The 139,657-nt window shown below is 38.4% G+C and overlaps 1 protein-coding gene across 2 annotated transcripts; it reads left to right on the top strand.

Annotated features, from left to right (window-relative positions):
• Positions 1 to 32,351: 32,351 nt before the first annotated feature.
• LOC147375952 (mitochondrial adenyl nucleotide antiporter SLC25A24-like) lies at positions 32,352 to 124,994 on the top strand. 2 transcript variants are annotated; one of them, XM_086391516.1, is made up of 10 exons: positions 32,352 to 32,669; positions 48,849 to 48,975; positions 58,840 to 58,927; positions 72,447 to 72,558; positions 85,039 to 85,197; positions 100,060 to 100,212; positions 111,552 to 111,659; positions 114,435 to 114,602; positions 123,348 to 123,498; positions 124,641 to 124,994. In XM_086391516.1, the coding sequence occupies exons 1-10, from the start codon at positions 32,490 to 32,492 to the stop codon at positions 124,820 to 124,822; spliced, it is 1,428 nt and encodes a 475-aa protein (XP_086247642.1). In that variant the 5' UTR covers positions 32,352 to 32,489; the 3' UTR covers positions 124,823 to 124,994. The 2 variants fall into 2 exon arrangements, 1 of the variants encoding a protein (XP_086247642.1); XR_015160594.1 differs by lacking the exons at positions 58,840 to 58,927; positions 72,447 to 72,558; positions 85,039 to 85,197; ... (3 more) ...; positions 123,348 to 123,498; positions 124,641 to 124,994 and adding an exon at positions 33,933 to 34,016 and having other exon boundaries at positions 32,531 to 32,669; positions 48,849 to 48,976.
• The last annotated feature ends 14,663 nt before the right edge of the window (positions 124,995 to 139,657 follow it).

Raw genomic sequence — 139,657 nt, 5'->3', positions numbered from 1 at the left:
ACTTCAGGCTCTACTACAAAGCCACAGTTATCAAGACAGTATGGTACTGGCACAAAGACAGAAATATAGATCAATGGAACAAAATAGAAAGCCCAGAGATAAATCCACGCACATATGGACACCTTATCTTTGATAAAGGAGGCAAGAATATACAGTGGATTAAAGACAATCTCTTTAACAAGTGGTGCTGGGAAATCTGGTCAACCACTTGTAAAAGAATGAAACTAGAACACTTTCTAACACCATATACAAAAATAAACTCAAAATGGATTAAAGATCTTAACATAAGACCAGAAACTATAAAACTCCTAGAGGAGAACATAGGCAAAACACTCTCTGACATACGTCACAGCAGGATCCTCTATGACCCACCTCCCAGAATATTGGAAATAAAAGTAAAAATAAACAAATGGGACCTAATTAAACTTAAAAGCTTCTGCACATCAAAGGAAACTATTAGCAAGGTGAAAAGACAGCCTTCAGAATGGGAGAAAATAATAGCAAATGAAGCAACCGACAAACAACTAATCTCAAAAATATACAAGCAACTCCTACAGCTCAACTCCAGAAAAATAAATGACCCAATCAAAAAATGGGCCAAAGATCTAAATAGACATTTCTCCAAAGAAGACATACAGATGGCTAACAAACACTTGAAAAGATGTTCAACATCACTCTTTATCAGAGAAATGCAAATCAAAACCACTATGAGGTACCATTTCACACCAGTCAGAATGGCTGCGATCCAAAAGTCTACAAATAATAAATGCTGGAGAGGGTGTGGAGAAAAGGGAACCCTCTTACACTGTTGGTGGGAATGCAAATTAGTGCAGCCACTATGGAGAACAGTGTGGAGATTCCTTAAAAAACTGGAAATAGAACTGCCTTATGATCCAGCAATCCCACTGCTGGGCATACACACTGAGGAAACCAGAAGGGAAAGAGACACGTGTACCCCAATGTTCATCGCAGCACTGTTTATAATAGCCAGGACATGGAAGCAACCTAGATGTCCATCAGCAGATGAATGGATAAGAAAGCTGTGGTACATATACACAATGGAGTATTACTCAGCCATTAAAAAGAATACATTTGAATCAGTTCTAATGAGGTGGATGAAACTGGAGACTATTATACAGAGTGAAGTAAGCCAGAAGGAAAAACATAAATACAGTATACTAACGCATGTATATGGAATTTAGAAAGATGGTAACGATAACCCTGTGTACGAGACAGCAAAAGAGACACTGATGTATAGAACAGTCTTATGGACTCTGTGGGAGAGGGTGGGAAGATTTGGGAGAATGTCATTGAAACATGTGAAATGTCATGTATGAAACGAGATGCCAGTCCAGGTTCAGTGCACGATGCTGGATGCTTGGGGCTGGTGCGCTGGGAAGGCCCAGGGGGATGGTATGGGGAGGTTGGGAGGGAGGAGGGTTCAGGATGGGGAGCATGTGATTTTTTTTTAAAATATTTAATAAACTTAATAAAAAAAAAAAACCCAAGATTTTGATTGAGATTATTTTGATTAATAATGGTAATCGAAATTAATTTTTAGATTAATTTAGGAATAATTTATATCTTAGAAGTCCATGAACATGGTATACCTCTTCACTTATTTATTTAGGTCTTACTTAATTTCGCATAGTAATATTTTATATTTTTCAATATACAGGTGATGTGTATCTTAGGTATATTACTAGACATTTAATTTTTTGTGTGTGATGACAAATGGAATTTTATACAATATTTATTTCTAAATATTAGCTTTTGCCAGATTTTAGAAATTCAATTGGTTCTAGAACAATAATCTTGTATCCAGCAACCTTGCTAAATATATGTATTAATTGTAATAGTTTATCTGTCAATTTTTCTTTTCATTTTGGGTTTTATATGTACACAGATATGCCTTATGTGAATACAATAGTTTGGTGTCTTCCTTTCCAGTTTTTATACTTTTCACCTTTTTTCCTTGCCTCATGGCACTGGTTGAGACCTCCAGTGTAATGTACAATGGTAATGGTAGGAGGAAGCATTTATATCTCATTCCTACTCAGAGGAAGATTGTTCAGCATTTTACCATTGAGTTTGTTGTTTGCTGTGGATTTTTTGAATATACCCTTAGGGAGATTAAGAAAGTTCCCTTCTGTTCTTAGTTTGCTGAAATTTAAATTATGAACTGGCATTGAATTTTATCAATTGCTTTTTCTGTATTTATCAAAATAACACTGATTTCTCTCCTTTCTCCTGTAAATTACACAGTGATTTTTAAATGTTAACCTTGAAGTCATGGGAAAAAATTCACATGTTCATGCTGCATTGCCATTTTATATAGAGTTTAATTTGATTGATAGTATTTTGATTAATATTTTTATATCTATTCATGAGAAGTTTGGTTGTAATTTTCTTTTTGTATTCAGCAAATGAAATTTTAATAATTTTTATAATCATTTAAAATAGGAAGAGCTTATAAATACATGTTATAAATTTTGTGCAGAATCATTACAGAGAAAATTATAAAAGTTTAGTGAGAGACATTTTATATCACTCCCAAATCAGATATGTATACCATGTTAATGGATTGGAAGACTCAATATGATAAACGTGCCAATTCTTTTCAAATATATTTATTTATTTATTTTAACCCTCTTTTTATTTTTAATTTTAAAAAAATTTATTTATTTTAATTGGAGGCTAATTACTTCAATATTGTCATGGTTTGTGCCATACATTGACATGAATCAGCCATGGGTGTACATGTGTTCCCCATCCTGAGCCCCCCTCCCACCTCCCTCCCCATCCCGTCCCTATGGATCATCGCAGTGCACCAGCCCTGAGCACCCTGTCTCATGCATCAAACCTGGACTGGTGATCTGTTTCACATATAATGATAATATACATGTTTCAGTGTTATTCTCTCAAATCATCCCACCCTCGCCTTCTCCAACAGAGTCCAAAAGACTGTTCTATTCATCTGTGTCTCTTTTGCTGTCTCACATATAGGGATATTGTTACCATCTTTCTAAATTCCATATATATACATTAGTATGTTGTATTGGTTTTTCTTTCTGACTTACTTCACTCTGTATAATAGGCTTAGTTTCATCCACCACATTAGAACTAATTCGAATGTATTCTTTTTCATGGCTGAGTAATATTCCATTGTGTATATGTATCACAGCTTTCGTATCCATTCTTCTGTCAATGGACATCTCCAGCATTTATTGTTTGTAGACTTTCGGATAGCAGCCATTCTGACTGGTGTTAGATGGTACCTCATTGTGGTTTTGATTTGTACTTCTCTGATAATGAGTGATGTTGAGCATCTTTTCATGTGTTTGTTAGCCATCTGCATGTCTTCTTTGGAGAAATATCTCTTTAGTTCTTTGGCCCATTTTTTGATTGGGTCATTTCTTTTTCTGGAATTGAGCTACAGGAGTTGCTTGTATATTTTTGAGATTAATTCTTTGTCAGTTGCTTCATTTGCTATTATTTTCTCCCATTCTGAAGGCTGTCTTTTCACCTTGCTTATAGTTTTCTTCGTTATACAAAAGCTTTTAAGTTTAATTAGGTCTCATTTGTTTATTTCTGCTTTTATTTCCATTACTCTGGGAGGTGGATCATAGAGGATCCTGCTGTGATTTATGTCAGAGAGTGTTTTGCCTATGTTTTCCTCTAAGAGTTTTATAGTTTCTGGTCTTATGTTTAGATCTTTAATCCATTCTGAGTTTATTTTTGTGTATGGTGTTAGAAAGTGTTCTAGTTTCATTCTTTTACAAGTGGTTGGCCAGTTTTCCCAGCACCATGTGTGAAAGAGATTGTCTTTTCTCCACTGTATATTCTTGCCTCCTTTGTCAAAGATAAGGTGTCCATAGGTGCGTGGATTTACCTCTGGGCTTTCTATTTTGCTCCATTGATCTATATTTCTGTCTTTGTGTCAGTACCATACTGTCTTGATGACTGTGGCTTCATAGTAGAGCCTGAAGTCAGGCAGGTTGATTCCTCCAGTTCCATTCTTCTTTCTCAAGATTGCTTTGGCTATTCGAGGTTTTTTGTATTTCCATGCAAATTGTGAAATTATTTGTTCTAGTTCTGTGAAAAATACCATTGGTAGCTTGATAGGGATTGCATCGAATCTATAGATTGCTTTGGGTAGTGTACTCATTTTCACTATATTGATTATTCCAATCCATGAATATGGTATATTTCTCCATCTATTTGTGTCATCTTTGATTTCTTTCATCAGTGTTTTATAGTTTTCTATATATAGGTCTTTTGTTTCTTTAGGTAGATATATTCCTAAGTATTTTATTCTTTTCGTTGCAATGGTGAATGGAATTATTTCCTTAATTTCTCTTTCTGTTTCCTCATTGTTAGTGTATAGGAATGCAAGGGATTTCTGTGTGTTAATTTTATATCCTGCCACTTTACTATATTCCTTGATTAGCTCTAGTAATTTTCTGGTGGAGTCTTTAGGGTTTTCCATGCAGAGGATCATGTCATCTGCAAACAGTGAGAGTTTTACTTCTTCTTTTCCAATCTGGATTCCTTTTATTTCTTTTTCTGCTCTGATTTCTGTGGCCAAAACTTCCAAAACTATGTGGAATAGTAGTGATGAGAGTGGGCACCCTTGTCTTGTCCTGACTTTAGGGGAAATGCTTTCAATTTTTCACCATTGAGGATAATGTTTGTTGTGGGTTTGTCATATATCGCTTTTATTATGTTGAGGTATGTTCCTTCTATTCCTGCTTTCTGGAGGGTTTTTTAAATCATGAATGGATGTTGAATTTTGTCAAAGGCTGTCTCTGCATCTACTGAGATACTCCCATGGTTTTTATGTTTCAATTTGTTAATGTGGTGTATTACGTTGATTGATTTGCAGATACTGAAGAATCCTTGCATCCCTGGGATAAAACCCACTTGGTCATGATGTATGATCTTTTTAATATGTTGTTGGATTCTGTTTGCTAGAATTTTGTTAAGGATTTTTGCGTCTGTGTTCCATCAGTGATATTGGCCTGTAGTTTTCTTTTTTTGTGGCATCTTTGTCAAGTTTTGGTATTAGGGTTATGGTGGCCTCATAGAATGAATTTGGAAGTTTACCTTCCTCTGCAGTTTTCTGGAAGAGTTTGAGCAGGATAGGTGTTAGCTCTTCTCTAAATTTTTGGTAGAATTCAGCTGTGAAGCCGTCTGGTCCTGGGCTTTTGTTTCCTGGAAGATTTCTGAATACAGTTTCAATTTCTGAGCTTGTGATGGGTCTGTAAAGATTTTCTGTTTCTTCATGGTTCAGTTTTGGAAAATTGTACTTTTCTAAGAATTTGTCCATTTCTTCCAAATTGTCAATTTTATTGGCATATAGTTGCTGATAAGTCTCTTATGATCCTTTATTGTCTGTGTTGTCTGTTGTGATTTCTCCATTTTCATTTCTAATTTTGTTGATTTGATTCTTCTCCCTTTGTTTCTTGATGAGTCTGGCTAATGGTTTGTCAATTTTATTTATCTTCTCAAAGAAGCAGCTTTTGGGTTTGTTGATTTTTGCTATGGTCTCTTTTGTTTCTTTTGCATTTATTTCTGCCCTAATTTTTAAGATTTCTTTCCTTCTACTAACCCTGGGGTTCTTCATTTCTTCCTTTTCTAGTTGCTTTAGGTGTAGAGTTAGGTAATTTATTTGATTTTTTTCTTGTTTCTTGAGGTAAGCCTGTATTGCTATGAACCTTCCCCTTAGCACTGCTTTTACAGTGTCCCACAGGTTTTGGGTTGTTGTGTTTTCATTTTCATTCGTTTCTATGCATATTTTGATTTCTTTTTTGATTTCTTCTGTGGTTTGTTGGTTATTCAGAAGCGTGTTGTTCAGCCTCCATATGTTGGAATTTTTAATAGTTTTCTCCTGTATTTGACATCTAGTCTTACTGCATTGTGGTCAGAAAAGATGCTTGGAATGATTTCAATTTGTTTGAATTTACCAAGGCTGGATTTATGGCCCAGGATGTGATCTATCCTGGAGAAGGTTCCATGTGCACTTGAGAAAAAGGTGAAATCATTGTTTTGGGGTGAAATATCCTATAGATATCAGTTAGGTCTAACTGGTCTATTGTATCATTTAAAGTTTGTGTTTCCTTGTTAATTTTTTGTTTAGTTGATCTATCCATAGGTGTGAGTGGGGCATTAAAGTCTCCCACTATTATTGTGTTATTGTTAATTTCCCCTTTCATTCTTGTTAGCATTTGCCTTACATATTGTGGTGCTCCTATGTTGGGTGCATATATATTTATAATTGTTATATCTTCTTCTTGGATTGATCCTTTGATCATTATGTAGTGTCCTTCTTTGTCTCTTTTCACAGCCTTTATTTTAAGATCTATTTTATCTGATATGAGTATTGCTACCCCTGCTTTCTTTTGGTCTCTATTTGCATGAAATATCTGTTTCCAACTCTTCACTTTCAGCCTGTATGTTTCCCTTGTTTTGAGGTGGGTCTCTTGTAGACAGCATATATAGGGGTCTTGTTTTTGTGTCCGTTCAGCCAGTCTTTGTCTTTTGGTTGGGGCAGTCAACCCATTTACATTTAAGATAATTATTGATAAGTATGATCCCATTGCCATTTACTTTATTGTTTTGGGTTCGTGTTTATACACCCTTTCTGTGTTTCCTGTCTAGAGAAGATCCTTTAGCATTTGTTGGAGAGCTGGTTTGGTGGTGCTGAATTCTCTCAGCTTTTGCTTGTCTGTAAAGCTTTTGATTTCTCCTTCATATCTGAATGAGATTCTTGCTGGGTACAGTAATCTGGGTTGTAGGTTTTTCTCTTTCATCACCGTAAGTATGTCCTGCCATTTCCTTCTGGCCTGAAGACTTTCTATTAAAAGATCATCTGTTATCCTTATGGGAATCCCCTTGTATGTTATTTGTTGTTTTTCCCTTGCTGCTTTTAATATTTGTTATTTGTGTTTGATCTTTGTTAATTTGATTAATATGTGTCTTGGGGTGTAACTACAGGGTTTTAATCTGTTGCACCTGTCACTTCCAAAGTGGTTCCCTCTGTTTATTTTGGCTTTGTCTGTATGCAGTTCTCTTTAGTGTCTAATTTCCACTCTGACACAAGGAGGCGAAGGTGGTCACTTCTTTAGGTTCACTTGTTCACTGGTGCTGTGGGGAGTGAGGGACACTGTAAACAAATATCATTGGCGTGTGTGGGGAGTGCTCGCAGTGCCCCGGCCGCACTGGGTTTGCCCCTGCTCACGGTGTGTGTGCTTTCCCAGTCTACATTGTTCAGGCTCCAGGTTGCTCTACAGGGGAATTGTCTAAAGTGGGCCCTGGGTTGCGTGCACTTCCCAGGTCTAAGCCGCTCAGGTTCAGGTTCTCGGGTACTCCACAAAGACGCAGACTGGGATAGGCCTGTGTTTTGTGCCCGTCCCAGGTCCAAGCAGCTCAGGCGACCAGTTGCTTGGTGAGTGCACTCTCCCTAGGTGGGGGGTGCATCTTATCACCTCTCTGATCCCGGCCACTTGGTTTCCTGGGTGCGCAGTGGGAGGGCCCTCTCAGGTGTGCGGTGTGTCTTTTCTGGGGAGCTGATCTCTGGCTGCGATCCTCCCGGCGGATGTCGACCCTCCCGGCGGATGTCAACCATCCCGGATCCCAGGAAGTCTTGGTTAGCAACTGGGAGCCTGCTCACAGTTTGGTAGAGGATGCCGGCTCTGGGGTCGAATTTGCCCCTTGCCTTTCCAGCTCTCGCTGCTGCCTGCCTGCCTGCCTTCCTGCCTCCAGCGGGGGATGGGCCGGTCCGAAGCAGGCTAGCTCTCCTTTGGTATTCGCTCATCCTTTGTTCTGTGAGTGGGCCCAACGGTGCTTTAGGTAGGGCTTTTAGAGGGACAGTTCTCTCTTTCTCTCTTTTTTTTCCCTTTCTCTCTCTGGCTATCCCACAGTGTGGGTTGCTATCTCATTTTAGCTCCCTCAGATTGCCCTCAATGCAGACCAGGCCTCTCTGTTCAACCCCCGCTTGCTGGTGGCAGATGCCAATGTCTGGGTTACTTTTCTGCTGGGAGTTGCTGTTAGGCATGTAAGCTGTGGGTTTTATTTATTAGTTATTTATTTTTCCTCCTGGTTATGTTGCCCTCTGAGATTACAAAACTCCCCACAGACCCGCCGGTGAGAGGGTTTCCTGGTGTTTGGAAACTTCTCCTCTTTTAAGACTCCCTTCCCAGGATGGGTCTCCATCCCTACCTCTTTTGTCTCTCTTTATCTTTTATATTTTGTCCTACTTCCTTTCGAAAACAATGGGCTGCCTTTCTGGGTGCCTGATGTCCTCTGCCAACATTCAGAAGTTGTTTTGTGGAATTTGCTCAGCGTTCAAATGTTCTTTCAATGAATTTGTGGGGGAGAAAGTGGTCTCCCTGTCCTATTCCTCCGCCATCTTAGGACTGCCCCCTGGCTGTGATTTTCTATCCTCGTAATGTTATCAGGTTTTGGTATTATGGTTACATTGGCCCCATAAAGCAGGAAATGTTCCTTCTTTTTCTATTCTTTGGAAGAATTTGTATGGGATTAGAATTGTTTTTTCCTTAAATAGTTGGAAAAATTCACCAGTGAAGCCAATTTTGTCTGAATATTTTTGATGGAAGGTTCCCCCCCCCCATGTATTTTAATTACAGATTTGAGTTCTTTAAAAGTTATTGATTATTCAGGCTTCCTATTTCTTCTTTTGCCAGTGTGAAGACATTATATTTTTCAAAGAATTTATCTATTTCATGTAAACATCTGAATTAATTAGCTAAGGTCATTAATAATGTCCTTTTATTAAACCCTTGATAATGCTGTTGGTCTTAAGTGATGTCTCTTTTTTCATTTCTGACATAAGCAATTTGTTATTTTTCCTTTCTTTTTCTTAATCACATTTGTTGGGGTTTACTGATTTCATCTATTGACATTATTGATTTTTCTCTGTTGTTTGGTTTCTGTTCTTCTCTGTATTATTTTCTCGTCCTTTTTCTCTTTTAATTTCTTGAGTTAGAAGTTTAGACCAGAAGTTGACAAACTAGGCCTGGAGGCCAAATCTGACTCTCTACGTGTTTATAGAAATAAAATTTAATTGGAACACAGTCACCTTCATTTATTTACATATTGTCTATGGTACTTTCATGCTGCAATGGCAGGGTTGAGTAGCTGCAAGAGGCCCCCAAAGCCTAAAATATTTACTATCTGGGCCATTATAGAAAAAGCTTGCTGACCCCTGGTTAAGATAATTGATTTAAAATCTTTCTTCTCTAATATATAAATTCTATTGAATAATTTCATATCTCTGTAAGTACTGCTTTGCTGCTGCTACTGCTAAGTCACTTCAGTCGTGTCCGACTCTGTACGACCCCATAGACAGCAACCCACCAGACTCCCCTGTCCCTGGGATTCTCCAGGCAAGAACACTAGAGTGGGTTGCCATTTCCTTCTCCAAAGCATGAAAGTGAAAAGTGAAAGTGAAGTCGCTCAGTCGTGTCTGACTCTTAGCAGACCCCATGGACTGCAGCCTTCCAGGCTCCTCCGTCCATGGGATTTGCCAGGCAAGAGTAGTGCAGTGGGGTGCCATTGCCTTCTCCGAGTACTGCTTTACTTCTACACTATAAATTGATATCATTTTCATTATTATTCATTTCAAATATCATCCAAATTTCCACTGTGATTTCTTTCTTGACCCATTGACTATTTAGAATATACCCATTGGTTATATACAATGTACTCATTATATGTTGCTTAATTTACAAACATTTGGGGATTTTCCAATGATCTTTTTAACACTGAACTTTTAGTTTAATTACACTATATAGAGAGAATATACTGTGCACGATTTCTATACTTCGAAATTTATTGAGACTTGCTTTATGGTCCAGATATAGTCTATCTTGGTAAATGTTCACTGTACACTTGGAAAAGAAAGTGGGTTTTGAAGTCGTATTTAGTGTTCTATATATGTGTTAAAGAATCTGCCTACCAATGCAGGAGATGCAGGAGATGTGGGTTCTATTCTTGGGTCGGGAGGATCCCTTGGAGTAGGAAATGGCAACCTACTCCAGTGCTCTTGCCTGGGAAATTTCAATGGCTAGCAGAGCCTGGTGGTCTACAGTCCATGGGGTTGAAAAGAGTCAGATATGACTGAATAACTGAGCACAGCACAGCACATATGTGTTATGAAAGGTCAATTAGTTAAGTGCTTTGTAAATGTTTTATATTCTTACTGATTTTTTTGGTCTGCTTTTTCTATTGGTTACTGACAGAATTGTGTTTAAATCTCTAATCATGATTGTAGATTTTTCCATCCCTCCTTTAACTTGGTCAACTTTGGCTTTATATATTCTGAAGCTTTATTATTATTATGTGAATTGCAATTTCGATTGATCCTTTTCTTATTACAAAATGTTCCTCTTATTTCTAGTAATGTTTTTGCCTTAAAAAGTCTACTTTGTCTGATACTGTATAGTTACAATAGCTTTCTTTTGGTTAATGTTTACTTGGTATAATTTTTAAACACCTTTTTACTTTGAGCCTTTCTGTATCCTTATATATAATATATCCATTATGAAAAGCATATAGTTAGATCTTCAAAAAAATTCAGTGTGATTATTTTGTCTTTTAATTAGCATTTAGTACATTTGTATTTTAAGGTATTATTGCATGTTAAGTGGAGACCACATATTATATCAGATATGTTCATTATTTCTTCTATATTATCTTGTTAGTTATATATTCTTTATTTTTCTTTTAATGGTTACCTTGAAGATTACGAATCTTTTGTTAATTACAGCCTACCTTAAATTAGTATTTTTACCAATTTCTAATATAACAGTTTCACTTTTCATTTATACTGCCTCCTTTTATGCTACTGTTGTCATATATTTTACTAGAGCATATGTTTTAAACCCCGTAAGACATTACTGTTTTAAAAATCAGCATTAATATATATTTTATTCTCTTTTTGTTTCTGTTTCCTTTCCTGAATTTCCTTTCTTTCGCTGAGGATTATATTCTTCTTAAAGAACTCTGTTCAGAAGTTCTTTTAGTGGAGATCTGCTAGCAACAGATTCTCTTAGCTTTGTTTGTCTCTATTTATGGCACAATAAGAGAATATTGTTCCAATGTCTGTGAGTTCTGTAATTGTTGTTTAATAGTTAGCTATCAGTTTTATTGTTGCTTTTTTAATATGCTGTATTTTCTGTTTTCTCTAGATTTTTTTTTTTCTCTGTCTCTGGTTTTCAACAGTTTATTATGTGCCTAAAGTATCACTGGGATTCCCAGGTGGCTCAGGGGTAATGAATCTGCCTGCTAATACAGGAGACATGGGAGATATGAGTTCTATCCCTGGGTTGGGAAGATTCCCTGGAGAAGGAAATGGCAACCCACTCCAGTAGTTTTCTTGCTGGGAAAATCCCATGGACAGAGGAGCCTGGGAGAGTACAGTCCATGGGGTTCGCAAAGAATCAGACATGATTGAGTGACTGAACATGCATGCTAAATGTCATTTGCTTTATATTTATCCTCTTCCCGGTTTAAAAATATGCAATTTGATGGCTTTTGTCAGCTTTGGGGAAATTCTGAGACAAAACTGCTTCAAATATTGCTCGATCCCATTGTTTCTCTTTTTCTGACATTCCAATTACATGTGTGTTAAATTTTGTTCTTCATGTCTCATATATGAATTTTGTTCTTTTCTGTATTTTCTGTTCTCCTCCACCCTCATATCTTCAATGAGGTGCTTCAATCTGGGTGGGTTTTTTTTTTTTCCTCTTGCTGAACCTATCTTCTGGAGTTCACTAATTCTATGTTTTGCAATGTCTAATCTGCTATTAAACTCATACATTGAAGTCTTAAGTATTTTTTTTTTCAATTTTAGGCTTTCCATTTTTTATTCTTAAAAAATAGATTCCAGATTTCTTGTGAAAGTCTCCACTTTTTTTCTAATTTCTTAAAAATATTAATCACAATTATTTTAAATTTAATATATGAATTTTTTATTGATTTTTTTCTTGGTAGGTTTTCAGTTATTTGATTCTTTGTTAAAATAGCATGCCTCATTATTTTGAACTGAATGATGGGCATTTTGTATGAAAAATTGTAGGCTCTGGATAGTGTTATTTTTCTCCAAACAGGGTTAAGCTTTTTGGTAGGTAGCTACAGAATACATGGATCATCTAAATGTTTGCTGCTGCTGCTGCTGCTGCTGCTGCTGCTAAGTCACTTCAGTCGTGCCCGACTCTATGTGACGCCATAGATGGCAGCCCACCAGGCTCCCCTGTCCCTGGGATTCTCCAGGCAAGAACACTGGAGTGGGTTGCCATTTCCTTCTCCAATGCATGAAAGTGAAAAGTGAAAGTGAAGTCGCTCAGTTGCATCTGACTCTTTGCAACCCCATGGACTGCAACCTACCAGGCTCCTCTGCCCATGGGATTTTCCAGGCAAGAGTACTGGAGTGGGTTGCTATTGCCTTCTCCTCTAAAAGTTTAGACTTTGTTAAAGATAACCTATTTCGGCTTTGCCTTTTCTCCAAGGAACTCTTGGAGTATGGTCCTTTACCCCTAGATAGTGACTCTTCATGGGCATTATTTGAAAGCCTAGAGTGATTATCACAGCCCCGCACCTTGTTGGACTTAAACTCCAACTTCTGTTATCCAGCACTGTGTTACTGCTAAAATCTTTTCTTACATCTTTAGCCTTCCAGCTGCTCTTTTCTGCTGGCTTTATTGAAACTTCATTTTGTGCAGCTTTAGAGTTGGCAATGCTCCAAGGGAAAATTATACAGAAATTTTTTGGACTCACTTCACTAATGCTAACTCTGTTTCATGATTTTGCTCCTCAAATATCTGGCACTTCTGTCCTCAGTTCAGTAACATTGTTGTTTTCTTGCTTGAACTCTATTCTCTGATGCTGAAAATGGTCAAGTGGCCTAAGAAAAAACACCAGAGTGAATATAATGATTACTTCTATACTTTCCTTCTATCAGTGATCTTGTCTTGCTTGCACTGATTGCCCTCAAACAGTGTTTTTATGTATTTGTGCGTGCGTGTGAGTGCTAAGTCGCTCCAGTCATGTCTGACTCTGTGACCCTATGGACTGTAGCCTGCCAGGCTCCTCTGTCCATGGCATTCTCCAGGCAAGAATACTGGAGTGGGTTGCCTTGCTCTCCTCCAGGGGATCTTCTCGACCCAGGAATTGAACCTGGATCTCTTATATCTCCTGCATTGGCAGGTGGGTTCTTTCTCACTAGTACCACCTGGGAAGCCTATTTGGTTCATCTTTTAAGAGTATTCTTATTTGAAGGGTTAGTTGACAGAATCTACTCAGTTATAACTGGAACTGAGAATCTCCCTTTGTTTTTTGAACATGTCCATATTCATTTTTTCTGGGCTCTTCTGTAATTTTTGGAAAATGATGTTTTCTGGTTGCTTGTATTGATACATTCCCTGCTCTCAAAAACCCATACTAAACTATTTTTCTTTTTAGTTTTATACAGAGTAATGATATTTCAAAATCAATATCTGAATCCTAGGCTCATCAGGGAATATTAAAACTACTAAGTTAAATGGTATTGGGGAATAGTAAATTCACATAATGCCTAAGTATCATCTATTAGATTTCTTGCTAACTGCAAAAAGGAAAACAAACCTTGACAATGCAGAGAATGGATAGTCACCACCCTTACCAAGTGACTAAACTTGGTGTTGGTAGCAGTGAAAAAACCTGATATATGTGCCTTCTGATGTGATGTGATGTAATATAATATGAAATGCATGACTTCTGATATGAAGTACTCTTGCCAAAAAAATGTTTTACTGGCATTTGATTGTGCTTTCAGACCTAAAGGAAATATAGGGGATTGAGAAATAAGACACATGATACTATTAAGAATCAATCACACAAATCTAGAATGTGAAATATTCTATAAGACAATTGGCCTGGGCTCTTCAAAAAAGTCATTGTCATAGAAACAATGGTGGTGGTAGGGGACTGGCACTAACTAATCTTGATTAAGAAATTAAAGAAATATAACAACCAAGTGCAAGGAGTGAATTTTGTTTAGATTTTAGCTTGGGGAAAAAACCTATAAGTGACATCTTTTGGATAATTTGCAAAATTTGAATAAAGAGGTATTTAGTGATATTGGAAATTATTTTTAATTTTCAAGGGCATTGATCATAATACCATAGTTATGTGGACTGATGTCCTTGTTTTTAGGAGATGTTTCAGTATTTAAGGAAGAAGTGTCATAGTGTCGGCAACTTACTTTCAAAAGACATACACACATTTATACGTACATACAGAGAAGAGAAAAAGAGAGGCAAAAAATAAGTATGGCAAAATGTCAGATTTAGAAACTAGGTGGTAATTATACAAATGTTCATTGTACAACATTTTTGTAGTTTACAATTTTTAAAATAATAAATTGGGGGAAAATCAATAGGGAAAATGGGCTCAACATTAGGGAAAAAGTAAGCATTTCTACATGGGCATCAGGCACATGAAAAGCTGCTCAAAATCTCTAATTATTAGAGAAATGCAAATCAAAACCACATGAGATATTGCTTCACATTGGCAAGTATGGCCAGTGGCCACCATTAAAAAGTCTGCAAATAAAAAATGCTAGAGAGGGTGTGGAGAAAAGGAAACGCTCCTACAATGTTGGTAGGAATATAAGATGGTGCAGCAACGATGGAGGTTCCTCAGAAAACTAAATATAGAGTTGCTGTATGATCCAGCAATTTGACTTTTGGGCATACATCCAGACAAAACTATAATTCAAAAAGATACATGCAGCAATATTCACAATAGCCAGTTCATGGAAACAAGCTAAATGTTCATTGACAGATGAGTGTATAAAGAAGATGTGGTGTATATATATATACATATATATATATACACAATAGAATATTACTCAGCCCCCATAAAAAAGAATGAAATAATGCCACTTGCAGCAACTTGGATGGACTGAGAAATTATCATACTAAGTCAGTTAAGTCAGAAAGAGAATGACAAATACCATATTATATCACTTATATTTGGAATCTAAAATATGACACAAATGTACTTATCTATGAAACAGAAACAGATTCACAGACGTAGATAGAGAACAGACTTATGGTTGCCAAGGAGGGGGTGATGGAGGGAGGAAGGGAGTTTGGGCTTAGCAGAGGCAAACTATTATATATAGAATGGATAAACAACAAGATCTTACTGTATAGCACAGGGAACTATATTCAATATCCTGTGATAAAGCATAATGGAAAAGAATATAAAAAATGTATAGATATGTATAACTGAATCACTTTGTTGTGCAGCAGAAATTAACACAACATTGTAAATCAACTATACTTCAATTACAAAAGCATAAAACCACAGACAGAAAAAAAAGTAAGAATGTTCTCTATCAGATCAGATCAGATCAGTCGCTCAGTCGTGTCTGACTCTTTGCGACCCCATAAATCGCAGCACGCCAGGCCTCCCTGTCCATCACCAACTCCTGGAGTTCACTGAGACTCATGTCCATCAAGTCAGTGTTCTCTATATTCCTTTACAAAAATATAGAATTTGAGAGAAATGTTATTAGCTTCTATTAAAATAATGCAAAAAATGCATATAGTAATAGACTATTCTCCAAGAATGGCAAGTAAATAGTTTTTAAAATTTTGAGGAACTTTCTTAAGATTTCAAAGGAATTATTTTATTTTGGGGGGGGTGGGTGGTGAGAGGAAATGTTTAAAACTAAGAGTAAAAGACATTTTTTTCAGTTTTCTACTGCTTTTTACACTCAGCTATGCCAATTTGAGGAAAATGATATAAGATTAGGGAGAAAAATACTAACTAGAGAGTTTGAGAATGTTGCCAACGCTGCAATGTGCAATGCACGTGAGGTTTGAGTAAGGAAAAAGAAACATTGGTCCCTGCTCTCATGGAACTTCCCTATAGGGAAGATGGCTGTTAATTAAAAATTCACACATATAAACTTTGATAAGAGCTACAAAAGAAAAGTGAAGTTCTATAAAGACTATATAGGGAGGGTGGAATCTAAGGCAGATCTGAGAAGACTTCCTCCAGGAATTGTTGCTTAGACTGAGAACTGAAGGCTGAAGTGGGGTAAAATAGGCAACGGTGGGGGCAGTTACTTTCAAGCAAAGGGAAAAGCCAGTGTACTAGTTTGAAGAGGGAAGAAGCAAAAAGACATTTGAGAAACTGAATAGGATGTAAGGCTGGAGTGCAGAAAGCAAGGGAGTGGTTAACAAGTGAGGTGGGAGATGGAAACAGAGGCCACAGCATACTATATTTAAGCATAATGGAAAATCACTGAAGCAGGACAGTAACATAATCAAATTTGCATCATTAATAGTTCTCTCTGGTTAAAGTATGCAGAAAAAAATGAAGGGGGTGATTATGCCAATAGTTGAGAGAAGAATGCTGGTAGTTTGAAGGCTGGAGGCATGTTAGTGGACATGGAAGGAAATGGATGGATTTGAGAGATATTTAGAGGGTAAAATCGATGGGCACTGGTTTGAACATGAGGGAAATGTCATGGATGCCTTTCAGATTTCCAGTTTCAACAGCTAGATAAAAGGTGGAATCATTCCCTGAGAAAAATATCAAATGAGAAACACATTTGAGTTTGTTTCTGATTTTGAGATGTTCTTAAGGCATGAGATACTGAATCAGATACCTCTGTATGTCTGGATAGTCTTTAAAAATTATAAGTCTATGATAATTACAAGTAAATTTCACTTCCAGTGGACAGAATTTGTTCCTAAAATGAAAGAAAATTAAATAGAGATGAGCATCAAATCGTTCCATTACAGTCTCTGATTCTGACTATGAATCAGAGATGTTTCTTTGGGATTACTTGTGAAATAATTTAATTAATTGTATTTTATTATCTATTTTAGCATGTTTTACCTGAGTTAGTGTTTGAAAGAAAGCTAAAACATAAAATTAACTTGATTTTTCCCTTCCCTTTCATTTTCTAGGAGTTCCACAGCTAAATATGATTAGCGTCTTTTATAAAATTTATAAAAGACAAGGAGTGACAGGATTTTTCAGAGGCATGACTCCAACTTTCTTAAAGTTGTTTCCTTCAGTTTGTATAAGCCATATGGTTTACGAATCAGTAAAACCACTCTTGGGAATAGTGTAAAAATGAAGTCCTGAACTATCATTTTATGTACATTTATAAGCATGAAAATGTCTTTGCTTTCTCATTAAACTTCAAGAGGTCTGTATTAAAATATGATGTATCTATTTTCCAAAAAGATAAACATATAAATTAGACTTAAATATTAAATTTTAATTTTATGTAAGCCAGAATTAAAGTTTATTAAGTTCTTTATGAATTAGGATGTTTAATTTTCATAAAATCCACTTAAGCTTCTCAACAGTTCAATGAACACTCAACAGAAATTTCCATTTAAGTGGATTAAAATGCAATTTATATTACCTAATATAACATAATTACATTATTAACCTAATATAATTTTGTGTCATAGAATAAAGTTGGAATATTTTGCTACTCCTGCTTTCTTTTGGTCTCTATTTGTGTGGAATATCTTTTTCCAGCCCTTCACTTTCAGTCTGTATGGTCCCTTGTTTTGAGGTGGGTCTCTTGTAGACAGCATATATATATATAGGGATCTTGTTTTTGTATCCATTCAGCCAGTCTTTGTCTTTTGGTTGGGGGCATTCAACCCAATTACATTTAAGGTAATTATTGATAAGTATGATCCCGTTGCCATTTACTTTGTTGTTTTGGGTTCACGATTATACACCCTTTCTGTGCTTCCTGTCTAGAGAAGATCCTTTAGCATTTGTTGAAGAGCTGGTTTGGTGGTGCTGAATTCTCTCAGCTTTTGTTTGTCTGTAAAGCTTTTGATTTCTCCTTCATATTTGAATGAGATTCTTGCTGGGTACAGTAATCTGGGTTGTAGGTTTTTCTCTTTCATCACCTTAAGTATATCCTGCCATTCCCTTCTGATCTGAAGAGTTTCTATTGAAAAATCAGCTGTTATCCTTATGGGAATCCCCTTGTGTGTTATTTGTTATTTTTCCCTTGCTGCTTTTAATATTGTTCTTTGTGTTTGATCTTTGTTAATTTGATTAATTTGTGTCTTGGGGTATTTTGCCTTGGGTTTATCTTATTTGGGACTCTCTGGGTTTCTTGGACTTGGGTGACTGTTTCCTTCCCTATTTTAGGGAAGTTTTCAACTATTATCTCAAATATTTTCTCATGGCCTTTCTTTTTGTTTTCTTCTTCTGGGACTCCTATGATTTGAATGTTGGGGCATTTAACATTGTCCCAGAGGTCTCTGAGATTGTCCTCATTTCTTTTAATTCATTTTTCTTTTTTCCTTTCTGCTTCATTTATTTTTACCGTTCTGTCTTCTACCTCACTTATCCTATCTTCTGCCTCCATTATTCTACTGTTGGTTCCCTCCAGAGTGTTTTTGATCTCATTTATTTCATTATTCATTATTGACTGACTCTTTTTAAATTTCTTCTAGGTCCTTGTTAAACATTTCTTGCATCCTTCAATCCTTGTCTCCAGGCTATTTATCTGTAACTCCATTTTGTTTTCAAGATTTTAGATCATTTTTACTATCATTATTCTGAATTGTTTTTCAGGTAGACTCCCTATCTCCTCCTCTTTTGTTTGGTGTGGTAGGTGTTTATCCTGTTCCTTTACCTGATGAGTATTTCTCTGCCTTTTCTTCTTGTTTGGATTGCTGTATTTGGGGTGGCCTTTCCGTATTCTGGCAGTTTGTGGTTCCTGTTTATTGTAGAGGTTCCTCCCTGTGGGTGGGGTTGGACGGGTGGCTTGTCAAGATTTCCTGGTTAGGGAAGCTTGTGTCGGTGTTTTGGTGGGAGGAGCTGGATTTCTTCTCTCTGGAGTGCAATGAAGTGTCCAGTAGTGAGTTTTGAGATGTCTATGGGTTTGGTGTGACTTTGGGCAGCCTGTATGTTGAATCTCAGGGCTATGTTTCTGCATTGCTGGAGAATTTGTGTGGTATGTCTTGCTCTGGAACTTGTTGGCTCTTGGGTGGTGCTTGGTTTCAGTGTAGGTATGGAGGCTTTTGGATAAACTCTTATTGATTAATGTTCCCTGGAGTCAGGAGTTCTCTGGTGTTCTCAGGTTTTGGACTTAAGCTTCCTGCCTCTGGTTTTCAGTCTTATTCTTACAGTAGCCTCAAGACTTCTCCATCTATACAGCACTGCTTTCGAAGAGTAAAAATTCAACCCATTTTAGAGGTTTTTATACTTTTATGAGCAAAGGATGGGGGAAATTCCAAAGGTCTCTTCAGAATTAGTGAAGAAACAAAGGCACTTGAACAGGTACTTTCACACTTCAGAAAACAGAAAAGTCAATTTAAACATTATTACCAGAGTGATAAATTACTATTTAAGATTTGCAATTTTAGACTTTGGGGGTTAAAAACACAGCATTACCTCTGGAATTCACCTTTGATTATCTTAAAAAACACCTTTGTTGGGGCTTCCTTTGTGCCTCAGAGGTAAAGAATCCACCTGCCTACCAATGCAGAAGACACAAGTTCCGTTCCAGATCTGGGAAGATCACACACAGCACAGAGCAACTAAGCCCATGTGTCACAACTATTGAACCTGCCAGGGAGCTGCAACCACTGAGCCCATGAGCCCTAAAGCCCATGCTCCATGGCAAGAGGAGCCCCCCCCCCAAAAAAAAAAAGATAACAACAAACAACAAAAAACCAGCTCTGTTAAGAAGGCATTGGAACTTATGGCTACTAAGGGAGAAAGCAGGGAGGGATAAATTGGGAGATTGGGATTGACATATACATACTGCTGCTGCTGCTGCTGCTAAGTCGCTTCAGTCGTGTCCGACTCTGTGCGACCCCATAGATGGCAGCCCACCAGGCTCCCCCGTCCCTGGGATTCTCCAGGCAAGAACACTGGAGTGGGTTGCCATTTCCTTCTCCAATGCATGAAAGTGAAAAGTGAAAGTGAAGTCGCTCAGTCGTGTCCGACTCTAGCAACCCCATGGACTACAGCCTACCAGGCTCCTCTGTCCATGGGATTTTCCAGGCAAAAGTACGGGAGTGGGGTGCCATTGCCTTCTCCACATATACACACTACTATACATAAAATAGATGACTAATGAGAACCTACTGTATAGCACAGAGGACTCGACTCAAATCTCTGAAATGACCTATATGGGAATAGAATCTAAAAAAGAATAGATATATGTATAACTGATTCACTTTGCTATATAGCAGAAACTGACACAACATTGTAAATCAGCTATACTCCAATAAAAATTAATTAAAAATAAAATAAAATCATAAAAAAGAAGTCATTGGAACATCTAGTGGTCCAATGGTTAAGACTCAATGCTTCCACTACAGGGCCATGAGTTCTGTCCCTGCTTGGGGAAGTTCTGTATGCTGTGCAGAGTAGCCGAAGAGGAAAAAAAAAAAAAAAGCAAAAAACCATTGGATATTCTTTCTTTGAAGTGCCTGGGCAAGTCTTCTTTTCTTTTTTTAAATCTAAATATTGTTTGCCTTTTTCTTCCTGATTTGTAGGACTTTTTCAAACTTCTTCATAGGACTCATTTATTAGCAGTATGTATTGTGAATACCTTTTTCATTTTGTGACTGGAATATCAACTTTCTTAATTGTTTCTTTGGATGAACAGCAATTCCAAATATTGATGAAGTCTATAATTTCTCAATTTTCCTTTTATGGTTTGTAGTACAAACAAAAATAATAAGAGACTGTATGTGACCTACAATGCCTAAAGTATTTACTAATTAGTTCTTTATAGAAAAAAAAAAAAAAAGAGAGAATCCCTGAACTATACTAATGAGTTGAATATAGTTGTGATTCACAGTTTAGAAATTTGTTTAGCTGCCATCACCACTGTCAAGTCTGCTTCAAGATACCCATGAAATTGGTCAATAAACATTGGATTGTTGAGTCCAGGCACCAAAACTTATCTGAACTCTGATATCCAAGAAAACAACAGGAATAAGCAGCCTTACTTATTCTTTCCAAATTCTGTGTAAGGTTTTTGGGGAAGCTAATTTTCATATAGAACCCTAACTTCAAAGGAGTTTAGAAACGCAGTTTTGAGCATTCCACAGTCTCCAAAGAAACATGTAGAATGAAGGTTGGAAGAGCCAGTCCAAAGTATCTGCCATAGCTCCCAAGTAATTCTATAAACAACTGATACTATTACACCAAATATCCCACTAATGAAATTTCCAAACTGCTTGTTGTAAGGATATGGTTTCTAACAAGAAAAGTAGTAATAGCAAATTTTTAAATGCTTACCATGGGCTAGTTGCAAACACTTTACATCATTTTTTTTACTTTGATTATGATCCTATGAGCTAGGTATAATTGTTATCCCCTTTTTGCAAATGAGAAAATGGAGTCTTGGAGTAGTTAAGTAGTTTGCCTAAGGTTGCATAAGTGGTAAGTGGTAGAGGTGGGATTCAAGTTCAGGTGTGTCTTCTAGTGCTTTTAATCGTATGGTTGAAAGAAGTTAATAAAGGGGTAGAGAGATGAAACAAACTTTGGAGAGATTCTAAGTCCTTCAACAAACATGAAATGCTAGAAAAAGTTAAGTTTAAAGGACAATGGAATGAAAGTCCCTCTGGAGAGTATAACTTGTTTATAGATTTAATAAAACTTTAAACATATGCTGAAGTCTTTTTTCTGTCCAGAACTCTGCTGCACTCAGGAAGTTGAGTAAGACTTCATTCCTGTCATCAGATAGAAATATAGTCAGCCATAATATGATAAATACAATCTTTTCCTGGTGAGCGGCTTGATTATATTCCTACTATCAGTTCAGTGCAGTCACTCAGTCATGTCTGATTCTTTGCGACCCCATGGATTCAGCACACCAGGCCTCCCTGTCCATCACCAACTCCCAGAATTAACTCAAACTCATGTCCATTGAGTTGGTGATGCCATCCAACCATCTCATCCTTTGTCATCCCATTCTCCTCCCGCCTTCAATCTTTCCCAGCATCAGGGTCTTTTCAAATGAGTCAGTTCTTTATATCAGGTGGCCAAAGTATTCAAGTTTCAGCTTCAACATTAGTCCTTCCAATGAACAGTCAGGACTGCTCTCCTTTAGGATGGACCGGTTGGATCTCCTTGCAGACCAAGGGACTTTCAGGGGTCTTCTCCAACACCACAGTTCAAAAGCATCAATTCTTCAGTGCTCAGTTTTCTTTCTAGTCCAACTCTCACATCCATACATGACCACTGGAAAAACCATAGCCTTGACCAGATGGACCTTTGTTGGAAAAGTAACATCTCTGCTTCTTAATATGTTGTCTAAGTTGGTCATAACTTCTTCCAAGGAGTAAGCGTCTTTTAATTTCATGGCTGCAGTCACCACCTGCAGTGATTTTGGAGCCCCCCAAAATAAAGTTAGTCACTGTTTCCACTGTTTCCCCATCTATTTCCCATGAAGTGATGGGACCAGATGCCATGATCTTCATTTTCTGAATGTTGGGCTCCGCCAAGCCAACTTTTTCACTCTCCTCTCACTCTCATCAAGAGGCTCTTTAGTCCCTCTTTGCTTTCTGCCATAAGGGTGGTGTCATCTGCATATCTGAGGTTATTGATATTTCACCTGGCAATCTTGATTCCAGCTTGTGCTTCTTCCAGCCCAGTGTTTCTCATCATGTACTCTGCATATAAGTTTAATAAGCAGGGTGACAATATACAGCCTTGACGTACTCCTTTTCCAGTCCATGGAACCAGTCTGTTGTTCCATGTCCAGTTCTAACTGTTGCTTCCTGACCTGAATATAGTTTTCTAAAGAGGCAGGTCACGTGGTCTGGTATTCCCATCTCTTTCAGAATTTTCCACAGTTTATTGTGATCCACACAGTCAAAGGCTTTGGCATAGTCGATAAAGCAGAAATAGGTGTTTTTCTGGAACTCTTTTGCTTTTTTGATGATCCACTGGATGTTGGCAATTTGATCTCTGGTTCCTCTGCCTTTTCTAAAACCAGCTTGAATATTCCTACTATAGTTCCCCTTTATATTGATGACTAACCCAAAATGTACAGAATACTATATGTATAGGAAAATATTGAACAACATTTAGTTAGTAATAGCTAGTTACTTAACTTTAAAATTCAACTTTGTTGATGCATAATTTACATTTAATAAAATATATTCATTTTAAGTATTCATTGTGATGAATTTTTATGAAAGTATACATTTGTGTAATGACTATCACATTGATTTCTATTATTTCCACAATGTATTGAGTTTTATCTGTGTTATATATCAGTAGTTCATTCCCTTTAAATGCTGAGTAGTATTCCACAGCATGACAATACCACAATTTGTTTATCCACTGATGAAGAATGTTCCTTCTAAGCTTTTGGCTATTATTAATAAAGCTGCTCTGAATATTGGTGTACCAACACCTTTTTTTTTGACACATATTTTCAGTTCTCTAGAGTTAAAATATAGAGATGGAATTGCTGGATTATATACTATTTGTTCAATTTATGAGAAACTAGCAAACTGTCTTTTTGCTTGTTCTATTTTACATTCCTACCAGCTACCCAAAATCACTATAGATGGTGATTGCAGCCATAAAATTAAAAGACGCTTACTTCTTGGGAGGAAAGTTATGACCAACCTAGACAGCATATTAAAAAGCAGAGACATTACTTTGTCAACAAAGGTCCGTCTAGTTAAGGCTATGATTTTTCCAGTGGTCATGTATGGATGTGAGAGTTGGAAAGAAAACTGAGCGCTGAAGAATTGATGCTTTTGAACTGTGGTGTTGGGGAAGACTCTTGAGAGTCCCTTGGACTGCAAGGAGATCCAACCAGTCCATCCTAAAGGAGATCAGTCCTGGGTGTTCATTGGAAGGACTGATGTTGAAGCTGAAACTCCAATACTTAGGCCACCTGATGCGAGGAGCTAACTCATTTGAAAAGACCCTGATGCTGGGAAAGATTGAAGGCAGGAGGAGAAGGGGATGACAGAGGATGAGATGGTTGGATGGCATCACCGACTCAAATGGACATGAGTTTGAGTTAACTCTGGGAGTTGGTGATGGACAGGGAGGCCTGGCGTGCTGCGGTTCATGGGTCGCAAAGAGTCGGACGTGACTGAGCGACTGAACTGAGCTGAACTGAAGCAGCTACATACTAGAGTTTCAGTTGTTCTATAAACTCAGCACTACTTGATAGTGTTTTTAATTTTATCCATTCTAGAGTGGTATCTCATTGTGGTTTTAATTTGTATTTCTATAATGTCTAAGGTTTTTTGAGCATTTTACAAATAAGTCATTCACATATCTTCTTTTGTGAAATGTTTGTTCAGGCCTTTTGCTCATTAAAAAAAAAATTGGGTTTTTTGGTAATATTTTAAGTGTTCTTAAGTACTGTAGATAAAAGTATTGAAATATTTTCTCCCAAACTCTGTCTTGCCTATTTTCATAACAATATCTTTTCAAGACACAGTTTCAAGGTTTTTTTTTTTTTTTTTTTCCTTTATGGATATCCTATTCTAGTACTATTTGTTGAAAAGACTATCCTTTCCTCATGGAATTGTTGAAAATAATTTAATTATACATGTATAGGTTTATTTCTGATCTCTGAAACTTATTCTTTTTCAAAATAGTTTTAGTAATTCAACATCCTTTGCATTTCCACATAAATTTTAGAATCAGCTTATCAGTTTGTATAAACAAGCCTATTAGGAATTAGTTTAGGATCACATTAAATCTCTAAATCAAATTGTAGAGAATCAACTCAGTCTATGAGCCTTTCAGTCTATCAAGATGATATATCTTTCCATTTATTTAGGTATTCTTTAATTCAAAAATACTTTCACTTTTGGATGGTGCACATATTTAACTAAATTTATTACTAAGTGTTTCAGTTTTGATGCTGTTTAAATGTTATCAAATTTTATTTTCCAATTATTATTATATATATAGAAATAGAACTTTTTATATTGACTTGTTTTTGGAAACTTTGCTAAATTCATTTATCAATTCAAAGAGTTGTTTTGTACATTCCTTGTGATTATCTGTGTAAATGATCATGCCATCTGCAAATAAGCAAAGTTTGACTTGCTTCTTTGAAATATGTGTTTTTCTCTTTTTCTTACCTCACTGCACTGGATAGAACATCCAGTACAGCATTGAATAGAAGGGGTGAGAACATTCTTACCCAGTCATTTTGGCTTAGTGGGAGAAAACATTTAGTCTTTCACCATTAAGTATGGATGATAGCTTTAGTTTTACATAGCTTGTTATTCAAGTTTACTGTTTCTTCTTTTGCCAGCTTTAAAAATATGTCTTTCAAGGAATGTTTCCATTTCATCTAAGTTGTCAAATTTATTGCCATAGAGGAGTTCATAATGTTCTCTATTATTTTAGTATGTATAGAATTTGTAGTGATGTTTTCTTTTCAAAAAATATTTTATTGAAGTACGGTTGACTTACAATGTTTCAGGTGTACAGCAAGGTGATCCAGTTATACAAATACACACCTATTATTTTTGAAATTATTTTCCATCATAGGTTATTACTATAGCTCCCTATGCTATACAGTAAACTTTGCTTGCTTGTTGCATATCTATTTTTAAATTAGAAATCTAGCATTCTATTCATACTAAGTCAAACAAGTAGAATCAAAATGTCATAATTTTTTTAGTTAGGCAAAAGTTCTTAAGATTTGAAAAATAGGCAATGCAAAGAATGTTCAAACTACTGTACAGTTGCACTCATTTCACATGCTTCAAAGTAACTCTCAAAATTCTCTAAGCTAGGCTTCAAGACAGTATGTGAACTGAGAACTTCCAGATGTTCAAGCTGGATTTAGAAAAGGCAGAGGAACCAGAGATCAGATTGCCAACATCCATTGGCTCATAGAAAAAGCAAGAGAGTTCCAGAAAAGCATCTTCTGCTTCATTGACTACACTAAAGCCTTTGACTGTGTGGATCACAACAAACTGTGGAAAATTCTTAAAGAGATGGGAATATCAGACCACCTTACCTGCCTCCTGAAAAACCTGTATGCAGATCAAGAAGCAACAGTTAGAACTGGACATGGAACAATGGATGAGTTCCGCATCAGGAAAGGAGTTTGTCAAGGCTGTATACTGTCATCCTGCTTATTTAACTTACAGAGTACATCATGTGAAATGCCAGGCTGGATGAAGCACAAGCTGGAATCAAGATTTCTGGGAGAAATATCAATATCAATAACCTCAGATATGTAGATGACACCACCCTTATGGCAGAAAGCGAAGAGGAACTAAAGAGCCTCTTGGTGAAAGTGAAAGAGGAGAATGAAAAAGTTGGCTTAAAACTCAACATTCCGAAAACTAAGATCATGGCAACTGGTCCCATCACTTCATAGCAAATAGACTTGGATATAATGGAAACAGTGACAGAATTTATTTTCCTGAGCTCCAGAATCACAGCAGATAGTGACTGCAGCCATGAAATTAAAATAATTTAATTTTTTTTCTCCTTGGAAGAAAAGCTATGACAAGCACAGACAGCATATTATAAAACAGACATTACTTTGCCAACAAAGGTCTGCCCAGTCAAAGCTATGGTTTTTCCAGGAGTCATCTATGGGTGTGAGAATTGGATCATAAAGGAGGCTAAGTGTTGAAGAATCGATGCTTTTGAACTGTGGTGTTGGAGAAGACTCTTGAGAGTCCCTTGGACTGCAAAATTATCAAAGCAGTCAATCCTAAAGGAAATCAATCCTGAATATTCATTGAAAGGACAGATGCAGAAGCCGAAACTCCAATACTTTGGCCATCTGATGTGAAGAACTGGCTCATTGGAAAAGACCCTGATGCTGGGAAAGATTGAAGACAGGAGGCGGGGGGACAACAGAGGACAAGATGGTTAGATGGCATTATGAACTCAATGGATATGAGTTTGAGCAAGCTCCAGGAGATGGTGAAGGACAGGGAAGGCTGGCATTCTGCAGTCCATGGGGTCGCAAAGATTCGGACATGACTGAGGGACTGAACAACAACAATACATGTTGTGTGTGTTTGTGTGTGTGTGTGTGTGTTTAAAAAGCTTTTCTACTACATTTGGTAAAGTCTTGAGAAAGAACATCAAAAGCAAAAAAAGAGAGATGGAGAAATTGGAGAACATAAACTAAATGAAATGGGAGCACTGAATATGCAATAGAGAAAGTGAAACAAACTAGGTAAAAGATCATCGTAAGTCTAATTGTTTTTCAACATGACTGCTCATTAGAGACATTATTTGGCACTCTGGAGAAAATGCCATACCTGAGAATTTGTATTTTTCAAGAAATTTCAAGATAATTCTGATATGCATCTGGATTTTAAAAAGTGATTAAAATTTTTCTATTAGATCCTAGTTTTGGTGATATAGAGTTCTCTTGTTTTTCTGTTGACCAATCATGATACAATGGTTAAGTGAAAAATAGTTACATAATCACAATAGTAAAAGATGTTTATCAGTTTTCACAATCAATAACGAGACAAAAAAAGATAATTATAATTGCAAGCCATAATGGGAACATAATTAACTCAACAATATAAAATAATTACATACAATTTGGGAGGGGAGGCTAAGCAAAGTGATGTGGTAAGTGGAACTGCATATATGCATATGTTTTCATTTACACAGCCAGTCTATGTCTTTCGGTTGGTGCATTTAATCCATTTACATTTAAGGTAATTATTGATATGTATGATCCTATTACCATTTTCTTAATTGTTTGGGGTTTATTTTCTGTAGGTCTTTTCCTCTTGTGTTTTCTGCCTAGAGAAGTTCCTTTAGCATTTGTTGTAAAGCTAGTTTTGTGGTGCTGAATTCTCCTAACTTTTGCTTGTCTGGAAAGCTTTTGATTTCTCCATCATATCTGAATGAGAATCTTGCTGAATTAGCATAGTCTTGGCTGTAGGTTCTTCTCTTTTATTGCTTTAAATATATCATGCCATTCCCTTCTGGCTTTGTAGTTTCTGTTGAGAAATCAGCTGATAATCTGATGGGAGTTCCTTTGTATGTTATTTGTCATTTTTCCCTTGTTGCTTTTAATGTTTTATCTCTTGTCTTTAATTTTTGTCAGTGTGTTTACTATGTGTCTTGGTGTGTTCCTCCTTGGGTTTAGCCTTCCTGGGAGTCTCTGTGCTTTCTGGACTTGGTTGATTATTTCCTTTCCCATGTTAGGGAAATTTTCAGCTATTATCTCTTCAAATATTTTCTCAGGTCCTTTCTCTCTCTCTTCTCTTTCTGGGGCCCCTATAATGTGAATGTTGGCACATTTAGTGTTGTCTCAGAGGTCTCTTAGGCTGGCTTCATTTCATTTCATTCTTCTTTCTATATTCTGTTCTGTGGCAGTGATTGCCACTATTTTGTCATCCAGGTCATTTATCCATTCTTCTCCCTCAGTTATTCTGCTATTGATTCCTTCTTGTGTATTGTTCATCTCTGTTTGTTTGTTTTTTAGTCCTTCTAGGTCATTGGTAAACATTTCTTGTATCTTCTCAATCTTTGCCTCCATTCTTTTCCGAAGATCCTGGATCATCTTCACTATCATTATTCTGAATTCTTTTGCTGGAAGGCTGCCTATCTCCACTTCCTTTAGTTGTTTTCCTAGGATTTTTATCTTGTCCCTTCATCTAGGACATAACTTTTTACTTTTTCATTGTGATTAACTTTCTGTAATATGGTTTTTGTTTTAGCTGCTCTGAGACTGTGCTTCTTGCTTCTTCTGTCTGCCCTCTGATGGATGAGGCTGAGAGGCTTGTGTAAGCTTCCTGATGGGAGGGACAGGTGATTGGAAAAACTGAGTCTTGCTCTGGTGGGCAGGGCCTTGCTCAGTAAAGCTTTAATCCAATTATCTACTGATGTGTGGGGTTGCACTCTCTCCCTGGTAGTTGTTTGGCCTGAGGTAACCCAGACCTGGAGTCTACAGGCTCTGGTAGGGTTAATGGTGAACTACAAGAGGGTTTATGTGAAGGGGGACCTTCCAGTACCCCCATCCCCATGCCTCCACAGGAAGCCCTGCAACACTAGCTGGTAGTTTTGGTTCAGTCTCCTGTGGGATCACTGCTCCTCTACTCTGGGTCTTGGTGCGTGTAAAATTTTGTTTTTGCCCCCCAAGACCAGAGTCTCTGTTTCCCCTAATCCTCTGGAAGTCCTTTAATCAAATTCTGCTGGTGCTCAAGGATAAATTCCCTGGGGATTCCCAGTCCCTTTGTCAGATCTCCAGACTGGGAAGCTTGATGTGGGGTTCAGAAACTTCACAATAGTGTGAGAACTTCTTTGGTATTATTGTTCTTCAGTCTGTGGGTCATCCACCTGGCGGGTATGGGATTTGATTTTATTGTGTTTGCACCCCTACTACCATCTTGCTGTGGCTTCTTTGTTTTTGGACATGGGGTATCTTTTTTGGTGGGTTCCAGCATTCTCCTGTCAATGGTTGTTCAACAGCTAGTTGCAATTTTGGTGCTCTTGCAGGAGGAGATGAGTGCATGTCCTTTTATTCTGCCATCTTGAACCAGAAGCTGATGTTTTCTTGATATTGGTAATATTTTTTCTTTATTGGTCTAGTTGAGGTTTATCAATTTTATTAATTTTTCCATGAAAATAGTTTTTAATTTTACCATTTTTCTTTATTGTCTTTTATTTCATTGATTTCAAATCTTTAAAATCCTTCTTGCTACTTATTTGGCATTAATTTGCTCTTCTTTTTATAATTTCTTAAAGTAGAACCTTAGTCACATATTTAAATTTTTCTTGTTTTCTAACACAAACATGTAAAGATATAATGTTAATCTAGACACTAGTTTAGCTGTATTCTACATGTTTTGATATGCTTTCATTATCATTCAGTTCAAAATATATTCTGATTTTTCCTGTGATTTCTTCTTTGACCCATGTGTTATTTAGAAGTAAATCATTTAATTGCCAAGTGTTTGTGTAGTCTTCACTATCTTTTTGTGATTGATTCCTAATTTAATTTTATTGTGATCAAAGAAATACTCTGTATGATTTCAGTCATTTAAGTTATTGACTTGCTTTATGGCCCAGCATATGATCTTCCTTAGTCTTTCAGCTTTACATGTGCAGTTGAAAATAATGTTGATCATATTACTGAAGTATTTTATACCCTATTGACAGTTTCCTCATTCTATCATTTGGCTCTAATTGTGGATGTATCATTTTCACTTTGCAGTCTGTCCATTTTTACTTTATGTAATTTCAAGCTTTGTTATTAGCTACAAATACCTTATGATTGTTATACTATCTTGGTGAATAAACCCTCCTAAGATTATAAAATGTCTTTGTTGTCTTGAAGTCTTCTTTGGTTAATATTAATATAGCTACCCCAGCTTCCTCAAGATTAGTGTTTTCAAGTATTTCCTTGTCCATCCATTTACTTTTAACCTATTTGTATCTTTCTATTTCAGTTTTTTAGAAAGTATATAGTTGGGTCTTGTTTGCTGTGCCTTTTTATTGAAGCATATAGAATAATTATTGACATGGTTTTAAGTCCTACTTCTTTCTTGTTTTGCTTATCTCAACTGTTCTTTTTCCTTTTCCCCTCTTACATTCTTCTGTATTAATTCAGTGTTTTTTGGTATTCTATTTTATCTCTTCTATTGGTTTATTAGCTATACTTCCATGTTTTTTTTCAACGGTTGCTCTAGAGTTTCTAGATGCAGTTTTAAATGTATGCTAAGTCGCTTCAGTCATGTCTGACTGTTTGCAACCCTATGGACTGTAGCCTGCCAGGCTCCTCTGTCAATGGGGATTCTCCAGGCAGAATACTGGAGTGGGTTGCTAGGTCCTCCTCCATTTAAATGTATACTACCTCACATATAATGTGAGAACCTTCTAGTAGTATACTTCTATGACCCCTCTCCCATCCTTTTTCCTATTGCTGTTGTGTATTTTACTTCTACATAAGTTCCACAATATATTCTGTTTTTGACAGTTAATTATCTCTTAAAGAAAAAGTGCTTAATATTTACATATGCCTATTACTTATAATATTTTCTAAAAGCTTTATTAATAGCCTTCTGTTTATTAATTCCTAAATCTCATTCATTTAAATAACATGTATTTTATCATTTGTAGTCACATCTCAGTTATCTTTATTTATATATGCTTTATATCTAATATAAAGCATATGTTTATTAGGTTGAATTTTATTTCTTTACACACCTAGAGCACACTAGATGGTGAGCTGCTATGAGAGCAGATTCAATGTTCTTTACTTTTATATCTTTAACACTTATTAATAACAAATGGTATAAAAACTGATGGAATAAATAACATCTCAAACTGTTATTTTGAAAAATAAGTGAATTTTATTCTGTGGTCTGTGGAATTTTACAAGAAAACTTAACACTGGTGGGCTTGTCATTAGATTATGCCATTGACTTTCAAAGGATATGACTAGGGATTGAGGATGCAAAGCTTCAATGCAACAAATTACAGAACTAGGTTTTTACCTACTCCCTCAACTCTATCTACTGCAATTCTGTAGAGCCTCAACTGTAGATGATTTCAGGCTCTTTTTGTGGGAGGCTGTAAGAGAGTATAAGGAATGGCAGAAATATGCGATGTTCCCGAAGACAAAGTAAAAAGTTAAATACTTCAGAATGGAGGGCGTGGTCAGCAGTGTCTTAAACAGAACTGGGATTAAGTAAAGCAAGCATTTTCGTGTCCTCTGGATTCTGTGACGAGGAAGTTCAGTGAGATAGATGGTGGTAGCTGAGATGAGACTGCAGTGGATCCAGGAGAAAAGTGGGAGGTGAAAGGACACAGGTTCTTGGAAACAACCGCAGGTTCCCAGGGAGGGGAAGAGAGAGACATAGACGAAGGCTGCTAGGGGGAGGACTACCTTCTTTAGCTCTACCTCCGCTGGGTCAGCGGGGTCCCGACTGCAAAGCTATGACCTACGCGGTGGCACTGGGCGCTCTCAGCAGAGGTGCAGGTCGAGCAACTCACTGACCCGCTGCCCCAGGTGCACTGAGTTTGCCGGGAAGATCCTGGACGCCGGAGCGCTCTTTAGATGCCGCCCCCGGGGAGCAACGCCTTCCTCCCTCCAAAGGGAGGCGTTCTTCCTCCCTCCCAAGCTCTCCTCAGCTCGTGGTCGACTTAGGCTTGGAAGGTCCCGGACGCTGCGTTTGGCGCCTCAGCTTCCAACTTCTGAGGGCGGACGCTCCCGCGGAGTCCCGGCCAGGGCCTCCCGCACGAGGCTCTTCAAGCGACGCCCGAGAGCCACTGGCGCGGACCCTCTCGCCTCAGGCGGCTGAGAACCGTGGCGGCTTGAGTCGGGCGGTTGCGGCAGCCCGGCTGACCGCGCGGACCCTGAGCAGCTGCGGCGTCTAGGAAGCGGCAGGTGGCGTGGCTGCCGGCGGGACGCCCTCCCTGGGGCCAGGAGGAGAGGCGGCCTGCGGTCCCCGCCGTCGCGGGGCAGCGCCGGCCGGACCATGCTGCGCTGGCTGCGGGTCTTCGTGCTGCCCGCGGCGAGCTGCCACACCGACGAGGAAGACTACTTACACTACAAGAACCTTTTCCAAGACCTGGACCACAACGGGGACGGGGTGGTGGACATCTTGGAGCTCCAAGAGGGCCTGAAAAACTGGAACCCCTCTTTTGCCCGGGAGAAGGTGAGTGGCCCCGCCTGTCCGGAGAGGTGCTGGGCAGAAGGTAAAGATGTTACTGGACCAGGATTCTTGGGTTTCCCTAATCAATAAAAATTAGTAAGAGGTCAGTCAGGAAATTCAGGCAAGGCTTTATTGGGGCCACTGCTGCAACAGGGGATAGTGAAAACAAGTAACAGTTTTCCTTACTCGCTCCCAGAGAAGGGAGCAAGCTGATTCCTGCTATGGGGTTAGGGTAGGAATATGTTCAGGCATCAGGCAGGAGGGGTGGCTTAGGTGGTTTGCCCACCCCATTGGCAGGGGGGCCTGTGCAGTATCTCTGGTTTTGCTCTAGGCTCTTCAGAAGTGGCGGTTGGGTTTTTCATCTTTTTGTACTTTGTCCATAATTTGTCCCAGTGTGCATCCACTTAGTTATTTTTAATCCCTTATAGTTTTTTTTTTTTGTATTTTGTTGCTCCAGGAGATGTTTGTCCAGGAAAATGCAAGCACTTCTGCAAAGGGTCCCAGGCCCTAGCCTGTCTCAAATCCAGACTTGCCCTTTCCAGAGAGGCTCCCAAGGGTCCTGGGTGGGCATAATTTTCCTGAGCCTCTCAGGAGGGAGAAGGCAGCCCAAGAAAAACACCTTCTCCATCTTCTTAAAGTGATCACTTTGAACAAACACCAGAGCCTTCTCTTGGGGTTTTTGGAAGATGCTAAGTGGGTTTCTGGTGACTCATTCACCATTTACTGAACTGGCACAGAATTTCACAGGCTTCATTAGCCTTTGCGAATGCAGGAGTCAAAGACATTATCTTTTCTGTAGTCATTTACTGCCCACGATTCATGCTTTCAGAGTTTTCTTCTAATGACAAGCACACTGGGGTTCCCAGAGCTGCAATCCCATACCAAAGACCGAGGGGGAGTCAGACCTTGATCCATGGGATTATACTTCAGCTGATTGTTTTAGTACCTTGCCTAAATTACGGATGCCTTTCTTCTCTAGATAAATCTTGACTTGATTATTTAAAAACAGTTTAGGTGGAAGTTTCAGAATACCAAGAGAAAACAATCATTTTATTTCCAGTGCAAAATAGTCTTCTGATATTAACCTATTTGTTCAGCTCTCTACCAGTGAGATATGTGTGTGTGTGTGTGTGTGTGTGTGTGTGTATGTATTAGAGTTCCAAATGGTTCCCATGGCTCAGAAGTTCCTTGAGTTCTATACTCCAAAAATGTATTGCTCTGGTTTGATTATCTCATCTGAATCCTATATCCTCCCACTCTGCTTAGTCTTTTCAGATTGATGCCAAGAAGCCATCTCCTTGACTTTATTTTTCTTTTGTCCCTGGATCCTGTCTCTTAGGACAGTCTCCGGTAAGCCAGAATTCTAGGACCCTGTACCTCAGTCTGTCAAGTGTGTTAGGCTTCTGCTTACCTGAGAAGGGATATCAGAGAATAAACCTTAGAGAGAGGTATGAATCAGAGAGGAGTGGTAGGAATATAGGAACATTAACATGAATACTGCTTTGGTATGTACCCTGTGTCTTTGAAAATGGTATGCCACTCATGAAAGGTATTACCTTTAAGCCCTCACTTGGAAGAACACCACTTGCTTGTTCTGTCTGTACAGCAGGCCAGCAGCTTCTGGTTAGTGCTTTATGTGATAGGCCTGATGGGTCCTGTTATCATTATATGGCCCCTTTGGAGTATAATAGGACATTTGGTCCAATGCAGTATACTCTATATACACATGTTGTGAAATCAAACACCCTTGACTGTTGGATTGTCCTGCCAGCTGAGGCTTTGCAGGCAAGTAAGGCAAACGCATGCTTAGAGTGTGTCAATTCCTGTGAAGATGAAACACTGTACCTTTCAGGGTAGAATAGCTTCAGGGTAATGGACTTGCTGCTCAGTGGCTGGTAGGTTCCCTGAAAGGATGATGTTATGTCTGTGCTTTGGTCTCTGATGGCAGTAGGTTGGGCATTTGGAAGCATCAGTAGCGATACTAGGCTTGGAAAGTGGAACCCATACTGATGGATATGCATCCATGAAAGAAAAGAAAGAAAAAAAGTTTAGTCCCTCAGTCGTGTCTGACTCTTTGCAACCCCATGGACTGTAGCCTACCAACCTCCTCTGTCCAAGGGATTTTCCAGGCAAGAGTACTGGAGTGGGGTGCCATTTCCTTCTCCAGAGGATCTTCCCAACCCAGGGATCGAATGCAGGCCTCCCACATTGTAGGCAGACGTTTTACCGTCTGAGCCACCAGGGAAGTCCTATGCATCCGTGCCTCTATGGATGGCGTCTATCTCCACCACCATGGCTGTTCCATCCCTGCGTCTACTGTGTCAGCACTGCTGTTCGTATGTCAGCTGATGAGAGTCTGGCTGACTTCAGCTGGCTGGGTCACTGTATCTGCTTGGTTATTTTATACCTCTTCCACAGTAGCAACTGTACAAAATGAAAATATTTTTACTTTGTTTTCACTCCCATAGATCCATCCTCATGCATATTCCCCAGACCTCTGTGTCTCTGATCTTTTAATCTTTTTCTTGCCAGGCTACTGATCATCCAAACAAGCTACTCATCACTGTCCACAAGTCTCTATACATTGTTATTTCTGTCCACTTCTCTTTCTACATAAAGTGAATGATCAGGTACACAACTTGACATTCTTCTCTCTTTCCCCTTATTGCTGTCTTTCTGGACTGTTCTTGAATGGTATTATAATGCACATCAAGCCATTTTCGATTTGCATTCACATACACTGAAACCCATCCAAGGACCAAGCTCATCCTTTTTCCACCTTTGTTGGCTGGTAGTAATGAACTTCCATGTATTTATAGGAATGAGTTTAAGGAGAGGTGATGGTATAACAGTGGTGAAGCTTGGAGATCTGAACCATTCTTTGTTTTGTTTGCACTCTGGTTCTGCTTGTGCTTGATCTCAGATGTTCTCTTCCATTATGGAGATTGCTCCTGGACTCACCAAAACTTATGACTTGGTGAGTCTGATAGAATCCAACTTCTGATAGTCAACCATGGCTGTGTGTTCATTTTAATTTAATTTTGTTATTATTTTTTAACATCTTTTTTTTATGTTTATGTTTATTTTGGCTGTGCTAGGTCTTCACTGCTGCGTGGGCTTTTCTCTAGTTGCAGCGAGTGGGGCTATGCTCTAGTTGTGGTGCGCAGGCTTCTCGTTGCAGTGGCTTCTCTTGTTGCAGAGCACGGGCTCTAGGGCCCTGGGCTCTGGTAGTTGCAGTTCCTGGGCTCTAGAGCACAGGCTGAATAGTTGTGGTGCCTGGACTTAGTTGCTCTGTGGCATGTGGGCTCCTCCTTCCTGGTCCAGGGATCAAACCCATGTCTCCTGCATTGGCAGGCAAATTCTTCATCACCGAGCCACCAGGGAAGCCCTGGGTAATCATTTAAAGTCCCATATTTAAGGACTGTGTTTCTATCAGGGTCCCGTAGCATGTCAGGAACTGTTGCAGTTTTCTCCGGCAGACTCTCCTTTGGGGGCACACTATAAACTTCTCATAATATCTTTTCATACTTCTGATACTTTCAATACCATAGAGTCTGCTGGTCAGGTGACCCAAGAGGCAGGGCCACTTACTCTATAGCTAGGACATGTTGAAGAGCTCTTGCCCATCATGGTCCCCATAGAATGCTGTTAGCCTTTCCTAGTTCTCAAAAGTGAGTCAGAGCAGTTTTCTCAATTTTGAAATACATTACCTCCAGAACTCAGAAGCCTCAGATGCTGGTTTCCTTCTTAGGGAGGTATGAGATTCAGTCATTTCCCCTTTATTTTGGTGGTGGTGGTGGGACATATCCTGACATACCCCAGACCACTGGTTTTGGAAATACTTAATTGGTGTGGTAGACCCCTGAATCTTTATTGACTTTATTATTTCTCATTCTCTGGAGGCATATTTTTTACCAACTGCTGCTGCTGCTAAGTCGCTTCAGTCGTGTCCAATTCTGTGTGACCCCGTAGATGGCAGCCCACCAGGCTCTGCTGTCCCTGGGATTTTCCAGGCAAGAGTACTGGAGTGGATTGCCGTTGCCTTCTCTGATATCTTACCAAGGCTTCCAACATATTGCTACTTATTGTTTACCAAGTCCATTTAACATGTTTTCATCAATATAGAGGACCAGCATGAAGTTCTATGAATGTGTAGTTGGACCAGATCCCTTTATGACAGAAGGTGGGAGACTTAAATGTATTTATTGCCCATCTGATGTGAATGTCAACTGCTTCTGGTTATCTTTCTTGGTAAATGGAAAACAGTACATTCGTCAGATCAATGGCCGTATGCTATGTCCTTGAGGCTGTGTTAATCTGCTCTACTAAATACCACATCTGGATCTAGAGCTGCAGTTGACTTGTCTGCTACTTGGTTGAGTTTGAAGTCGTCCACTGTCATCCTCCTCCTACCTAGCTTTTGTAGGGCTTATACTAGTGAATTAAGTGGTGGGGACCACCATCCTTGAATTTCTTAGTAAGTCTTTAGGGATAGTACCAATCTCTATTAGGAAGTGATATTGTTTTTTTCCAATTTTTGAAATTGTGATAAAAATTCATGTATTATAAAATTTAGCATCTTAAACCACTTTTAAGTTTACAGTTCAGTGGTATTAAATCAGTTCAGTTCACTCAGTTGTGTCTGACTCTTTGTGACCCCATAGACTGCAGCATGCCAGGCTTCCCTGTCCATCACCAACTCCTGGAGCTTACTCAAACTCATGTCCATCAAGTTGGTGATGCCATCCATCCATCTCATCCTCTGTTGGCTTTCTCCTCCTGCCTTCAGTCTTTCCCCACATCAGGGTCTTTTCTGATGAGTCAGTTCTTTGCATCAGGTGGCCAAAGTATTGGAGTTTCTGCTTCAGCATCAGTCCTTCCAATGAATATTCAGGACTGATTTCCTTTAGGTCGGACTGGTTGGATCTCCTTGCAGTCTAAGGGACTCTTCAAGAGTCTTCTCCAACACTACCATTCAAAGCATCAATTCTTCGGTGTTCAGGTTTCTTTACAGTCCAATTCTCACATCCATACATACTACTGGAAAAACTATAACTTTGACTAGACCTTTGTTGGGAAAGTAATGTCTCTGCTTTTAAATATGCTGTCTAGGTTGGTCATAGCTTTTATTCCAAGGAACAAGCGTCTTTTAATTCTGTGGCTGCAGTCACCATCTGCAGTGATTTTGGAGCCCCCCAAAAATAAAGTTTCTCACTGTTTCCATTGTTTCCCCATCTATTTGCCATGAAGTGATGGGACCAGATGCCATGATCTCAGTTTTCTGAATGTTGAATTTCAAGCCAACGTTTTCACTCTCATCTTTCACTTTCATTAAGAGGCTCTTTAGTTCTTCTTCACTTTCTGCAATAGGGTGATGTCATCTGCATAACTGAGGTTATTGATATTTCTCCCGACAGTCTTGATTCTAGCTTGTGTTTCATCCAGCCTGGCATTTCATATGATGTACTTTGCATATGTTAAATAAACAGGGTGACAATATGCAGCCTTGATGTACTCCTTTCCCCATTTGGAACCAGTCTGTTTTTCTATGTTGAGTTCTAACTGTTGCTTCTTGACCTGCATACAGATTTCTCAGGAGGCAGGTAAGGTGGTCTGATATTCCCATCTCTTTAAGAATTTTCCACATTTTGTTGTGATCCACACAGTCAAAGGCTTTGGCGTAGTCAGTGAAGCAGAAGTAGATGTTTTTCTGGAGCTCTCTTGCTTTTTCTATGATCCAATTGATATTGGCAATTTGATCTCTGGTTCCTCTGCCTTTACTAAATCCAGCTTGAACATCTGGAAGTTCGCAATTCACGTACTGTTCAAGCCTGATTTGGAGGATTTTGACGATTACTTTGCTAGCATGTGAGGTGAGTGCAATTTCCTTTCTTTGGGATTGGAATGAAAATCTACCTTTTCTAGTCCTGTGGCCACTGCTGAGTTTTACAAATTTGCTGGCATATTGAGTGCAGCACTTTCACAGCATCATCTTTTAGGATTTGAAATAGCTCAAGTGGAATTCTATCACGTCCACTAACTTTGTTTGTAGTGATGCTTTCTAAGGCCCACTTAACTTTGCATTCCAGAATGTCTGGCTGTAGGTGAGTGATCACATTGTTGCAGAAACCAGTAACTGAGAAACCAAGCAGCACACTCAGAAAGTTGGAGAACTCAGGTTTATTATGCCTGCAGGCCCAGGGGAGTTAACACTCCAAGCTCTGAGCCCCGAACGAAGGGGTTACAGAGTTTTTATAGACAGACTATAGTGGGCAACGTTAGCTGCTAATAGCCTGGTTTAAACTAAGGGATTTCATGAGCGCAGGAACAGCAGTCAAGACAGGAAGGGGATGCCTGACCTTTACAGGGACAGGAAATGTTTAAGCAGGTTTGCAGGGGCTGGGCAATTGCAGAGTAGGACAAGGGTGAGTGAGATAAGCTCCAGTTCCTAGTATTGTAAGTCCCCACTTTCTGAGATTACATGACCTATGTGATCCAGACTTTGTAAGGAGCAAACTGAGTTACAGAGGCAGAATGAGCAGAAGGCTATGTAAATTTTTTTTCCTCTTCGATACCATCGTGGTTATCTGGGTCATGAAGATCTTTTTTGTATAGTTCTGTGTATTCTTGCCACCTCTTCTTAATATCTTCTGCTTCTGTTAGGTCCATACCATTTCTGTCCTTTATTGTGCCCATCTTTGTATGAAATGTTCCCTTGGTAGCTATAATTTTCTTGACGAGATCTCTAGTCTTTCCCATTCCATTGTTTTCCTCTGTTACTTTGCATTGTGCATCAATCGCTGAGGAAAGCTTTCTTATCTGTCTTTGCGGTTCTTTGGAACTCTGCATTCAAATGGGTATAAAATACATTTTTATATTCAGTTCAGTTCAGTCGCTCAGTTGTGTCCGACTCTTTGAGACCCCATGAGCCGTGCACACCAGGCCTCCCTGTCCATCACCAACTGCCTGAGTTCACCCAAACTCATGTCCATTGAGTCGGTGATGCCATCTAACCATCTCATCCTCTGTCATCCCCTTCTCCTCCTGTCCTCAATCTTTCCCAGCATCAGGGTTATTTCAAATGAGTCAGCTCTTCACATCAGGTGGTCAAAGTATTGGAGTTTCAGCTTCAACATCAGTCCTTCCAATGAACACCCAGGACTGATCTCCTTTAGGATGGACTGGTTGGATCTCCTTGCAGTCCAAGGGACTCTCAAGAGTCTTCTCCAACACCACAGTTCAAAAGCATCCATTCTTTGGCACTCAGCTTTCCTTCTAGTCCAACTCTCACATCCATACATGACTACTGAAAAAAACATAGCCTTGACTAGACAGACCTTTGTTGACAAAGTAATGTCTCTGCTTTTTTATATACTCTCTAGGTTGGCCATAACTTTTCTTCCAAGGAGTAAGCATCTTTTAATTTCATGGCTGCAGTCACCATCTGCAGTGATTTTGGAGCCCCCCAAAATAAAGTCACTCAATGTTTCCACTGTTTCCCCATCTATTTGCCATGAAGTGATGGGACCAGATGCCACGATCTTAGTTTTCTGATGTTGAGCTTTAAGCCAACTTTTTCACTTTCCTCTTTTGCTTTCATCAAGAGGCTCTTTAGTTCTTCGCTTTCTGCCACGAGGGTGGTGTCATCTGCATATCTGAGGTTATTGATATTTCTCCCAGCAATCTTGATTCCAGCCTGTGCTTCCTCCAGTCCAGCGTTTCTCATGATGTACTCTGCATATAAGTTAAATAAGCAGGGTGACAATGTACAGCCTTGATGTACTCCTTTTCCAGTCCATGGAACCAGTCTGTTGTTCCATGTCCAGTTCTAACTGTTGCTGCCTGACCTGCATACAGGTTTCTCCAGAGGCAGGTCAGGTGGTCTGGTATTCTCATCTCTTTCAGAATTTTCCATAGTTTATTGTGATCCACACAGTCAAAGGCTCTGGCATAGTCAATAAAGCAGAAATAGATGTTTTTCTGGAACTCTCTTGCTTTTTCCATGATCCAGCGAATGTTGGCAATTTGATCTCTGCTTCCTCTGCCTTTTCTAAATCCAGCTGAACATCTGGAAGTCCACGGTTCATGTATTGCTAAAGCCTGGCTTGGAGAATTTTGAGCATTACTTTACTAGCATGTGAGATGAGTGCAACTGTGCGGTAGTTTGAGCACTCTTTGGCATTGCCTTTCTTTGGGATTGGAATGAAAACTGACCTTTTCCAGTCCTGTGGCCACTGCTGAATTTTCCAACTTTGCTGACATATTGAGTGCAGCACTTTCACAGCATCATCTTTTAGGATTTGAAATAGCTCAACTGGAATTCCATCACTTCCACTAGCTTTCTCCGTGTTTGTATTTAATTTTTATATTGAATACATTTAATATTTAATTATATTAAATGCACTTAATAATAATATTCATTTATGCAGTTATCACCACTATCCATCTCAGGAACTCTTTCACCTTTAAAATGGAAACTCTATACCCATTAAACAGTAACTCCTCATTCCTTCCTTCTTCCTGGCCTTGAAAGTCACCATTCTATTTTTGTCCCTATGATTCTGACGACTCTGTGTATCTCATGGAAGTGGAATCATACAGTGTTTGTCTTTGTGTGACTGACTGACTTCACTTAGGATAATATCCTCACCATCCATCCACGTATGTTCCCTGGTGGCTCAGCTGGTAAAGAATCTGCCTGCAAAGCGGGAGACCTGGATTTGATTCCTGGGTTGGGAAGATCCCCTGGAAAAGGGAACAGCTACCCACTCCAGTATTGTGGCCTACAGAATTCCATGGACTGTATAATCTGTGGGGTCGCAAAGAGTTGGACACAACTGAGTGACTTTCACTTCACTTCACTTCCCTCCATGTTGTAGCATATGTTAGAATCTTTCCTTTTTAAGACTGATTAATATTCCATGGTATGTATATACCCCATTTTTGGCACTGTATTATTCTCAGCCTTTCATTGTTTTTCTCTAGTGCAGTGATGCTTCCATCAACATCCATCCAATTATATAGTTTTTATAATTAACCAGTGCATTCTCTTCCCATCCCAGTTAATCATCTACCACCAGAGATGGTGTTTCATGTGCAGTCAGCTTCCTAAGACCATTTGTGGTACCAGCTGCCATAGGTTGTATTCCATGAGAACTGCCTCTACTACTCAGATTCATTCTTGAGAAGTTTATTGGGATGTGCTCCTAGGGACAGTACCTGAGAGGGCTGGTGGAAGCAGGACTGGACAGAAGGAAAAGTTGAACTGTGATGGAATTACAACAGAGGTTTCAGACAATTCAAGAGGAACTCTGAATCTTAAGAGTTCCTTGGGAGCCAATGTGAGTCAAATATCTCAAGGAGGGAGTTATTACATAGGCCCTTAAAAATTGTCGTATCTTGGGGCTTTCCTGGTAGCCCAGTGGTTATGAATCCACCATGCAGTGTGGGGACTGTGGGTTTGATCCCTGGTCAGGAAACTAAGATCCTACATGCTGTGGAGCAACTAAGCCTGTGCACTGCAACTAGAGAGTCTAAAAGATCAAAGATCTCTCGCAGCCAAATAAAGAAACAAATAAATATTAAAAAAAAAAGAGTTGTCCTGTCTTGAGGCAGGAAGACCAGGCCTTTGTTACCTGTCCCCTGCCTCCTTCACCCCCTCCCCCATTTATTGAACGTGGGTTGCTCCTAGGGAATGACTTTAGGCAAGGTGAATCTTTTCAGCCCAGGGTGACATAAAGGGAGGGACTCAACTGAGAGCTGTCTATTAATACTGACAGCTACTGTCAGTCCTGAGGGGGATTGGTGGGCAGTGCACTATAGAATATACTACAGTGATAAATTTTGAAAGTCATGCTGATAGGATTCATTGGTTAATTGGATTTGTACTGTGAGGTATAAGAGGAAGTCAAGAATGACTCCAGTATTTTCAATTTGAAAAAATGAATGGATAATGGTTTTATCCATTTTTAGCTGTTTGCTAAAATCAGGCAGAATTAGAGAGTAGTGAGGTAGGATAAGTGGTTAATAAAGAGTTCTTAGTGTGGACATTGGAGGTTTCTTTTAAACATCCAAGTGGATATATCTAATAGTAGTTTTGTATTTGAGCCTGAATCTCTGAGGAGATATCAGGGTTAGAGATGTATATCATCAGCATTATATATGCAAAGCTTTAATATTGGATGAGATCCCCTAGAAGGTGTATATAGAGAAGTGGTCTGAGGACTGAGCACTGGATCACTGCAACATTTTGAGATCAGGAAGAGCCAGTGTACAACTCTGAAAAGCAGCACTTAATAAAGTGAAAGGAAATCAGGAGTGTGTGAGCTCTTGGGAGCCAATGTGAGTCAAATATCTCAAGGAGGGAGTTATTACATAGGACCAAGAGGTCTGCTAAGAGGTCTTATAAGGTGAAGACTGATTTTAACTAAGGGATTTGTCAAGATGGAGGAAGTTCGTAACCTCGAGCAATTTCATGTAGGTGTGTACCTTGTTGTTGGTTGTATCTCTGAGGAATGTGTGAGGACCAGGATGCTATGATAGACATGCTAGACATCAGGAGCGGGGTACAACACAGAGAGCACTCCAAGCTGGGGCCTTGGTCCCTATATTATATCCTTCTCTGATGAGGAAAGCTGTGCTGGATTATACAGTTTTTTTTTTTTTTTTTTTCTGCTTCAAATGCTGAACAACCAACAAATAGTTGACATTGAGTTCTTCGGTAACTTCTCATGTAGTTGTAAGAAGATGAGCTTCAATGATCCTCTCAGTTGGTCACTGTCAACTTCCAATGGCCAGCCACTGTGTTCCTCATCTTTAAGGCTCTCATCTCCTTTGCAAACTTCTTGAACCACCACTGCGCTGTATGTTCATTAGCAATTCCTGGGCCAAATGCATTGTTGATGTTGCAAGTTGTTTCTGCTGCCTTATGACTCATTTTGAACTCTTAATAAGAAAATGGTTTGAATTTGCTTTTTGTCTAATATCATTTCCCTGGTCTGAAATGAACATAAAATATGCACCAGAATCATACAACTGAGCGACCAGCACTTTCACTTTTTCTTTTTTTTTTTCACTTTTTCAATAATAAAATATAGAACAATTATAACAATATACTGTAATAAAAGTTATGAGAATGCGATTGTTAATTATTGTGCTTAGTCGCTCAGTCATGTCCAACTTTTTGTGACCCCACAGACTGTAGCCTGCTGGGTTCCTCTGTCCATGAGGATTCTCCAGGCAAGAATACTGGAGTAGGTTGCCATGCCCTCCTCCAGGGGATCTTCCCAAGCCAGGGATCGAACCAGGTCTCCTGCATTGCAGGTGGATTCTTTACCACCTGAGCCACCAGGGAAGCCCTGCTAAGAGAGATGCAAATCAAAGCTATAATAAGGTATCACCTCATACCAGTCAGAATGACTATCATCAAAAAGTCTATAAATAATAAATACTGGAAAGAGTGTGGAGAAAAGGGAACCATCCTACACTGTTAAATTGGTGGACTACTATATAGAACAGTACAACGTTTCCTTAAAAAACTAAAAATAGAGTTATGATATGATCCAGCAACCCCACTCCAGGGCATATATCTGGGAAAGACAAAAACTCTAATTTGAAAAGACATATGCACCTCGGTATTCATGGAAGAACTATTTACAAAAGCTAGAACATGGAAGTAACCTTAGTGTCAATCAACAGATGAATGGATAAAGAGGATATGGTACATATATAATGGAATATTACTCAAACACAAAATGAATGAAATACGCCATTTGCAACAACATAGATGGACCATGGGCTTCCCCATGTCTCAATGGTAAAGAATCCGCCTGCAGTGCAGGAAAAGCAGAAGATGCGGATTTGATCCCTGGGTTGGAAAGATCCCCTGGAGGAGGAAATAGCAACCCACTCCAGTATTCTTGCCTGGGAAATCCCATGGACAGAGGAGCCTGGTGGGCTACATCCATGAGGTTGCTAAAGAGTTGGACACAACTGAGCAACTGAGGACAGCACAGATGGACCTAGAGATCATCATACTAAGTGAAGTAAGTCAAGGCAGAGAAAAAAACAAATATTATGTGGTATCACTTATATATGGAATCTAAAAATAATAATACAGGTGAACTTATTTGGAAAACAGAAGCAGACTCACAGACAGAAAACAAACTTATGGCTACCAAAGGGGAAAATTCGGGGGCGGGGGTGGATAGATTAGGAGTATGGGATTAAAGCCTTTGACTGTGTGGATCACAATAAACTGGAAAATTCTGAAAGAGATGTGAATACCAGACCACCTGACCTGCCTTTTGAGAAATTTGTATGCAGGTCAGGAAGCAACAGTTAGAACTGGACATGGAACAGACTGGTTCCAAATAGGAAAAGGAGTACATCAAGGCTGTATATTGTCACCCTGCTTATTTAACTTATATGCAGAGTACATCATGAGAAATGCTGGGCTGGAAGAAGCACAAGCTGGAATCAAGATTGCCGGGAGAAATATCAATAACTTCAGATATGCAGATGACACCACCCTTATGGCAGAAAGTGAAGAGGAACTAAAAAGCCTCTTGATGAAGGTGAAAGAGGAGAGTGAAAAAGTTGGCTTAAAACTCAACATGCAGAAAACGAAGATCATGGCATCTGGTCCCATCACTTGATGGGAAATAGATGGGGAAACAGTGGAAACAGTGTCAGACTTTATTTTTTTGGGCTCCAAAATCACTGCAGATGGTGACTGCAGCCATGTAAAAGATGCTTACTCCTTGGAAGAAAAGTTATGACCAACCTAGACAGCATATTGAAAAGCAGAAACATTACTTTTCCAACAAAGGTCCATCTAGTCAAGGCTATGGTTTTTCCAGTGGTCATGTATGGATGTGAGAGTTGAATTGTGAAGAAAGCTGAGTGACAAAGAATTGATGCTTTTGAACTGGGGTGTTGGAGAAGACTCTTGAGAGTCCCTTGGACTGCAAGGAGATCCAACCAGACCATTCTGAAGGAGATCAGCCCTGGGATTTCTTCGGAAGGAATGATGCTAAAGCTGAAACTCCAGTACTTTGGCCACCTCATGCAAAGAGTTGACTCATTGGAAAAGACTCTGATGCTTGGAGGGATTGGGGGCAGGAGGAGAAGGGGATGACAGAGGATGAGATGGCTGGATGGCATCGCTGACTCGATGGACGTGAGTCTAAGTGAACTCCGGGAGATGGTGATGGACAGGGGGGCCTGGCATGTTGCGATTCATGGGATCGCAAAGAGTCGGACATGACTGAGCGACTGAACTGAACTGAACTGATGGGATTAATAGTTACATACCATTATATATAAAACAGATAAACAGGATTTATTTATTTAGCACAGGATCTGTATTTAATATCCTGTAATACCTCTAATGGAAAAGTATCTAAAGCTACATACGTGAAACTAACACAATATTGTAAATCGAGTATAATTAAATAATGTCAAATAAAGTTATTAATATGGTCTTTCTCTCAGAATATTGTACTGTACAATTTAATGCTTTTTCTGTCTTAACTAAGCACTTACCACATTCTGTGGCCATAACTTTTGTGGTTTGAGGTGTGACAGCAAAACTGGCGTGAATTTCTTTTTCCTTCTTCACAATTTTACTGATAGAAAATTCATTCATACTGTAGATCTTGGCAACCTCAGTATACAGTTTTTTTTCTTCCTTATCAGTCAAGAACTTTCCCATTTTTACTTAAAGGAAGAATTTTATGGCTTCTCTTGGACATATCCAAATTTTCAGCATTACCACTCTTGTGTTTTGGGGCCAAAAGTAAAGTAAGTGTTATTCGAACCCAAGAACTGTGATACTATGACAGGCAACATGATAATCTAGATTGATGGCTAGTAAGTGAATAAGGAGTGGGATATCTGGGCAAAGGGATAATTCACATCCTGGTCAGGATGGAACCTGATGGAATGAGATTTCATCACACTACTCAGAACGGTGCTTAATCTAAACCTTATTATTTCTGGAATTTTTCACTTAATATTTTCAGACTATGGGTGACCATGTGTAACAAAGTTGAAAAATATCAATAACCTCAGATATGCAGATGATGCCACTCTAATGGCAGAAAGTGAAGAGGAACTAAAGAGCTTCTTGATGAGGGTGAAAGAGGAGAGTGAAAAAGCCGGCTTGAAACTTAACATTAAAAAAGCTAAGCTCATGGCACCCCGTGTCATCACTTCATGGCAAATAGAAGGGAAAAAAGTAGAAACAGTGACAGATTTTATTTTCTTGGGCTCCAAAATCCCTGTGGATGGTGACTGCGGCCATGAAATTAAGACACTTGCTCCTTGGAAGGAAAGCTATGACAAACCTAGACAATGTTTTAATAAGCAGAGAAATCACTTTGCTGACAAAGGTGCATATAGTCAAAGCTATGGTTTTTCCAGTAGTCATGTACAGATATGGCAGTTGAACCACAAAGAAGACTGAACACTGAAGGATTGATGCTTTCAAATTATGGTGCTGGACAAGACTGTTGAGATTCCCTTAGACTGCAAGGAGACTAAACCAGTCTATCCTAAAGGAAATCAACCCTGAATATTCATTGGAAGGACTGATACCTCAAATACTTCGGCCACCTGATGCAAAGAGCCAACTCATTGGAAAAGACCTTGATGCCGGGGAAGATTGAAGGCACAAGGAGAAAGCGGCAGCAGAAGATAAGCTGGTTCAGTAGCATCACTGACTCAATGGACATGAATTTGAGCAAACTCCAGGAGATAGTGGAGGACAGAGGAGCCTGGCGTGCTGCAGTCCATGGGACTGCAGAGCGTGGGACATGACTTAGTGACTGAACAACAACTGAAAGTGCAGAAGGTGGGGAAGGGGTTGCTACTATTCTTGGACTTTTTTAAAGTTGGGAAGTACTGAGACATATTGGCTCCAAACAGATATTCTCAATGATGTAATCAGGAGGGTTGGAAGATAATTAAATATGAATAATTTTCTCACTGTGATTTAATGTTAATATTGTTTCCATGTAAGCCCCATATATCATCCCACTTACTGGGAAATACTACCTACAGAATTAATTTGGAATCCATTTTGTGACATGTAAGTTCTCATGATCTCTCCCCTGCCTACCTTATCTCCTACTTTTCTCCCTTGCATTTTGTCCTTAGCAAATTAGAACTATTTAGGGTTGTTATAATGATTAAATGAGATTGTATATATAAAGTGCTTAAAAGGAAGTGCTCAATAAATATTAGCTGTTATCATTATCATCATTACTGTATTTTTTCTAACTAATATATGTTCTGCTTGCTTACAAATACTGTCACATATTCTTGGAATGCCCTGTCCCATTGGTCTGCCCAGCTAATGCCAATTATTCTTTGTAGTTCTCAGTTCAAGTCCTCTCCCTCTGTGAAGACTCTCCTGAATCCTCCCACACTCCACTGTACCTTGAATACATTCCCATCACATCACCTAACAAATTCTCTTTTATTATGTGAATGGTCTCTACTAGTCTGTAATTTCCTTCAGGGCAGAGACTGCATCTTCCTGTCTTTTAATCCCTACCGCATAGTGCATTGCCCAGTTCACAATATTAATTCAACAAATGTAGATTAAGGACCTTGGTATGCCATACTCTATGCTGGGCATTTATGGTACAAAGATGAATAAGACATGATCTATGCCTTTGAGATAGGAAACTCCTAGAAATATATATGATAATGCATTTTAAAATTATTCATTTTTTGTTCAAAAAAGCAGAGCACCTTAGTGAGGTTTGAACATATACTCTTCATAAAGCTACATCTCAAATCATAATCTGTGGGTCATATTGGAATCTCACATATTTTATCCCATTGAGTTTAATGGAGTATGAGGTCTCTGATCGCAAAGACTATATACCTTACTTACTATCTTTATTCCCTCAAGGTATATGGCATTCATTTTTTACCTTAAGTAAACACTTACTTACATGTACGACTCATAATTATTTGAAATGAGTTTTGACTTCAGTATTGAACAAATTAAAAATCACCGAATGTATTTAACTTTGTAGCTGTGACTGAAAAACTAGGACAATGAATGTGGGTAGAAATCGTAATTAGTATGAGTGAAATGTGCCAATGTTAACATGGTATAGTAGCTTTACTTGCTATATATCTCTGTAATGAGTTTCTTCTTTCTTATAGGATATTTATAAAACTGTAGATACCAATGCTGATTCTGGATTGAACTTTGAAGATTTTATGCGCTACGTTAAAGACCACGAGAGAAAAATGACGCTGGCATTTAATAGTCTGGACAAAAATAATGATGGTGTGTGTGTGTGTTTTATCCACAGTTAGATTAACATGAATAATAACTGTGAATACTAAAGGATGTTTTTACTAGCTTTTAACTTACTCCCACTATCAAATACTCAATTATATCTATTACTTGTCTTGTGGTAATTTTTTAATTTCTAAGAGTAATATGTGAATGATATTTATTAGTATTAAAATTTCTGTGGGGTTAGTCATATCTTTAATAAAATTGTTTTTTGTCTTCTGAATTTAAAATTTCTTGGCTTAATAAGTAGACCTCTTCACTTTTTTGCAATATATGAGCTAAAAGTATCATGGTGATTAAAATCATTAACATTTGTTGTTTTCTAGCTGACTTTGAAAATATTTCAGTTGTAGGAAAGTTAGTTAACACAGAGAGATAACAGATAGAAAGAAACAGTTACCTGTGACCTTGCTGTCTAGAGATCAGGCTTAACATTTTAATATATTTTTATATTTCCTTTTAGACTTTTTGTTTCTATCTCTTTCTTGGTCTTTTTCTCTTTAAGTGAAATTGTGGTCACACTATATGTATAGTTTGATGTCCTACTTTTTTTGTTTAATGTCAGTGTAAGCATTTCACTTCATTTAATGTTCTTTGCAAGCACAGTTTTTAATGACTTTGAAATATTCAGTTGGTGAGTAGATGTATCTAATCAATCCCATATTTTTAAACATTTAGAATGTTTCCAGTCTTTTATACATACAATCAATATCCATGCTGATTTGCAGAGGAAAGGAATACTCATATTTTGTTACAAATCCTTAAATCAAAGAGACTAAATGTAAAAGTAGAATACCATTTCTGCATTCACATATGGCTAATTCATCATGGGTAATTAGAAATTAAGTATACTTTATTTATGAAACATATTAATTTAAAAATTTTGTGAAGTCGAATTTTTTAATTGAAAAATCCTAAGTATACCAGAAAAGATGTTTTAAGGATTTCACTGATGAATTCTTTGTAAGACAAAGTGTAACCTGAATATTACAAGCTTTAGTGACCTATAAGCACAGAAGTGGTTGTATTTCCCTTAATATCCAAACCATAGGTTTCAAGCTTCCATTTACCTTCCAGGAGAAAGTTTAGGCCTTTGTGGGCCCTCCTACTTAAATAGTATCCAGAAGCTTTAGAAGTACTACTCATTCATATCTATGAATTAGACCTGGTCATCATTTGCTGTTGATCTAAGACTGATAGTTCTATTCTTGTGCTCTTCTGGAATTTCACTGCATTATTGATGATTACCACCATGATCGTCATTTGTAAGCTGAAAATGCACTGTATCATAATCAGTGAAAGTAGGAAACCCCTAGTAAAAAATGTATTACTATCGTCTCTGAAAATCAGTGCTTACAGCTCTTGGTAATAATAGAAAATACTCTTTTTGAGGCTAGATGGCCATCCAAAGTAATGTAATGATATAGCAATATAGATCTTTTAATTTCTGCCTTGACTGGTCAAACTGGAACATCACAGGCAAGTCCTGAAGTGGCACCATTCTGGAAGAGCTCTTGTCTGAATTCCTACTGGCTTCTTTTGTTTTTAGCATCTGAGCCGTGACAGTAGGTGTGAAGCTCTACTGTGGCTACCAGAGCTGCCGCCCACCTGCATTGCAGAGTGCAGGCCCTAGCAGACCTGCAGAGGCCCTGTTCTGATTGAGGCGCCTGCTTTGTGTCATCATTGCTGCCTCCTCAGCGACCACACTTCTGTAAAGCTCAGACAATTTACCTTGGCCATGATGCTTTTTGTGGTTATGAATGGGAATACCTCCTCTATTACAGATTGAATTTGTTGTTGTTTAGTTACTAATTTGTATTCGACTTTTTGTGACCCCATGGACTGTAGCCCCTCAGGTTCCTCTGTCCATAGGTTTTCCCAGGCAAGAATACGGGAGTAAGTTGCCATTTCCTTCTCCAATGGAGTGAATTGTGTACCCTAAAAGATAAGTTGAAGTCCTAACCCCCCAGATCTCAGACTGTGATCTTATTTGGAAATAGGTCTTTATAGAAGTAACCAAGAAAAATGAGGTCATTAGGGTATGCCCAATACCCTCTGTCCATGGAATTCTCCAGGCAAGAATACTGGAGTGGGTAGCCATGCACTTCTCCAGAGGATCTTCCCAACACAGGGATCAAACCCAGATCTCCTGCATTGCAGGCAGATTCTTTACTGTCTGAGCCACCAGGGAAGCCCAAGAATACTGGAGTGGGTAGCCTGTCCCTTCTCCAGGGGATCTTCCTGACCCAGGGATCAAACCCAGATCTCCTGCATTACAGGCAGATTTACTGTCTGAGCCACCAGGGAAGCCCAATAGGACAGGTGTCACATAAAGGGGAAATTTGGATACAGGGACAGACATGCACAGAGGGAGATAATATGAAGTAGCCATTTGATAATGGAGTCAGGCTTGGAGTGATGTGTCTGTAAGCCAAGAAATACCTGAGACTACCAGACACTAGGAGATAAATACAGAACAGATCCTTCCATAGCATCTTCCAAAGGAGCATGGCCCTGCCAACACCTTGGTTTTACAGACTTTTGGCCTTCATCATTTTTTGGCCATATTTTGGCCAATATTTTGGCCAATAATCACTTTTGGCTTAAATTCCTATTTAAGCTACCCAGATTGTGGTCCTTTATTACAACTGCCCAAGGAAACAAATACAGTCCTCCCTCTTATTTGCTTAATCAGAAATTGTCCAATGCAGCATATTTTGGGCCTCAAAGTACAGCTTTTTAAATTCATATGAACATGCTGCTACTTTCTCCCAGAGTGTTTCTAGATTGGCTGGGTTAAGGTAATTTCTTTTTTTTTTTTTCTCCTTTTTTTAAAAAATTTAAATTTATTTATTTTAATTGGAGGCTAATTACTTTACAATATTGTATTGGTTTTGCCATACATCCACATGAATCCGCCACGGGTGTACACCTGTTGTGCATCGTTGACTGTGGAGCCAATCTTTCCCCCCAAATCCTATTATTGGATCTGGCTCTGTACATGATATCTTTTCCCTTCTTGTCCTTCCTGACAATATTGTTGAGACTCTCCCAGTTCATCACATATTAATGTGTATAAAACACTAATAGTAGGATTCAATTTTTACCACTGCATTTTCTGTGTCCCAGGAGGGTTTCCAGGCCTTATGCCAATCAATGGAGGCAAGAGGATGCTTGTGGGCTGGTGTACTATACTATCAAATTCACTAGCTGGAAGCATTCAAGGCCCAATGTGAACTGATCTGCTTAACTTCTCTCAAGAAGTATCTGAGTCCCTACTTCTGCGGAGCCAGAATGTCCTTGGAGTGTGGTCATAAATATGTGAAATGAAGTAATTCTTAGACATAATTTCATCATTAAGGTTCTTTTTTGGAAGGAGTTTTTTTTTTTTTTTTTTAGATTGGGAAAATGGTGGGAAAGAAACTAGAAATTTTTGTACTTTACCATCTGCCATGCCTGTTTTAGCTGCTTTATCTTCTGTATCTTATTTTTGTCTCATGCAGTCCTCATAGCAGCTACCTTTTACGTATGAGAACAGTAATGCTAAGTAATACATTTGGTATTTCAGTGAACCTCATCTACAGGGTTTATGCCTTTGTGTAACCCTGAGCCACATTGACCTGGGCTTGGCCATTTGACTTGCTTCAACCATTAGGACCATTATTGTTGTTTAGTCCCTGAGTCATGTCCCACTCTTTGCAACCCCATGGACTTCAGCATGACAGGCTTCCTTCACTTTCACTATCTCCTGGAGTTTGCTCAAATTCATGTCTATTGAGTGGGTGATGCCATTCAACCATCCCATCCTCTGTCGTCTCCTTCTCCCCCTGCCCTCAATCTTTCCCAGCATCAGGATCTTTTCCAGTGAGTTGGCTTTTTGCATCAGGTGGCCAAAGTATTGGAGCTTCAGCTTCAACATCAGTCCTTGGAATATTCAGGACTGATTTCCTTTATTTTATTTTTTTATTTTTTGCAAGGTGCTTTTATTGGTACTATAAAGTCAACTTTACTGCCATGAAACTGTCTGGCCATATCTAATTTCCTTTAGAATGGACTGGTTGGATCTCCTTGCTGTCCTAGGGACTCTCAAGAGTCTTCTCCAATGCTACAGTTCAAAAGCATCAATTCTTCAGTGCTTGGCTTTCTTAGTGGTCCAACTCTCACATCCGTACATGACTACTGGATAAACCATAGCTTTGACTAGATGGACCTTTGTCTCAGTTTTTTAATACACTATCTAGGTTTGTCATAGCTTTTCTTCCAAGGAGCAAGTGTCTTTTAATTTCATGGCTGCAGTTATCATTTGCAGTGATTTTGAGGCCCAAGAAAATAAAGTCTGCCAGTTTCCATTTTTCCCCATCTTTTTGTCTTGAAGTTATGGGACCAGATGCCATGATCTTAGTTTTTTGAATGTTGAGTTTTAAGCCAGCTTTTTCACTCTCCTCTTTCACCTTCCTCTTTCACCTTCACCTTCCTATTCACTTTCTGCCATTAGGGTGGCCTATTTCATTTCCATCTGTGCTACATTTCCATCTGATGTAAAAGACATGTGAGTGAAGCCATCTTGGATTTTCAGCTATGGTCAAACCTCTAGATCACTGAATTCACATGAGTGACCCAGGTAAAATCAGCAGAAGAACCAATGTGTTGAACCAAATTCTGATTGCATACTATTATCAAATACATTCTTATTAAACCAGTAAAATTTGAGATGGCTTGTTAACTTAGCAGAATAATCTGTAGTATAGAAGTGGAATAGTTTGCATTTCCCCCTGGAATTACAGGACTGGAATAGTCACAGTCTTCCTCTCCATGCATCTAACTACTGTTACTCTAGCAAATCCATTTCAAGCCCATCTTTGTCAGTGAACACTTGCTGTATATAATTAAAGACAACATTGAATCTCCCATTCAGTCCATAGGTATTGATTATATTCTGAATTACATTACCTAATTTTTCTCTACATCATAGCTTGAAATTTTAACTTCTTTTGCATAAGGATTAATTACTTAATGTAATTATAGGTCAATGAAACAGAGAATTTTTGAGCAGTTATGTGAGCTAGAGCACTAGGAACTGTGTTAACAAAGATTTTCAGAAGCAGACAGTTTTGGGGCAAAACCAATACAATATTGTAAAGTAATTAGCCTCTAAGTAAAATAAATAAATTTAAATGTAAAAAAAAAAGAATGAATAGCCATACACAAGCTAGACTATGATAATTGCTATACAAGTGATAGAGGGAGACTTTAATTGTGCTCAGGAACAATTTAGTTTTCTTCTGGGTCAATATATAAACAGAGTTGGAAAGAAAGGAGTTTTTTTAAGAAATTATTTTTTATTTAACATATAAAAATTGGAAGATTTTATATAAAAATTCAGTTTTCCCAGTTTTCTTTAAAATGAAACATATGACCCACTTTCAGTTCAGTTCAGTCGCTCAGTCGTGTCCGACTCTTTGTGACCCCATGAATCGCAGCACGCCAGGCCTCCCTGTCCATCACCAGCTCCCAGAGTTCACTCAGACTCACGTCCATGGTAACTTTACAACATGGTAAAAATCAGTGGGGTTTAGTAGCATTTACTCCATTTGTACAGATATCCGCTCCCCATAGACCATAGTGTTTGCCACCCTAATGTGAAGGTCAATACATGGTACCACTCATCTCTGCTCTTCCACTGGGTTTTCATTTTTTGTTTGTTTGTTTGTTTAAGTATAGTTGATTTACAGTGTTGTATTCGTTTCAAGTATACAACAAATTGATTTACTTATATATGTTCTTTATATATATATATAGTTGTATATTATTCTTTTTCAGATTCTTTTCCATTGTAGGTTATTACAAGATATTGAATATAGTTCTATACATGTAGGACCTTGTTGTTTATGTCCTCTACACAGTTAGCGTGTATGTGTTAATCTCAGCCTTCTAATTTATTTCTACCCCATCCTTTTCCTTTGGGATAACCATAAATTTATTTTCTATATCTGTGAGTCTGTTTCGGTTTTGTAAATAAGCTCATTTGAATCATTTTTTTAGCTTCCACATATAAGTGGTATCATATGATACTTGTCTTTGTCTGACTTACTTCACTTAGTATGATAATCTCTAGGTCTATCTGTGTTGCTGCAAATGGCAATATTTCATGTTTTCTTATGACTAATATTCTATTGTATATATGGAATATTCTTTATCTATCCATCAATGGACTTTTAGGTTGCTTCCATATCTTGGCTGTTGGTAAAGTAATGGTGGTAAATAATGCTGGAGTGAACATTGGGGTATATATATCTTTTCGAATTAGAGTTTTCATCTTTTCTGGATATAGGCCCAGGAGTGGGATCGGTAGGGATCATGTGGTAACTCTATTTTTAGCTTTTTAAGGAACAGCCATACTGTTCTCCATAGTGGTTGCACAAATTTACATTCCCATCAGTAGTTTAGGAGGGTTCCCTTTTCTCCACGTCCTCTTCAGCATTTTTTATTCTGGATTTTTAATGATAGCCATTCTGACTGCTGTGAGGTGATACCTTTCTGTAATTTTTCTTTTCTTTAATAATTACTGTTGTTGAGCATCTTTTCATATACTTGATGGCAACCTGTATGTCTTCTTTGGAGAAGTGTCAGTTTATGTCTCCTGCTTATTATTATTATTTTAAAAAAATATTGAGATGTATGAGCTGTTTGTAGTTTTTAGATATTAATCCCTTGTTGGTTGCATCATTTGCAAATATTTCCTCCTAGTCCATAGGTGGTCTTTTCATTTTGTTCTGTGATTTCTTTGGCTGTGCAAAACTTTTAAGTTTAATTAGGTCTCATTTATTTATTTTTGCTTTTGCTTCCATTACTCTAGGAGACAGATCCAAAACATTATTCCTGCGATTTTTGTCAAAGAGTATTCTGCTTACTGTTTCCTCTAGGAGTTTTATAGCCTTACATTTAGGTGTTTAATCTATTTTGAGTTTGTTTTTGTGTATGGTATTAAAAATGTTCTAATTTCATTCTTTTAAATGTATCTATCCAGTTTTCCCAGTACCACTATTGAAGAGACTCTATTGTATATTCTTGAATTCTCCACTGTATATACTTGCCTCCTTTTTTGTAGATTAATTGACCATAAGTACATGACTATACCTGGGCTTTCTATCCTGAAGAAAGGTTTTTTTTTTTTTTTTTTTGCAGAGAGAACAAAGGCAGAAATTGTCAGACATAGCTTGTTAAAATGCCATTTCAAATTTGGCCCTAAATTACTATTTTTTGGGGAAAATTTCACTGATATATAACATATATAGCCAAGTGCATACATTATAAGTAAAAGTGAGAGAGTCATTTCCTAGGTAGGTTGATAAGGAGTCTAGGGGTCCCCAAGGAGAGAGGGCTCTGGAATTCTCAAGGAGGAAGAAAGGACAAACTTTTCCTTCTCTACATTCCTTAGGATTATATAACAATAATGTATCCTGCCTGAGGACAGTCTCTGGATTAAGCCTTCTGGCTAATTCTGTTATTTTAAAATGTAAATTATGGGGGTTGGTCTGGTGAGGTCTTTACAACTTCCAGACATTCTTTGGATTCATTGGAGAGTATATAACTTCATTGCTAACACTAGCAAGGGGGTACTCTTTCTGCCCCCTTCTGAAGCCTATGTCAGAAGCTTTCTCTATGTCCTTTATACTTTAATAAAACTTTATTACACAAAAGCTCTGAGAGATCGAGCCTCGTCTCTGGCCCCGGATTGAATTCTTCTCCTCTGGGGGCCAAGAATCCCATGTCTTCGTGTGATTCAACAACAACCTTTCAAAAGCTTCACAAATTTTTCCAAGGCAAACATACAACATGAAAACAACATACAGATAAAGAAGCAGAATATTAGTAGCATCTCAGAAAGATCCATTTTGTATCCTCTCCAAATCACCACCACCCTCCAAAGTACCTGCTATCCTGCTTTCTACTGCTATGTGTAAGTTCCCAGTCTATCTTTGTTAAACAAATAAGTTTACCATGTTTATACTTTACCTTTTGTTGAAATGCTTTTGTTTCTTTGGTGGTCTCTTGCTTATCCTTTTATAGTACTTCATTTGTGACTCTTGTTTTTCATTCCTTTGTCTTTCCACTGCACATTATTCATAGCTCTTCTATGACATACAATAACACAGAGTGATATATTTTTATAGTAATTAGTGCATGCATACAAACTGGTAAACTCCTTGGGGTGGTTGGTTCATTAATCTTTGACTTCTTTCACATTTAGCATAGTGATTTGAATAGTAAACTTTAAAAAATTATTGTATAGTGTTTGAAAATTATAATGGGATATAATGGCATAAGACAGAGGATTCAGCTTCCTCATTTGAAAAAAACTTTCTAGGCAGGCCAGTAAATTCCACCCTGTATAAATTCCACCAGTAAATTCCACACTAGGGGCCTCAGAGTCATTGTAAAGAATCAGAGTTTCTACGTATGACTATTTGGGCTTTGTTTATAGGCTACATAAATAATATATCTCATATATATGTATACTCTTTTTACTTATGCATATTTTAAGTGCATGCATATGCAGCTATGGTTAGTAAAGTATAATATAAGTTATGACTGAATTTATGTTAGTTTTTTGACATTATATAGTTTTCATCTAGATGACACTAAAGTTGATTTTTTAAATAATTTTTTTCATATTTGGTGTCCTCAACTATTTGTTTCCATGGGAAGAATTAAAAGATTTTTTTTTTCATTTGAGGAGTGACATGATTATATATGTGGTTTAGGGCTTGAGGACAGTATGGACTACTTAATTTTTCTTTCAGAACATCTAGCAGTGTGAGATTGAAATGCGTGATAGGCTTGTATTAAATATATTAGTAGTTTTGAGTTATTTAACATCGGATATGCTTGTGTTAAAAAGAGTTTGGTGTTCCATCTTATTTTAAGTAGGCTATTTCTTTTAAAACTTATCTTATAAAATGTTGAGTAGCCTTATTTTCATGCCCCTGAATCAGATCTTCAGAATTAGCTTTTTCTTTCCAAGTAAGTACAATAATCAATATCTGTTATAGATCTGTAATCTCTGATTAGAAACCCTTGGGACCAGATATGATTAGAAGTTTAGAATTTGGATTTTAGAAAAGAAATATAGCACATATGTGATATGTTATATAATACTCTTCTTTGGAGAAGACTCTTGAGAGTCCCTTGGACTGCAAGGAGTTCCAACTAGTCTATCCTAAAGGAAATCAGTCCTGAATGTTCATTGGAAGGACTGATGTTGAGGCTGAAATTCCAATACTTTGGCCACCTGTTGTGAAGAGCTGACTCATTTGAAAAGACCCTGATGCTGGGAAAGATTGATGGCAGGAGGAGAAGGGGACGACAGAGGATGAGATGGTTAGATGGCATTACCAACTCAATGGACATGAGTTTGGGTAAACTCCAGCAGTTGGTGATGGACAGGGAGGCCTGGCATGCTGCAGACCTTGGGGTCACAAAGAGTCAGACACAACTGAGCGACTGAACTGAAGTGAACTGATATAATACTCCAGGTGGGGTCTGGAGCACCACTGTGCAATTATATACATGAATATTTCTTCAGTGAAACAAATGAATAACCGTATTGGATTAGAAAAATAATTGACTAAGATTAACCTCACATCAGCTTAAGGTAGGTTTTGTCATATAGTGAATTTTGGTGCCATACAAAAAGTCTAAATTTTTAGAACTTTTAAAGCTTTGGGTTTTGAGTGTGGGATGATAGGCCTATAAAATATGTGGACTTTTAAAGGCTATTGCCTTATAAGTATATTTTGCCTTGTTATTGTTTCAGATTTGTTAACTTGACATATTTTCACTTTTTTAAAGGAATAATAGAAACTTCAGAAATAATTGCTGTTTTGAAATCACTGGGTATAAATATTTCTGAAACTCAAGCAAAAAAGATTATACAAAGGTCAGCCCTTACCCTTATTTTTAATAGTTTTAATTTTTGTTTAATATGTACCTGGTGGTTATAAGTATAGCTTCTTTCTTCTCTTCCTTCATTTCTTTCCTTTCTATTTCTGATAATGTCACCTTTTATTGACAATGTTTTAAGAAAGATCCCTAAGAAATTTGTTGAAATGCTATTGACTAAAACAGGAAGTATTCTTCTTAAAGTCCTCAGAAAGAGATTCTTCATGCTTCCAGTTCAAAGAATGGTTTTAATTCTCTTAAGTAATTGATTAAATTTTTTAAAAAATTTTGTTGAAGTACAAAGAAGTATATAATTTATGTATCCAACTTGATGAATTTGTTGGTAAGTGTGTACCCAGGAGGGCTTCCCTGGTGGCTCAGTGGTAAAGAATCTGCCTGTGAATACAGGAGACATGGCTTTGATCTCTGGGTCAGGAATATCCCCTGGAGGAAGAAATGGCAACCCACTCCAGTATTCTTGCCTGGAGAATCCCATGGACAGAGGAGCCTGGCAGGCACAGTCCATGGGGTCGCAAAGAGTCTGACGTGACTGAAGTGACTTAGCATGCACACACACATACACCCGGGAAACCATAACCATAATCTATGCCATAAACATATGCATCACTTCTTAAAGTTTCTTCCCACCCTCTTATTACTGTTATTAATTTTATGATAAGAACACTTTCTTATAGTTAAAACTTAAATTTACTTGTTTTTTAAATTTGGGTATAACTGATACATAATATTATATTAATTTCAGGTGTATAACATAATGATTCAATATATGTATATAATGTGAAATGATCACCTCAATAGGTCTAGTTAACATCAGTCACCATATATAGTTATAGATTTTTTTTATGATGAGAGCTTTTAAGATTTACCCTCCACCTCTGGTAACCACCAATATGTTTTCTCTATCTATAAGGTCTTTTTCTTTCCTTTCTTTTTCTTTCTTTTGATTCCATGTATAAGTGAGATCATATAGTATTTGTCTTTGTCTGTCTGACTTGTTTTACTTAGCATCATGCCCTTAAAGTCCATCTGTGTTATTGCAAATGGTGAGATTTCCTTCTTTATGGAAGGAATTTACCAGGGATACCATCTGGTCCTGGACTTTCTCTGTTGGTACATTTTTGTTTACTGATTCAGTCTATTCAGTCATTCCTCTGTTCAGATTTTCCGTTTCTTCATGATTCAGTCTTGCTAGGTTGTATATTTCTAGGAATTTATCCAGTTCTTTTAGATTTTACAATTAGTTGGCATATGATTGTTCATGCTGCTGCTACTGCTAAGTTGCTTCAGTCGTGTCTGACTCTGCGAGACCCCATAGACGGCAGCCCACCAGGCTCCCCCGTCCCTGGGATTCTCCAGGCAAGAACAGTGGAGTGGGTTGCCATTTCCTTCTCCAATGCATGAAAGTGAAAAGTGAAAGTGAAGTCGCTCAGTCGTGTCCAACTCTTAGCGACCCCATGGACTGCAGCCCACCAGGCTCCTCCATCCATGGGATTTTACAGGCAAAGTACTGGAGTGAGGTGCCATTGCCTTCTCCGTAGATTGTTCATAGTAGTGTGTTATAACCCATTGTGTTCCTGTGGCGTCAGTCTTAATGTCTCCTAATTCTTTTCTGGTTTTATTTATTTGAGTCTTTTCTCTCTGTTTTTAGTTAGTCCAGCTAAAAGTTTGCCAATTTGGTTTACCTTTTTAAACAAACAAGCTTTTAATTTTGGTGATCTTTTGTTCTATGGATTTGGGTTTTGGTATTTATTTCTGCTCTGATCTTTATTATTTTTTTCCCTTCTGCTAACTTTGGGCTTAGTTTTTTCTTCTATTCTAATTCCTTGAGGGATCAATTAGATTGTTTATTTGAGATCTTTATTTAAAAAAAATGTTGACATTTATTGCTATACGCTTCCCTCTTAGAACTGCTTTTGCCGCATGCTTTAAGACTTGTTGGAGAAGGCAATGGCACCCCATTCCAGTCCTCTTGCCTGGATGCAGTCCATGGGGTCACTGAGGGTTGGACATGACTGAGCAACTTCACTTTCACTTTTCACTTTCATGCATTGGAGAAGGAAATGGCAACCCACTCCAGTGTTCTTGCCTGGAGAATCCCAGGGACGGGAGAGCCTGGTGGGCTGCCGTCTCTGGGGTCGCACAGAGTCAGACACGACTGAAGTGACTTAGCAGCATAAGACTTGTTATGTTGTGTTTCTATTTTCACATCTCATAAGACTTTTTTATTTCTCTTCTGATACCTTCCTACACCCACTGGTTGTTCAGAGGAGTGTTGTTTAATATCTACATACTTGTGAATTTTCCAGTTTTCCTCTTGTTATTGATTTCTAGTTTCATACTATTGTCAGAAATGATACTTGGTATGATTTCAGTCTTAAAGTTGAGACTTGTTTTGTGACCTAAGACATGATTGGTCCTTGAGAATGTTCCATGTGCACTGGAGAAGATTATGTATTCTGCTGCTGTATTTGTTTTTTAGGTTCATTTGGTCCAATGTGTAGTTCGTTAATTATTTCTTCACTGATTTTCTGTCTGGATGGTTTGTCTGTTGTTGAAAGTGGGAGAGTGAAGTCTTATACTGTTCTTTCATTGCTGTTTCTACCTTCAGGTATGTTAGTATCTGCTTAATATATTTAGTTCAATATTTGGTTCATATAATATATATGAATATTATAATTATAGTCTGTTAATGAAGTGACCTCTCAATTATTATATAGTCTCATTATTTGTCTCTTTTTATAGTTTTTGAATTAAACTCAAGTTATTCATACTTTGCTCTATTTTGGTTTCTATCTGCATGGATTATCTTTTCCCATCCCTTCTCCTTGAGACTATGTGTATCCCTAAAGCTGAAATGAGTCTCTTTTAGGCAGCAAGAAGTTAAGTGTTGTTTTTTAAAGTTTATTCAGCCACTCAATGACTTTCGTTTGGAGAATTTAATCATTGATAAGTTGCTGCTAAGTCATTTCAGTCGTGTCCGACTCTGTGCGACCCCATAGACGGCAACCCACCAGGCTCACCTGTTCCTGGGATTCTCCAGGCAAGAACACTGGAGTGGGTTGCCATTTCCTTCTCCAATGCATGAAAGTGAAAAGTGAAAGTGAAGTCGCTCAGTCTTGTCCGACCCTCAGTGACCCCATGGACTATAGCCTACCAGGATCCTCCATCCATGGGATTTTCTAGGCAAGAGTACTGGAGTGGGTTGCCATTGCCTTCTCTGGCCATTGTACCCCATGGACTATAGCCCACCAGGCTCCCCCATCCCTGGCATTTTCCAGGCAAGAACAGTGGAGTGGGTTGCCATTTCCTTCTACAATGCATGAAAGTGAAAAGTGAAAGTGAAGTCGCTCAGTCGACTCCAACTCTTAGTGACCCCATGGACCGCAGCCTGCCAGGCTCCTCTGTCCATGGGATTTTCCAGGCAAGAGTACTGGAGTGGGGTGCCATTGTCTTCTCCACACATTGATAAGTAAGGACTTACATATTATTTGCTTAATTGTTTTTTAATGGCTTGTAGTTTCTTTGTTCCTTTATTCTTCTCTAGCCATCTTCCTTTTTGATTTTGTGACTTTGTGTGGTAATTGCTTTGACCTCTTTCTCTTTCTCTTGTCTGTTATAGCTTTTTGCTTTGTGATTACCATGAAGCTTACATAAAACATCTTATAAAGTATTTTAAGCTGAATACAAGTTAACTTTGCATACAAAAATTCTACCCCTTTACTTATTTTCTTGGGCTCCAAAATCACTGTAGATGGTGACTGCAGCCATGAAATTAAAAGATGCTTGCTCCTTGGAAGAAAAGCTATGACAAACTTAGACAGCATTAAAAAGCAGAAATATTACTTTGCAAACAAACATCCGTGTAGTCAGAGCTATGATTTTTCTAGTAGTCATGTATAGATGTGAGAGTTGGACCATAAAGAAAGCTGAGCCCCAAAGAATTGATGCTTTCAAACTCTGGTGTTGGAGAAGACTCCCGAGAGTCCCTTGGACTGCAAGATCAAAGCAGTCAATCCTAAAGGAAATCAGTACTGAATATTCATTGCAAGGACTGATGCTGAAACTGAAACTCCAATACTTTGGCCATCTGATGTGAAGAAATGAGTCATTTGAAAAGACCCTGATGCTGGGAAAGACTGAAGGCAGGAGGAGAAGGGGACAACAGAGGATGAGATGATTGAATGGCATCACCAACTCAATGGACATGAGTTTGAGTAAGCCCTGGGAGTTGGTGATGGACAGGGAGGCCTAGCATGCTGCAGGGCATGGGGTTGCAAAGAGTCAGACAAAACTGAGCGACTGAACTGAACCCCTTTACTGCCCCCAAAATTTTAACTTTTGATATTCAGATCAGATCAGTCACTCAGTCATGTCTGACTCGTTGCAACCTCATGAATCCCAGCACACCAGGCCTCCCTGTCCATCACCAACTCCCGGAGTTCACTCAGACTCACGTCCATCGAGTCAGTGACGCCATCCAGCCATCTCATCCTCTGTCGTCCCCTTTTCCTCCTGCCCCCAATCCTTCCCAGCATCAGAGTCTTTTCCAATGAGTCAACTCTTCGCATGAGGTGGCCAAAGTACTGGAGTTTCAGCTTTAGCATCATTCCTTCCAAAGAAATCCCAGGGCTGATCTCCTTCAGAATGGACTGGTTGGATCTCCTTGCAGTCCAAGGGACTCTCAAGAGTCTTCTCCAACACCACAGTTCAAAAGCATCAATTCTTCGGCGCTTAGCCTTCTTCACAGTCCAACCCTCACATCCATACATGACCACAGGAAAAACCAGAGCCTTGATTAGACGAACCTTTGTTGGCAAAGCAATGTCTCTGCTTTTGAATATGCTATCTAAGTTGGTCATAACTTTCCTTCCAAGGAGTAAGCGTCTTTTAATTTCATGGCTGCAGTCACCATCTATAGTGATTTTGGAGCCCAGAAAAATAAAGTCTGACACTGTTTCCACTGTTTCCCCATCTATTTGCCATGAAGTGATGGGACCAGATGCCATGATCTTCATTTTCTGAATGTTGAGCTTTAAGCCAACTTTTCCACTCTCCACTTTCACTTTCATCAAGAGGCTCTTTAGTTCTTCTTCGCTTTCTGCCATAAGGGTGGTGTCATCTGCATATCTGAGGTTACTGATATTTCTCCAGGGAATCTTGATTCCAGCTTGTGTTTCTTCCAGTCCAGCGTTTCTCATGATGTACTCTGCATATAAGTTAAATAAGCAGGGTGACAATATACAGCCTTGACGAACTCCTTTTCCTATTTGGAACCAGTCTGTTGTTCTATGTCCAGTTCTAACTGTTGCTTCCTGACCTGCATACAAATTTCTCAAGAGGCAGATCAGGTGGTCTGGTATGCCCATCTCATTCAGAATTTTCCACAGTTGATTGTGATCCACACAGTCAAAGGCTTTGGCATAGTCAATAAAGCAGAAATAGATGTTTTTCTGGAACTCTCTTGCTTTTTCTATGATCCAGCGGATGTTGGCAATTTGATCTCTGGTTCCTCTGCCTTTTCTAAAACCAGCTTGAACATCAGGAAGTTCACGGTTCACATATTGGTGAAGCCTGGCTTGGAGAATTTTGAGCATTACTTTACTAGCATGTGAGATGAGTGCAGTTGTTTGGTAGTTTGAGCATTCTTTGGCATTGCCTTTCTTTGGGATTGGAATGAAAACTGACCTTTTCCAGTCGTGTGGCCACTGCTGAGTTTTCCAAATTTGCTGGCATATTGAGTGCAGCACTTTCACAGCATCATCTTTCAGGATTTGAAATAGCTCCAGTGGAATTCCATCACCTCTACTAGCTTTGTTTGTAGTGATGCTTTCTAAGGTTCACTTGACTTCACATTCCAGGATGTCTGACTCTAGGTCAGTGATCACACTATCGTGATTATCTTGGTCATGAAGGTCTTTTTTGTACAGTTCTTCTGTGTATTTTTGCCATCTCTTCTTAATATCTTCTGCTTCTGTTAGGTCCATACCATTTCTGTCCTTTATCGAGCTCATCTTTGCATGAAATGTTCCTTTGGTATCTCTGATTTTCTTGAAGAGATCCCTAGTCTTTACCATTATGTTGTTTTCCTCTATTTCTTTGCATTTATCGCTGAAGAAGGCTTTCTTATCTCTTCTTGCTATTCTTTGGAACTCTGCATTCAGATGTTTATATCTTTCCTTTTTCCTTTGCTTTTCGCTTCTCTTCTTTTCACAGCTATTTGTAAGGCCTCCTCAGACAGCCATTTTGCTTTTTTGCATTTTTTTTCTGTGGGAATGGTCTTGATCCCTGTCTCCTGTACAATGTCACGAACCTCCGTCCATAGTTCATCAGGCACTCTATCTATCAGATCTAGGCTCTTAAATCTATTTCTCACTTCCACTGTATAATCATAAGGGATTTGATTTAGGTCATATCTGAATGGTCTAGTGGTTTTCCCCACTTTCTTCAATTTAAGTCTGAATTTGGCAATAAGGAGTTCATGGTCTGAGCTACAGTCAGCTCCCGGTCTTGCTTTTGCTGACTGTATAGAGCTTCTCCATCTTTGGCTGCAAAGAATATAATCAATCTGATTTCGGTGTTGACCATCTGGTGATGTCCATGTGTAGAGTCTTCTCTTGTGTTGTTGGAAGAGGGTGTTTGTCATGACCAGTGCATTTTCTTGGCAAAACTCTATTAGTCTTTGCCCTGCTTCATTCCGTATTCCAAGGCCAAATTTGCCTGTTACTCCAGGTGTTTCTTGACTTCCTACTTTTGCATTCCAGTCCCCTATAATGAAAAGGACATCTTTTTTGGGTGTTAGTTCTAAAAGGTCTTGTAGGTCTTCATAAAACCATTCAACTTCAGCTTCTTCAGCGTTACTGGTTGGGGCATAGACTTGGATTACTGTGATATTGAATGGTTTGCCTTGGAAACAAACAGAGATCATTCTGTCGTTTTTGAGATTGCATCCAAGTACTGCATTTCGGACTCTTTTGTTGACCATGATGGCTACTCCATTTCTTTTGAGGGATTCCTGCCTGCAGTAGTAGATATAATGGTCATCTGAGTTAAATTCACCCATTCCAGTCCATTTCAGTTCTCTGATTCCTAGAATGTCGACATTAACTCTTGCCATCTCTTGTTTGACCACTTCCAATTTGCCTTGATTCATGGACCTGACATTCCAGGTTCCTATGCAATATTGCTCTTTACAGCATCGGACCTTGCTTCTATCACCAGTCACATCCACAGCTGGGTATTGTTTTTACTTTGGCTCCATCCCTTCATTCTCTCTGGAGTTATTTCTCCACTGATCTCCAGTAGCATATTGGGCACCTACTGACTTGAGGAGTTTCTCTTTCAGTATCCTATCATTTTGCCTTTTCATACTGTTCATGGGGTTCTCAAAGCAAGAATACTAAAGTGATTTGCCATTCCCTTCTCCAGTGGACCACATTCTGTCAATTAGTATGTTTTTTAATATTGTGTACCCATTAATAAATTATTGTAGCTATAGTTATTTTTAACACTTTTGTCTTTTATCCTTTATGCTAGAGTTAAGTGATTTATACAATACCATTACAGTCCTAGAGTATTCTCAGTTTGATTTACCTTCACCAGTGAGTGTTATTCTTTCATATGTTTTCATGATATTAATTAGTGTTCTTCCATTTCAACTTAAAGAATTCTACTTAGTATTTCTGGTGAGGCAAGTCTGGGAGTGATGAACTCTCTCAGGTTTTGTTTGCCTGGGAAACTGTATCTTCTTAATCCCACTCTCTCCTGAACTGTAAGATATCTGCTTAGGAGTCTGCTGATAGCCTCAGGGAAGTTACCTTGTATGAAGTGAATTTTGTTTCTCTTGCTGCTTTCAAAATTCTCTCTTCTCTGTGACAATTTTTGTCTCTGACTTTTGACAATTTTAGTATAATGTGTCTTGGAGAAGTCCTCATTAGGTATGGGGACTTCTGAGTTTCATGTACTTAGATGTTCATGAAAAAGTGAAAATGAAAGTCACTCAGTTATGTCTGACTGCGACCCCACAGACTATACAGTCCATGGAATTCTCCAGGTCAGAATACTGGAGTGGGTAGCCTTTTCTTTCTCCAGGGGATTTCTAACCCAGGTCTCCTGCATTGCAAGCAGATTCTTTACCAGCTGAGCCACAAGGGAAGCCCGAGAATACTGGAGTGGGTAGCCTATCCCTTCTCCAGCAGATCTTCCCGACCCAGGAAGTGAACTGGGGTCTCCTCCATTGCAGACAGATTCTTTACCAACTGAGCTATCAAGGAAGCCTCCTCAAATCTGGGTGAAATTTTCAGCCATTTTTTTTTAAAGACGCTTTCTGCCCCTTTTGGAGAAGGCAATGGCACCCGCTCCAGTACTCTTGCCTGGAAAATCCCATGGATGGAGAAGCCTGGTAGGCTGCAGTCCATTGGGTCACTAAGAGTCAGGCACTACTGAGCGACTTCACTTTCACTTTTCATTTTCATGCATTGGAAAAGGAAATGGAAACCGACGCCAGTATTCTTGCCTGGAGAATCCCAGGGACAGTGGAGCCTAGTGGGCTGCCGTCTATGGGGTCGCACAGAGTTGGACACGACTGAAGTGACTTAGCAGCAGCAGCAGCAGCCCCTTTTCTCACTCTTTCCTTCTCAGACACCCATAATGTGTATATTGTTTTTCTTGATGGGGTCCATAATTCATATAGATGTTTTTCATTTTTTCTTTTATTCTTCTCTGACAGGATAATTTCAAATGCTCTGTGTTTGAGTTCACTGATTCTTTATCCTTCTTAAGTCTGTTGTTGATATTCTGTATTGCATTTTTCATTTCATTCATTGTATCTTCAGCTCCAGAGCTTCTCTTTAATTCTTTTTTTATGATTTCTGTCTCTCTGTTGAACCTCTAATCTTGTCCATGTGTTTCTTTTCCTGATTTCATTGAGTCGTCTATCTGTGTTATCTTATAGCTTGTTTAACTTATTTAAAACAATTATTTTGAATTTGTTGTCAATTTGTAGACCTCCATTTCTTTGAGATCAGTTACTGAAAAGTCAGAGATCTGTTCAAGAAAATTAGAGATACCATGGGAACATTTCATGCAAAGATGGGCTCGATAAAGGACAGAAATGGTATGGACCTAACAGAAGCAGAAGATATTAAGAAGAGATGACAAAAATACACAGAAGAACTGTACCAAAAAGATCTTCACGACCAAGATAATCACAATGGTGTGATCACTGACCTAGAGCCAGACATCCTGGAATGTGAAGTCAAGTGAACCTTAGAAAGCATCACTACAAACAAAGCTAGTAGAGGTGATGGAATTCCACTGGAGCTATTTCAAATCCTAAAAGATGATGCTGTGAGAGTGCTGCACTCAATATGCCAGCAAATTTGGAAAACTCAGCAGTGGCCACACGACTGGAAAAGGTCAGTTTTCATTCCAATCCCAAAGAAAGGCAATGCCAAAGAATGCTCAAACTACTGCACAATTGCACTCATCTCACATGCTAGTAAAGTAATGCTCAAAATTCTCCAAGCCAGGCTTCAGCAATATGTGAACCATGAACTTCCTGATGTTCAAGCTGGTTTTAGAAAAGGCAGAGGAACCAGAGATCAAATTGCCAACATTCGCTGGATCATGGAAAAAGTAAGAGAGTTCCAGAAAAACATCTATTTCTGCTTTATTGACTATTCCAAAGCCTTTGACTGTGTGGATCACAATCAACTGTGGAAAATTCTGAAAGAGATGGGCATACCAGACCACCTGACCTGCCTCTTGAGAAATTTGTATGCAGGTCAGGAAGCAACAGTTAGAACTGGACATGGAACAACAGACTGGTTCCAAATAGGAAAAGGAGTACATCAAGGCTGTATATTGTCACCCTGCTTATTTAACTTATATGCAGAGTACATCATGAGAAACGCTGGACTGGAAGAAACACAAGCTGGAATCAAGATTCCCTGGAGAAATATCAGTAACCTCAGATATGCAGATGACACCACCCTTATGGCAGAAAGTGAAGAGGAACTCAAAAGCCTCTTGATGAAAGTGAAAGTGGAGAGTGAAAAAGTTGGCTAAAGCTCAACATTCAGAAAACTAAGATCATGGCATCTGGTCCCATCACTTCATGGCAAATAGATGGGGAAACAGTGGAAACAGTGTCAGACTTTATTTTTCTGAGCTCCAAAATCACTGCAGATGGTGACTGCAGCCATGAAATTAAAAGATGCTTACTCCTTGGAAGGAAAGTTATGACCAACCTAGATAGCATATTCAAAAGCAGAGACATTGCTTTGCCAACAAAGGTTCGTCTAGTCAAGGCTATGGTTTTTCCTGTGGTCATGTATGGATGTGAGAATTGGACTGTGAAGAAAGCTGAGCACCGAAAAGTTGATGCTTTTTAACTGTGATGCTGGAGAAGACTCTTACGAATCCCTTGGACTGCAAGGAGATCCAACCAGTCCATTCTGAAGGAGATCAGCCCTGGGATTTCTTTGGAAGGAATGATGCTAAAGCTGAAACTCCAGTACTTTGGCCACCTCATGCGAAGAGTTGATTCATTGGAAAAGACTCTGATGCTGGGAGGGATTGGGGGCAGGAGGAGAAGGTGACAACAGAGGATGAGATGGCTGGATGGCATCACCAACTCAATGGACATGAGTTTGAGTGAACTCCGGGAGTTGGTGATGGACAGGGAGGCCTGGCGTTCTGCAATTCATGGGGTCACAAATAGTCAGATACAACTGAGCGACTTAAGTGAACTGAACTGGAAAGTATTGTGTTCTTTTGTCAGTCTCGTGTTTTATTGATTTTTCATGTTTCTTGTATCCTTTAATTGACATATACACATTTGATGAAGTCTGAAGTCTTTCAGACTTTCCAGAGTGGTTTTGGTGGGGAAAGACCTTCACTTGTGGGTAGGTACAAGGGTGCCAAGTGGGGGGTATGTGGCTGTTCTGATTCTGTGAAAAGCCCAGTGACATAATTTCTGTGCAACTCTGTCAGCTGACTTTGGCATCAGTGAAGATTACCAGGATCCTCAATGGCCAAGGCTGTAGAGGTCTGTAAAGTGATGAGGACTGTTGGAGTCTTTGATGCACAAGTCGTCTGGAAACCTCTTGATCTCCTTGTCTCCAGTGGAGCTGTCCTAGCCAAGGGGATAAGTCATGGTGCTGGATCCAGCTTGTAGGGTCCCCTGTGATGGTAGTGCACAGCTACTGATGTGTGGGTACCTGTGGAACAGCCTTTGAGCCAGGGTCTGGAGCACAGATGCTCATGGATTGACAGTAGTTCCAAGGTTCAGCATGCTGGCTAGTTCTCCCTGGCAGTGCCTTCAATATCTGTGGTGCAACCATGCATGGAGAAGCCACAGAGCTGGGGATTGAAGTGCAGGCTCTTTTACAGTGACTGTGGCTCTGGGGTCCAAGGCACTAACTAGCCTGTAGTCACAGTGGCTCTGGTGTTTGAGATGTAGGTGTGAACCAAGAAGCCACAGAGCAGGGGTTTGAACACATGTGTGCTAGAGCAGCCGTGCTGCTGGGGCCTGAAATGTGGGTGCGTGGGGGGAGTAGCCAGGGCTCAGGGATTATGGTGGCCACAGGCCTGGTCCCAGGATGGTGCAATAGAGGCTCCCTCTGGTGAGGGTGCACAGCATCTTCATCTCCATTGCGTCCACGGCAGCAACATCTGTTGTTTACTTTGGCGGCAAAAGCTGCCAGTGTTCTCTCTGGAGCAGGCTCTGGAGTCTGCACCGATGCCACTTCAGGTTCCTTCACTGTGAAAGCTGTGGGGAATCTATGGCTGTTGTGGGGCCTGTTGAAGTCCTCAGTGGCAAAGGCTGCTGGGGCCCTCCATAGAGCAGGCAGCTGGAGACCATGATGACACCTGCCACTTGGTGGATGTCAACCCTCACCCTTCTTTGTTTCTTGCCATCTCCACACATATCAGCTAAGTGAGCCTCATCAGGGATTGTTTCTGTGTGATCATTCTCCACTTTTTTTTTTTTTTTACTCCGTCATGTTGTTATAGTTTCTTAATTGGATTCTTGAACCCTCTCAGGGATCTTCTCATTTCTGGGTAGCTGTCTAACTATAGTTTTCTTGTTGGGGGAGGAATAGTACCTTCTGCTCTGCTATCTTACTGAGGTTGCTAACATCTCCTTTTGTTTAAGAAAAAAGAATGGCAAAGGCAAAACTCATTACAAAACTTAAAAGAAGCATTTTATAACTATTAGAGATTTAATTCACTTGGAATATATAACAATTCTAAATATGTATGGATCTAAAAACGTAGCCTCAAATTTATGAAGCAAGATGAAACAATGATTGTAGTAAGAAAGTTTATTGCACATTTCTCAGTAATAGTACAAGCACACAGGAAAATATCAGTAAAAATAGAAGATTTCAATAATACCACTGGGAAATCCCATGGATAGAGAAGCGTGGTGGGCTACAGTCTAGGGGTCACAAGAGTTGGACATGACTTGGTGACTAAACCACCACCACCAACACCATCAATCTTTACCTAACAAGTATAACTAGAATATTGCATTCAAAAGCTGCAGGGTATGCATTATTTTAAGGACCCATAGAAAATTCACAAGAATTGACCATATGGTGGGTCATAAAGGAAATGTGAAAAACTAAATAGAATTTGAATCATGTAGAATATGTTCTCTAACCTTCATACAATTAAACAAGAAGTAAGGTTATTTACAATAAAACATTTTTGAAAGGATTGACAGGATAGCTTGATTTTAGGTTATTTTAGAATTGAGTTAAAAGAGATGGTCAGGGGAAAACTACTACCAGAGAGAGTCAAAAGGTATAAGGTTAAACTTCAGTCCATTTTATTCATTTATTTATTCATTCAACATTGAGTACTTAGTGCCAAAAGATGTAGAAGTGACTTAGAAATTGTCTTTCCTTTTGAAAGATCATAGGCAAGTATGAGAGAAACACATACAAGTAAATAATTAAAAAGAAATACAGAATAAATTCCATTAGAGGAATATTCTACAAAATATCTGGATCAGCATACACTGAAACTATTAAAGTTATCAAAAACAATGAAAATCTGAGAAACTTTCATAGCCAAGAAAGTCTTAAGGAGGTGTAATGACCAAATGGCTTGTGGTATCTCAGGTGGGACCCTAAAACAAAAAAAGGAACTAAAGCCTGAACTTTAGTTAATAATAATAATATATCAATATTGGTTTATTAATTGTAACAAATAGATCATAATTATATGAGATGTTACCATTAGGGGAAACTGGATGTGGGGATATGTGGGAACTCTCAGTACTATCTTAATAAATTGTACAATGGATCTCGATAAATACTCTCTAAGATTTTCTGAAAGTCTTAAACTATTCCAAAAAATAAACTTTTATTAAAGATAGGAAAATTGATGAAGCCCAAAGAAGTGGCTTCTACAATAAATATGTAGGAAGTGTTTAATTAATTTTTATAATGTTGCTAACTTTGTTATAAATATTTTTTTAATTTCAGCATTGATAGAGATGGAACAATGACAGTAGATTGGGATGAATGGAAGAAATACTTCTTGCTTCATCCTGCAAAAAATATCGATGAAATTGCTCATTTCTGGAAGCGTTCTACTGTAAGATTACTTTGTATTTTGCTCTATTTTTATTTTGCCATAAATGTCATATCTCTTATGATCACATAATCTCTTTAGATCTCACTGTCTAAAGTAACAGTACTCTTAGCAAGAAGTGTGCAAACATGGCTATCACAATAACTTTGTTTGCTAAAAGCTAGAACTTAATATAGATATCCATCTGCTGAAAAGGCCCACTTTGTGTTGAGAATAAATGACTCTTATACAGTTAATTGTCCTAGAAAAGTGGAAAAATAGTACACCCTTCTTTTTTTCACAGATACAGTGTACTCAATTAGGCCTTCTGTCATAGAAAATGTAAAGATTAAGATTCAAAATTTTAGAATCAGAAAGAATCAGCTACATAATCTGTCTGCCATTTTAATATAAGTACTTGATTAAGAGTTGTGAGGAACAAATGAGATTTAGTAATAAGCTTTTTTTCTTTTTTAGATCTCAGGTACAGGGAGTTATGTGCTTAGTCACTTAGTCATGTCCAACTCTATGCAACCCCATGGACTGTAGCCTGCCAGGCTCCTCAGACCCAGGGGATTCTCCAGGCAAGAATAGTGGAGTGGGATGCCTTTTCCCCCTTCAGGGCATCTTCCCAACCCAGGGATCAAACCCAGGTCTCCTGCATTGCAGGAGGATTCTTTACCATCTGAGCCACCTGGGAAGCCCACAGGGAGTTAAGTCAGTCATTTTTCAGGGCATAATATTTGCATCTACCATTGTAATTTTATGCCTCCTTTTCATGTACATTTTGGGGAAGACTAAGAGCATAATCTTTGATGTCAGATTGCCAAGGTTTAAACCCCACATCTGCCGCCCACTAGCTATATAATCCCTCTGTGCCTCAATTTCCTTATTTATATATTGGGGATAATAATGGTTAGAGTTTTGAGAATTAAATTAGTACATTAGTATATTTAGAAAAGAGTTCAACAGGTAATATATGTGTTCAAAATGTTATTTATTGTGATAGGCATTTTTCCAGTTGTATTCTTGAATCTATATTCTTAAAAATTATACAATGTTTCATGTATGTTTTAAATTTACATAGATAGTATTGTGCTAAAGTTCACATCTTATTTCTTGTTTTATTTACTTGTTATGATTTTAAGACATTATTATTGTTATGTGTTCATCTAGTTTATTACTTCTAACTATGACATAGTACACATTGAATACATTTTCCTTATCCATTCTCCTAGTAAGAGATTGCACATATAAGTGATAACATACAGTATTTGCCTTTCTTTTTCTGACTTATTTCACAAAGCATAATGCCCTCAGGGTTCATCCATGTTGCTGCAAATGACATTATTTCCTTCTTTTTTTATGGCTGAGTAATATTTTATTGTATTATATATATATAATACAATAATATATATTACATATATGATTTTATATATGTATATATCTCCCACATTTTCTTTATGCATTCCTCTGTCAATAGACATTTTAGTTGCTTCCATGTCTTGACTGTTGTGAAAAATGATATAGTGAATATCTTTTCAAAGTATGATTTTTGTCCAGGTATATGGCCAGGAGTGGGGTTGCCAGATCATACATAAGCTCTATTTTTAGTTTTTAAAGGAACCTCCTTAGTGGCTGTACCAATTTACATTCCAGCCAACAGTATAGAAGAGTTCCCTTTTCTCCACACCCTCTCCACCATTTATTGTTTGTAGATGTTTTAATGATGACCATTCTAACCAAGTGTGAGGTGAAACCACCTCATTGTAGTTTTGATTTGCATTTCTATAATAATTAGCGATATTATCTTTTCGTGTGCTTTTTGGCCATCTGTGTGTCTTCTTTAGAGAAATGTCTATTTAGATCTATGTCCATTTTTTTGGGGGGTTGGGACGAGCATGAGCTCATGAGCTGCATCAACAGCTGCATGAGCTGTTCGTATATTTTGGAGATTAATCCCTTATCAGTTGCATCGTTTGCAAATATTTTCTCCCATTCTGTGGATTATCTTTTCATTTTGCTGTGCAAGTTTTTAAGTTTAATTAGGTCCCATTTTATTTTTGTTCTTATTTTCATTAGTCTAAGAGGTGGATCAGGAGAGATATTGCTGCAATTTATATCAGAGAGTGTTCTGCCTGTTTTTCTCTAAGATTTTATAGTATCCAGGCTTCCATTTTGAGTTTATTTTTGTGTATGTTGTTCTGAGTTCATTCTTTTATATATATCTGTCTAGTTTTCCTAGCACCCCTTGTTGAAGAGACTGTCTTTTCTCCATTTTATATTCTTTCCTCGTTTGTCATAGATTGGTTGACCGGAGGTGCATGGCTTTATCTCTGGACTTTCCATCCTGTTCCATTGATCTGTATTTCTGTTTTTGTACCAGCACCATACTGTTTTGATGACTGTAGCCTTGTAGTATAGTTTGAGTCAAGGAGCCTGATTCCCCCAGCTCTGTTTTACTCTCTCTAGAGTGCTTTGGCTATTTGGGGTCTTTTGTGTTACCATACAAATTAAAAAGATTTTTGTTCAATTCTGTGAAAAATACCTCTGGGGATTTGATAGAGATTGCACTGAATCTGTAGATTGCTTTGGGTAGTATAATCATTTTGACAATATTTATTCTTCCAGCCCAAGACCATGGTTTTCTCTCTGTTTTTGTCAACTTTGATTTATTTCATCAGCATCTTATAGTTTTCAGACTACATGTCTTTTTTGCCTCTTTACGTAGATGTATTCCTAGATATTTTATTCTTTTTGATGTGATGTAACATGGGATTGTTTTCTTAATTTCTCTTTCTGATCTTTTGTTGCTAGTGTATAGGAATTCAACTTTTTTTATCCAGCAACTTTACCAAATTTATTGATGAGCTCTAGTAATTTTCTGGCAGCGTCTTTAGGATTTTCTACATGTAGTATCATGTCATTTGCAAACAGTGTCAGTTTAACTTCTTATTTTCTAATTTGGATTCCTTTTATTTCATTTTCCTTTCTGATTGCCATGGATAGGACATCCAAAACTCTGTTGAATAAAAGTGGGTGAGAATGGATATTCTTGTCCTGCTCTTGATCTTAGAGGAAATGCTTTCAGTTTTTCACTGCTGAGAATGATGTTAGCTGTGGGTTTGTTGTTTGTGGTCTTTATTATGTTGAAGTTTGTTTTCTCTATTCCCACTTTCTGGAGAGTTTTTATCATAAATAGGTGTTGAGTTTTGTCAAGAGCTTTTTCTGCATCTATGACATTATCATATATTTTTTATTTTCAATTTGTTAATGTAGTGTGTCACATTGATTGATTTGTATATATGGAAGAATCCTTGCATCCCTGGGGTATATTCCACTTGATCATGGTATATAATTTTTTTAATGTGGTGTTTAATTCAATTTTCTAATATCTTTTAAAGAATTTTTTGTGAGTATATTCTTCACTGATATTGACCTTTAATTTTCTTTTTTTGTGTGTGGTATCTTTATCTGGTTTTAGTATCAGGGTGATGGTGGCCTCATAGAATGAATTTGGGAGTGTTTCTTCCTCTGCAGTTTTTGGAAATTGTTTCAGAAGGATAGGTGTTAACTCGTCTCCAAATGTTTGATGGAATTCACCTGTGAAGCCATTTAGTTCTGAACTTTTGTTAGTTGGAAGTTTTTAAATCATATTTTCCATTTCAATACTTGTGATTGGTCTATTTGTATTTTCTGTTTCTTCCTGATTCAGTCTTGCCAGTTTGTACTTGTCTAAGAATTTGTCCATTTTTTCTAGGTTGTCCACTTTATTAGTATATAGTTGCTTGTAGTAGTCTCTTATAATCCTTTGTATTTCTGTGGTGTCATTTGAAACTTCTCTTTTTTCATTTCTAATTTTATTAACGAACCCTTTCCCCTTTTTTCTTGCTGAATCTGGCTAAAGGTTTATCAATGTTGTTTATCTTTTCAAAGAACTAGCTTTTAGTTTTAGGTTAGGTTGTTCATTTGAGAGTTTTCTTTTTTCCCAAGGTAAGATTGTTCTGCTATAAACTTCCTTCTTAGAACTGCCTTTGCTGTGTCCCATGGGTTTTGGGTTCTGAGGGTTTCATTGTCATTTGTCTCTAGGTATTTTTTAAATTTCTTCTTCAATTTCTTCAGTGATCTATTGATTGTTTAGTAACATATTGTTTAGCCTCCATGTGTTTGTGTTTTTTACAGTTTTTTCTTGTAATTAATTTCTAATCTCATAGCATTGCAGTCAGAAAAAAGGCTTGAAATGATTTCAGTTTTCTTAAATTTACCAAGGCTTGATTTGTGGCTCAACATGTGATCTACCTGGAGAATGTTCCATGTGCACATTAGAAGAAAGTGTATTCTGCTGCTTTTAGATGGGATGGTCTATAAATATAAATTAAGTTCATCTGGTCTAACCTATCATTTAAGGCTTGTGTGTCCTTACTGATTTTCTGTCTGAATGATCTGTCCATTGGTCTCTTATGTTTTCTTCTGGTTAGTTTTACAGTTTCAGATCTTATATTTTAAGTCTTTAATCCATTTTGAATTAATTTTTGTGAGTAATGTAAGATAGTGGTCCAATTTCATTCTGCTGCATGTGGTTAGCCAGTTTTCCTGACACAGTTAGGAGACTATACTTTCCTTATTGAGTGTTCTTGTCAAATATTAGCTGATAAGAAAGGATTGTAAATCTTTACAAAAATGATTTATAAATCATTTATTTATAAATAAATAAATTTCTGGGCTCTTGACTCTGTTCCATTGATTTATATATTTGTATTTATGCTAATACTGTATGTTTTGATTGCTATAGTTTTGTTGTATAGTTTGAAATCCATAAATGTGATGCCTTCAGCTTTGTTCTTTTGTATCAAGATTTATTTGGCTATTTGAGGTCTTTTGAGGGTCCATACTATTGGATTGCACCTCACAGACCTGAAAGCCTTGTACTTGTCTAGCCTTGAGACAAGAGAAAGAGCCTGGGGTCAGCAACAGAGACATCAATGGTTTAATGGATAGAGGGATTTACACAGCTAAAGCAAGGTCCTGGAGCAATATCCTACTATGTGCAGCACTTGGTAGGCAGAAGATGGTGGTAGTCTTTGCTCCTGGGATGAGGGTTATCAGTTACAGTGGGAATTGACATCAGGTTGGGTTATGGATTACCAGGGAAACTAGCAGAAGGACACACCCTCACCACCCCTTTGATAGTCTATTAGGGTGGAGATATTCTGATCTAAAGATTAGAACAATCTTTGAGTGGGCGAGGGTAAGTATATAAGAAAGTCTGTCATGTGAATAGGGTGTAGATGAAGCAGGCACTGGTCAAGCAGGGTGTGTACAGAGAGCAGGAGATCAAGCCATCTTGGGTGGCCTAATCACACATATACACGTTTTAGGACTTTATTTTTTCTGATTCTTTGAAAAATGCCATTGGAATTTTTCTAAGAATTGCACTGAGTCTACAGATGTCTTTGGGTCATATGGGTATTTTAACAGTACTAATTCTTCCAATCCATGAGCTTGTCATATCTTTTCATTTATTTATGTATTCTTTAATTCTTACATCAATGTCTTACAGTTTTTGATTGTCTTTTACCTCTTTGGTTAACTTTACTTTTAAGTATTTTATTGATGCTATTATGAATGGAATTTTCTAAATTTCCATTTTAGATATTTATTGTTAGTAAATAGAAATTCAACTGATTCTTGAATGCTGATTGTATATCTTGCAACTTTACTTATTTCATTGACTAGTTCTAACAGTTTTTTTGGTGGAGTCTTTAGGGTTTGTTTTTTTTAAGTAATATAAAATCATGTTATTCCAAACAGGGACAATTTTACTTTCTTTCCAGTTTGTAAGCTTTTTGTTTCTTTCACTTGCTTAATTGTTGTGGCTAAAACTTTCACTACTATGTTGATCAGGAGTGGTGAGAGTGGTCACCATCATCTTGTTCCTGATTTTAAGGAAAAGCTTAAAACTTTTCATCACTGAGTATGATTAATGTTATATATATGACTATATATATATATATATATAGTCATATATGACTTTTTTATGTTGAGGTACATTTATTCTACACCCAATTTTTTTGAGTTTTTTTTTAATTGTAAGGACTTTTTAATCGTGAAGCATCAGCTACAAACAAAGCTAGTGGAGGTGATGGAATTCCAGCTGAGCTATTTCAAATCCTAAAAGATGATGTTTTTAAAGCACTACATTCAATATGCCAGCAAATTGAGAAAACTCAGCAGTGACCATAGTGACCTGTAAAAGGTCAGTTTTCATTCCAATTCCAAAGAAGGGAAATGCCAAAGAACATTCAAACTACCGCACAACTGCACTCATTTCACATGCTACCAAGGTAATGCTCAAAATCCTCCAAGCTACACTTCAATAGTAGGTGAACCAAGAACGTCTAGATGTACAAGCTAGATTTAGAAAAGACAGAGGAACCAGAGGTCAAATTCCCAACATCTGCTGGATCATAGAAAAAGCTAGAGAATTCCAGAAAAATGTCTACTTCTGCTTTGTTGACTATGCTAAAGCCTTTGACTGTGTGGATTACAACAAACTGGAAAATTCTTAAAGAGATGGGAATACCAGATCATCTTAACCTGCCTCTTGAGAAACCTGTATGCAAGTCAAGAAGCAACAGTTAGAACCAGATGTGGAACAATGAATTGATTCCAAATTGGGAAAGGAGTACGTCAAGGCTGTGTATCATCAACCTGCTTATTTATGCAGAGTACATCATGCAAAATGCCAGGATGGATGAAGCACAAGCTGGAATCAAGATTGCTGGGAGAAATATCAATAACCTCAGATATGCAGATGACACCACCCTAATGGCAGAAAGCAAAGAGGAACTAAAGAGCCTCTTGATGAAGGTGAAAGAAGAGAGTGAAAAAGCTGGCTTAAAACTCAACATTCAGAAAACTAAGATCATGGCATCCAGTCCCATTACTGCATGACAAATAGATGGGGAAACAATGGAAACAGTGACAGATTTTATTTCCTTGGGCTCCAAAATCACTGCAGATAGTGACTTTAGCCATGAAATTAAAAAACACTTGCTCCTTGGAAGAAAAGCTATGGTAAACCTAGACAGCATATTAAAAAGCAAAGACATTATTGCAATAAAAGTCCGTCTAGTCAAAGCCATGGTTTTTCCAATAGTCATATATGAATGTGAGAGCTGGACCATAAAGAAAGCTGAGCACCAAAGAATTGATGCTTTTGAACTGTGATGTTGGAGAAGACTCTTGAGAGTCCCTTGAACAGCAAGGAGATCAAACCAGTCAATCCTAAAGGAAATCAGTCCTGAATATTCATTGGAATGACTGATGCTGAAGCTGAAGCTGTAATACTTTGCACCTGCTGTGAAGAGCCAACTAATTGGAAAAGACCCTGATGCTGGGAAGGACTGAAAGCTGGAGAAGAAGGGGTTGACAGAGGATGAGGTGGTTGGATGGCATCACTGACTCAATGGACATGAATTTGAGTAAACTCCCAAAAGATGGTGAAGGACAGGGAAGCCTAACATGCTGCAGTCCATGGGGTTGCAAAGAGCTGGATATGACTGAGCGACTGAACAACAACAAATCATAAAGGATACTGAATTTTGTCAAGTGCTTTTGTGCATCTATTAAGACGATCTAATTGTTATCCTTTATTCTGTTAATATAATGTGTCATATTTATTGATTTGTGTATGCTTAAACATCCTTGCATTCCAGAGATAAATCCCATTTAATGAGAGTATGGGAGAAGGAAATGGCAACCCACTCCAATGTTCTTGCCTGGAAAATCCCAGGGACGGTGGAGCCTGGTGGGCTGCCATCTATGGCGTCACACAGTCAGACACGACTGAAGTGACTTAACAGCAGCAGCAATTGGAATATGTGATCTTTTTAATATACTGTTGAATTCTTTTTGAACTACAATAATGAACAAATGTGCATTTGCTTAGAATGCCACCTCTACAAAACTTATGCTTCAGCAGATTATCAGCAGAGGTGTTGGTCTCAGGGCCCACTCACCTCTCCATCTTCTCCAAAATTACATGATTTACCAGGTTTATCATTCGTTATTACATTAAGTTAATTAACAAACCACAAATTTAGAATAGCCTCTGACACAAAATAAGGACTTGACAACCAGAATGTGTTATTATTTGTCACTATAATACCATTACCTTAATATATTACAAACTATACAATTTGATGGAAGGTAAAGAAAGACCCTGGGTCTTTACCACTAGTGCCACCTGGGAAGCCCTTGTTAAGTAGTTGGGAAGATCCTTTGGAGGAGGGCATGGTAACCCACTCCAGTATCTTGCTTGGAAAATTCCATGGACAGAGGAGCCTGGCGGGCTACAGTCCATAGGGTTGCAAAGAGTCAGACATGACTGAAGCCACTTAGCACGCACCTAACTACTTAATAGTATCTATTTGTTTTATAATACCATGGGCAAAGAGATGCTTTCTGAAATTTCCTGGATGCCTCAAAATTCTGAGTTATAGCACTGGAATAAGCCTGTGAAGTAGAGTGTGTTATTTGTTATCAATATGTTTTGCTCCTCTCTCCTTTGGACCCATCTGCAAAGGATTTCTCCCTGGCCCCCTCTCTATAGCATAAATCTTCCTACCTCATTGATGTCAGTTTTGTGGTGTGATATACTTGAAAACTTCCCATGCCAAGTGCTGTACCTGGGCATTGGATTGGATTCCTCTCATTTACTCTCATTTACTTTACTCCTGTTATTGTTCCCTCTCTCTTGCAACATCAGTATGAGAGATAAGAAACTATAGCAACAACATCTCAAAGACAGTGACTTAAATAAGATAGAAATCTATTTCTTATTCATGTAATAGTAAGGCTTGCTTAAGCTGATAGGGTACCTCTGTTTCATGAAAGCCTTGAGAAATCCACTGGTTCTTTCTGTTCTCCAAGATGTTGTCCTCATGTGCATAGTTGAAGCTGGGTCATTGCTTCATTTTTAAGGATGTGAAGTGGAGGTTGTACATATTTACTCTGTTCATAACTAACTGGCCAAAATCTAGACTAGTGTCTACACAAGCTCCTAGGGAAGTGTGGAAATGTGGTTTCTATTTGAGTGGCCATTTACCCAGGCAAAATGCAGAACGTGGATGTGACTGGGTTGTCACAAAACAAAAAAAGAGGATAGAGTCTGTTGAGCAGTAGTCTCAGTCACAATCAATTTTTGCATCTCTGTTGTATCATTCCCATAAGCGTACAAAAACACTACAATTTCTCCCATTTAAAAATACACCCTTGACCATGCCCCCTCTTCTAGTGACTGCCCATATCACTGCATTCTTTCAGTGAAGCTGTTTTCTAAAGTGTCTATTTAAACTGTCATCACATCATCCATTTCTATTTTTCTTTTTTGTTATTTCACAAAACCAAGCCTTCTGTCACAATTCAGTGCCTTTGTCTGAAAGTAAGAGTTGGTCTGGCAGTAACACATGCCAAATGGTACGGAAGTCAGTGTAGACGTTCTTTTTGTTTTTATAAAATTCTTTGTTATTGTGACATAAACAGCACAAATACAAAAAAGTATAAATAACATAAGTACAATTAGAAATTGTATCATTAACCCTAATGTACTCACTACCAAGTTAAGAAATCGGCATTCTCCTTACTTTAAAACCCTTGTGTCCTCCCCAGTCATATGCCTCTTCTTGCACCAAGAGTTAACCAATATACTGAATTTTCTGTAAACCATTTTTCTCCTTTTTCTTTATACTTTTAGCACCAAGTATGTATGTATAAGCAACATATTATTTGATTTTGCCTATTTTTGAACTGTATATGATATTTTAACATTCTACTTATTTACATTAAACTATGTTGATGTTTGTAACTGTATTCTATTCTTTTTCTCTCATATAGTATACCAGTGTATGAATACATATATATATATATATATTTATTTATTTATCAGTTTCACAATTGTTGAACATTTGTGTCATTTCTAGATTTTTTCCATTATAAATAATGATGCAATAAGCTTTCTTGTCTTTTCAAATGAGTCAGCTCTTCGCATCAGGTGGCCAAAGTATTGGAGTTTCAGCTTCAACATCAGTCCTTCCAATGAACACCCAGGACTGGTCTCCTTTAGGATGGACTGGTTGGATTTCCTTGCAGTCCAAGGGACTGTCAAGAGTCTTCTCCAACACCACAGTTCAAAAGCATCAATTATTCGGCACTCAGCTTTCTTCACAGTCCAACTCTCACATACATGACCACTGGAAAAAACCATAGCCTTGACTAGATGGACCTTTGTTGGCAAAGTAATGTCTCTGCTTTTTAATATGCTGGGAAAGATTGAGGGCAGGAGGAGAAGGGGACGACAGAGGATGGGATGGTAGGATGGCATCACCGACTCGATGGACATGGGTTTGGGTGGACTCCGGGAGTTGATGATGGACAGGGAAGCCTGGCGTGCTGCAGTTCATGGGGTTGCAAAGAGTCGGACACGACTGAGTGACTGAACTGAACTGAACTGAAGCTTTCTTGTATATGTCTCCTGGTGTACATGAATAAGACTTTCTAGGAATATAGGGCATATACACAGGAATGGAATTGCTGTTTTGTATTTACTTTCACTAGGTAACATCAAAGTATTTTCCAAAATTTTTGTACCATTTGTTTTCACCAGTGATGGATTAAAATTACTCTTGCTCTATATGCTTGCAAGTAGTTGTTATTATCTGACTAGAATTTTGGACAATTTTGTGAATATTAAATAGAATATTATTGTAATTTTAATTTGAATGATTTTGAAAATCCTTTGTTAGACCCCATTCTGACCTGAAACTTTACAAGCTTTCTTTTCAGTGACTTCTGAAGCAATGATCTCCATGTTTCAACTCCAATAATCCATTCTTACATCTCAGCTTACTTGACCTCTCAGTTGTGTTTGATTTGGTTGATCACTCCATCCTTAAAATGTCTGCTTTACTTGGCTTCTTTCTTGTTCAGTTACTAAGTTGTGTCAGACTCTTTGTGATCCCATGGACTGCAGCACTCCAGGCTCCTTTATCCTCCATTTTTTGTTCAAATTTGTGTCCATTGAGTTGATGATTCTATATAACCATCTCATCCTCTGCCACCCCCTTCTCCTTTTGCCTTCAATATTTCTTAACATCACGACATTTACCAATGAGTTAGCCCTTTGCATCAGGTGACCAAAGTATTGGAGCTTCCACTTCAGTATCAGTCCTTCCAGTGAATATTCAGGACTGATTTCCTTTAGGATGGACTGACTGGATCTCCTTGTAGTCCAAGGGACTCTCAAGAGTCTTCTCCAACACCACAGTTCAAAAGCATCAGTTCTTTCGATGAATATTCAGGACTAGAGGGCAGAAACTGATTTATGCACCATTACATTTCTCATATGTAGCCCAGGGCCGTGGAGTTTAATTCACTAATTCAACCACCACTTAGGGAACACTGTTATCTCCCCTGACCAAGGTGCTAGGTTTATCGATGCACAAGAGAGACCAGTTTGATGCTTTTATTAGGCTTACCTTCTAGAGGAAAAAGCACTCAATAGAAATGAACCAATTAAGATTGTGCTACATATTAGGGAGGAAGCCATGGAAAGAGCCAAGGAGAAATGTTCTAGGCAGGGGGAAAATAACAAAGGCACTGAGGTGAGATGGTGCTTGGAAAGAGGGTGCTCAATGAATGAATAAATGAAGATCGGAAAACTAAGAAGCAGAGAAAAGACTTGTTCGCTATGATTGCCTGGAAAATCCCATGGACAGAGGAGCCTGGCGGGCTTTAGTCCATGGGATTGCAAAGAGTAGGACACGACTGAGTGACTAACACACACACACACTATGATTGACAAGTAATGGAACCTAGCTCCAATTTGGCCCTTTTCCTACTGAACCACACTGCCCAACATTTAGCAAAAATGTGTAGTCTTAGCAAAATCATGTATAATAACTGAAAATTAAGTGAAATGCAAAACTTGTTAGAATTCAGATTTTTAAAAAGAAAACTGACATTTGAAGTCAGTGTAAATAATAGAGAAAGAAATGAAAACATATAAAATGCTACTCTTGAATTTTGACTCAGGTTAAGTTTTGTAATCTGAGAGAACTTGAAATAAAATAGAGAAAAAAATTTTAAGCATTTATTCCTTATTTACTGTGTGGTAGACACTATGTTGCATAACTAGGACATGATCCCTGCATGGAGTGTTTAGGTTTTTCATGGAAGAGATTAGTCTAATATTTGAGAATTCTCTAAATAGCTTGAGAATTTAAAACTAAAACCTCCAGTTGGGATATTACATTAAATCAATACATGAACGTGCTATTAGAAATTATTTGGTCTAGTACAAGTGCTAAGAATATTGTCAATCTTCATTAACAGGAGGTGAGATATGAAAAATAATCTTTGGGTTTTTGGTCTTTGTACAGAGTTATCCTTTTACTTATCAAGTGTTTTCACTTGACCGTCTAATTCTGTTTTATGTTTTATCAGATGATTGACATAGGGGAGAGCATAGCTATTCCAGATGACATTACTGAACAGGAAAAACGTTCTGGAAATTGGTGGAAGCGCTTGGTGGCAGGAGGGATAGCTGGTGGAGTTGCAAGGACGTGCATGGCACCTTTTGACCGCTTGAAGGTCATGATGCAGGTAGTTTGCACTTTAGCCCTTAAGCATTAAAGTAACTTGAAAAAAATCTTGATAATTTTCAAAAGAAATGTTTTGGCACATTTCATACTACTCCCTGAAGTTTTACATTTTTTCTGAAAACATAAATTTTCTTATTTTCAGTATTAAAAGATGCCTTAATTTTCTTTCAGATGCTTTTAAAATTAATTTTTATTTGAAATAATAATAGAACCACTCTTAGAAATTTTTTCTCAGGATTATAATTGAATCTATGAATGAAGTGTTAAGACATACAATTAGTCTAACTTATTAGGTGTCTCGAGTCCCTGAAACCTAACATAATAGCGTGGTTCTAATCTACTTAAGTACTAATAATATTTCTAAGAATTGGAAAATAAGTTACTAGGAGTGTGTTACTAATATCTGTTTAGAGTTAATAATATTTAATTTTATTTTACTGATTAATAGATTGTCAACAGTAGTTATAAAATAATGCATGTTTAATTTTAATCTGTTAAGTGTCAATTAAAAGTTAATATTTGCTGAGCTTCCCTGGAAGTCCAGTGGTTAAGATTCCCTACTTCCAATTTGGGGGTGTGGGTTCGACCCCTGGTTGGGGAACTAAGATCCCACATGCCCTGTGGCAAAAAAAAAGTATTTTTAAATTTAATATTTGCTGAATACTTTCTTTACAATGATACAAAATTAATAATACAAAATCTCAGTAAGTAAGTGTTAGTCACTCAGTTGTGTCCAACTCTTTGCAATCCCATGGACTATACCCACCAGGCTCCTCTGTCCATGGAATTCTCCAGGCAAGAATACTGGAGTGGGTTGACATGTCCTTCTCTAGGAGATCTTCCCGACCCTGGGATCAAATCTGCATCTCCTGCATTGCTGGTGGATTCTTTACTGTCTGAGCCACTAGGGAAGCCCAATTCACAATCTAGTAAATTTAAATTTGTGATTAAATTTACATACCTGGGTATTTTATTGTCTTTTTTTGGTAACATAGGTGATATTTGATAATGGATTATGAATAGTATTTTTTGGTGCTATATGATTTTGTTTGTGACTCAGAAAATCTTATTTGGGGGGATTTTCTTGGTGGCCCAGTGATTAAGACTCTGCACTTCCAGTGTGGGGTGTGTGGGTTTAACCCTTGGTTGGAGTAGGACCCCACATGCCACATGGCCAAAAAAAAATAAAGAGTAAAAATTTTTGACTGACTCAGAGTTAAAGATAGGGGCCCTCAGGGAGGACAGCCTCCATCTCTGGGCAGTCTGCTCCTGTTTTTGTTTGGCTTGCTTCATTCTCTTGGTCAAAAGTTCATAATATTCTCGTTGCCTCTTCCTTATTTTCCTTAGTATGCCATTTCTTCAGAGTATTATGCCAGTATCTGTGTTGCAGGGCACATGGAGCAACAAAATACTGAATCTGGTGTACTATGGTCCTGGGTTTCATACCTTCTTTGTTCAGGGGATTTCTGACAACATACTTGTGAACATCATCTTCTTTAGTGACTGAAAAATTTGCGGATTTGGCTATTTTTTTGGGGGGGGGAGGTGCATGTGTCCCAGGCAGTGAGGCACAGTAGAATTAGGAATATCTCATTTTTTGCAATAACCAAGTTGAAAACACTCACATTGGCATTCAGAGTGCAACTCTGAACAGATTTCATTTCCTTTCTCCATTTCTCTTTGGTCTATAACAGGATTGCTTCTTCCTCAGTAGTGGTGGACATGGCCATGGGTCAAGCCACCGTGCTTAATGGAGAAACCTTATTTGTCATTCTCACCACTGATTTGGCCCACATAACCCTCCCATTCTCCCAGAGCATCAGCAGCAACTTCTATGTCTATATGCTTCCCTCAAAAGGTAGGACATTTGTGTTCATCATTCACGTCAGTGAATGTGCAACCAGTGGCTGGGAAGGAAATGTTCAGCTTCATCTGGAGGCAGCTGATCGCTTCCAAGATACTATGAAAATAAGCTGAATAGTTATAATTGTACACTGTGAGTTAACTGGCATAAGACAGTAAGGCAAATAACCTATCATTCTTCTGTACGTTTGATTCCATATGTAACCTATATTGTATCCTGTCAAGTGACTAAATTCAGTTAGCTTTTAGAAAAGAGCAGAAATTGAAAGTTCTCTTTTGCAGGTAGAAATAGAAGAGCTGGCTTCCTCAGCGACCAGGCCTGGTAGAAAATTTAAAAATGAGGTGGAAAGGAAAAATATGTGGATACCATATAGAACTACATAGAAACAGAGACATATAAGGAGATGAAAAAATGGGAAAGGGACTCAGAGGGAAAATAAAGAGAATAAATATATATTTTAAGTGCCCATTGTTAATATGCTTGGTGCTGAATTAAAAGCATATTTTCTTATACTTCAGAACCTAACAGAAATGTAGACAACAAATCTATATGCTGATGGTGCTGCTGAAAAATAATAATTATAAACAGGAGTACTTGCTATGTGTCCAGATAGATGGGTATTGTGGAGATACAGACTAGGAATTTTCTCCTAGGGGATAAAAATAGGTGAGTGGATTAGGGAGAATGAAAAAGTATACAGTAAATAGTGGGGGTATTTTCAGAAAGTGAAAAAAGAGAAAGATTTAAGGGGGCTGGATAGATAGGAGGGGGAAGAGGATGGGAGATTGAAAGAAAGAAAAGGAAAATAGAGAAGAAAATAAGTGAGAAAAAAGAGAAGCTATGATAGATGAAAAATGGGTTAGAAATGGAAGAGAAGAATAATCTAATGAGAGGAAAGAGGAGGCAAGATGCTGCCCTTTTTGTGCCACTCTGGCTTGGGTCTCATGGCTTTCATTCATACATGTATTTGACAAGGAGATGGGTTCACTAGAACTTATCTCCTTTATTGATAGAGGTATTTCTCTATGAGCTTCACACAACTGAAAAGAACACTGTGAACAAAAGAATGACGTGGGTTGTGTGGTGAGAAGCAGTTTACTGTAGTTTAAAAGCAGGTCTCTTGTAAAGTCAGAGAGCCCAAGGTTTTGATTCTGGCTTTGCTACTTTATAGCTGGGAAAGTCATTTGATCTCTTTTGATTGGGTCTATAAAATGAGGATTATGATGCCAGAGTTATTGTAAGAATTAAAAAAAAATTTATAAAGTGCTTTGCATTATATCTGTCATTGTAGTCAGTGCTTAAAATATGAGAGCCTCATTTTTGTGGAGAAATAAGATGAAGAAATAGCACTGTTACTATTTTAGCAAAACCACATTCAACTTTCTATAGTCACTTGTTTGGTCTTTTAAAAATTGTATTTTTAAAATAAAGTGAGTATATGCTTACTAAGGGATATTTGGAAAGTCAAAAGTAGAAAGTAGAAAATTATCTTTCTCACCATCCAAAATGATCATTGGATGCTTGGGGCTGGTGCACTGGGACGACCCAGAGGGATGGTGTGGGGAGGGAGGAGGGAGGAGGGTTCAGGATGGGGAACACATGTATACTAATTAAATAATTTTCTATTAAAAAAAATTTTTTTTTAATATAAATTTATTTTAATTGGAGGTTAATTACTTTACAATATTGTATTGGTTTTGCCATACATCAACATGAATCCACCACAGGTATACATGTGTTCCCCATCCTGAACCCCCCTCCCTCCTCCCTCCCTATACCATCCCTCTGGGTCATCCCAGTGCACCAGCCCCAAGCATCCTGTATCCTGCATCAAACCTGGACTGGCGATTCGTTTCTTATATGATATTATACATGTTTCAATGCCATTCTCCCAAATCATCCCACCCTCTCCTTCTCCCACAGAGTCCAAAAGACTGTTCTATATATCTGTGTCTCTTTTGCTGTATCGCATACAGGGTTATCATTACCATCTTTCTAAATTCCATATATGTGTTAGTATACTGTATTGGTGTTTTTCTTTCTGGCTTCACTCTGTATAATAGGTTCCAGTTTCATCCACCTCATTAGAACTGATTTAAAAAATGTGTTCTTTTTAATGGCTGAGTAATATTCCATTGCGTATATGTACCACAGCTTTCTTATCCATTCATCTGCTGATGGATATCTAGGTTGCTTCCGTGTCCTGGCTATTATAAACAGTGTTGCAATGAACATTGGGGTACACGTGTCTCTTTCAATTCTGGTTTCCTCAGTGTATGCCCAGCAGTGGGATTGCTGGGTTGTATGGCAGTTCTATTTCCAGTTTTTTAAGGAATCTCCACACTGTTCTCCATAGTGGCTGTACTAGTTTGCATTCCCACCAACAGTGTAAGAGGGTTGTCTTTTCTCCACACCTTCTCCAGCATTTATTGTTTGTAGACTTTTAGATAGGAGCCATTCTGACTGACATGAAATGGTACCTCATTGTGGTTTTGATTTGCATTTCTCTGATAATGAGTGATGTTGAGCATCTTTTCATGTGTTTGTTAGCCATCTGTATGTCTTCTTTGGAGAAATGTCTGTTTAGTTCTTTGGCCCATTTTTTGATTGGGTCATTTATTTTTCTGGAATTGAGCTGTAGGAGTTGCTTGTATATTTTTGAGATTAGTTGTTTGTCAGTTGCTTCATTTGCTATTATTTTCTCCCATTCTGAAGGCTGTCTTTTCACCTTGCTTATAGTTTCCTTTGTTGTGCAGAAGCTTTTAATTTTAATTAGGTCCCATTTGTTTATTTTTGCTTTTATTTCCAATATTCTGGGAGGTGGGTCATAGAGGATCCTGCTGTGATGTATGTCAGAGAGTGTTTTGCCTATGTTCTCCTCTAGGAGTTTTATAGTTTCTGGTCTTACATTTAGATCTTTAATCCATTTTGAGTTTATTTTTGTGTATGGTGTTAGACTATTCTAGTTTCATTCTTTTACAAGTGGTTGACAAGATTTCCCAGCACCACGTGTGAAAGAGATTGTCTTTTCTCCATTGTATATTCTTGCCTCCTTTGTCAAAGATAAGGTGTCCATATGTGCGTGGATTTATCTCTGGGCTTTCTATTTTATTCCATTGATCTATATTTCTGTCTTTGTGCCAGTACCATGCTGTCTTGATGACTGTGGCTTTGTAGTAGAGCCTGAAGTCAGGCAGGTTGATTCCTCCAGTTCCATTCTTCTTTCTCAAGATTGCTTTGGCTATTCAAGGTTTTTTGTATTTCCATGCAAATTGTGAAATTATTTGTTCTAGCTCTGTGAAAAATACCGTTGGTAGCTTGATAGGGATTGCTTTGAATCTATAGATTGCTTTGGGTAGTATACTCATTTTCACTATATTGGTTCTTCCAATCCATGAACATGGTATATTTCTCCATCTATTAGTGTCCTCTTTGATTTCTTTCACCAGTGTTTTATAGTTTTCTATATATAGGTCTTTTGTTTCTTTAGGTAGATATATTCCTAAGTATTTTATTCTTTCCGTTGCAATGGTGAATGGAATTATTTCCTTAATTTCTCTTTCTGATTCCTCATTGTTAGTGTATAGGAATGCAAGGGATTTCTGTGTGTTAATTTTATATCCTGCAACTTTACTATATTCATTGATTAGCTCTAGTAATTTTCTGGTGGAGTCCTTAGGGTTTTCCATGTAGAGGATCATGTCATCTGCAAATAGTGAGAGTTTTACTTCTTCTTTTCCAATTTGGATTCCTTTTATTTCTTTTTCTGCTCTGATTGCTGTGGCCAAAACTTCCAAAACTATGTTGAATAGTAGTGGTGAGAGTGGGTAACCTTGTCTTATTCCTGACTTTAGGGGAAATGCTTTCAGTTTTTCACCATTGAGGATAATGTTTGCTGTGGGTTTGTCATATATAGCTTTTATTATGTTGAGGTATGTTCCTTCTATTCTTGCTTTCTGGAGATTTTTTTTTTATCATAAATGGATGTTGAATTTTGTCAAAGGCTTTCTCTACATCTATTGAGATAATCATATGGCTTTTATTTTTCAATTTGTTAATATGGTGTATTACATTGATTGATTTGCGGATATTGAAGAATCCTTGCATCCCTGGGATAAAGCCCACTTAGTCATGATGTATGATCTTTTTAATGTGTCGTTGGATTCTGATTGCTAGAATTTTGTTAAGGATTTTTCCATCTATGTTCATCAGTGATATTGGCCTGTAATTTTCTTTTTTTGTGGCATCTTTGTCAGGTTTTGGTATTAGGGTGATAGTGGCCTCATAGAATGAGTTTGGAAGTTTACCTTCCTCTGCAATTTTCTGGAAGAGTTTGAGTAAGATAGGTGTTAGCTCTTCTCTAAATTTTTGGTAGAATTCAGCTGTGAAGCCGTCTGGACCTGGGCTTTTGTTTGCTGGAAGATTTCTGATTACAGTTTCGATTTCCATGCTTGTGATGGGTCTGTTAAGATTTTCTATTTCTTCATGGTTCAGTTTTGGAAAGTTGTACTTTTCTAAGAATTTGTCCATTTCTTCCACGCTGTCCATTTTATTGGCATATAATTGCTGATAGTAGTCTCTTATGATCCTTTGTATTACTGTGTGTCTGTTGTGATCTCTCCATTTTCTTTTCTAATTTTATTGATTTAATTTTTCTCCCTTTGTTTCCTGATGAGTCTGGCTAATGGTTTGTCAATTTTATTTATCCTCTGAAAGAACCAGCTTTTGGCTTTGTTGATATTTGCTATGGTCTCTTTTGTTTCTTTTGCATTTATTTCTGCCCTAATTTTTATGATTTCTTTCCTTCTACTAACCCTGGGGTTCTTCATTTCTTCCTTTTCTAGTTGCTTTAGGTGTAGAGTTAGGTTATTTATTTGACTTTTTTCTTGTTTCTTGAGGTATGCCTGTATTACTATGAACCTTCCCCTTAGCACTGATTTTACAGTGTCCCACAGGTTTTGGGTTATTGTGTTTTCATTTTCATTCATTTCTATGCATATTTTGATTTCTTTTTTGATTTTTTTTCTGTGATTTGTTGGTTATTCAGCAGTGTATTGTTCAGCCTCCATGTGTTGGAATTTTAAGTAGTTTTTTTCCTGTAATTGAGATCTAATCTTACTGCATTGTGGTCAGAAAAGATGCTTGGAATGATTTCAATTTTTTTGAATTTACCAAGGCTAGATTTATGGCCCAGGATGTGATCTATCCTGGAGAAGGTTCCGTGTGCCCTTGAGCAAAAGGTGAAATTCATTGTTTTGGGGTGAAATGTCCTATAGATATCAATTAGGTCTAACTGGTCTATTGTATCATTTAAAGTTTGTGTTTCCTTGTTAATTTTCTGTTTAGTTGTTCTATCCATAGGTGTGAGTGGGGTATTAAAGTCTCCCACTATTATTGTGTTATTGTAATTTCCCCTTTCATGCTTGTTAGCATTTGCCTTACATATTGTGGTGCTCCTATGTTGGGTGCATATATATTTATAATTGTTATATCTTCTTCTTGGTTTGATCCTTTGATCATTACGTAGTGTCCTTCTTTGTCTCTTTTCACAGCCTTTATTTAAGGTCTATTTTATCTGATATGAGTATTGCTAATCCTGCTTTCTTTTGGTCTCCATTTTCATGAAATATGTTTTTCCAGCCCTTCACTTTCAGTCTGTATGTGTCCCTTGTTTTGAGGTGGGTCTCTTGTAGACAACATATATAGGGGTCTTGTTTTTGTATCCATTCAGCCAGTCTTTGTTTTTTGGTTGGGGCATTCAACGCATTTATGTTTAAGGTAATTATTAATGAGTATGATCCTGTTCCCATTTATTTTATTGTTTTGAGTTCGAGTTTATACACCCTTTTCATGTTTCCTGTCTAGAGAAGATCCTTTAGCATTTGTTGGAGAGCTGGTTTGGTGGTGCTGAATTCTCTAAGCTTTTGCTTGTCTGTAAAGCTTTTGATTTCTCCTTCATATTTAAATGAGATCCTTGCTGGGTACAGTAATCTGGGCTGTAGGTTATTTTCTTTCATCACTTTAAGTATGTCCTGCCATTCCCTCCTGGTCTGAAGAGTTTCTATTGAAAGATCAGCTGTTATCCTCATGGGAATCCCCTTGTGTGTTATTGTTGTTTTTCCCTTGCTGCTTTTAATTTTTGTTCTTTGTGTTTGATCTTTGTTAATTTGATTAATATGTGTCTTGTGGTGTTTTGCCTTGAGTTTATCTTATTTGGGACTCTTTGGGTTTCTTGGACTTGGGTGATTATTTCCTTCCCTCTTTTAGGGAAGTTTTCAACTATCATCTCCTCAAGTATTTTCTCATGGTCTTTCTTTTTGTCTTCTTCTTCTGGGCCTCCTATGATTCCAATGTTGGGTCATTAACGTTGTCTCAGAGGTCTCTGAGGTTGTCCTCATTTCTTTTAATTCATTTTTCTTTTTTCCTCTCTGATTCATTTATTTTTACCATTCTATCTTCTACATCACTAGTCCTATCTTCTGCCTCCGTTATTCTACTATTTGTTCCCTCCAGAGTGTTTTTGATCTCATTTATTGCATTATTCATTATATATTGACTCTTTTTTATTTCTTCTAGGTCCTTGTTAAACCTTTCTTACATCTTCTCAATCCTTGTTTTCAGGCTATTTATCTGTGATTCCATTTTGATTTCAAGATTTTGGATCATTTTCACAATCATTATTTGGAATTCTTTATCAGGTAGATTCCCTTCTCTTCCTCTTTTGTTTGGTTCTGTGGGCATTTATCTTGTTCCTTTACCTGCTGGATATTCCTCTGCTCTTCATTTTGTTTATATTGCTGTGTTTGGGGTGACCTTTCTGTATTCTGGCAGTTTGTGGATTTCTCTTTATTGTGGAGTTTCCTTTCTGTGGGTGGTGTTGTATGGATGGCTTGTCAAGGTTTCCTGGTTAGGGAAGCTTGCGTCGGTGTTCTTGTGGGTGGAGCTGGATTTCTTCTCTCTGGAGTGCAATGAAGTGTCCAGTAATGAGTTATGAGATGTCAGTGGGTTTGGAGTGACTTTGGGCAGCCTGTATATTGAAGCTCAGGGCTGTGTTCCTGTGTTGCTGGAGAATTTGTGTGGTATGTCTTGCTCTATAACTTGTTGGCCCTTGGGTGGTGCTTGGTTTCACTGTAGGTATGGAGGCGTTTGATGAGCTCCTGTTGATTAATGTTCCCTGGAGTCAGGAGTCCTCTGGTGTTCTCAGGATTTGGACTTAAGACTCCTGCTTCTGGTTTTCAGTCTTATTTTTACAGTAGCCTCAAGACTTCTCCATCTATACAGCACCATTGATAAAACATCTAGGTTAAAGATGAAAAGTTTCTCCACAGTGAGGGACACCCAGAGAGGTTCACAGAGTTACATGGAGAAAAGAAGAGGGAGGAGGGAGATAGAGGTGACCAGGATGAGATGAGGTGGAATCAAAAGAGGAGAGAGAAAGCTAGTCAGTAATCACTTCCTTATGTGTGCTCCAAGTCTGGACTGCTCAGAGATGTTCATGGAGTTACACAGAGAAGAGAAGATGAGGGAAGGAGACAGAGGTGGCCAGGAGGATAAAGGGTGGAATCAAAAGGAGAGAGACAGATCCAGCCAGTAATCAGTTCCCTAAGTGTCCTCCACCATCCGGAACACACAAAGAGATTCATAGAGTTGGGTATAGAAGAGAAGAAGGAGGGAGGAGATAGAGGCGACCTGGTGGAGAAGAAGGAGAGTCCAAAGGGGGAGAGAGCAGTCAAGCCAGTAATCTCGCTCCCAAGTAAAAATGGGTACTGAAGATTGGGTTCTTAAAGGTATAAAATTGATAACAAATACCAAAAAGCAATGATTAAAAATCTAGAGTAGAAGTTAGATGTTCAAAAATACAATATTAATGAAAAAAAAAGTCACAAAAATTATAAAACATATATATGTGAAGTTTGCTTTAAAAAATAGGGTCTCTTTTTTTGCAAAGTAATAGTAGGTAATAAAAATGAAAATTAAAGGAATAATAGAGGACTTAAAAATAAAATTTTTTTTTTTAAATTAAAGAATGATAGTAAAAATATATCTAGGACTTTATCTGGTGTTGTTGTGGGCAGTGTGGGGTCAGTTCATTTTCAGATAGTTCCTTGATCTGGCTTATATTTCTCAAGATCTATAGGCCCTTTCCTATGTAGTCGGTACTAAGTACAGGGTTTTAATCTATTGCACCTGTCACTTCCAAGGAGGTTCCCTGTTTTAGCTTCTTCTGTTTGCTGATATGTTCAGTGTCTAATTTCTGCCCTGACACAAGGGGCGGTCGTGGACACTTTTTTAGGCTCACTTGTTTGTGCTGTGGGGAGGGAGGGATGGTGCAAACAAATAACACTGGCGTGTGCTCACAGTGTCTCCACCACACTGGGTTTGCCCCCACTCATGGTGTGTGTGCTTTCCCTGTCTATACTGCTTAGGCTCTAGTTTGCTCTGCCGGGAACCGTCCGAGGCCGGCCCTGGGTTGTATGCACTTCCCAGGTCTAAGCCACTCTGGTTCAGGCACTCGGGTAGTCCTCAGAGGCGCAGACTCGGTTGGGCCTGTGTTTTGTGCCCTTCCCAGATTCTAGCAGCTCAGGTGACTAGGTGTTTGGCGAGCACAGTCACTGTGACTTATTGCCACCCCTGTCCCTGCCTCTCACTTTTCTGGGTGTACAACCAGCGCACGTTCTGGCGGATGTTGACCGTCCAGAATCCCAAGAAGTCTTGGTTAGCAAAGAAGCCTGCTTGCAGTTTGGTAGATAATGCCTCTCTGGGGCTGCGATTGCCCACTTCCGGCTCTGGCTGCCTGTCACTGGAGGGGGATGGTCTGCAGCCGGCTAGTTCTGTTCAGTCCTTTGTTCTGTGAGGGGGCCTGACAGTGTCTTAGGATAGGGCTTTTTGCATAGCTCTAGTCAGTCCTTTGTTTTGTGAGTGGGCCTGGCTGTGTCTTAGGTTAGGGCATTCGCGTGGTAGCTATCCCACAGTCTGGTTTGCTAGCCCAAGTTAGTTCCCTCAGATTGCCCTTGGGGCATTCAGGCCCAGTCCTTACTCTAAGCAATGCAGCCTACCTCCCTGCCCAGCCCTCGCTTGCTAGTGGCGGGTGCAGGCATCTGCGCTGCTTCTCTGCTGGGCGAGTTACCATTGGACACGTAATCTGTAGGTTTTAATTATTTATTTATTTTTCCTCCCAGTTATATTGCCCTCTGTAGTTCCAAGGTTCACCACAGACTCGGCAGTGAGAGTTTTTCCTGGTGTTTGGAAATGTCTCTCTTTTTTAAGACTCCCTTCCCGGGACGGAGCTCCATCCCTACCTCTTTTGTCTCTTTTTTTGTCTTTTATATTTTTCCCTACCTCCTTTTGAGGACAATGGGCTGCTTTTCTGGGTGCCTGATGTCCTCTGCCAGCATTCAAAAGTTGTTTTGTGGAGTTTACTCAGCGTTCAAATGTTCTTTTGATGAATTTGTGGGGGAGAAAGTAGTTCCCCCTCCTATTCCTCTGCCGTCTTAGGACCACCCCCCTGTATCTTCTTTAAATACAATTTTTAATGACTATGTAATATTCTCATGGATGTAATAACTTACCATTTTTTTCTATTCTTGGACATGTAGGGATTTTTAAAACTCCTTTAAAGCTATTTTAAAACTATTATTCATAATAGTTTATGGGTTTTTCATATTTAGAGTTGCCTACTTAGAATGAATTCTGAAAAGTTTAAGTACTGATGTGAATATCTTAAAGGCTGTGTGTGTGTGTGTGTATATATATATATAATTAAATGGTTTTTTAGACTTTTTCTGTTCATAGGAAATGAGAAAACCCGTTTCACTTTGCTCTCTCATTATTATTCTCTTATAGACAGGAGGGTATTAATGTTTTAATTTTCACTTTGTTAAAAACATTTTTCTTATTATAAAATAATACATAGAAAAATGGGAAAATATAAAGGAAGACATTAAAATGACCTGTGATCCTTTGGCGCATGTTATGGCTTGTTGAATCTTAGTTCTCCCACCAGGAGTCAAACCTGGGCCCCCAGCAGAATCATCACCACTGAACCACCCAGGAATCCCCCTAACTGGTTCAAACAACAGAGATTTGCCTCACGGTTCTGAAGGCTAGAAGTCTGAGATCAAAGTGGTGGAAGGGTTGGTGCCTTCTGAGGGCTGAGAGGGGGGGATCTGTTCCAGGACTCTCCTGTTGGCTTGTAGATAACTTCACTGGTGGATCAGATGGTAAAGAATTGGCTAGCAATGCAGGAGACCCGGGTTTGATCCCTGGGTTGGGAAGATCCCCTGGAGAAGGAAATGGCAACCCATTCCAGTATTCTTGCTTGGTAAATCCCATGGACAGAGAAGCCTGGTGGGCTACAGTCCATGGGGTCCCAAAGAGCTGGACATGACTGAGTGACTAACAGATACATACTTGGGTCCAAATTTCCCCTTTTTGTAAGGATACCAGTCATATTAGCTTTTCAGTTCAGTTCAGTCACTCAGTCGTGTCTGGCTCTTTGTGACCCCATGAATTGCAGCATACCAGGCCTCCCTGTCCATCACCAACTCCCAGAGTTTACCCAAACTCATGTCCATCGAGTCGGTGATGCCATCCAGCCATCTCATCCTCTGTCATCCCCTTCTTCTCCTGCCCCCAATCCCTCCCAGCATCCGAGTCTTTTCCAATGAGTCAACTCTTCACATGAGATGGCCAAAGTATTGGAGTTTCAGCTTCAACATCAGTCCTTCCAAAGAACACCCAGGACTGATCTCCTTTAGAATGAACTGGTTGGATCTCCTTGCTATCCAAGTGACTCTCAAGAGTCTTCTCCAACACCACAGTTCAAAAGTATCAATTCTTTGGCACTCAGCTTTCTTCACAATCCAACACTCACATCCATACATAACCACTGGAAAAACCATAGCCTTGACTAGACAGACCTTTGTTGGCAAAGTAATGTCTCTGCTTTTGAATATGCTATCTAGGTTGGTCATAACTTTCCTTCCAAGGAGTAAGCGTCTTTTAATTTCAGGGCTACAATCACCATCTGCAGTGATTTTGGAGCTCAGAAAAATAAGGTCAGACATCGTTTCCACTGTTTCTCCATCTATTTCCCATGAAGTGATGGGACCAGATGCCATGATCTTAGTTTTCTGAATGTTGAGCTTTAAGCCAACTTTTTCACTGTCCTCTTTCACTTTCATCAAGAGGCTTTTGAGTTCCTCTTTACTTTCTGCCATAAGGGTGGTGTCATCTGCATATCTGAGGTTATTGATATTTCTCCCGGTAATCTTGATTCCAGCTTGTGCTTCTTCCTGCCCAGCATTTCTCATGATGTATTCTGCATATAAGTTAAATAAGCAGGGTGACAATATACAGCCTTGACGAACTCCTTTTCCTATTTGGAACCAGTCTGTTGTTCCATGTCCAGTTCTAACTGTTGCTTCCTAACCTGCATACAGGTTTCTCCATAGGCAGGTCAGGTGGTCTGGTATTCCCATCTCTTTCAGAATTTTCCACAGTTTATTGTGATCCATACAGTCAAAGGCTTTGGCATAGTTAATAAAGCAGAAATAGATATTTTTCTGTAACTCTCTTGCTTTTTTGATGATCCAACAGATGTTGGCAATTTGATCTCTGGTTTCTCTGCCTTTTCTAAAACCAGCTTGAACATCAGGAAGTTCACGGTTCACATATTGGTGAAGCCTGGCTTGGAGAATTTTGAGCATTACTTTACTAGCGTGTGAGATGAGGGCAATTGTGTGGTAGTTTGAGCATTCTTTGGCATTGCCTTTCTTTGGGATTGGAATGAAAACTGACCTTTTCCAGTCCTGTGGCCACTGCCGAGTTTTCCAAATTTGCTGGCATGTTGAGTGCAGAACTCTCACAGCATCATCTTTTAGGATTTGAAATAGCTCCACTGGAATTCCATCACCTCCACTAGCTTTGTTCGTAGTGATGCTTTGTAAGGCCCACTTGACTTCACATTCCAGGATGTCTGGCTCTAGATGAGTGATCACACCATCGTGATTATCTGGGTCGTGAAGCTCTTTTTTGTACAGTTCTTCTGTGTATTCTTGCCACCTCTTCTTAATATCTTCTGCTTCTGTTAGGTCCATACCATTTCTGTCCTTTATCGAGCCCATCTTTGCATGAAATGTTCCCTTGGTATCTCTAATTTTCTTGAAGAGATCTCTGGTCTTTTCCATTCTGTTGTTTTCCTCTATTTCTTTGCATTGATCGCTGAGTAAGGCTTTCTTATCTCTCCTTGCTATTCTTTGGAACTCTTCATTAGATACTTAGGGCCCACTTAATGACCTTACTTTAACTTAATTATCCTAGTAAAGACTGTGTCTCTAAACAAGGTCACTTTCAGAGACACTAAGGATTAGGACTTAAAGATATAAGTTTCAGGCTTACCAGGTGGCACTAGTGGTAACGAACCTGCCCACCAATTCAGGAGACATAAGAAATGCAGGTTTGATCTCTGGGTCAGGAAGATGCCCTGGAGGAGGGCTTGGCAGCCTACTCCAGTATTCTTGCCTGGAGAATCCCGTGGACAGAGGAGCCTGATGGGCTACAGTCCTTAGGGTCACAAACAGACACAACTGAAGTGACTTGACAAGCATATGATTTCAGGGGACATGCAATTCAACCAATAACACCTCTCTACCCAGGAGTATTGAAAGTTTGATGTGTTTTTCATCCATTTCAATCCACTCTTTAATGAACCTGTAATATTTTAGCAGCAACAATACATCTTGTGTATGATAAAATTCTCTGAAAACCAAGTTATACCTGTTTGTTTAATTCATTTTCATGTGTGAAATTAAAATATGTATTTGGGGACAACAGCCAATCAATGTTATCAACTTTATATGTCTCTAAAGGACAATGAAAATTATTTTGAAGATCATAAATTTATACATACATGTATCATTATTTTATTCATCATAATATCAATGCTATATTACCAGCAAAATAAATTTAAAAATAGATAAATTTGCTGTTTATTTCTAGATTCATAGTTTACAGTCAGGGAAAATGAGATTGCTGGATGGGTTTAAGCAGATGGTAAAAGAAGGAGGAATTCTTTCTCTTTGGCGAGGAAATGGTGTAAATGTTTTAAAAATTGCACCTGAGACAGCACTCAAGGTTGGGACCTATGAACAGGTAAAATATTACTGTCTGTGGAATTTTAGAAGACATTTTAAATTTTAAAAATTTTAGACTTTTATGAGAGAAAACATAAAACATTGCTGGAGTGTGCTCAAGCAATAGATATGAATTTAAATATAAGTGACTTTATTTATTCTTATTTATTTTTGATATTTTCATATTGCTTTTGTTTCAAGAGGTAATCCAGGGACCATATTATAACTGTAATATAATCTATTCTATTGTCTATTAGTAGTTCTTTGATTTCAGTTTTCCCATGTGCTGCTGCTGCTAAGTCGCTTCAGAAATGTCCAACTCTGTGCGACCCCATAGACGGCAGCCCCCCCAGGCTTCCCCATCCCTGGGATTCTCCAGGCAAGAACACTGGAGTGGGTTGCCATTTCCTTCTCCAATGCATGAAAGTGAAAAGTGAAAGTGAAGTCGCTTAGTCGTGTCCGACTCTTCGAGACCCCATGGACTGCAGCCTACCAGGCTACTCTGTCCATGGGATTTTCTAGGCAAAAGTACTGGAGTGGGGTGCCATTGCCTTCTCTGAGAGACCCTCAAAAAATGTTTCAGTATTGTTTTTACTTTTAATAATGTGAATATTTGTTTTAAAATTTGTTAATCTGAAAAAAAAATAAAACAAACAAAAAAATTGTTTATATGATTTAGGATTTTACTTTTGCTCAAATAATTCACTTTGAGATGAGCTATATTTATTTTCAAGTAATATAAATTATTAGCATCACATTAGAGTTTGAGTACACTGTGCATCTCCAGTTTTCCATTTTCAATGTAAATCTTATAGTAATTTTTTTCTTTAAACATTTAATAATACATAGCATTAATTTGCTTCTTTGGTAGAACCTTGGTTTACAAAGTCAGATGACCTCAAAATTTTAAGAAAAGATAAAAAATAAATACTATCCTTTCTCAACCCAAATTGTTTAAAAGCAAATGGATGGTTGTATAGGACACTAGACTTACTTGTAATGCACATCTTAAAAACACACATCACTTATTTAAATTGGGATTTGCTTACTCATTCAAGAAATGTTTCTTTCAGCAACAGACTTTCTTGAGCACTTAATGTGTTCTAGACCTTATTTGAGGTTCTGGGGATACAGCAGCAAACAAATCAGATGTTGATAAATGCTATGGAGAAAACAGATGATAGAAATTAGAGACAGTAAGAACTGACAACTCTTTCAAGAAGTTTTTCTATGAAGAAGTGAGAGCAATTGAGTGGTAACTATAGGAAGATGTGAGATAGAGAATTTTCTAAAAATGGAAGAAGCAACAGCATGTTTGTATACTTAGGAGAAAGATCCAGTAAAGAGGGGACCATTAATGACAGGATAGAGGAGAGGGTAGTGCAAGTAATATAAATTATTATTATCCTTGAGTCTCTGAGAGGGTGAAAGAAGATGGGAACTAGTGCTCATGGAAGGGTTTGGCCTTGGGTAGGCACTTCATCCATAGTTCGAGGAGAAGCTCTACTATGGGGGCACAGATGCAGGTGGGTTTGTGGAAGATTTCTTTCTAGTGCTTCAGCTTCTTCAATGAAATGGGAAGCAAGGACATGTGGAGGTGTGAGGAAGGAGGAGAAGACATGAGTTGGTATTCCAGGAAAGTGGAAAAGCTAATGGATAGAGGAAATTAAATAAGATTGCTGGAGGCAGATGGTCCAGGTGAAATTATTTTGTCTGATTATGCAAATCAAACAGTTCTCAAGTATGTATTTATTACTGCTTGAGTATAGCTCATTATCTGGCCCCTAGGAAGTCCATGGGTAATTAGCCATCAAATTACCCCTGTGGGCTAGGGTATCCTAGTTGCAACTCCAGTCTTGTTGTCTTTTAAGATAATTATATTCATCTTGCATCTGATGAGGAAGTGCCATCATTTGGACTCTGCTATTCTGGAATTTTCCATTTCCTTTTATACCACTGAATGTAGTTCCATGGCAGCATCCTCTGCTGTCAACCCTCATAACAGCTATCACTGGACTTCTCAACAAGGGCTCCGTCTCATCCTAGAAACATGCTCGACTAGAAGGTTTGTCAATCTCATGATAAAATTCATTCTGACATTTCCACCTTCCTGAGTCTACTGATTCCTTCCTCCACACTCTACCAAAGCTTTGGCATCTCTACCTCATTTACTGTCAGTCATAATTGTGTCCAAGCTTTAAAGGTCCATCCCAGCAGCATATTAGGACAGGATTCAGGTGTCCTATGTCATGGGAGAGTGTTCAACATGAATAAAGTCTCCCTTGTCCAGCATTATATTCCACTCCTGCTGCCGCTGCTGCTAAGTCGCTTCAGAAATGTCCAACTCTGTGCAACCCCATAGACGACAGCCCACCAGGCTCCCCCGTCCCTGGGATTCTCCAGGCAAGAACACTGGAGTGGGTTGCCATTTCCTTCAGTGCATGAAAGTGAAAAGTGAAAGTGAAGTCGCTCAGTCGTGTCTGACTCTTAGTGACCCCATGGACTGCAGCCCACCAGGCTCCTCCATCCATGGGATTTTCCAGGCAACAGTACTGGAGTGGGGTGCCATTGCCTTCTCCACTCCTGATAAGCCCACTATTCAAGACTTATGATCCACTCCTATACATGTTCAACTGGTTCCTTCTAGTCTATATTATCCAGGTCCTGCAACAATTTGATCAGAATGATATTTATTCCTAGGACACAGGCTTTATTTCCTCATCAGGCTATCTGAGACCTAACCGTATAAAAATTATTGGTTAGGAGGCAATAAGAGGAGGTGGGAGAGAGACAGGCATCATCTTGTACATCTGCCTCTTTAAGGCCTTTGCATGGCCTCTGGACAAGGAGAGGCTACTCTGCTCGAGCAGTGGGAAGAGGATAGCTTTTGCTGAATTGAAAGGTTTTGGAGAATCCTGGAGTTCAGGGTTCTCAGGCACATACTCCCAGATGTCTCCATCTCATGTATTAGGGTCCAACTCCCTCCCAGTGAACATCCTCATTTTAGCATAGGAGATCTTTTGAAGCTGTGCCTTCAGTTTCCTTTGCAACTCTGGTACCTTTACATTTATATGCTGGGTCTGATTTTCAGTAATTTATTCTCCACCTGCAGGAGATTCAGTTCAGTACAGTTCAGTCCCTCAGTCATGTCCAACTCTTTGCGACCCCATGAATCACAGCACACCAGGCCTCCCTGTCCATCACCAACTCCCAGAGCTTACTTAAACTCATGTCCGTCCAGTTGGTGATGCCATCCAGCCATCTCATGCTCTGTCATCCCCTTCTCCTCCTGCCCCCAATCCCTCCCAGCATCAGGGTCTTTTCCACTGAGTCAACTCTTCGCGTGAGGTGGCCAAAGTATTGGAGTTTCAGCTTTAGCATCAGTCCTTCCAATGAACACCCAGGAGTGATCTCCTTTAGAATGGACTGGTTGGATCTCCTTGCAGTCCAAGGGACTCTCAAGAGTCTTCTCCAACACTGCAGTTCAAAAGCATCAATTATTTAGCACTCAGTCGTCTTCACAGTCCAACTCTCACATCCATATATGACCACTGGAAAAACCATAGCCTTGACTAGACGGACCTTTGTTGGCAAAGTAATATCTCTGCTTTTTAATATGCTGTCTAGGTCGGTCATGGAGAAGGCAATGGCACCCCATTCCAGTACTCTTGCCTGGAAAATCCCATGGACGGAGGAGCCTGGTAGGCTGTAGACCATGGGGTCGTGAAGAGTTGGACACGACTGAGCGACTTCCCTTTTACTTTTCCCTTTCATGCATTGGAGAAGGAAATGGCAACCCACTCCAGTGTTCTTGCCTGGAGAATCCCAGGGACGGGGGAGCCTGGTGGACTGCCGTCTATGGGGTCGCACAGAGTTGGACACGACTGAAGTGACTTAGCAGCAGTAGCAGCTAGGTTGGTCATAACTTTCCTTCCAAGGAGTGTCTTTAAATTTCATGGCTGCAATCACCATCTGCAGTGATTTTGGAGCCCCCAAAAATAAAGTCAGCCACTGTTTCCACTGTTTCCCCATCTATTTCCCATGAAATGATGGGACCAGATGCCATGATCTTAGTTTTCTGAATGTTGAGCTTTAAGCCCAACATTTATCACTCTTCTATTTCACTTTCATCAAGAGGCTCTTTAGTTCCTCTTCACTTTCTGCCATAAGGGTGGTGTCATCTGCATATCTGAGGTTATTGATATTTCTCCCGGCAATCTTGATTCCAGCCTGTACTTCTTCCAGCCCAGTGTTTCTCATGATGTACTCATATAAGTTAAGTAAGCAGGGTGACAATATACAGCCTTGACGTACTCCTTTTCCCATTTGAAACCAGTCTGTTGTTCCATGTCCAGTTCTAACTGTTGCTTCCTGACCTGCATACAAGTATTTCAAGAGGCAGGTCAGGTGGTCTGGTATTCCCATCTCTTTCAGAATTTTCCACAGTGTACTGTGATCCACACAGTCAAAGTCTTTGCCATAGTCAATAAAGCAGAAATAGATGTTTTTCTGGAACTCTCTTGCTTTTTCAATGATCCAGCAGATGTTGGCAATTTGATCTCTGGTTCCTCTGCCTTTTCTAAAACTAGCTTGAACATCTGGAAGTTCCTGGTTCACATATTGCTGAAGCCTGACTTGGAGAATTTTGAGCATTACTTTACTAGCGTGTGAGATGAGTGCAATTGTGTGGTAGTTTGAACATTCTTTGTCATTGCCTTTCTTTGCGATTAGAATGAAAACTGACCTTTTCCAGTCGTGTGGCCACTGCTGAGTTTTCCAAATTTGCAACCTAGAGGAGCTACCCAACGTCCGAGGTCAGGGGTGGTGGCCGAGATGAGCTACCCTGCAGCCGAGGTCAGGGGAGGTGGCTGAGATGAGCTACCCTACCGCTGAGGTCAGGGGCAGGAGATTAGGGTCTCTTTAAATTGCTGCCAGGAAGGCATTTTAGTGTTCATATTTTTTAGATAGTTGACTGACCTAAACTTGACATTCTCTTTCTTCAAAGTTTCTAAAGCAGTGAATCATAGCCAGTCAGGTCCACAGTCTTTACCTCACATTGTTCAAGTATTATGATACTTGTTGATTTGATGCTTTTCTTTCTACCAGTACCTCATCCCAAGCCACTATGACTAAAAATCTTAGTAATGGTAATGCCACAGCATACCATAAGTTACCATCATCCCATTGACCACTAGTATGCTGGGAGGGATTGGGGGCAGGAAGAAGAGGGGACGACAGGGGATGAGATGGCTGGATGGCATCACCGACTCGATGGATGTGAGTTCGAGTGAACTCCGGGAGATGGTGATGGACAGGGAGGCCTGGTGTGCTGTGATTCATGGGGTTGCAAAGAGTCGGACACAACTGAGCGACTGAACTGAAGTGAACTGAACTGAATCATGTGTTTGTTGCCTGTGACCGGTGAGTGATTCAGTTCTAATAATATGAGCAGGCTTACCTTCTAGCACCACATTTCAAAAAACCAGCATTTGATTTTTGTTGATTTTAGCTATTGATTTCCTATTTTCAATTTCATTGATTTCTATTCTAATTATTATTACTTTTCTTCTGCTTATCCTTGGCTTGATTTGCTCTTCTTTTTCTATTTTCCTAAGGTGGAAACATTCATTTTTATCTTTCTTCTAGTGTGTACATTCAAAACTATAAACTTTCCTTTAAGTACAGCTTCCCACTAATTTTGATAGTGTTTTTATTTTCATTTAGTTAAAATATTTTAAAATTTCTCTTGAGATTTCTTCTTTGACCAGTGTGTTACTTAAAAGAAGTGTTTTGTTTAATCTCCACATATTTTGGTATTTTCCAATTATCTATCATTAATTTCTAGTTTAATTCCTTTGTGGTCTGAGAAGCAGATATTGTTTTATTTCTGTTCTTTTAAATTTGTTAAGGTGTGTTTTATGGTCCAAAATATGGTCTGTCTTGGTGAGTGTTCCATGTGTTCTTAAGAAAAATGTGCAGTCTGCTGTTGTTGGATGAAGTAGTCTATGGATGTCAGTTATTTCCAGTTGAATAATGGTGTTATTTAGTTCAGCTATGTTATTACTGATATTCTGCCCACCAGAAATATCCATTTCTAATAGAAGATGTTGAAATCTCCAACTATTATAATACATTCATCTGTTTCTCTTTGCAGTTCTATCAGGACTATTATTTAATGATTAATATGTCATTTTGTAGAACTGACCCCTTTATCTTTATCCCTGATAACTTTCCTTGCTCTGAAGTCAGCTCTATCTGAAATTAATATCACTACTCCCACTTTGTTTTGATTACTGTTAGCATGGTATATTTTTCTCCACTCATTTGCATTTAACATATGTGTCTTTAAATTTAAAGTTGATTTCTTGTAGCCAACATACATTTGGATTTTGGTTTTTGATCCACTCTGACAGTCTTTAACTGGCAGATAGGACCACTTTGGAAGTGGTACCAAATGTTTAGGTTTGGATTCACCCAGAGGTGAATTGGAATTCATTGGACGGACTGATGCAGTAAGACACAGAAGGAAGAAAAGCCAATATAAGTGTACATAAATGAGGTTTCAGCTATAGGTGGTAGGGGCTTGATTCTGCCAGAACTTGTAAGAAGTGGACAGAATAGTCCCCAGGATTATCCGTCTGAGGAAAGGAGATAAGGCATTTATTTACCAATTTCTTATTGTTCAATTGCTAAGTCATGACCAACTCTTTGCAACCCCATGAACTACATGATGCCTGCCAGACCCCTCTGTCCATGGGATTTCCCAGGCAAGAATACTAGAGTGGGTTGCCTTTTCCTTCTCCAGAGGCTGTTCCAGACCCCAAGGATGGAAGCTATATCTCCTTCATTGGCATGTGAGTTCTTTACTGCTGAGCCACAAAGGGAAGCCCTTACCATTTCCTATCCCCAGTTATTTGAAGAATGATCTTAGGACTTTAACTTTCCAGACTTCTAGGTTCAACAGGCTCCCATAGATTTTCAGAAGACCCTAAGGCAGAAAAACAGAGAGATGAGAGGCTTTTTCTTTAGATGGGATTCTGCCACTATTGTTGTTGTTCAGTTATTCAGTCATGTCCAACTCTTTGCAACCTCATGGACTGCAGCATGCCAGGCTTCCTCGTTCTTCACCATCTCACTGAGTTTGTTCAAACTCATGTCCATTGAGTTGGTGATGCCATCCAACCAATTTGTCCTCTGTTGTCTCCTTCTCCTCTTTCCCAGCATCAGGGTCTTTTCTAATGGTCAGCTCTTCGCCTCAGGTAGCCAATGTTAGGAGCTTCAGCTTTAGCATCAGTCCTTCCAATGAATATTCAGGACTGATTTCCTTTAGGATTGACGGGTTTGATCTCCTTGCAGTTCAAGGGACTCTCAAGAGTCTTCTCCAACACCACAGTTCTAAAGCACCAATTCTTCAATGCTCAGCCTTCTTTATGGTCCAACTCTCACATCCATACATGACTCCTGGAAAAACCATAGCTTTGACTAGATGGACCTTTGTTGCAAAGTAACGTCTCTGCTTTTTAATACGTTGTCATAGCTTTTCTTCCAAGGAGCAAGCATCTTTTAATTTCATGCCTGCAGTCGCCATCCACATGATTTTGGAACCCCCCAAAATAAGTTTCCATTGTTTGCCCATCTATTTGCCATGAAGTGATGCTGAAGCTGAAACTCCAGTACTTTGGCCACCTCATGCGAAGAGTTGACTCATTGGAAAAGACTCTGATGCTGGGAGGGATTGGGGGCAGGAGGAGAAGGGGATGACAGAGGATGAGATGGCTGGATGGCATCACTGACTCAATGGATGTAAGTCTGAGTGAACTCCGGGAGTTGGTGATGGACAGGGAGGCCTGGCGTGCTGTGATTCATGGGGTCGAAAAGAGTCGGACACGACTGAGCGACTGAACTGAACTGAACTGAACTGATGGGACTGGATGCCATGATCTTAGTTTTTTGAATGTTGAGTTTTAAGCCAGCTTTTTCACTCTCCTCTTTTACCTTCAACAAGAAGCTCTTTAGTTCAACTTCACGTTCTGCCATTAGGGTGGTGTCATCTGCATATCTGAGGTTATTGATATTTCTCCCAGCAATCTTGATTTCAGATCATGCTTCATCCAGCCCAGCATTCTGCATGGTGCATTCTGAATAGAAGTTAAATAAGCTGGATGACAATATACAGCCTTGACATATTCCTTTCCCAATTTTGAACCAGTCTGTTGCTACATGTTTTATTCTGTTGCTTCTTGACCTGTATACAGATTTCTCAGGAAACAGTAAGGTGGTCTGCTATTCCCATCTCTTTAATAATTTTCCATAACTTGTTGTGAACTGCACAGAGGCTTTAGCATAGTCAGTGAAGCAGAAATAGATTTTTTTTTTTTGAATTCTCTAGCTTTTTCTGTGATCCAACAGATGTTGGCAATTTGATCTCTGGCTCCTCTGCCTTTTCTAAATCCAGCTCATACACCTAGAAGTTCTTGGTTCACATACTGTTGAAGCCTAGCTTGAAAGATTTTGAGCATTACCTTGCTAGTATGTGAAATGAATGCAATTGTGCAGTAGTTTGAACATTGTTTGGCATTGCCCTTCTTTGGGATTGGAATGAAAACTGTCCTTTTCCAGTTCTGTGGCCATCGCTGAGTTTTCCAAATGTAGCACTTTCACAGAATCATCTTTTAGGATTTGAAATAGCTCACATGGAATTCCATCACCTCCACTAGCTTTGTTTGTAGAGATGCTTCCTAAGGCCCACTTGACTTCCCATTCCAGGATGTCTGGCTCCAGGTGAGTGATCACACCATCGTGGTTATCTGGGTCATTAAGATATTTTTTGTATAGTTCTTCTGTGTATTCTTGCCACCTCTTCTTAGTATCTTCTGCTTCTGTTAGATCCATACTATTCCTGTCCTTTATTGCACCCATCTTTGCATAAAATGTTTCCTTTATATCTCTAATTTTCTTGAAGACATCACTAGTCTTTACCATTCTGTTGTTTTCCTCTATTTCTTTGCACTGTTCACTTAAGAAGGCTTTCTTATTTTTCCTTGCTATTCTTTGGAACTCTTCATTCAAATGGGTATATTTTTCCTTTTCTCCTTTGCCCTTGTCTTCTCTTCTTTTCTCAGCTATTTGTAAAGCCTCCTCAGATAATCATTTTGCCTGTGAGTCTACACAAAACTGTCCAGATATGATGGAGGCTTCTGGAAATGTCTGCCATGGCCAGCTATCTGCCTGCTGATGTTTGAGGGCCTCAGAGTTGCGTTAGAGATCAATAAAAATACAGTATTTTATAGGCTATGATCATGGGCTTTCTAGCAATATCATTCTTTCAAAATTTCTTATACTTCTTGTCTGTTTGTTTCTAGTCAGTACCATGCAAAGTAACCACACCCAAAAATATTTTTCCTGATATTTTATTTTCCAGTTCCTATGCTCAGTTATTCCTTCTCTTTGTCATTTTTTTATAGTATGCTATGTTGATATTAACTGAAATAATAGCCTGACAGATGACAACACCCTCGATGTGATTTTTGTAGATAAGTTCTTTAGGACAATGTCATTACCAGCTTCTGTGCTGGTAACTTTCCCTACTTGAAAGCTCCACATTTCTTGACTGTTAAGTCAGGCAGTGACAACTCCCTTTGCAGAGCTCTATTTCCTTCCAACTGTGCTTACAAACTAGCTTTTGAGAAGACCTTAAGGCAGACAGGCAGAGAGAACTCCTGTCTCCCAGATCTTGCTAAAAGCATCAAGGAACAGGCAACACTGTCCAGCATTCTGAGGTTTTACAGTTAGTTTTCCTGTAACTTCAGGCTCAGAAAGCACATGGTCTTCCTTCTAAGTTATCACAGGAGGTAATTTATCAAGCATTTCCACAGAGCATTAGGAAGATCATCACCTTCTTAGAGTGTAATATCTGTATCTCAATAATAAAGCCATTGCCACATATTTTAGGTTTTAGTTATGGCATCACCATTCATCTAGTAACCAATTTTTGTACTCTTTAGGGTTCTTTCTAAGATGTTTTAACAAAGGGAGTTCAAAATACAGTAGCTTAAGTAAGATAGAAGCAAGTGGTCTGGGGCTAGCTGTACAACTCTGCCATCTTCAATATATGTGTTCCAAGGCTGCACCTGCCTTTGCCATTTCCCAGGTGAAGGAAAAAGGAGTTTAGGATAGTTTAGTTTAAGAAGATGTCTCAGAATTTCCATATTTAACTTCCCCTCACATCTCATTAGCCAAAATTAATCATTTAAACTTACAGTCTATTGCAAGGAAGAAGAGGAAAATGTAGTTTGTAGCTGAGTCAGCTGTGGTACACTAAATGGAAGAAAAAGATAAAGGGTATTGGGAACAAATAAGATTAGGAATAGATAGTACTAGGCTTCCCAGGTGGTGCTAGTGGTAAAGAACCCACCTGCCAATGAAGGAGACGTAAAAGATGCACGTTCAATCCCTGGGTCAGGAAGATCCCCTCTAGGAGGAAATGGCAACCCATTCCAGTATTCTTGCCTGGAGAATCCCATAGACAGAGAATCCTGGCAGGCTACAGTCCATAGGGTCACAGAGTCAGACACGACTGAAGTGATTTAGCACACACGCATGGGAACAGATAGCAGTCTCTGACATGTTAAGTGAACCATCACACTTTCTGATGGGGAGTTACTGATTTGAGGACCAGAGAGTTAGTTCATAGAGAGTGGCTGAATCATGTTGATGAAAGACCATCAGAAGAGGCAAATGGAAAAAACATTTTGCCTAGGAAGTAACAAGATAATCTGCTTGCTGAGGTTATCTTGGATCCTAAATGAGTTTCCAGTTTCAATTTTCATGAAACTTAGTTTAGTCCCCGTGAAGCCTGACCTTTACACTGATATTTCTGTTTTCCTTATTTCCACATGTAATTCAATAATCTGTTATTAAGCTAACAACAGGAAACTGTTGTTATTTGTAACAAAAAACCTCTCACATAAAGTTACTATTTCTGATTATCTACTATCCAAAAATATGAAGTATGTTCCATGTGTAAGGGGTGGGGCCAAAAAGAGATAAGAGAATACAGTTCCTTTGTGTCATTTGCATGCCTTTTATGAAATACTGAATTCATGAATATCTACCTTATTCTGCAGAAGAAAAGAGGAAAAGGAGGCCAAAATAGAGGGGTCTTACTTATTATCTTAGACAATTAATTACATAAAATTAAAATCAGATATTGTACTAGATATTCCACTAGATATTCTAATGTTGGGTGTCTGAAATACTTTTTCAAATAATTGTTACTAATATTAATGTTATAAACAAAGAAACAATGTATATTCCATTTCAGTAATTTTATACATTTTAATATTTTTATTTATACAGTATAAGAAATGGCTTAGTTCTGATGGTGCTAAAATAGGAATTATTGAAAGATTTATATCTGGTTCATTGGCTGGTGCAACTGCACAGACCTGTATTTACCCTATGGAGGTATGTACTATGATAAAATTTTAACTAAAGAAATGTTTTTAATGCAAATTTTAATTAAAAAAAATAAGTGAATCACAGATCAGTATTTTATACAATAAAAAGCATTATAGCTATAAGATGTGTCTCACGTGAAGTGTCAGTTGCCCTTAGTAACTGTCAGTTGCCCAGTCTTTTTTGGTTTAGGATAAAATTAGTATTGTACTGTGAAAGTGAAAGTGTAGTTGCTCAGTTGTGTCCAACCGACTCTTTGTTGACCCCATGGACTGTAGTCTACCAGGCTTCTCTGTCCATGGGATTTTCCAGGCAAGAGTACTGGAGTGGGTTGCCATTTCCTTCTCCAGGGGATCTTCCTGACCCAGGGATTGAACCCAGGTCTTCTGCATTGCAGGCAGACGCTTTACCCTCTGAACCACCAGGGAACTAAGAAGATAAATAATTTCATTTCTCCAATTAATTGATAGAATCACTTATTCATTAATAAAATCAAATTTGTATTGAAAACCCACATACTTTAAAGTATTTATCTGGATCCAGAGTTGAATCAGACAGGCATTTTGGTCATGGAGCTTATTATAGTCCAGAAGGGGAGATAGAATATGTACATCAGTAATGATGAAAAGTGAAAGTGGAAGTTGCTTAGTTGTGTCCAACTCTTTGCAACCCCAAGAACTATACAGTCCATGGAATTCTCCAGGCCAGAATACTGGAGTGGGTCAAAATATAAATATAAATTCTAGAAGGGAGATCAGTACCAAGTATTATGGAAATTCAGAAGGGAGATATTATTCTAGTTAATGGATTTCATGAAGGACATGAGTTGAATGTATGAGTTTGACTTAGAATTTGGATGTTTGGAGATGATAAGGAAGTGGATTTTAAGTGTAAATAACAACTTGAGCAAAGGAATGGGGATATAAGAGCAGATATTCAGGTGGAGATAGGATAATACTATAAATAATGGTCTGGGACCAGATCAGAATGGCTTATCAATGCAACTTAAGAAATTTAGCTTTAATTTCTTAAAAAATAAGAGCCATTGAAGACTTTTGAGCTTGAAGTGTAATCCCGGTAAAGTTTTTTAGAGGAGCAGACTAGAGAAATGAGATAACTAGATACAAGATATTGCTATCATTCAGAGAAGTGATAATAAGGACTTCACATATGATATTGACTAGGAGAAATTGACTCATATTAGAACAGTCATAAGAACTGACCACTTGAGAAATGGAAAACAGAAGAAAGGGAAAGGAAGATGGCAAAGTTCTGTCTGGGTTCTGTGCCCAAATGTCTAGGAGAGTTATGTCTGAGTTAGGTCTCTAACAGAGGTACAGAACGGAGGAAGTGAGCCAGACTCTGAAAGATGATGAGTTCAGGTTTGCCTGTATTTAATTTGAGTTATTGGTGGGCAACTGAGTTATGATTTTCTACAGGCAGTTGCAAATGTAATACTAAGACTTGAGAGATTTCAAGTCTTGACATGTCATCTGTGAAGAAGTGTTAGTTAAAGCCTTGAAATTGGTTGGAAATAAGTCATAATTTTATTTTTAACTTTTGAGAAAATCTTAGTTTAGAGAATGAAAGGAGCAAAAAACATGCCAGGGAAGCAGGCAGAAAAAATTTACTTGGGTAAGAAGAGAGTGCACGGCCCTGGAGAAGGCAAAGAGTTTTAAGAATGAGATTATCCAAAGTGTTGGGTCCTACAGAGAAGTTCGTACAGAGGGCTTCCAACTGACTACTCAGAGGAAGCTCCATCAAGATATACAGTTGCCCAATCAAGACAAAGTTTGTGTTTTTCTTGTCTTGGATATTTTAGAGAGCCTTTTCTCCAAGTATATCTGTGTGTGTGCATGTTAAGTCACTTCAGTTGTGTCTGACTCTTTGCAACCCTATGGGCCAGAGCTGGCCAGGCTCCTCTGTCCATGGGATTCTCCAAGCAAGAGTACTGGAGTGGGTTGCCATTTCCTCCTTCAAGAAGTGTATCTGGAACTCCCTTAAATTAGATTAATAGAAATTAAAAGGACAATAAGTGAAGTTCTATCAGAAGAATTACACTAAACATAGGAAGATGGATCACAGACAGCCTACAAGAAGCTATATTGTCTTCATAACCCATGTTATGTTACTACTTTATGAGCACAAAATGAACCCAAGTTATATTAAGTTAGTTTGTAGACCCTGTTGTTAATGATAGTTCCCAGAGTATGTATTTTTAGCATATTATAGAATGTTTTTTCCATACTTGTTGTTCACTTTACCATGACTATACACTTTTGTAAAATTTGAATTTTGACTATAGCTGCTTTATTTTGGGCTTCCCTGGTAGCTCAGACAGTAAAGAATCTGCATGCAATGCCGGAGACCAGGTTCGATCCCTGGGTCGGGAAGATCCCCTGGAGAAGGGAATGGCTACCACCTTCAGTATCCTTGCCTAAAGAATGTTATTGCTTTATCTTAAATCAATAAGGTTATCTCAGCTGGTTTGATTTAGAATATGTTTCCTTATAGTACATGAAAGGTGTTTGAGTGGGTATATCAATTAAAGCCACAATGCTTAATTATATTTTCCTGTTTAAATAATTTAAAAAAAAACCTCTGTACTGTATCAGTTGTTTATAATTAAGAGTTAGCAGAAAGTTAAAGTTATATTTGAGATTGCTTTCTTTTTTTATTTCTATGATAATTAGCAAACATCATGACCTAATACAGTTTAATTGATTGCTAGGTAAGTTGAGTGAATCTGATCAATATATTTTTATTGTATTATTTCACATTTAGGTTATAAAGACCAGACTGGCTGTAGGTAAAACTGGACAGTACTCAGGGATTATTGATTGTGGCAAGCAGCTTCTGAAGCAAGAAGGTGCTAGAGCCTTTTTCAAAGGTTATATTCCTAACTTGCTAGGAATTATACCTTATGCAGGCATAGATCTTTGTGTTTATGAGGTAAGCTTATTCTTATAACATGATGTTTTGTGTTAGATTTGAAAATTTGATTCAATACTAGTTTTTATTCTAAAAATCTGGCTATAAATGATTTTTCATGAAATAGCTTCCAACCAAGAAGTGAACTGAATTGTTTTATTTTGTTTTTCTTTTTATATATTAGTTGTTTGCTAGTCTAGTAATAATTTTTTGTTTTTTTCTTTTTTGTTTGAATTAGTTTTTGGTGATAATAAAGAAAGACCTTTCTGCTAAGCTACCATCACCTTGATAGCAAAATCAAACATACTACAAAAAAAGAAAATTGCAAGCCAGTGTCTTTGATGAATATAGATACAAAAATGCTCAACACATTTTTGTTACAAATCCAAACAGATTTTGTTGCAAACCCAGCAACACAAAAAAAAGATCACACACCACAACCAAGTTGGATCCACCCCTGGATCAGACAGATGGTTCAGCATACACAAATCAATCAGTGTGATACAGCACATCAACAAAAGAAAAGATGAAAACCACATGATCATCTCAATAAATGCAGAAAAAACATTTGATAAAATTCAACATCCATTCATGAGAGCATCTCTCACCAAAAGGGTATAGAGGGAATATTTATGACAAACCCACAGCAATATAATACTCAACAGTGAAAGCTATTATAAAAGCCTTCTTTCTAAATTCTGAAACAAAATAAGGATTGCCCACTCTCACCATTTCTATTCAACATAGTATTCGAAGTCCTAGTCACAGCAATCAAACAACAAAAAAACCTAAAAGATATGGAAATTGGAAGGGAAAAGGTAAAATTGTCATTATATGCAAATAACAGGATACTCTAATAGAAAACCCTAAAGACTCCACACAAAAACTACTAGAAATGATTAATTCTGCAAGGTAGCAGGTACAAGATTAACACTCAGAAATTGTTGAATTTCTTTACACTAACAATGAAATATTATAAAAAGAAAGTTAAAAAAATTCCTGTCTAAAATTGGGGCTTAAAAACCCTAGAAATAAACCTAACCAAGGAGGTGAAAGACCTGTACACTGAGAAATAAAAATTATTGATAAAGGAAACTGAAGATGATTTAAAAACTGGAAAGATATCTTGGATTGGAAAAATCAATATTGTTAAATTGGTCATACTACACAATGCTATGTACAGATGTAATGCAATCCCTATCAAATTACACATGACATTTTTCATAGAACTAGGACAAATAATACTAAAACTTATATGGAACAGAAAAGGCTCAGAATTGCATAAGTAATACTGAAGAAAAAGAATAAAGTGGAGGCATAATCCTCCTAGACTTCAGACAATACTACAAAATTTACTGTAACCAAAAAGCATGTCATTGGCACAAAAACATATGTATCTAGATCAGTTGAACAGTAGAGAGCCCAGAAATAAACACACATACCTGTGATCAATTAATCTTTGACAAAGGAGAAAGGAATATACAATGGAGAAAAGACAGCCTCTTCAGCAAGTGGTGTTGGCAAAGCTAGACAGCCTCATGTAAATCAATGAAATTAGGACACTTCCTCACAGCATACACAAAAATAAATCAAAGTGGCCTAAACAGTTAGATATAATACATGAACCCATAAAACTCATAGAAGAGGACATAGCAAAACATTCTTGGAGATAAATCATACCAATATTTTGCTTAAAAATTTTTTTTATTTTATATTGTAGGATAGTTGATTTATAATGTATTGGTTTCTGGTGTACATCAAAGTGATTCAGTTATATATATACATATATCCTTCTTTTTCAATTCTTTTCCCAGCAGAATTCCCTGTGCTATACATTAGGTCCTTTTGATCTTTTATCTAGTAGTGTGCATATTTTATCTATGGTTCTTTAGTAGTTAGTTGTGATTTTGATGTTTTCCTGAGAGAAGGTGAGCCCAAGTCCTTCTATTCCACCATCTTATTTACCTTCCTGTACCAATGTTTTCTTAAATGAGTCTCCTAAGACAGAAGAAATTAAAGCAAAAATAAGCAAATGGGAAATACTTTTGCACAGAAAAGGAAACTGTAAACAAAATGAAAGTACATCCTACAGAATGAGAAAATATTTGCAAACAATGCAACTGACAAAGGCATAATTTCTAAAATGTAAAAATACCTCAGTATCAAAAAAAGAAAAGAAAAACAACAACAAACAACTCAACCAAAAAATGGACAGAAGTCCTAAACAGACATTTTTCCAAAGAAGAGGAACTAAAGAGCTTCTTGATGAAAGTGAAAGGGAGAGTGAAAAAGCTGGCTTAAAATTCAACAATCAAAAAATGAAGATCATGGCATCTGGTCCCATCACTTCATACCAAATAGATGGGGAAACAATGGAAACAGTGAAAAATTTTATTTTCTTTCTACCATTAGGGTGGTGTTATCTGCATATCTGAGGTTATTGATATTTCTCCTGGCAGTCTTGATCCAGCTTGTGCTTCATTCAGCCCAGAATTTCACATGAGTACTCTGCATAAAAGTTAAATAAGCAGGGTGACAATATACAGCCTTGACATACTCCTTTCTCAGTTTGGAACCAGTCCTTTGTTCCATGTTCAGTTCTCACTGTTGCTTCTTGACCTGCATACAGATTTCTCAGGAGGCAGGTAAGATGGTCTGGTATTTCCATCTCTTTAAGAATTTTCCACAGTTTGTTGTGTTGCATACAGTCAAAGGCTTTAGTGTAGTCAATGAAGCTGAAGTAGATGTTTTTCTGGAGTTCTCTTGCTTTTTCTGTCAACTTATGTTGGCAATTTGATCACTTATATGTGGAATCTAAAAAATAGTATAAATGATTTAATTTATAAAACAGAAACAGACTCAGAGACACATAAAATAAACATATGGTTTATTTGATTACCAAAGGGGAAGTGGCTGCAAATTAAGAGCATAGAATTGGCAAATACACATTCAGTTCAGTTCATTTCAGTTCAGTCACTCAGTCATGTATATATAATAGATAAATAAGAATTTACTGTATGGCACAGGGAACTATATTCAGTATATCTTATCTAATGGAAAAGAATCTGAAATTTTATATATATACAAAACTCTGATGTACACCTGAAACTAACACAATATTATAACTTAACTATAGTATAATTAAAAAAAGAAAGAGCAATAAAACCCCCAAACTGAGCTGAATATACTCCAGAGCTATTTGTGACGATTACTCAAATTCTAAATATTCTACTCTAAACTTATCACTTCAATTTTTAACCTAGGAATTTACTCTTTATGATTGTCTCACAGTTTTCTATTGAACCAGTTACTTTAAACTTGAAACACTCCTATGAAGAAGAATTAAGTTGACATCTGACATTTACTGTGAATTATAAGTAACACTGATCACTGAGGAAGGCTTTCTTATCTCTCCTTGCTATTCTTTAGAACTCTGCATTCAGATGCTTATATCTTTCCTTTTCTCCTTTGCTTTTCACTTATCTTCTTTTCACAGCTATTTGTAAGGCCTCCTCAGACAGCCATTTTACTCTTTTGAATTTCTTTTCCATGGGGATGGTCTTGATCCCTGTCTCCTGTACAATGTCACGAACCTCCGTCCATAGTTCATCAGGCACTCTGTCTATCAGATCTAGTCCCTTAAATCTATTTCTCACTTCCACTGTATAATCATAAGGGATTTGACTTAGGTCATACCTGAATGGTCTAGTGGTTTTCCCCACTTTCTTCAATTTAAGTCTGAATTTGGCAATAAGGAGTTCATGGTCTGAGCCACAGTCAGCTCCCGGTCTTGCTTTTGCTGACTGTATAGAGCTTCTCCATCTTTGGCTGCAAAGAATATAATCAATCTGATTTCAGTGTTGACCATCTGGTGATGTCCATGTGTAGAGTCTTCTCTTGTGTTGCTGGAAGAGGGTGTTTGCTATGACCAGTGCGTTCTCTTGGCAAAACTCTATTAGCCTTTGCCCTGCTTCATTCTATACTCCAAGGCCAAATTTGCCTGTTACTCCAGGTGTTTCTTGACTTCCTACTTTTGCATTCCAGGCCCCTATAATGAAAAGGACATCTTTTTTGGGTGTTAGTTCTAAAAGGTCTTGTAGGTCTTCATAGAACTGTTCAACTTCAGCTTCTTCACCATTGCTGGTTGGGGCATAGACTTGGATTACCACGATATTGAATGGTTTGCCTTGGAAACGAACAGAGATCATTCTGTCGTTTTTGAGATTGTATCCAAGTACTGCATTTCAGACTCTTTTGTTGACTATGATGGCTACTCCATTTCTTCTAAGGGATTCCTTCCCACAGTAGTAGATATAATGGTCATCTGAGTTAAATTCACCCATTCCAGTCCATTTTAATTCTCTGATTCCTAGAATGTCAACATTCATTCTTGCCATCTCCTGTTTGACCACTTCCAATTTGCCTTGATTCATGGACCTAACATTCCAGGTTCCTATGCAATATTGCTCTTTACAGCATTGAACCTTGCTTCTATCACCAGTCCCATCCATAAATGGGTGTTGTTTTCGCTTTGATTCCATCCCTTCATTCTTTCTGGAGTTATTTCTCTACTGATCTCCAGTAGCATATTGGGCACCTACCGACCTGGGGAGTTTCTCTTTCAGTGTCCTACCTTTTTGCCTTTTCATACTGTTCATGGGGTTCTCAAGGCAAGAATACTGAAGTGGTTTGCCATTCCCTTCTCCAGTGGACGACATTCTGTCAGACCTCTCCACCATGACCCTCCCGTCTTGGGTGGCCCCCACACAACATGGCTTAGTTTCATTGAGTTAGACAAGGCTGTGGTCCGTGTGATCAGATTGGCTAGTTTTCTGTGATTATGGTTTCAGTGTGTCTGCTCTCTGATGCCCTCTCGCAATACCTATTGTCTTACTTGGGTTTCTCCTACCTTGGACGTGGAGTATCTCTTCACGGCTGCTCCAGCAAAGCGCAGCCGCTGCTCCTTACCTTGGACCTGGGGTATCTCCTCATGGCCGCCCCTCTTGACCTTGAACGTGGAGTAGCTCCTCTTGGCCCTCCTGCGTCCACACAGCAGAATGGGAACAACAGAATGGGAAAAACTAGAGATCTCTTCAAGAAAATTAGAGATACCAAGGGAACATTTGATGCAAAGATGGGCTCGATAAAGGACAGAAATGGTATGGACCTAACAGAAGCAGAAGATATTAACAAAAAGTGGCAAGAATATATAGAACTATACAAAAAAGAGCTTCACGACCCAGATAATCACGATGGTGTGATCACTCATCGAGAGCCAGACATCCTGGAATGTGCAGTCAAGTGAAAGCATCACTACGAACAAAGCTAGTGGAGGTGATGGAATTCCAGTTGAGCTCTTTCAAATCCTGAAAGATGATGCTGTGAAAGTGCTGCACTCAATATGCCAGCAAATTTGGAAAACTCAGCAGTGGCCACAGGAGGAAAAGGTCAGTTTTCATTCCAATGCCAAAGAAAGGCAATGCCAAAGAATGCTCAAACTACCACACATTTGCACTCATATCACATGCTAGTAAAGTAATGCTCAAAATTCTCCAAGCCAGGCTTCAGCAGTACGTGAACCGTGAACTTCCAGATGTTCAAGCTGGTTTTAGAAAAGGTGGAGGAACCAGAGATCAAATTGCCAACATCTGCTAGATCATTGAAAAAGCAAGAGAGTTCCAAAAAAACATCTATTTCTGCTTTATTGACTATGCCAAAGCCTTTGACTGTGCGGATCACAATAAACTGTGGAAAACTCTGAAAGAGATGGGAATACCAGACCACCAGATCTGCCTCTTGAGAAACCTATATGCAGGTCAGGAAGCAACAGTTAGAACTGGACATGGAACAACAGACTGGTTCCAAATAGGAAAAGGAGTACGTCAAGGCTGTATATTGTCACCCTGCTTATTTAACTTACATGCAGAGCATATCATGAGAAACGCTGGGCTGGCAGAAGCACAAACTGGTATCAAGATTGCCGGAAGAAATATCGATAACCTCAGATATGCAGATGACACCACCCTTATGGCAGAAAGTGAAGAGGAACTAAAAAGCCTCTTGATGAGAGTGAAAGAGGAGAGTGAAAAAGTTGGCTTAAAGCTCAACATTCAGAAAACGAAGATCATGGCATCTGTTCCCATCACTTCATGGCAAATAGATGGGGAAACAGTGGAAACAGTGTCAGACTTTATTTTTCTGGGCTCCAAAATCACTGCAGATGGTGATTGTAGCCATGAAATTAAAAGACGCTTACTCCTTGGAAGGAAAGTTATGAACAACCTAGATAGCATATTGGTAAGCAGAGATATTACCTTGCCAACAAAGGTCCGTCTAGTCAAGGCTATGGTTTTTCCAGCGGTTATGTATGGATGTGAAAGTTGGACTGTGAAGAAAACTGAGCACCGAAGAAATTATGCTTTTGAACTGTGGTGTTGGAGAAGACTCTTGAGAGTCCCTTGGACTGCAAGGAGATCCAACCAGTCCATCCTGAAGGAGGTCAGTCCTGGGTGTTCTTTGGAAGGACTGATGCTGAAGCTGAAACTCCAATACTTTGGCACCTCATGCGAAGAGTTGACTCAGTGGAAAAGACCCTGATGCTGGGAGGGATTGGGGGCAGGAGGAGAAGGGGATGACAGAGATGGCTGGATGGCATCACTGACTCGATGGACATGAGTTTGAGTGAACTCCGGGAGTTGGTGATGGACAGGGAGACCTGGCATGCTGCAGTTCATGAGGTGGCAAAGAGTTGGACACGACTGAGCTACTGAACTAAACTGAACTGATAAGTAACATAAAAGCTACAGAATAGTTATGAGGTCATAGTTAAGAGGGATGGGTCTGAAAAAATAATTAAGGACCTCAGTGCTGATAAAATAGTTGTTTTCAACTCTATATGCATATCAGAATCATCTGCTTGTGGTTATTTAAAAAATAAGATTCTTGGGCTATATCCTAGGATATTCTAATATCATTGTTCTTGGAAGAGGCCTGGAATTCAGGTTTTTTAGCTCCCTAGAAACATCTGATGTAATATCAGTTAAAACTAAGAAAATTGAAATACTATTATACAGTTGTGAAAATGAGAATTGAGTAGAGTAGTAATTGGGGGGTGTAGGGGGAGAGGCAAGAGCTCTAGTGTAAATAGCCTTCCAGTGAAGTGTAGCTTGCTCCCCTTACTTCAGCCAGTCATTTCACTTTATGGCTATTCATCTGCTTCAGGTAGATCACTTTAACAATATATACCATGTATGGAGAAGGCAATGGCACCCCACTCCAGCACTCTTGCCTGGAAAATCCCGTGGATGGAGGAGCCTGGTAGGCTGTAGTCCGTGGGGTCGCTAAGAATTGGACACGACTGAGTGACTTCCCTTTCACTTTTCACTTTCATGCATTGGAGAAGGAAATAGCAACCCACTCCAGTGTTCTTGCCTGGAGAATCCCAAGGACGGGGGAGCCTGGTGGGCTTCCGTCTCTGGGGTTGCACAGAGTTGGATACGACTGAAGCGACTTAGCAGCAGCAGCAGCAAATAACAATATATATCATATATTTAACAATATATACCAACCAACAATGTCCTTGGTTATAGGGACATTGAGAGTATGTGACTAGATTAACTTAAAATTCTTTCTCAGTACAAGAAAAATATCTCTCTAGGTACAAGCCTAGTGGTATTTTTGGTAAGTGGTACCACCATTATGTGAAAGATAGCCAATTTCATTTAGCACTGAAAGATATACAGTTACATTTTCATAGAATTTATTCAGTATTATACCATACATTTATTTTCTTTTCTATGATCGTATTAAATTATTTGCCCCTGTTTATATTGGGCTCCCTCCATTCTTTTATTTTTACAGTTAAATATTTTTTGCTGTTGTAACAAAGTGCCATTACACATTTCTCTCTTTATTATTGCATAACTCTAATAAATGCACACTGAGTAAGGACATTTTGAAACTTATTTTTTCAAAAGTGTCAAATTATATATTTGATAATAATTGTCCCAGTATATAATGGTGGAGTTGTATCCTTTAATTAATGAGTAGTTCTAAAAGCACCTAGTGATATTTTCAACCAGTTATTTGTATATAATTTTTCTGGCCATTTTTACTCACAGAAAAGCAAATCTAGAAAGATGAATCAGTCTTAAAATTTGAGAAAATATGGGTTTGTTAATTTAGACTGCGTTATTCAATCTTCTCTGCAGTGTCCTGTTAATCCCTCTGAGAATCTCTAGATTTTGCCTGGGTCTTTGAATATCCTCACAGACCAAAACAATCAAGCAAAACAAAATAAAGCATGAACAGAGAGCAAACAGAGAACTCACACTGAGAGTGTATGAATCATTATTGGAAAACATCTGTGCACTCGATGCCCAATAGGACACCAGAGGTGCCTCCTCTGTACAAGGAAGAGTAGGAACAATCTCTTGTGAAGATTTTGGAAAGAACAGTTCCAAAATCAAGTGACCAAGCTTGACTTATCATTTTTCACCTTTCTGACCTGATAATTCATTAGTCTCTGAATTACTTTCTTCATTTATAAAATTTATAAAATGAGGTGACAATATTAACAAATTTCTGTAGGGATTAAATGAGATGACATCGATGAAAATGCTCTTTATAATTCTTGAATCAAGAAGCTAACTCAAAAATGTTTATCGAAACTGAGTGAGCAATGAACTTTGTTCTACTTAGACTTGCTGTGCTGTGCTTAGACTTGCATAGTAGTTAAAGGATATTTACTACTCTTTTTTCTGCTAGCATTTGAAGAATCATTGGCTAGAACACCATGCAAGAGGCTCTCTAGACCCTGGAATAGCGATTTTGCTGGGATGTAGTACACTGTCTAATGCTTGTGGTCAGATGGCCAGCTTCCCTCTGAACCTTATTAGAACTCGTATGCAGGCTCAAGGTGAGTTTTATATAAGTGAAATAATCATAAGTTTTAAAAGTTATTTAAAATAATTTTAATGAAAACAGTAGTAAGAACTAACTTAAGACTGTTAAAAATAAATTGTTTTAAATGAGTAGAAATTAATGATTTCAAAAACAAAAATGGTAAAATTAATACATAAATCAAAAGCTAATTCTCTGAAATTTAAAGCATGAATCTTGGATTTGTTGTTTTATTGCAGAGTCTTGTGAATTTTAGATTTTATTTCTTCTCCAAAGTTCTATTTGGAACTCTTCACATTTCCTTCAATTATTGATGATTTCCACGGAGTTTCAAATTAGGCAGTTCCATGCAGAACAGTAGAAAAGATTTTTCTTTCTTCAAATTGAGTCAGCGTTTGCTCAATATGCACGTATTTCCCCCTAGTTCTGCTCTTATCATAGTCTGCATCAGGAACTTAATGCACTTGTGGAACTGAATGCAGTTATTCTGTGTTCTAGTACGTTTAGCAAGAGATATTAGGTAGAGGGTATTGCTTTTGTTTCTCTCAAGTGAAATATTAGGAATTTAGACTATAAGAAAACACACACGTGTCACTTTTTGATAAGAAAAAGAAACCCCACATAATCTGATTGTCATCCCGAGTTAACTATTCGAGGGGTCATGTGGTAAGTTACCTTCTTTTAAATGCTTTTTCTCCTCTTTTTAGTGAGACTTTTTTTTTTAATTTATATTGCAGTTCAGGTGAAGATCTGTGTATCCCTCTATCAAACTATGTATGTCATACACAATTCCAGATGCTCCTTTGAGGTCCTTTGTGAAAGAATTTCAAGTGCTGTCCAAGAGGGCTTTCTGCAGTGATGGAGTTGTTTTTTATTTGTGCTATCCAGTATGGTAGCCATTAATGACACAGGGTTATCAAGCACTTGAAATGTTGTTAGTGCAACTGACAAACTGATTTTCTGGTTTTGCCTAATTTTAATTAATTAAAATGTGTAGCTTCATGTGTCTAGAGACTACAGTTTGGACTGCACAGGACAATTCTACAGGTAGGGAGAGAGGCATACTCTGAAGTAATTTCAACCTCTATAAATTCTCATTTTAACCACTGAACTGTCTTTAGATTAAGTATTGTATTACATTGATTTTTTCCTTTATAGCACTGGAAGAAAAAGGAACAACCTCAATGATTCAGCTCATTCAAGATATATATAACAAAGAAGGAAAGAGGGGATTTTTCAGGGGTGTCACGCCAAACATCATAAAGGTGCTTCCTTCAGTATGCATTAGCTGTGTGACTTTTGAAAAAGTGAAAGGACATGTGGGATTCACTGAGAAGTAGAATATCAAATTGTTTCCTTTGCTATAATTACCTAATTGTAAGGTAATACTTCGTTTGTAAGGAGAAATTGACTTTTTTCCCCCCCCGAAAGGAAAGAGATATCAAGTAATTGTTAAAATATTTTCTCTTTATCTGTTACAAAATCTATATATTAAATAATTATTCTGTTAAAGTTCTTTAATTTAAAATCCTTCACATCCACAGATTCAATTTACACTTCCCACTACTCTCAGAATCCTAACTTGAAACTTGTTTTTATTGGGTTGGAAGATACCATAGTAACACTGTAGAAAACATTTGGTCAGTTGTAGCAGTTTGTGTTAGCTCTTTTGTATTTAAGCAATTTTTTAAAAAGCAGAGCTTGAAAATATTTTATACACTAGAAGAAAAATCAGTGCATTTAAAATTGATGTTGTGTGGAAGATCAGTCTAGTTCCCTTCTTTTAAGCAAAATAAAATGTGAGTTTCATAATTCCTTCTATCAGATTATAGATGGAATACTGATGACATGATAACACATTGCTTATTTCTCTGGGTACTTTCATTTGCAAATGTAAACATTGTTGGCTCATTTTTATTCTTGACACTTTCAGCTGTTTGTCAGCACTGAAAACAAATTAACATTGGAGGAATTTTCTTTTATCTTCTGCTTGAAAAACATTTGAGTTTTAAAAATTAAATCCATTATTTCTGAAAGCAATTCTTATTTCAACTTATTTCGACTTGAGTCAGTAGAAATTCCAAATTTCTGTCCTTGGTTTTATGAAAATAAGAATCATATTCTATGCTGGAATTAAATGAAAGTGCGATGAGACAGTGGTAATGGGCTGGTTGGCCACAACGAACTCAGCTGAAGAACTGCCAGGCTAAACAGACTACAGTCCAGGCCGGGAGACTTAGTCTTGCTGATAAGAAAATTTGACTTTATTCATTTCCTCAAGGTGATCAGTTTCTTGGTGATAAATTAACCAAAATTACTCACAAGTCTAAGGTTTATACCATAATGCAAAGTTATTAATCTATAGTGGCACTTAATACTCTCCATTAACCAGAATACTTTCATCCCTTCTCCAGGGCACATCTTTTTCTGGTAGAGGAGGCCAAGGTAGCTTTCTAAGCTTCATTGCTCAGGAGCACAACTTAAAATCACTGCCTTTGTGTAGTCATATCTCCTCTTGCTGGGTTCTTAAACCCAGTCTTGTTAAGGACCCCTGGGCTTGCACACATTCTTTAAAAGATTCCATCTCCAGGAAACAAAGTAATCACCTTCCAAGATGCTGCAATCTTAGAAGGATTAGTGTGTGCGAACTTCGTGAAATCTGTACCTTCAGAGCCTCAGTCCACCAGCACTTTCTGAGCATTCTCTTTTTGCCTCTCCCCTTCGTGTGTCGTATCCAGTTTCAGTCTTGCTCAACATAGTTTCCCCTACACACAGGGCCTTCTCTTGGAGTACAACATTTTGTGGAGATTTCCGAGATCTCCTACTGCTGAATCCTCTGTTCCTCCCTAGGACATGTGTTACAAACTCCTATGCCAACTTCCTAGGGGCCTTAGGGCAGCACTCATGCCCAATTTTGAAATTTTCAGATTTTTGCTCTCTCCTATTTTCACTGAAATGTATTTAAGGGATTTTATTTCCTTTTACTTTTCCTCCAGTTTCTAGGAGAAGTACAACAATTAAAAACTTAGCATCTACCTCATTTCAGTGGAACCAGGAACTCCAAGTGAGACAAAATATATTCAGTTGAATCTTTAGACAGTTTTTCCTTGTATTTGACATTTAAAATAAAGGATAAATAAGCATGTTTGCGTACACACATAGAATTACACAAATGTGACAACAACAGGTGCTGAGAAGTTGCTTTGGCAGCTTTGGCACCACACTCAGTGTTACCATCAGTGACATTTTCCCAAATGATAAATGTTTACTTGGTAACATTCTGAACAAAAGAAATGTGATTTGCCCTTGCTTTACATGATACTTACTTTCTTGAAATGTTTAATGAAAATTAAAATAGTGTAAAAATAAACAGGTTTTATTTGCACAAATGGCCAGTGGGATGTTTAAGTCATGTATGCAATATTTTGTGCAGAACTGTGTATCACATTCCAGGACATTTAGCATTCCTGAGTCCTCCCTCATAAATGTCAGAGCCACCCCTACAAACATTATGACCATCAAAAAGTGCTTCCACAAGTTTGTTAAGACTAAAGGCAAAAAGAACTTCACATGAGCATTATGCTATAGTTGATAAACATTGCTTCCCACGGAGGTACAGTTTAACAATTCTGAAACCACTGTACATATATGGGCTTCCCTGGTGACTCAGACGGTAAAGAATCTGCCTGCAATGTGGGAGACCCAGGTTTGATCCCTGGGTCGGGAAGATCCCCTGGAGAATGGAATGGCAACCCACTCCAGTACTCTTGCCTGGAGAATTCCATGAACAGAGGAGCCTGGAGGGCTACAGTCCATGGGATTGCAAAGAGTAGGACATGACTGAGCAACTAACACATGCATACATGTATACTGAAATTTGATAGTTAAGTACATGTTGGCAGATGATGGGAGTTACCTTTCTCACTGTTGGAGTGGAAGGTTAGAGATAAACAAGAGCAGGAGGCCCTATTCTATGTGTTAAGGGCTACTGTTGGAGACATCAGTAATAACTCATATTTATCTTAGTATAGATACAAATAGTTACATATAGAGAACATTTGTAGCTATATTTACAGCATACACACCTATATTTCTTTGCATCATCAGCTGAAATTGCCCCAGAGAACCAACACCCCTGTAGCAGTGAGCACATCTTATGCCCAAATCTTGGTTTCTAATACCATTCTCCAATAAGGAAGCAGGATTCCAAGAAATAACTGGTTCTGGGAATTGGGAAGTAAGTACCTGTGATTACCCTGAAGCATCTTGTAGTGCCAAAAAAGTAAAAAGTTTATTTGGTTGCAAAACCAAATAAAACAAAAAGCCAAACCCACACATGTGCACACACTGAAGGAGATATGTCGACGGGGCATGGGAGCCCACAGAAAGAGCTCCAAATCACCAAAGCTGGAGAAATTTGAGCAACAGAATGAAGTAGTATGGCATTATAATTCAACATAAAATATTCATGAGTCCACATTAATGTAAATTAATGATTGAATAAATAAATGGGAGAGAAGCGACAACTCTTCTTTGCAGAAGAATTCCAAATAATTTATGTAGATGCTTCTTCCTCAACTCCCCACTCCTCAACTCATTAGGTGTGGGCTATGCATAGTGACTTTCGAACAGTGTAATATGAAAGGGGGAAATGTTACTTAGATTAATTGGAGAAATCTGACAAACATTGCTTCAGCCAGCTAGTCAAAGTCAGTATCAGCTAAGTTATACTGATAATATGTACTACCAATACCATGTGATGAGAATGGCAATTTACCTCTGTGTCTTCCTCCCCAAACCCCATAATTATGAGAAAGACATCAGAGGAATCTAAACTGAGAGAGAGTTTACAAAATTCTTTGATTAGTACTCCATAAAATTGTCATCAAAGTTTTTCAAGATCATCAAAAACAAAGAAAATCTGAGAACCCTCGTAGCCAAGCCAATAGGAAATTAAGGAGACATGATGACTAGATGGACTGTGGTGTCTTGGGTGGGATCCTGGAAAATAAAAGGAGCAGTAGGTAAAAAACAAAGAAATCTGAATAAAGTGTGGGTTTTAGTTAATAATTTAGCAGTATTGCTTCTTTGTGACAAATGTACCTTACTAATTGCAAATGTTAATAACAGGAGGAAACTGGGCATGAGATACCTCAGTATTCTTTGTATTATCATCACAAATTCCCTGTAAATCTAAAACTATTCCAAAATTATTTTTTATTAAAAATAATTTAAAAATTCTTTCATAAATTTTCAAGTTGCTTCCTAGGAGGTGGTATTGCTCTCATTGAACACCTACGGAGTTAATCCCATATTTAAGCTCTGATGGCTTCCCTCTCTTTGCTCACTTAGAAAAATTGAAGGTAAAGGGGAATGTACACACGCATTGCTATTTAAAGGAATAGCTAATGACACTGTTTCACTTGTCATAGGGTTTGTGTGAAATATGTTTATTAGATAATTTGATTTTCTGCCCAGTACATACTTGTTATGATGATGTTGTTAATTACATTAATATTGATGATGGGATATTAATGATAAACTACAGAGGGAGTTTTCAAGGCAGGCTTCAACAGTACGTGAACTGTGAACTTCCAGATGTTCAAGCTGGATTTAGAAAAGGCAGAGGAACCAGAGATCAAATTGCCAACATCCGCTGGATCATCAAAAACACAAGAGAGTTCCAGAAAAACATCTATTTCTGCTTTATTGACTATGCCAAAACCTTTGACTATGTGGACCATAACAAACTGTGGAAAATTCTTAAAGAGATGGGGATACCAGACCACCTGTCCTGCCTCTTGAGAAATCTGTATACAGGTCAGGAAGCAATGGTTAGAACTGGACATGGAACAACAGACTGGTTCCACATTGGGAAAGGAGTATGTCAAGGCTGTATATTGTCACTCTGCTTATTTAACCTTTATGCAGAATACATCATGAGAAACACTGGGCTGGATGAAGTACAAGCTGGAATCAAGATTGCTGGGAGAAATATCAATAACCTCAGATATGCAGATGATACCGCCCTTATGGCAGAAAGCAAAGAAGAACTAAAGAGTTTCTTGATGAAAGTGAAAGAGGAGAGTGAAAAAGTTGGCTTAAAGCTCAACATTCAGAAAACTAAGATCATGGCATCTGGTCCCATCACTTCATGGGAAATAGATGAGGAAACAGTGAGAGACTTCATTTTTGGGGGCTCCAAAATCACTGCAGATGGTGACTGCAGCCATGAAATAAAAAGACTTACTCCTTGGAAGAAAAGTTATGACCAAACTAGACAGTATACTAAAAAGCAGAGACATTACTTTATCAGCAAAGTTCTGTCTAGTCAAAGCTATGGTTTTTCCCATAGTCATGTATGGATGTGAGAGTTGGACTATAAAGAAAGCTGAGCGCTAAAGAATTGATGCTTTTGAACTGTGGTGTTGGAGAAGACTCTTGAGAGTCTCTTGGATTGCAAGGAGATCCAACCAGTCTATCCTAAAGGAGATCAGTCCTGAATATTCATTGGAAGGATTGATGTTGAAGTTGAAACTCCAATACTTTGGCCACCTGATGCAAAGATCTGACTCATTTGAAAAGACTGATGCTGGGAAAGATTGAAGGAAGGAGGAGAAGGGGACAACAGAGAATGAGATGGTTGAATGGCATCACCAACTCAATGGACATGAGTTTGAGTAAACTCTGGGTGTTGGTGATGGATAGGGAGGCCTGGCGTGCTGCAGTCCATGGGGTCGCAAAGAGTCAGACACGACTGAGCTACTGAACTGAACTGAACAGAGGGAGTTAGAAATTTCTGAATACACTTGAATTCTCAGACCTATTACTGGAAGGACAAGTGAAAACTGTCATTGATGTGATTTTCCTGTAATTAATTAGTGTAGTTGACTTTCCTTGCTGTGTAGAGTAGTAACTGAGCTTTAAGAAATGTAATATTTTTCCATTAGAGTTCATACTTCAACCAGCCTCAGCAGAGATTTTTCTTAGCCAGGGTAGTGGATCTATAATCAGAGAAGAAAAGCCTTAAGAGGAAGGAATTAATTTCTGCCCTGACATCTTTTATATCTCCTTTAAAATAACTATAATCACTGAAAATATCAGGAAGGAAATGATTTTAAAAAGTCCCTTCTATAAAAGCTATGGGTTCTGTGAATGACTAAAAAGAAGTCTGGTTAAGGAAGACACAGGGCTATGTGAAAACATAAAATTTTATCTTGTCACTGGAAAAGTCAGATCAGTAGAACACTGCCATAGGAAAATAGAAGATTATGTTGAAGGCAGGACCATATGAATATAATGACCTCAATAACCACATCAGGGGAGGATAAAGAATACCAGGAAATAGTGGTGCAGCAGACGTACTATGAAGCACAAGGTAATATAAAGACTTTAGTGGAATATCTCCTACAGGTGATCCTGGAAGGAAGAGCCTACTCTAAATTTTGTGGGTCTATAAAAAAATTTTAAGGCATTGTGACACTGTAGCCTGCTTTAATTTTTCTTTTGCAAAAGTATATTTATTGCTTAATTTTTTGAAAAAATAAAGCTACTTAAGATTTTTCTTGTAAATTAGGGAGTTAATTCCAGAATATTGAACTACCCACAGAAAAATATTTCCTCAGGTTTCTTTATAGTACTAAGTTGGAGATGTCTGGGTGTCCGAAAAATATGAAATCTCCCCTTCTTCCTTGAAATACACCTAAAGATTTCTCAGCATCCCCGGTAGTGAGGGTAGACATATGGTGAAGTTCTTTCCAATGGAATGTGAGTGGAAATGATAAGTACAGTTTCTAAGCCTGAAATTAGATTTCCTGAAGCTGCATGGAGGAGAGCTAACTGTGACCAGAAACACCTGTGTAGTACTATTATGTGAGTGAGAAATAATTACTTTTAGATGGTTACACTTTTGGGTCTATTTGTTAAAGCAATATAGCCTATCAAAACAAGCTTCTTGTTGAGTATTTGGTGAATTAATGAAAGAAAAACCCTTTACAGAGCTAACACCCTGTTAAGATGTGGCCATTTTATGTAGGAAATAGTCATGTAATGCAAAATAAAGCAGTAGAGGAAGAGAGGGGAAAAAAGGTTAAGATTTATCTTTTAGAGAGTTTATATTTTTCATTGTTTATAATAGCAGAGAATTGTAATAATGAATATGTTTAACAAAATATTTAAACATAACACAATACAGTATTAAACAGTTATTTGATATAATGATATAAGAGTGTTAATGACATGGAAAAATGGCTATACTATATGAACTAGGAAAAGCAGTATTCAAAATAGTAATATGTAATCTAAGATTGTTTTAATAAAAAATAGGAATATGCAGTAAAGCAGTTACACAAAAGACAGGGGAGGGAGGAAGTGAAAGACTTCACATCTAAGTTAACCTTTGGACAGTGAGATCATGCTTTTTTCCTTCTGTGATTTTTCTGTATTTTCCATACAATAAACATGTATCATTCTGTGATCAGAAATGAAATTCTATAGGTCAGTTAAAAATAGCAAAAGAAATTGGTATAAAGGAGAGAATTTTTAAATGGTTGAAAAAATTTTAGTATAACACAGGTGGCTAATGAAGCCTTGCATTTAAGATGAAATGCCTTAGCATTTCAACAGAATAAAAAGGTAACAAAAATAGGCATATTTTAATGCATTTTTTAAAACTTAGTAATTTTATAATAGTCAATTCTCTTAGCCATCCTCTCTTTCTCATAAATAACCTTTGTTTTCCTAGGGAGAGAATGAATGCCTCACTGAAAGCTGAAGTGTTGTTTACAATGTTATTTAGTTACTCACCCTGACATATCACAAAAGGCTATCAGGAAGTCTATGCAGGATGTTGTGTAGGCAACAGGAACTTATTCTGAGGCTTCACAAATTTGCCCAAAGAAAATTCAAACAGGTGCACGTAGTGGCCAGCCTTCCTCCACGTCCCTCATGTACAGTCTGGATCACTGCAGTCAAGATAATTATTAGATTGGTAATGACTTGCATCGGAGAAGGCAGTGGCACCCCACTCCAGTACTCTTGCCTGGAAAATCCCATGGGCGGAGGAGCCTGGTAGGCTGCAGTCCATGTGGTCACTAAGAGTCGGACACGACTGAGCGACTTCACTTCCACTTTTCACTTTCATGCATTGGAGAAGGAAATGGCAACCCACTCCAGTGTTCTTCCCTGGAGAATCCCAGGGATGGGGGAGCCTGGTGGACTGCCGTCTATGGGGTCGCACAGAGTTGAACACGACTGAAGCGACTTAGCAGCATCAGCAGCAATGACTTACATAATCCAAATACGTTTTTTGTTTCAGTGAACAAGTGAAAAAGGAATGATTTCCATTCTCTGCTTTTGTTTTTTATGTTTGTGGACCAGTAAACTTATATTTAAGGCAAGCATTTCCATTTTTAAATGTTTTTCAGAGAAGATATAATGGCTTTTAGTATAGTATATCCCAAGCAATTTATGATTATATTTATGATCCCCTCATATGATTACCTCCAATATAAATCTGTCTGCAGAGGAAAGAACAATAAGGTATTGTTCCTTTCCTCTTTATAATGTATAATGTATTATCTCATGATTCTTCCAATATCCTTAGAAGGAAGGAGAGCAGGCATTTTTAATCCAATCTTGTCCACAAAGAAACTAGAGCTCAGAGATTTTTGGTAAATTATCTGGAATTTAAAGATGTCAGACACAGGAACTAATGTGACCTTTGGAAAGGACATGTTTGTTGGGACCAGATAAACATGAATATGAATCATGACTCTGTTTTTTGAGAAAGTCACTCAGTCTTCTTAATAGGCATCATGTATGTGAAAAAGAAGAGGGGTTATTAATTCCTACTTTGGAGGATTGTTATAGGACTTAATGAGAATTATATATGTAAAGTGTCTAGAATTTAGGATGTTTCTCTAACAGCTGCCTCAATTCATTTTGAAACCAAGCAAGACCGTGCAGGGCCCTCTGAGGTATGAAAGCTCCTCTATGTCGCCTGCCTCTTTGTAAAAAAATCTGTAGTCGCCCAGGACTCCTCTTAGTCATACACACACACACACACACACACACACACAAAACAGGCGCTCAGGCAGTTAATGATTAGGACAATAGCCTCACAGAATCTTTATTTCCTCCCTGAAGGACATAGATAACAGTGTCTGATGTACATTCCTGAGTTGTCTTGCAGTTACTATAACCAGAGTGAAAAAGCTAACTGTATGATAACCAGACTGTAGCCATGAGATAAGCTGCTCCATCTTGCATAGTTCTAAGAACTGGCCTCAAGAAAGTGGGAACAAATCAGCCCTAGAAATGAAGATTAACTAATGCTTAAAACAATCAAGATAATGCTGATCAGACCACCACATGACCGATTTCAAGATGACTGTTGGAGCTCACTGTGCATATATCTTTTTGGATTAGTGTTTTTATTTTCTTTGTATAAATATCCAAAAGTGGGATAACTGGGTCATGCTCAGTTGCCCAGTCATGTTTGCCTCTTTGTGACCCCATGGACTGTAGCCCAGCCAGGCTCCTCTGTCCATGGAATTGTCCAGGCAGGAATACTGGAGCAGGTTGCCCTTTTTTACTCTAGGGGATATTCTTGACCCAGAGATTGAACCTGTGTCTTTTGCGCCTTCTGCATTAGCAGGTGGATTCTTTACCACTGCACCACCTAGGAAGCCCCAGCTAGGTCATATGGTAGTTCATTGTTAGTTTTTTGACTAATCTCCATACTGTTTTCCTCATTGGCTGCACTGGTTTACATTCCCACTAAGAGTGCATGAGGTTCACATCCTCACCAACACTTGTTATTCTTGTCTTTTTGTTAACAGCCATTCTAACAGGTATGAGATGGTATTGTAGCTGAGTATTTTAAGTATGAGAACAACTATAACTTGTGTGATGTAAAGGCCTTTGTGACTTTTCCCAGAGTCTCTTTGAACTCATTTTGTGAGGCTGGTTTTTGTTTGCTCTAGATGAACGTCAGGGCAAATCTCACAACTTTTCTTATCACTTTCAATTAATTAAATGTCTGGCCTGCACAGTCATCAAAACTTCAATCTTGATTTAAACTAAAATTTCTTTCTCTACCTCTGCTCAGACCTGCCACAGACAAAAGGCCTGTGATGAGAGAGAGGCATTTTTGGCTTCTTGTTTTTTCCCATCTAGGATTCATTTTCTCTAGCTTGCCAACTCCATCAGAGTCCCAGTAGAATAGAGAGGCAAGGAAAGGGCCAGTAGGCCAGTTCTTACCTAAGACCACGGTGAGCAGCACTTGAGTTTTCTGCCCTGACATCTTGTGAAGCTCTTTCTTTCTCTTATGTGGCTTCTTTGTAGACCCACCTAGTTACTAGGAAACTCTCTTCTGTAGTTTCTTGTTGGATATCATGCTGGTCACTTATGTCTCCGCCTTCAATCTCTAGTACAGTAGCAGCTCTCTCTAAATAGCTTCTTCTAATTCCAATCCAACCCCTTTTATTCTCCATATGGGTGAGGGGTTCAAAGGCCACAAAACTGACTTTCTACTACATGTCCTTTGAAAATTCTGCTTTTATGGCCTTGCATATCATTTTGTCTTAGGATATATGTTGTCTTGGTATCTTAGCTAAATTTCTATTTAACAGCCTGTTAATTCTACTTTACTTTATATAAAATTTATGTCCCTACAAGGTTGCTTGTTAGTTTGTTTTTTGTTTTGGAATTGAATCCCATTTGGCCATTGATTTGAGTCAATTTGAATGCAGAGTTCCAAAGAATAGCAAGGAGAGATAAGAAAGCCTTTCTCAGCAATCAATGCAAAGAAATAGAGGAAAACAATAGAATGGGAAAGACTAGAGATCTCTTCAAGAAAATTAGAGATACCAAGGGAACATTTCATGCAAAGATGGGCTCAATAAAGGACAGAAATGGTAGGGACCTAAAAGAAGCAGAAGATATTAACAAGAGGTGACAAGAATACACAGAACTGTACAAAAAAGATCTTCATAACCCAGTTAATTACAATGGTGTGATCACTCACCTAGAGCCAGACATCCTAGAATGTGAAGTCAAGGGGGCCTTAGGAAGCATCACTACAAACAAAGCTAGTGGAGGTGATGGAATTCCAGTTGAACTATTTCAAATCCTAAAAGATGATGCTGTGAAAGTGCTGCACTCAACATGCCAGCAAGTTTGGAAAACTCAGCAGTGACCACAGAACTGGAAAAGGTCAGTTTTCATTCCAATCCCAAAGAAAGGCAATGACAAAGAATGCTCAAACTACTGCACAATTACACTCATCTCGCAAGCTAGTAAGGTAATGCTCAAAATTCTCCAAGCCAGGCTTCAGCAATATGTGAACCGTGAACTTCCTGATGTTCAAGCTGGTTTTAGAAAAGGCAGAAGAACCAGAGATCAAATTTCCAACATCCATTGGATCATAGAAAAAGCAAGAGAGTTCCAGAAAAACATCTATTTCTGCTTTATTGACTATGCCAAAGCCTTTGACTGTGTGGATCACAATAAACTGTGGAAAATTCTGAAAGAGATGGGAATACCAGACCACCTGACCTACCTCTTGAGAAACCTATATGCAGGTCAGGAAGCAACAGTTAGAACTGGACATGGAACAACAGACTGGTTCCAAATAGGAAAAGGAGCATGTCAAGGCTGTATATTGTCACCCTGCTTATTTTACTTAAATCTAAAGTACATCATGAGAAACACTGGGCTGGATGAAGCACAAGCTGGAATCAAGATTGCTGGGAGAAATATCAATAACCTCAGATATGCAGATGACACCACCCTTATGGCAGAAAGCAAAGAAGAACTAAAGAGCCTCTTGATGAAAGTGAAAGAGGAGAGTGAAAAAGTTGGCTTAAAGCTCAACATTCAGAAAACTAAGACCATGGCATCTGGTCCCATCACTTCATGGGAAATAGATGGGGAAACAGTGGAAATAGTGTGAGGCTTCATTTTTTGGGGCTCCAAAATCACTGCAGATGGTGATTGCAGCCATGAAATTAAAAGACGCTTACTCCGTGGAAGGAAAGTTATGACCAACCTAGACAACATGTTCAAAAGCAGAGACATTACTTTGCCAAAAAAGGTCTGTCTAGTCAAGGTTATGGTTTTTCCAGTGGTCATGTTTGGATGTGAGAGTTGGACTGTGAAGAAAGCTTAGTGCCAAAGAATTGATGCTTTTAAACTGTGGTGTTGGAGAAGACTCTTGAGAGTCCCTTGAAACTGCAAGGAGATCCAATCAGTCCATCCTAAAGGAGATCCTTTATTGAGTATGCCAAAGTCAATAAAGATCTGTGTGGATCCACACAGATCCACATAGTCCTGGGTGTTCATTGGATCACTGATGTTGAAGCTGAAACTCCAGTACTTTGGCCCCCTGATGGGAAGAGCTTGACTCATTGGAAAAGACCTTGATGCTGGGAAAGACTGAGGGCAGGAGGAGAAGGGGACGACAGAGGATGAGATGATTGGATGGCATCACTGACTCAATGAACATGGGTTTGGGTGAACTCTGGGAGTTGGTGATGGACAGGGAGGCCTGGCGTGCTGTGGTTCATGGGGTTGTAAAGAGTCGGACACAACTGAGCGACTGAACTGAACTGAACTAAGTCAATTTCATAGATGCTTACATTTTTCTGAATTGTTTTCAAATGGAACCAACTTTTGAACATTTGGCAAATTACATATAATCTGGTATACTGAAACCCAAGTCAATTATATTTAACAAGAAAAATCTGTTTGTACATCTATATACTCTTCCACAAAATGCACTTCTCCCCTTTCTTATTTGAATTCACTGGGAACTGCAATGCACTGCTATAATCCTGGCCCATGGACATTGTTATTTGCTCATGCTAAGTCACTTCAGTCATGTCCTACTCTATGCAATGCCATAGATGCCAGCCTACCAGGCTCCCCCGTCTTTGGGATTCTCCAGGCAAGAACACTGGGGTGGGTTGCCATTTCCTTCTCCAATGCATGAAAGTGAAAAGTGAAAAGTGAAAGTGAAGTTGCTCAGTTGTGTCCGACTCTTCGTGACCCCATGGACTGCAGCCCACCAGGCTTCTCTGTCCATGGGATCCTCCAGGCAAGAGTACTGGAGTGGGTTGCCCCTAACCTAAGTTGAGGAGTCCCTCAAGAGGATTTGGAAACTTAGTGCCAGAAAAAGTGTTACAAAAGGCTGTCTCTGGTGCCTGAGGTAGTAAGATATGAAACTGGGAGATGTTACAACCATGTTTCCTACTATGTGAAGGAAAGGGATTTGCACTGTGGGAGAAGACAGAAGCAGGAGCACAGATGGGAGCAGAGACACAAGATACCGAATTGAGGCTGTTCCAGTTCATGATTCTTGGTTTAATTTGCTTTTATTTTTTTGGACATGTCTCTGAGCATGTGGGATCTTAGTTCCCCCACAAGGAATCAAACCTTTGCAGTGGGAGTGCAGAATCTTAATCACTGGACTACAGAGAAGTCCCCATGGTTTTTATTTTACCTCAGTTCCAGCTGCAGTCCTTTGCTTCTTGCATAAATTAGTCAGTCTGGGTTTCTGGCACTTGGACTCTCCAAACACCATCTCTTTATAGCCTACTAAGTTTCTTCAAGTATTTTTCTTTGAAAATAAAAAATACAGAATTAGGGTATGACCATAAATTGGCTATACTCACACACATGTAATATAATGCCTATTGACTCTGTTCAGTTCAGTTCAGTCGCAAAGAGTCGGATACGACTGAGCGACTGAACTGAACTGAACAGAGTCAACATCCAGAAGACTTTTAAAGACATGAAAGCGAAAGTCGCTCAGTCTTGTCAGACTCATTGTGACCCCCTGTCCTATACAGTCCATGAAATTCTCCAGGCCAGAATACTGGAGCGGTTAGCTGATCTCTTCTTCAGGGGATCTTTCCAGCCCAGGGATAGAACTGAGGTCTCCTGTATTGCAGGCGGATTCTTTACAGCTCAGCCACTAGGGAAGCCCAAAGACATGAAAAAGGAAGGTTAATTAAAATCAACAATAATAATGAAGAAGGATCAACACTATAACAATTTTAAAAAGCGTAACATTTTGACAACAGAAGGTTTCAAGGGTTACTAAATGAACTTTAACCATTGTTCTCCCCTTCCCCACCCTCCCCCCCCCCCCACCTCTAGCACAAAGTTACATTATATCCTTCAGGGCTTAAATAGATGACTGAGTCACTGAGAAACCATTCACAGGGATCATAAAGTTCCTGACTCCAAAGGAAACTTATTTTGTTATTGATGGAAGGATGTTGATGTAATAGATTGTTTTTGCAATATATAAAATATTTTTTAAAGTAAATATGTTACACTTTAAAAAAACTAACATAATGGGTTTTAATATAAAGCATTCCTTTAGTTTTACTGGAGCACATAGTGAATGAAGATGGACAGAGAATATTTTTTTAAAAAGAAAAAAATGTTATAGCCAGGTTTTAAATAATATTTTAGTTCTGTATTTTTTTATTGGTATATTTTAGGAATCCGTAACTATATTGATGACTAAAAAATAAAGACCTACTAATCTTCCTTCTTTCCTTTGTTCTGCTGCCTGCCTGCATTACCCTCTATTTTTACTATTAATATATATCCTAAAGCTCTTCTTCATCCGTAAGTTGGAGCACCCTCTGCTGAGTTGGTAGCAACATTACATTGTGGCCATTTTTTCAATAGTGGATCATTTTCCATCAAAAGGAAAATAACACTAAAATGTACTAAATGTACATTTAGTGCACTAAAATGTACTAAATGTACATTTAGTGCACTAAAATGTACTAGAAAGATGGACTTTCTGCAAATTGAATTGCTCTCAAACTATATCAAACTTGTTACAAAGATACTGGTTCAGTCACATTATTACAAAGAAACAAGTGATCATGAGTTTGAAGGTCTTATGAAGATACAAGCAAAACAATGTAAAAGACATTTAGTTTTTGAGTATACATAGCAAACATATATGAAAGAAATAAAGCAAAAAGTCTCATTTTAAATATGAGTGATGAACCTTTTAAAATAAAAAAAAAATGTGCATTTGAAATTTCTCTATGCACTGTGAAACTGTTAAAATGAATGTTAGAAGAGAAAATTTTTTGTTTATTTTTATTGAAGTATAATTAAGTTGCTGCTGCTGCTGCTCAGGCTCC

This window comes from Bos grunniens, chromosome 3, assembly GCF_055505025.1.
Source record: "Bos grunniens cultivar Pamir isolate PY7600 chromosome 3, Bosgru_T2T1.0, whole genome shotgun sequence".
Taxonomy (NCBI): Eukaryota; Metazoa; Chordata; class Mammalia; order Artiodactyla; family Bovidae; genus Bos; species Bos grunniens.
Note: the sequence above shows the minus strand (reverse complement) of the source record. Positions and strands in the feature narration are given on the sequence as shown.

Bases quoted from the DNA above. Each gene is read 5' to 3' on its own strand.
- LOC147375952 (XM_086391516.1), top strand. From the start codon at position 32,490: ATGCTGCGCTGGCTGCGGGTCTTCGTGCTGCCCGCGGCGAGCTGCCAC. The intron at 48,976-58,839 runs GTGTGTGTGTGT...ACTTTTTTAAAG, and splicing joins TCTGGACAAAAATAATGATG to GAATAATAGAAACTTCAGAA. The intron at 123,499-124,640 runs GTGAGTTTTATA...TTTCCTTTATAG, and splicing joins AACTCGTATGCAGGCTCAAG to CACTGGAAGAAAAAGGAACA.